The sequence below is a fragment of the Cynocephalus volans genome, chromosome 12 (assembly GCF_027409185.1).
Source record: "Cynocephalus volans isolate mCynVol1 chromosome 12, mCynVol1.pri, whole genome shotgun sequence".
Classification (NCBI taxonomy): domain Eukaryota; kingdom Metazoa; phylum Chordata; class Mammalia; order Dermoptera; family Cynocephalidae; genus Cynocephalus; species Cynocephalus volans.
Window position 1 is genome coordinate 8,135,175 of NC_084471.1, and position 141,420 is coordinate 8,276,594.

General features: G+C 49.5%; 3 protein-coding genes, 1 non-coding gene and 1 pseudogene across 7 annotated transcripts; 4 read left to right on the forward strand and 1 right to left on the reverse strand.

The window, feature by feature from the left end:
• The first annotated feature begins 37,047 nt into the window (after positions 1–37,047).
• LOC134360867 (NADH-cytochrome b5 reductase 3) lies at positions 37,048–59,545 on the forward strand. The gene is made up of 9 exons (XM_063075728.1): positions 37,048–37,159; positions 46,547–46,678; positions 49,384–49,456; positions 49,837–49,943; positions 50,770–50,899; positions 51,372–51,455; positions 51,696–51,781; positions 55,817–55,916; positions 58,460–59,545. The coding sequence occupies exons 1-9, from the start codon at positions 37,139–37,141 to the stop codon at positions 58,630–58,632; spliced, it is 906 nt and encodes a 301-aa protein (XP_062931798.1). The 5' UTR covers positions 37,048–37,138; the 3' UTR covers positions 58,633–59,545.
• Positions 59,546–63,076: 3,531 nt separating this feature from the next.
• LOC134361441 (U12 minor spliceosomal RNA) lies at positions 63,077–63,227 on the reverse strand. Its single transcript, XR_010021447.1, has one exon. It is a non-coding gene; the product is annotated as a U12 minor spliceosomal RNA (small nuclear RNA).
• Positions 63,228–63,523: 296 nt separating this feature from the next.
• On the forward strand, positions 63,524–89,764 carry POLDIP3 (DNA polymerase delta interacting protein 3). Of its 4 annotated transcripts, none has more exons than XM_063076022.1 (9): positions 63,524–63,674; positions 76,176–76,566; positions 77,373–77,459; positions 78,414–78,509; positions 80,395–80,574; positions 81,147–81,224; positions 83,925–84,054; positions 86,349–86,415; positions 87,444–89,764. In XM_063076022.1, exons 1-9 carry the CDS (start codon positions 63,616–63,618, stop codon positions 87,619–87,621), a joined length of 1,266 nt encoding a protein of 421 aa, XP_062932092.1. In that variant the 5' UTR covers positions 63,524–63,615; the 3' UTR covers positions 87,622–89,764. The 4 variants fall into 4 exon arrangements, with proteins under 4 accessions (XP_062932092.1, XP_062932093.1, XP_062932094.1 ...); XM_063076023.1 differs by having other exon boundaries at positions 78,414–78,506; XM_063076024.1 differs by lacking the exon at positions 78,414–78,509.
• An 8,427-nt stretch (positions 89,765–98,191) lies between these two features.
• LOC134361311 (barrier-to-autointegration factor-like) lies at positions 98,192–98,461 on the forward strand (annotated as a pseudogene).
• An 805-nt stretch (positions 98,462–99,266) lies between these two features.
• On the forward strand, positions 99,267–107,429 carry RRP7A (ribosomal RNA processing 7 homolog A). The gene is made up of 7 exons (XM_063075122.1): positions 99,267–99,357; positions 101,143–101,285; positions 102,682–102,807; positions 103,553–103,670; positions 104,049–104,146; positions 104,536–104,734; positions 105,774–107,429. Exons 1-7 carry the CDS (start codon positions 99,285–99,287, stop codon positions 105,857–105,859), a joined length of 843 nt encoding a protein of 280 aa, XP_062931192.1. The 5' UTR covers positions 99,267–99,284; the 3' UTR covers positions 105,860–107,429.
• Positions 107,430–141,420: the final 33,991 nt, after the last annotated feature.

Sequence of the window (141,420 nt, forward strand, 5' to 3'; positions counted from 1 at the left end):
CTCTGCTCAGTTTAGGGCTGTTTTTTGTTATTTTTTTTTTTAAGTTAAATGTCAGATTATGTAGAAATGCTGCACGTATTTCTCTTAACACATTAGAAATAGTGGAAGTTTGAGATTTTTTATTTATTTATTTATTTATTTATTTTTAAAAGATGACCGGTAAGGGGATCTCAACCCTTGACTTGGTGTTGTCAGCACCACGCTCAACCAGTGAGCTAACCGGCCATCCCTATATGGGATCCGAACCCGTGGCCTTGGTGTTATCAGCACCGCACTCTGCCGCGTGAGCCACAGACCAGCCCTGGAAGTTTGAGATTTTTAATTCTTCGTAAGTCCCACCTGGGATATGGTTACTACTGATGGGGTCTATTCAACATACTAACTCCAACTTTGGTGACCATCAGCAAACTGGCACCTGCAATTAAACCTGCAGGCATAAATTTTCCAGAGTGGTAGAATCTCATTCCCATCATGCCAGCCAAAGTTCCACTGTAGCTAGGAAAACCCAGACGTTCCTCAAATCCTGAGACAGCTGGTAGGAACCCAGGCCTGCTAACCCCTCAAAGAGGAGCCCAGCAGCCAGGGACAGCAGGCTGCCTGCTTTTGCACAGACAATGATCCCAGCAGAAGTGACCAGTGCTTCACAGCCAAATCCAAACCACTGTGAAGGCACTAGTGGGCTGGTGTCCTTCTGCGTTGCTCTCTTCTCACTCTGTCCACACAGGAGACTACACGAGGCCTGCGCCTGTGGCCACACCAGTCTCCTGAAGGTCTGTGCTGGTGGACAAGGGTACACAATCTCTGGGGCGAGGATTCAAGGTCTCGCTGGAAACGCCATGACATGCACTCCTAGATAGAATTTTTTAACAAGCTGAAGAAAAGCCATATGACTTTTGATCAAAATAAAGAGATGCATGGCTTCTAAATAAAAGAAAAGAAGACATATATGTACATATATTAGCCGGTCAGTTTTATCTATGTTTAGACAAATTGACAAGCTGATCCCAAAATGCGTATGGAAATGCAACGGACCCAAGATAGGCAAATGTCAGAACTCTTCAAAAAGAAAAATGAGCGGAAAGGTACACGTCCCAATTTCAAAACTGACTAGAAAGGTGCAGTAGTGGATACAGCATGCAACTGGTTTAAGGACAGATACAGAGACCAATGCAGGAGAAGAACAGAGGACCCAGAAATACACCCTTACACTGATGGTCAACTGATTTTTTTACAAGGGTGCCAAGACAATTCAATGGGGAAAATAGTCTTTTCAACAAATGATGCTGGAAAACTGGACATCCACATGCAAAAGAATGAAGTTGGATCCGCTTTTCCCACCGTATACAAAAATTAACTTAAAATTGATCACAGACTAGAAATAAGAGCCAAAACTATGAAACTCTTAGAAGAAAACATAGGAATTAATTTTCCTGATTTTAGATTAGGTGATGGTTTCTTAAATACAACTCCAAAAGCACAAATGACTAAAGAAAAAAATAGTTAAATTGGACTTCATTAAAATGTAAAACTATTGTGCTTCAGAGGACGTGATCAAGAAACCAAAGAGAACCCTCGGAATGGGAGAAAATATTTGCAAATCATGTATCCGATAAGGGACCTGTATCTGGAATATATAAAGAACTCTTAACACCAAGGTCAAGGGGTCAGATCCCTGTACTGGCCAGCTGCCAAAAAATAAATAAATAAATAAGAACTCCAACAATCAGAAATGAAAAGACAGCCCAATTATAAAATGGGAAATGAATTTGAGAGGCATTTCTCCAAGGAAGATATACAAATGGGCAATAAGCACATGAAAAGATGCTTGACATCATTAATCATTAGAGAAATATGAATCAAAACCACACTGAGATGTTGCTTTGCCTCCTACGGATTTGTCACCCCTTTTCCCCTGGGTGATGGAGACGCCAAAGATTACTCAAAGCCCATCTCTTCTGAGCAGTGAGAAGCCCCGAAAAGGGGTTAATCTCCCAGAACCCTTGAGAGAGAGTCATTCCTTCCATTTGGGAAATTAATCCTGAGTTGGGGTTCTCTTCCCACATTTATTCTCCAGACCAGGAAGTTACAGGAAGAGACATAGGTGGGGTTTTTTCCTAAGCACAGTTTAACAAGTTTAACAATAGAAGCTGGTAACATTCAGTAAGAAAAGCCAGTGACATTCCTTAATGCAATTTTTTAAGAAGTTAAGTGGATTCATCAACAAAAGCTTGATCTTAGCAAACATTCTCCTCTTACAGCAATTTCCCAGTATCTTTACATATCAATCAGTAACCTGTCTGTCTTTGAGCCAGCAACCTTGCTGTGTTACAGTTCTTCATCTTACAACAGATACTATAGCCTGGGGAAAGTTTCCTGTCCTTTGCAAGGCCAATATTTGAAACTGCAAGGCTTTGGAAAACCAGGCCCTGTGAAGTACATTTGCTTTATGCATACTACATACTGAGATATCATTTCACACCTACTAGGATGGCTATCATCAAAAATTCAAACAATGACAAATGTCCACAGTGATGTGAAGAAATTGGAACTCTTGGACTTTGCCGAGGGAATGTAAAATGGAGCAACCACTTTGGGAAACAGTTTGGCATTTCCTCTAAAAAGTTAAACATAGGGGCCGGCCCGTGGCTCACTCGGTAGAGTGCGGTGCTGATAACACCAAGGCCCCGGGTTCGGATCCCATATACGGATGGCCGGTTCGCTCACTGGCTGAGTGTGGTGCTGACAACACCAAGTCAAGGGTTAAGATCCCCTTACTGGTCATCTTTTAAAAAAAAAAAAAAAAAGTTAAACATAGAGTTACCATATGACCCAGCAATTCCACTCCTAAGTATATACTCAAGAGAAATGAAAACATGTCCACACAAAAACATGCACATGAATGTTCGTAGCAGTACTGTTCATAATAGCCAAAAGATGGAAACAACCCAAATATCTGTCAATAGATGTATTCATGCAATGGACTATTGTTCAGCAACAAAAAGGAATGAAGTACTGAGACACACTATAACATGGATGAACCTTGGAAACATTATGCTAAATGTAAGAATTCAGACAGAAAAGGCCACATATTATATGATTCCATTTGTATGAAATGTCCACAAGAGGCAAAGCCATGGAGACAGGAATTGGATTAGTGGGCTGGGAGGAGGGGGAAATGGGAGTGTCTGCTAGTAGATTTGGAGTTTCTTTGGGGAGTAATGAAAATATCCTAAAATTAGTGGTGATGATTATACAGCTCATGAGTGTACTAAAAAACCACGGGGCAATTTTATGGTATGTGAATCATATCTCAATAATGTTATTATTTAAAATATGTGTGATATATACTTATACATATGTACATACGAGGGTGCTTCATAAGTTCATGGAAAGGGGGCTGGCCGGTTAACTCAGTTAGTTAGAGTGTGGTGCTGACAACACCAAGGTCAAGGGTTTGGACCTCCATACTGGCTGGGTGGCAAAAAAAGTTCATGGCCAGATTCGTGTTATCTTTCAGTTCTATTTTCCATGAACTTTTTGAAGTGCCCTTGCGTGTGTGTGTGTGTGTGTGTGTGTGTGCGTGCGTGCGTGCGTGTGCGCGTGCGTGCGTGTGTGTGTGTGTGTGTGTGTACATATATTTGTTGTTTAGAGTTTTTTTGTTGTTCTTCTTTCTGGTTCAGTGGATAAGGAGCTCAGCATGACCAGGTAGCAGTTTCAGTTTCCAAATAAGTGGAACCATTGTTCTGTCCACTGGAAACTTTCACCCCTTGGACACTGGGACCCCTAAACCAGGAGAACTCCAAGTTTCAGGAACAGGAAACAAAAATTCGGTGAGTGATGGTTGGGTATAGTCATGATTCCTGGCTGTGTGTTCTGTTACAGAATATGATGGTCTCTGTTCAGAACATACTCCATGTCCTGTAAGACAGAACCCCAACTCTTCAGTGTGTTGCCTCCAAACTGGGGTCATACCTGAGTCCTCAGTTGGTCATGCCTCATCCTACTGGACCTGCTGTTTCTGGGTGGAAGGGTATCTCAGAGACAGTAGCTTAACAAAGGCCCACTCTGCCCTCAGAGACCCCCCACTGTCCTCTCCTGTGCTGCTGAGCAAAGACGGGGGCTGGGGCCAAAGGACAGGAGCAGCATCAGCTTTCACCCCAGCTTGGCCTAAAGCCCCCAGATGTGATCCCCCTTCAGGCTAGAGTATTCAGGGGGAGTTCATTCCACTGGACTCTGGGAGGAAACAGCAGGGATTGATGATAGTGGAGGCTTAGAGAGAAATGGCAGACTTGTGTCCCCAAGATCCTACAAGTTAAAATTCCAAATAAAAATGACGGTGCCCCACAGCAGCGCGTGAATGTACTTGACACTACTGAACCGTATACTTAAAAATGGGCGAAAGGAAGGGCTGGCCCGTGGCTCACTCGGGAGAGTGCGGTGCTGATGACACCAAGGCCATGGGTTCGGATCCCACATAGGGATGGTCAGTTCGCTCACTGGCTGAGCGTGGTGCTGACAACACCAAGTCAAGGGTTAAGATCCCCTTACCAGTCATCTTTTTAAAAAATTTAAATAAATAAATAAATAAATGAGCAGGGTGAACTGATGATGCCAATAACAGGGATGATGTCTTAGTCTATCCAGGCTGCTATGACAAAATATCTCAGGCTGGGTAATTTATAAACAACAGAAATGTGCCGCGCACAGTTCCCGAGGCTGGGATGTGCCAGCAGATGCAGTGTCTGGTGAGAACTTGGCCTCTGCTTCACAGAGGGTGCCTTCTCATTGTGTCCTCATGTGGTGGAAGGGACGAACAAGCTCCCTCAGGTCTCTTTTATCAGGGCCTTAATCCCATTCATGAGGGTGGGGCCCTCAGGACCTCATCACCTCCCCAAAGCCCTGCCTCTTAATACCACCCATTGCAGATTATGTTTCAACATATAAATTTTAGGGGGACACATCCGACCATAGTAGATGACAATGATGGCAGCAGAGACTAACATTTTTCGAGCTTTCTCTCAATCGGGCACTATGGGAAGCATTTTACGTGTTGTAATCACTTAATCCTCACGCTCACCCTTTGAGGAAGGGGCTATTTGACTTCACTTTACAAGATCCTGAAGCACCTTCTAGGTCAGGGTGATTCACTTGTGGTCAACGTCACCTTGATGTTGGCCTTACAATCATTTGGCACTTCTTGCTTATTTGGCCAGTCTGAATCCTCTGGTGAGGCATGCCAGGATCCCCTGGACAGGAACACCCCATCCCAGGGAGGCCCCAGGCTTGGGGGCTGTGCTCCTGGAACCAGCTACCTGGCTTCCCTGTGCTCAAACCTCTGTCCTCAGCCTATGCTGCCCTGACACCCCCTCCTCCACTTCTACCTTTGCCTGACCCTCTCCAGGGCTCTGCTTTTGTATCCCCTAATCTTTGAGCCACCCATCCTGTTCCCTGTCCTGTGCCCAGCGGGCCTCACAGAAGCCAAATAAAGCTAAGTATTTCTTCACCAGGAAACGCTATATCCCAGCCATGCTGGGAAAATAAAGCTTTTTTTTTTTTTAAAAAAAAGAGAGTCAACAAAACCCCCTAAATGACGCTATGATGTTTTGGCAGAGGGGGAAAAAAACAACAGTATTTCAAAGTATTTCATAAACTGGATTTCTGGCCACTGCAAAATGGTCATAAACTTCTCAACTTCCCAGGGAGACTGAAAGGAAAATCCATCCACAAACAGCTTCTTACTTTCCATTTGGGCTTTTAATGCAGTCCAACTCCCAGTTCGATTACAAAAGGTCAGAACAGAGGTTGAGGGAAAACAGTTCACATGAAAAAAGGAAGGAAAGAAAAGATCTACATCCAGTCCAGAGCCTAGAAACTGGTGGAGGCCCTCAGCCCAGCCCAATCCTGTCCCAGCCTATAACCACAGAATTTCACGACCGGAGGGACCGTACATGCAGCAGTCCAACTGCTATTTTCCTGAAGAAGCATGCATGCATCCTCCCATCTTAAGACAGTACATAAGTTTTTTTCCTTTTCTTTTCTTTTTGGCGGGGGCGGGGGGACGAGGGAGCTTGGCTGGTACAGGGATCAAATCCTGGACCTTAGTATTATCAGCACTGCACTCTAACCAACTGAGCTAACTGGCCAGCCCCAGACAGTCCATAAGCTACATTACAGTTTCAGATGTGGAAACAAACACCTGTAATTAACAACGGTTAAAGAAGGTAGAATTTTATTTCTCTCTTAGGTAAGAGGCAGAGGTGGGCAGTCAGGGCTCACAGATTGATCTGCTCCCCAAAGTTGTCCAAACAGCCCAGGCTCCTGAAACCCTGTCCCTTAACAATCAGCTTTCATCCCGTGGTCTAAAGCAGCTGCCCCAGCTCCTGCCACTGCACCCACATTCAGCCAGCAGAACTGACCCAGAGATCACTCCTGCTCCCATCACTTCTGCTTTTCTTACTTCCCTTAGTTGCAAAGGGAGCTGAAAAAAACAGTTGATAGGTGGGAAGCCAGATGCTGAGCTAAAAAGTCTATTGCTGTACAAGGCAAGAGGAATGGTATTGGGGAGAAGCTAGCCATGTCTGCCACAGAGGGCTCCTATGGGAAAAGGCACCATTTCCCAGAATACACAGTGCTGAAACATGGAGAACGTTGCATTTTGTTTTATTTGGAGCTTGCTAGTATCTTGGGCACAATTCCACTTTGTTGTTAATGCCAAAACCACTTCCCAAAACAAAAATGTAACAGTTTTTGGACTTTGCTGCTGGTTCAGAGGATGGGCTCTGGATGGAACCAGACTGCTCAGGTTTGACTCTGGGCCCTCTTCCTACAAGCCATGTGGCTGTGAGCAAGTTATCCACCTGCTTGTGTCTCAGTTTCCTCATCTGTAAAACAGGGATAATAATTGTTCCTACCTTATATGATTGTCCTGAGATTGCATGTGGGGGCACCCAGCACAGTATTGGACACATAGGAAAGGCCCAATGAACACTGTTATTCCTTTGCCCCCTGTTTTAGTTCATTTGTGTTGCTATAACCGAAATACCTGAGACTGGGTAATTTATAAAGAACAGAGGTTTATTAGGCTTACGATTCTGGGACAGCTGCATCTGGCACGGGCCTCAGGCTGCTTCTACTCATGGCGGAAAGTGGCAGGCAGCTGGCGGGTACAAACAGATCACATGGCGACAGGAAGCAACAGAGAGAGAGAGAAGGTGCCAGGGTCTTTTTAAGCAACAAGCTCTCATGGGAACTAATCGAGCGAGAACTCACTCCCTACCCCTCCTCCCACAGGTAGAGCATTAATCCATTCATGAGGGATCCACCCCCATGACTCAATCAGTTTCCAGCACTGCCACATTGGGGATCAAATTTCCACATGAGTTTTGGCGGGGACAACACATCCAAACTCCATCACCCCCTGAGCCGCCAGCCCCATCTGAGTCTCAGTTTCCTCATATGTGTAATAAGGGGTATGGTAGCTAATCTCTGAAGATGGCTCCCCACAATCCATCCCCTCTCTGCACACACATGCCACTCCTCTCAAGATGTGGAGCATACATCTAACCCCCTGCGTCTGCCCTGGGCCTGGGACAGCAATGGTGGGCCACTCTGGGCCTGACGTTTAAGAGAACAGGCCGTTTCCACTTGTTCCCTGTGGGATCTCAGATGCCATGCTGTGAGGAAGCCCAAGCAGCTGCATGGATAGACCCACATGGAGGATAGAAGGGTTCCCAGGCACGTGAATGAGCTATCTCAGAAGTGGATCTTCCAGCCCAGTTGAGTTATCCCAGCTGATGCCACATGTAGCTGAGATGATCCTGCTGAGCTCACAAAACTGCAATATTGGGAGCAAATCAACGATTGTTGTTTTGAGCTACTAAATTCAGGATTGTTTGTCACGCAGCAGTAGATAACTGGAAGATAATCCGGCATGTAGAAGTAGGATGCTGTGAAAACAAAAATCACACATGGCACTGGTTTGGGGATCAGAAGTAGGAAGGGGCTTGAAGAAACTGTTAGTGAAAACTTAAAGAACAATGAGAAAATTGCCATTGGATGCTGAAAAAAATCAGACTCGAGTTACGTAACGCAAGTTAGACAAACCAGAGCACCCTTTTTAAATGCCTCTACTCACCTTGTTGGTGAGGGAGGGACCCTTGTCCTAGGATTATGGTGATGGCTGAACACAGCAGTTTAGGAATCACATCCATTCACAGCTCAGAAGAAGACATTGCACACCACACAGGGCCACACAGGGTTTGTGCCCGGGAACAGAAAGGGCTTTGTAGCATTGGGATGAGCTGGTCCCAGGTTCCCATGGGTGGACATGATTGGCTTCTTTGTATAATTACACGGGTTGGCAGGGAACCGAAACCCGCTGCTCAGGGGCAAGCAAGAATCTTATCTGGCCTACGTGATAAGGAGGGTTGTTTGGCTAGGGGGCCTTATGCTGCGTTGTTGAGAATGCCAGCCATCTTTTAGCTGCCTATAAGGAGCTACAGGAGTAAGATGAGCTTAAAAAGTAACTTCTGGTTTGAGACAGAATTAAGACGACATATGAAGGAACCAGGACATGCTGGCTTCAAACATATAAACTACTACGTATTTTTTTAAAACAATGAGGTTGATTTTTTTCACAATAAAATTAATCTCACAATCAAAGTTTTATTTATTTTGTTGTTGTTGTTTTGTTTTTAAATCTTGGTTGTCTTTTTTTTTTTTTTTTTTTTTTTTTTAAGATGACCAGTTAGGGGATCTTAACCCTTGGGTTGGTGTTGTCAGCACCACGCTCAGCCAGTGAGCGAAACAGCCATCCCTATATGGGATCCGAACCCATGGCCTTAGGTGTTATCAGCACCACACTTTCCCGAGTGAGCCACGAGCCAGCCCCTAAACCTTGGCTGTCTTTGTGCCTAGGACAGAGCCTGGCACGTTGCCTATCTGCACTAATTGTTGAACAAATGTTGTCTGATGCCTATCCTGCCATGGTCCTGTCTCCATTTAGGCAAGTTCCTTAACTTCAAACAGAGTCTGTGTCCACAAGGAGCTTAATTACACAGAGCAGGTGACTCCAGCAACAAGGACAGCACCTGGGGAGCTGAGATGACCAAAAGCTACCAAGAAGGTACCTTCCAGGCAAAGCTAATTTTTGGGGGGGAGGGTAACCTCAACAGCCACAATATTACTACCTAGAGAAAATAGTCTTTGATGTCAAGTAGGGAATGCTGAGAGCTCTGGGATTGGTTGCTGTAATCTTCCTCCAGAGTGACAAGGAGCTTGTGGGAAATGGGCAGGTCAGTTCAGGCTGCCACAGTTCCAATTCACCTTACAGGATTTCTCACCTATGTTTTCTTGTTTAACTCATTTTTTAACTACCTTACTGAGTTGTGATAAGTTTTCTCATTTTAGTTGAGGTGACTGAGGCTCAGAGAAGTAGTCACACAGCCAAGATTTGATCTCTGGCTTCTCTGAGGATAAAGCTCATGCTCTGTCAACCACTCCTGAGGGTCCCAAGCTTTCTCTTAAGTTCCCTGCCCCGTGACTACCCAGGAAATGCATTAAGTCCCAGATCTCAGGTGGGGATGAAAATACATGCTGTCATTTGCATGTTACAATGCAAAAACCTGGAACACATCTGCTTCAGTGAGCAGGGTGGGGTGTGGATGCCCCCAGACCACAGTCTGACCTGGGGACATCAGAGCAGCTGGGCTGGACCCTGTCTCTGCAGGGTTCTTTTGCAGCATCATTTGTTCGACCACTATTTGTTGAGGGTAACCCTGCACCAGTCCCTGGCACAGTGGACTGTGTCCAGAGAGGCAGCCCATGGAGCCAGGCTGCCTGGGTCTCAACCATGTTCAGCTGTGTGATGCTGAGTAAGGGAGTCACTGGTCTGTTTTCTCTTCTGTCGAATGGCAGTAATGCAGATTTCCACCTCCCAGAGTGAGAGGTCAGGAGGAACAGATGAGTTAAGGTGTGTACACAGCACCAGGCATACAGCAAGCACTTTCATTTCTTTAGTACTATTATTTGATGAATGGATGAATGGATTTAATTGCAAAATTGTAAGGTAGAAAGGAAAGGCTATGATTAACCCCATTTTACAGATGAGAAAATTCGGGATTGGAGGCATTAAAAATGTTGCTGGGTGGCTGGCAGGTTAGCTCAGTTGGTTAGAGCACAGCCTTATAACATCAAGGTTATGGGTTCAGATCCTCGTACTGGCCAGCTGCCAAGAAAAAAAAAAAAGATTGATGGAGACAAAAAAATAGGTATAATTCTTCCCATTTTACAGACAAGTAAACTGAGGCTCAGGGAGTTAACCAGCTCAAAGTCAATGTCAGTGTCAAAGCCAGGCCCAGGCTAGGCCTCTTCTCTCAGTAACAGTCTTTTCTTTTAAATTCTGCACTAATGGGGCAGTACTTCACAGAGGGCACAGGTGGCCCCAGTGACAGGAAAGGTCCTGGTCACTGCTGCCCAGCAGGACAAGTGGCCTGAAACAGCACAGACCATGCAGCAGCTTGCATTCCTCCAACTGAGTCTGCTTGGGCCTCACTTGCCCAGGCCTCACCTGCTCTGCTCTGCAGGAAGTCCCCTGAGAAATGTTGACTGAATCCAGAGGCCGTGCTCAGGAACACCCCTCCTCCCACTCCCACTGGACTCAGCACCTATGCCTGGCTGGATGGAAGATGGGGGTTGGACCTGTAGATCCCCAGCACCCCACCATCTATCTGACAGTTTCCAGAGCAGGCTCTGGCTCCCTGGCTGGGCTAGAGGGACCTGGCACTGTGCTTGAAATTCTAGCTTTCTTTGGGTCTAAGGTACTAAATGGCCAGAAATTGCTCATAAAATAGAAATGTCACCCTGAGGGGAAACTACTAACATTTCCTAATAGTCAGGTAGAATACAGTCAGGGAGGAGCTGGCTGTTTTTCTTGGTTTTCAATATAAGGAAGCAGGATCTGTTTTGAAGGGAGGGAGATGGAAAGGAATGAAAGAAAATTCCAGAGAGTGCCACCTTCTTGGTGCCAGGCCCTATCCTCAGCACTGACGGGCATGACCTCATTGAACCCATCTGGTGGGGACGGGCCCTCGCGACCCTCGCATCCCCTTCCCCGAGGTCGCCAGCTCGGCCTCCATTCCAGACATCACACGGCCAGCATCTAGAGCCCGGGGCGCTGCAGAACTTGGGGGACGGGGCTGGGCGAGCTGCGTGCAGCGAGGGAACGAGCAGGTGAAGGTTGGGGAGGGAAGGTAGACGCGGTGCCCTTGCCCGGAGCACTTTCTCCAGCACTGACCCCTCCTCCTCCTCCCAGGCCTCCGGCCGCCGCCCGGACCGTGCAGCCCACCGGGCGGAGCTCCCGTTCTCTCCCCGTTTCCCCGGAGCCGCACAAGCCGAGGGTGCAGCACCCACCACGGGGGCCGCGGCCTCGCTCCCCGCGAACAGACGCTGAATGAAGCAGAGCTTCTCCCGGAGCAGCGGAGATTGGGGGCGTGGGGACAAGCCCCCGCAGACAGACAGACACACACAGACACACACACACCTCCCTAGGAGGGCCTCGGGGGGCACGGGCTGGGCACGGGCCAGGGGTAGAGGAAGCGGGCTCTGGGGGGCTCGGGGCTGCTGCGGAGAAGGGACAGAACCCCCAGCTCAGTGTGGCGCGTCGCGGAGCGTGGCGACGCTGGATGGAGACACAAACAGCGGGACCGTCACCCGGACGCCGGGAGCCTTTTCCTGGCGTGGGGACGCCCCCTGGAGGCCGGAGCCTCCCTTCCGGCGCGAACCCGGGCTCCGCGCGCCCCGCCCCCCCCCGCCCCCCCTTTGAACTCGGGACCCCTAGGCCGGGGCTCCCCGGCCCTGCCCACCCACCACCGCTCCCGCGGTCCGGGAGGACCGACTGGGGGTCTGTGATGACCGTGCACCTCCTTGATGAATACCCGGGGCTCGTCTGTACCCACCCCACTGGGGCGTGTCTCCCCCAGGCCCTTGGCCCTAAGGCCTCTGTCCTTCCCCAGCTTCCCAGAGTCCTCAGGTGGTGCCCACCTTCTAACCAGGCCCCTCAGCTCCTGACTCACACATAACCCACCCATGTGCCAGGCCCTCCAGTGGCAGAAGATGGGACAAGCTAGCACTGCTGAGAGAATGGGGTTGAGAATGAGCTAGGGTGACCTTAACCAGAGTGAAGGGCTCTGAAGGTGGAATTCAGGTCAGGTGACAGGCTGGGGGAGGGCTCTCAGCAGTCTCTCTCTCCCCACCCCCATTAATTGAACGAGTCACCTTCCCTCCTCCCCAGTGTGAGATGCCACCTTTATACTAAGGTCTATTTCTGGACTCTCCAATGTTCCATTGGTGTCTATTGTTTTTTTGTTTTTGTTTTTGTTTTTAAAGATGACTGGTAAGGGGATCTTAACCCTTGACTTGGTGTTGTCAGCACCACGCTCTCCCAAGTGAGCTAACCGGCCATCCCTGTATAGGATCCGAACCTGTGGCCTTGGTTTTATCAGCACCGCACTCTCCCGAGTGAGCCACGGGCCGGCCCTCCGTTGGTGTCTATTCTGCATTGGACAGAACCAGTTTTCTTCATATAGGGGTAACACTAGAACATTCTGTGGGGTTGGGAGCCTCCTCCCCTCCCTCATTCCCCACCTCTGTTTTCCTGGAAGGGATTTTCCTCAGGGGAGGGAGCGAGCCTCACCTAACTGGGGAGATGGGATGAGGAACTGGACATTGGGCTGGTCCCCTACGCCTGCCCCCATTCCTACCTGGGTAGCTGGTGGCATTCACGGCTGCTTGTGGCAGGATGGGGAAAGTTTGTCCACATCTGGGCTTCTTTCATTTTGTTTTGTTTTGTTTTTGATAGACTTTACTTTTTTTTTTTTTTTTTTCTTTTTCTCGATAGACTTTAGTTTTTTAGAGCGGTCTTAGGCTTACAGAAAAATGAGGAGACAGTACACACAGAGATACATGCCTCTCTTCCCCTCTCACAGTTTCCCTCATTATTAACATCTTGCACGAGAGTGGTGCATTTGTTAAAATTGATGAACTGATATTGATAGACTATTATTAACTCGTCCGTAATTCCCATTAGGGCCCGCTCTTGGTGCTGAACTGTTCTGTGGGTTTTGACCAATGCATGATGACTTGTACCTGCCATTACCGTATTATACAGAACAGTTTAGCGGCTCTAAAAATCCACCACGTTCTGCACACTCACCTTTCTCCCAGCTCCCTCGGGACCCCTGGCCACCACTGATCTTTTTCCTGTCACTACAGTTTTTCCTTTTCCAGAAGGTCATGTAGTTGGAATCATACAATATGTAGCCTTTTTCAGACCAGCCTCTTTGACTAAGCAATATACATTTAAAATTCCTGCATGTCTTTGTTGGCTTGATAGATTTCTTTTTTGCACGTAATAATATTCCATCGCATGGACGTACATTTCATTATCTGTTCTACTGAAGGATATCTTTGCTGCTTTTGGTTTGGGGCAATTATGAATGAAATGGCTATAAACATTAATGTGCGGCTTTTTGTGTGGATGTAAGTTTACAAATCAGTTGGGCAAACACCTAGGAGAGTGATCCCTAGATTATACGGTAAGACTATGTTTAGCTCTGTAAGAAACTGCCCAGTTGTTTTCCGAAGCAGCAGCCGTAGTGTTTTTATCCCACCAGCTGTGAATGAGAATTCCTGCTGCTCCACATCCTTATCACCATTTGGTGTTGTCAGTCGTGTGGGTTTTAGCCACTTTAATAGGTGTAGAGTGGTATCTTGTTGTTTTAATTTGCAATTTCCTAATATATACACTGTTGGCCATCTTTTCATATGTTTATTTTCCATCAGTGTATCTCCTTTGGTAAGGTATCTCTTCAGATCCTTTGTCAGTTGTCAAATTAAGTTGTTTGTTTTCTTGTTGAACTTTAAGAGTTCTTTGTATATTTGGGATGCAAGCCCTTTATCAGATATATGTTTCGCAAATGTTTTCCCCCAGTCTGTGGCTTATTTTTTCATTCTCTTTTTTTTTTTCTTTTTCTTTCTTACTTTTTTTTTTATTGGTGGCTGGCCTCTGTGGGGATCACGTGTGTTATCACGCCAAACCCTTGACCTTGGCGTGATAACACTGCTCTCTGACCAACTGCGTAACCAGCCAGCCCCCTCATTTTCTCAATAGAGTTCTGTTTTAAGAAGACCATTGTTACCACCTACCTAAGCCTCAACCCTCTAATTCAGCTTCCATCAGTAATTAAACGGGTATGCTGGGGCTGGCTGGTTAGCTCAGTTGGTTAGAGCGCAGTGTTATCACACCAAGGTTAAAGGTTTCTATTCCTGGGGCCAGCCCTGTGGCTCAATGGGGAGAGTGCCGTGCAGGTAGTGCTGAGGCCACAGGTTCGGATCCTATATAGGGATGGCCAGTATGCTCACTGGCTGAGCGTGGTGCAGACAACACCGTGCCGAAGGTTGCGATCCCCTTACCGGTCAAACAAACAAACAAACAAACAAAAAAAGGTTTCTATTCCTGTACTAGCCAGCTGTCAAAAGATGATAAAATAAATTTTAAAATAAAATAAAAAGTAATATATTTTCAAAACAAACAAACAAACAAACAAAAGGATATGCTGATCTCCACCTCCCTAAATATTCTACCTTCTCAGTGGTTTTGAACTCGGGCGGGGGAAAGAGAACATGTACTGAGCCCCTAAAACCTTAATATCTAGTACCTCAAGTGTTGTTATAAAGATCAAGTAATTTAGGGCCGGCCCGTGGCTCACTCGGGAGAGTGTGGTGCTGATAACACCAAGGCCACAGGTTCGGATCCTATATAGGGATGGCCGGTTGGCTCACTGGGTGAGCGTGGTGCTGACAACACCAAGCCAAGGGTTGAGATCCCCTCACCGGTCATCTTAAAAAAAAAAAAAAAAAAAGATCAAGTAATTTAGTTCTTATAAAGCCCTTGGAACAGGGTCTGGAGCATATTAGATGCTCAACTACCTTGGATGATGATGATAATTCTAGCATCACATCTTTTAATAGCTCATGGAGTCATTCCTTCCTCATTACTCTACCTTTTCAGAATTTTCCTAGCTATTTTCATGCATTGAATACTGTGTTGGTATTTAACTAAATGCATAATTAATTTAGAAAAAAGTTGACATTTTTATAATATTGGGTTTCTCATACAAGAATAAAGTCTTTCTGTTTGTTTGTTTTTTGGTGGTTGGCCGGTATGGGGATCTGAACCCTTGACCTTGTTGTTACCAACACTCAACTAAATTAAACAGCCAGCACCAAGTCTGCTTTTTTAATCCAAGTCTTCCTTTGTGCCCCTTTTCTTCACATAGAATTTACATAATTGTTGTTAAGTTTATTTCCTGTCATTTTACTTTTTTAAAAAAATGCTATTATGAATGAAATCTTATGAATGAAGACATATGCTAATAAGTTACTATATCTATATCTATATAAGGGCAATTAATTTTTATTTTTTTATTTTTATTTTTTTTATTTATTTTTTTAAAGATGACCGGTAAGGGGATCTTAACCCTTGACTTGGTGTTGTCAGCACCACGCTCTCCCAAGTGAGCTAACCAGCCATCCCTATATGGGATCCAAACCCATGGCCTTGGTGTTTTCAGCACTGCACTCTCCCGAGTGAGCCACGGGCAGGTCCCGCAATTAATTTTTAAATTAAATTTTTTAGTCTCCTTAAAGTAAATAATAGTTTTTCTAACTGAGTCTCTTAGCTTTTCCAGATAATAATGTAAAAACGATAGAATGTTGCCTCTCCATTTCCAATACTTATCCCTTGAATTTAGTTGTCTTGTCTAATTGCATGGGCTATCTCTAGGTTGGGATGAAAATTAAATATAAATAAATAAGTAAATAAATAAAAATAACTGCATGGGTTAGTTCTCCCAGAGCAGCATTCAATAGTAGTGGTAAAGAGAAATCTTTGCCTTGTTCCTGGAGTTAATGGGAATGAGTCTAATGTTTTGCCTTTGAGTATAATGCTGGCTTTTGGTGTTAGATATTTATATGTTTTTTATCATTTTGTTACCAGATGGTAGTTCCAGGTTCTTGGTCAAACTGTGAAGAAAAATCTTACACAGGACTGAGAGGAGCCCACATTACAGACAGCACCCATACTACAAAGGAAAGGAAGAGGGTCAGACAGTTGAAACAGACCACAGGGCTTTATTTCAAAGCAAAAGTACGCACAGAAGGGTGCACAGGCATCTCTACAAGTTAGGAGAGACCCTTGATTCTTAGGGGGAGGGTTTATATGCTGTTCTGGGATGGGGGTGTTTGTCTATCCTAAGAGGAGGAATATTTGACCGTGGAGGAAGAACTAGGGTAATTAAAGGCCTACTAATTTGAGGCAAAGTTGCACCAGCTTCCTGTTATGCATCCCTGATTTTCTGAAGTTTTTGGTCATGCGCAGTGGGGTCACTTTTCCCTTAACTTTGTCCTTTCTGGTCTAGTGTCATGGATGGAAGGTCATACAGTGGTTGTCTGCACTTTTGTTCCTCCTGGTGCGCAGGCACTGCAGTTTTTGTAAACTGCAGAGTTCCAGCTGTAGCATGTTGATTGGTAGCATGGTTAAGGTGTCATCAGTCCATTATGGGTTCATTAACTACAAAACAACTGTGAAAGAGATTGCTAGCGCTGATCCAGTCTGAATATTTATGAGCAGCCTCCCTAGCGTGTGTCCCTATTCTGTCCTGCCTCAATTAATTTTTTTATTTTATTTTATTTTTAAAGATGACCGGTAAGGGGATCTTAACCCTTGACTTGGTGTTGTCAGCACCACGCTCACCCAGTGAGCTAACCAGCCATCCCTATATAGGATCCAAACCCGTGGCCTTGGTGTTATCAGCACCGCACTTTCCCGAGTGAGCCACGGGTTGGTCCTCCTGCTTCAATTTAAAGCATAAAATTTATTACTATTTTAATAAAGTCCTTTTTAAAAATTAGGAATAATTGTTGTATTTTATCAAACATTTCCTTAGGTTCTATCAAAATAATCATCTGGTGTTTCTCCTATAATCAACACATTTGGTAAAAGATAGGTTCTCCACAGTTCAGCAAATGAGGCTCAGAGAGGTCAAGTGACTTGCCCAGGGTCACACAGTAAGCAGGTGGCAGAGCTAGGTTACCTTTCTTTGAGTCCATGTTCTTTATCCCTGCCCCCAGTTTGTCCTGTTCTGAATGCTTGTGACCTTGAAGCTTCTGGGATATCCCCACATACCTAGTGGCCCACCAGCCCTTGCTCAGCCCTTGCCCATAGTCCACATGGCCTGAGTGGCCCCCATGCTCCATTCACCTGCAGGAGAAGCCAGCTCAGTGGCCACCCATGTCTCACCCACAAATGAAACAGTAAGGCTAGGCCTGTGAACCATACTGACTCCATTTTACCTCCAGAGGACACTTTGTTACTTTTCCACTCCTCAGTCATGAGAGCCTCCAGGGCAAATGATTACTCCATGGCCAGCCCTGATAAAATAGACTGAGATAGGGCCAGCCCCTGGCTCACTTGGGAGAATGTGGTGCTGATAACACCAAGGCCACGGGTTAGGATCCCTATATAGGGATGGCTAGTTGGCTCACTTGGGAGAGCATGGTGCTGACAACACCAAGTCAAGGGTTAAGATCTTCTTACTGGTCATCTTTAAAAAAAATTTTTTTTGACTGAGATAAGACAGGAAACAGATATTCACTGAGTTGCAAAACCCCTCGCCAAGTCTTGTTTACTGTAATTATAAAAATTAAGTTACAGAATAGGTCTGGCCCATGGCTCACTTGGGAGAGCGTGGTGCTGATAACACCAAGGCCAAGGGTTAAGATCCCCTTACTGTTCATCTTAAAAAAAAAAAAAATTTAAGTCACAGATTAACCTTAAGACCCCTTTAGGGATTCCCATGTGTGCACAAAGCTTCAAGATGACTGCTACAATGACCCTCCTGGGGTGACAATGATGACCACCACTGCCATCTTGGACCTACTGAGCATGCACCCATGACACAATCAGGAAGAACAGAATGGGTCACCTCCAGCGACGCTGGCCTGTACCTCTTAACTCCTATCCCTATAAAAGACCCTGAACAGCTGCCCTCAGGGGGCTAGCTTTACTGTTGCTACCCCCCTTGTGCATAAGTCTATCTCCTCTTTTAATAAAGTGTTTCTTGCTTTACTGCTGGGTACATTGTTCATTTCTATGACTTTGGAATCCAAGAGCCTAATTTAGTCACTAGCAAAAATTGGAAAGCTTTGGGCACCAGAGAAGACTCTAGCTGTGTGAGAAATACAGGTGACAAGATGGAGATGGCCCTCGGGCCACTGGCATGCTTGTACCTGCAGCCTGGATGTAAACGCCCCATCCATGGGGATGGATGTTGCCTTTGGGGGTTTCCCCTCCAAGGCTGCCTGCTGGGCTGGGCCCGAGATGCCTTCACGGTGCTCATTTTTCATCTCACTTTCTTGCCCTCAATCTCAACAGACTCTTCTTCCTCCCCCTTTCCTCATGCACAGTGACCCCTGCTCAAGTCCGGCACTCACTACATGTCAGGCAGCAGATGGCTGCTGGGGACAGAGGGAACAACATGAATGCACCCTTTGCCACCCATAAACTCTTAGCTCTTAGGGACAGTGGGGATTAAAGCAGAGATGACCAGGAAATGGGATGTGCACCATGATGAGGCAGGACCAGAAGCCTGAAAAGGCTTCCTGGAGGAAGAGACAATGTAGAAACAAGACTCAGAGGTGAGGCAGAGGCAGACAGGGCAGGTGATGGGCCTGGAGGGCTGGGGAGAGGACTCCATGTCTCACCTGGAAAGGTGTGTTCAAAGCTACCCATAGAAACTTTGCTTATAGAAGCTGTTGGGCTGGGCCACAGACCCTTCAAACACACCCTGTGCAGGTCGCGAGCTAGGTAATTGGAAAAAGATTCTGGGAGCCATTGGCAAGATTGACATGCTTTATTCAGCTGCGAGCTCAGCCCCCCCAAAGGATCAGAGCCATTGTCTTTTATACTAGAGTCAGACAGCCGAGGAACACAGGCACAGTTTTACCACTCTTGCATAATGTATTTACAACAAACATGCTGAGTCATGCTCAGCTGGATATGAGGTGAGGGAGCCTGAGCAGTTTCCATTTTCCTCACAGAAGCCACACAAGGAATGGCTGACATGTCCACCAAATCTAGTTAAACAGGCAAGGCTCTAACAGCAAAATGGGACCGCAGGTGGTTAAGACAAGGACGGGGCAGCACCACGTGTTGCTGGTCTAGAGAGATGGCCCAGGTGCACTAGGAAGTGAAGAAGCAAGTACCATTCATGGACTAGAATATTCACCCCTGGAGAGGGGAACTGGAGAGACTCACTCTTCTCATAACCTTTTCTGTTTCAAACAATCTCTTGCAGTACAGAGCACAGTTTTCCCCCTGGGAAACCTATGAGCTTAAGTTGCAACCCAATTTTCCATCACCCCCAAACATTTCAGTGAGTATTTCCTATAGATAGGGATGTTCTCTTACAAAAGCACAATCAGGGAGGTAATATTGACTCATCCATGTATAGCCTGTGAATAAAGTTCTTTTTTTTTTCTTAAAAGATGACCAGTAAGGGGATCTTAACCCCTAACTTGGTGTTGTTAGCACCCCGCTCACCCAATGAGCTAACCAGCCACCCCTATATGGGAGTCGAACCCGTGGCCTTGGTGCTATCAGCACCACACTCTCCCGAGTGAGCCACTGGCCGGCCCCTGTGAGTAAACTTCTATTGGCCATTGTTTGGGACGGAGCCCCTGCCCTAGGCTCCAACAGACCAGACCAAACCAGAATGGAGTCACTCGTGCTAACCGCCATGTAATAAAACTGAACTTTGTGCTGGGCCTGTTAAAAAAAAAAAATCAAAAACCAGAAGATTCACAGCAACCAATCGGAAGGGGCCCAGTTTACCTGAGCCATCATTATGAGGAAGTCCCCTCTGTTTTAACCCTATCAGGAAAGTAACTTTGAAATGACCAATCTGCTTTTTGTTCCTTATTTCTCTGCCTGTCAAGCCTACCTCCTCTGCTCAGCTTATGGGAGCACCTATTCTATTTTACAGAGTGAGATGCTACCCTAATTCCTAAATCACTAATAAAAGCCAATTAGATCTTTAAGCTAAATTTGTTGAAATTTTGTCTTTTGACAACATTGCCCCATCTATGGTCTGCACGTAAGTTTCTAATGGAACACAGCCAAGTTCATTTGTTTACATTTGGTCTATGGGGATTTTGTACTGCCATGCTAGAGTTGTGTAGTTTTGACAGAAACCATATGGGTCCCAAAGCCTGAGATATTCGCTATCTGGTCAACCCCCTGTTGCAGAACGTCCCTCAAACTGGGTTTGTCTGTTGTTTCCTGGTGATTAGATTCAGGTCACACAACTTGGCAGGAACACCGCGGAGGGGATGCCGCGTTCTCTCTGCATCGCAGCAGGTTGTGGCATGATTTCAATTTGTCCCCCTGCTTATGTTCACTCAGATCACCCGGTTAAGGTGGCGTCTGCCAGGCTTCTCCACTGTAAGGTTCCTCTCTCCTCGTTTGTAATCAATAGATATTTTGTGACTATCCAAACATCTAATTCCTTGTCAAACTTTCAATGTATTAATTCACTAACATCCATATGGACAAATGGATTCCTCCCCATTTTACTCAATGGGCTATCATGTATTACTATTACTATTTATCCTGATGCTCAGATGCCTCTGATTTGAGCGCATTCAACGTGAATTTGCACTGACACCCAGTTCCAACCCAGCGCCACAGGGTTCGCTCTGGTTTCCTTCCCTCTCTGACAGTGAGAAACCTGAAACCCGTTATCCTTAATATAGTTACTTACTTGATCAATCCCTCTTATGTAACACATCACCTCCTCTGCACAGATGCCCACCTCACCCCACTGCAGCCTACCCTGTTGGACTGCTGGGATTTCTTTACCATGTAAATATATACTCTATGACCTGTTTGAAAGTGTTGCAGGCAGGGGCAACAGAGTGGGGACTATTGCAGCAGCTGAGAAAAGTCTGCCCAGCTACACCGGGTATGGGGTGTGAGGGCATCCTGACCTAGGCTGGAAGGTCAGCAGGGTTTAGCCCTTTGGGGCCTCCTAGGCAGAGCTGAAATTTCACACTATATCCTGAGGGCCATGGGGAGCCATGGAAAGTTCGGAGTGAAGGTGGACACTGTGTGATGTGCATTTTAGGACAATGGTGCCAACTAGGGAGCGGGCAGGGAGACGGGCAGATGTGCGTGGAGGAAGACTGGTGAGGAGGCACTTGCACTGGGCCTTGGCCTGGGCTGAGTGGGGAATCAGAGCCCTGCAGCAGGTAAAAACCTGGCAAGCTCACAGGTCACAGGTCTAGTGGGGTGAGGAGTCAGGACTGAGTCCAGGCCCGTGTGAGGCCCGAGCATGCGGCTTGCTGCTCCATGGGCCCCTGCCACAGTCTCAAGGGGGTGGCTAGGGGAAACCCCAAAAGCAAGCTTGATCAAAGAGAGCTGAGCACATGGGTGCCTCAGCACAGAGGCGTGGCTTCAAAGGGATAGATTTCAAGTGGGCACAAAGAGAGGGCAGGGTCCAGTGGGCATCTGGGCTCAGAGGAAAAGCCAGGTTTTGGTTCAAGTCCACCCTGGCCATCCCAGGTCCCTGCCCCTGCTTTGCTGTGTGATCTGGATGGCCCATGCCTCTGTGTGCTGAGGCACCGAGACCCACGAGAAGTTCCTCAGGGGTCTGGGGTACCACATGAGGGGGCAACAGGGGAGGGGCTGGCCTACTCTCCCTCTGCTTCGGTGCTGCCTCCCCCACCCAGGCTTTTCCAGTCCCAGCCCCCCCCCCCAACAGATGAACCTGGTGACATCTCAGGGCTCCAGCAAGAGCAGCCTTTATTGAGATGCTGCTCCAGGCCACATGTTTTGCATGTACTGGCTCATTTAATTTAAATTAATTCATTGTAATTAAATCCTCAGAGTAACTATCTGGATGAAGACAGGCTCTTCTCAGTGCTGAGTGCTTTGCACACCATCGCATTTACCCCATTGCACAGATGAGGAGATTGAGGCCAGGGAAGGAAATAACTTACCCAGGGCTGTTCAGCAGGTTGGAGGCACAGATGATTGAGCCAGGGTCCCCTGCTTTTGACTATGCTAAAAATGTTAGTATTTTAACTTTCTGTAGACTTTCTGAGACCTTTGAGGTCACCGTTTGGCTTTGTCACTGTAAAGCTACATGACTATGCCAGTTGTCGAGTAAGGCAAATCATAAGTAAAGTCAAAATGTTTCATTATTTTAGTTATACTAAATTTCCATTTGTATTGTCAGGGCTAGGGCTCAGACCTTTCAAACCCATTGTACAGACTGAGTCACCAGACCCCTCACACGCAGGTCCACACTAGGTAATTAGGAAAGATCCAGGGAGCCATTGGCAGACATAAGCTCTGTCCTCAGCAATGGCAGCAGCAGCTTACAGGTCCAGCAGCGGCAGCAGCCTCGTGGAGGGTCCTGGGGCCCTGGCAGCAACAGCCTCCAGCAGCAGTAGCGGCCTACCCATAGCCCCCTCCCCCTGGGGGCATCCCGGGGGTGGGGGGACAGCATGAATCACAGCTGCTCGTCCTTTATACTTAAGTCCAAAACCCAGGACACCTTGGTGCACAAGCACAATTATGTCAATAGCCAAGGAACACCTGGGCGCACATGCATATTTACATCAAATGCTTGGCAAGATTCTGAACATGAGGGACCCTGACCATTTTCCTATATTTTCCCAACAGTCACCAGTTGGCCACACCTTGAAAACAAGACGTGTGGGAGGGTGTGGAGGGCCCTCCAATTGTCTGACAGCCTTCTAGGATTGAATCCCATTTTACATATGACAAAACTGAGAAGTCGAGTGACCTGCCTGAGATCCCAGAGCAGGAGGTGGAGGCCAGATTCAGATGGGGTCTCCCTACACTGCTGCAAGGTGACTTCACCCCATTTGGCAAGCAGAGGCGCTGCGTGTTTCCTTCCTCCTTTCAGTTTTTCGTCATTCTCAGATTATCCACCTGGGGGCATTGGTAGCCTTGGGCTGCTCTTGAAGCAAAGGGATCCAGCTGAGGCTGAATCATGAGGCTGTGACTGGCGCTTTGCAGAGAGATTCTCTGACCCAGCTAGCCTCGATGTCTTCTCTCAGGGCCCCCCATGGTTCCCAGAGCAAAATTCACAGCCATCTCCCCAACTGCAGCCCCTCCACCCCGGAGCCTTGGCACACCTCCAGGTGCCACCCCTGGCTCACTATCCCCTACCCACCCCTGCCCTAGCCCTGAGGATGAAGGAGAGCCCCTGAGAGCAGAAGCGAGGCCAGGCTGGGCCTCACACCTCCACTGGCCTAGAGCAGGGCCTGGCACCCTGACCTTGCTGGCCTCTCACCCGGCCAGCAGGTCCCTCGGCCAAGCCGTCTCTCCTCTTCCATCTGTGGAACTCCTCCTGGTCCTCTTCCTGCAATCTGAACCCTGGGACTCCAACAGGTTAGGGGTGGCGATGACCTCACAGGGCTGCTCACAGGGTCACGGGGTTGCTCAGGCCTTCCCTCCTCCTCGGTGCCCCCACTCTCCCCTTATTTCTTTCTGTAATCACCTGTTTCCGGGCCTGAGTCCCCAGGACTTTCGCTCCCCAAGGAAAAGCCCAAGGAGGCCTCTGTGCAGTGTGTGGAGTGAGTGAACAGAACAAGGCACCCGAGTGGGTGGAGGGGGTGTGCCCAGACAGGACAGGGCCTCTGGGGGACAAGACCTGGGGGGGACTGTGGTTGGGGCATCTGCCTCTGGCATCTCCAGCATGAGTAGACCACGGGACTTAGCTTTCTGCTAACCAGACTCCAAGAAACTGACCAAGAACCCAGCATTGTAAGGTCCTAATTGTAAGATGGACACACCTGTGGGGTGACCTGCGCAGGTGAGCTGCTGAGGGTTGATTGGAGGCCTTAAGCTGCAAACCCAACACTCTGCAAGAGGTACTTCCAGGGGGCGGGGGTTGTCCTTAGGTCATTGAGTGCTATGTGGACATGACATTAACTAATGTGGACTCCCATGGAGAGAAAATTACTGCCTTTCCAAGTCTCTTTCCAGCCTATTCCAAGTCTCTTTCCAGCCTTCCGATTAGGTCAAGGAGAAAGCATCAGTTGGGTGCTCGGACACCAGACTGCTTCTTGAAGCACTGCTGAGCGCTCTTTTCATCCAGGGGAGAGCAGGCCTGCACTCAGGCCTCTGGAAGGCAACTGGTATGGAGGACACGGCAGACACAGTATCTGGCTACAATTTAATTACATTATTTCCATTGTGCTTATCTTTATGGTTACTTTCTATTCCTGGCAAGTGATTCTTGTTTTCTACTTGTGATGATTCCTTAACACAGCAGCCCTCCGTGGAGGAGGGAGCCAAGACCCAGAGACTTGGGTATCGTCATAGCCACACTGCAGATGGGGAAGAGACTCCAGCCACGTGGTCTGCCCAAGGTCACACAGCTGGGGGTGGAGCGGCTGGGATTTGGACCCAGGTGGGTCTGACACCAGAACCTGTGCTCTTACCTTTGCCCCAACTCCCAGCTATATCGAGGATCTGAATCCTGGAAGCTGACTCCCGGGGGCCTACCCCAGGGTTCTCTCTAGACTCATTTCTTTTTGCCATGCTTATTCCCATGATGCTCCTTGTTGAGGCCGCAGCCAGAACCCTGGAGAGAGCCCCGCACCGCAGGTCCATCAGCCAGCCTTAGGGGCCGCTCAGGCCCTTCTCTGAGCTTCAGTTACAGCATCTGGGAAACGGAGCTGTCAACCACCCACATCCCGTACAGGACTGTTGTGTGGGTTCTGCGAGATGCTAGACAAGCCCGTTGGCCAGACTTTGGGCTTGCCGCAGCTTCCCTCCTTTCCCTGACTTTGGGGCTCTCTCATCTCCCTACACAGTACTGGTGCACAGGAGGCTGTCATGTAGCAAAACTCTCTTGTCCTACACAATTGGCACCTGTGGATGTCAGCTATTGAAGAAGTTTGTTGAGTTAGAGAGCCACAGGTAAGGAACAGTATATGCAGGCCTTAAACTGTTTGTTTTAACTTGTGTAAGTGGATATTCCCTCATGGATCTGTTGGTGAGGACCCCAGACCTTTCCTGGGAGGCTGAGGCCACTGACCCTGGGCTGTATTGTGCTTCTTGCCTAACATCCCCATAGAGCAGCTATGACTTCCAGGCTTGCCTCCCTAAATTGAGGGTAGAACCTTCCAAGTCTTGAGAAGATATTGAGCGTGGTGCAGAGCCCTTCTGGATTTTGAATATTCAGCAGTCCTCTCACTCACCTAATTTGCAGACTTTTTTTTTTCGCAGCTGGCCAGCATGGGGATCTGAACCCTTGATCTTGGTATTATCAGCATCATGCTCTACCAAATGAGCTAATCAGCCCGCCCTAATTTGCAGATGTATTTAAAGCAACTTGCCTATATCAAGCTTTTCCATGGGATTCAAATTTATTTTATTTTCACAGAAACCACCATGGTTTTTTTTGTTGTTTACTTTTTTGCTTTTTTGCTTTTCTGTTTCAGCAGCTTACATATCAATTACATTCGGGGTTACAATAGCAAAAACTCAATAGGTACAAACCAGCTTGGGAACAAACACCCTGGACCTGGGGAAGCCTGTAACTCAGGGAGAGCCTTAAGAGGAGCCCAGCAGGTACTCAGGCACTCTGTGGGCATGGAGAGATGGGTGCCAGTGAAGACGGCAGATTCTGCCTCTGTTTTCTGTCAGCTGCAGGAACCCTGGGGGCACACTCATAGCCAGAAATGGGATGGCACCTTCCCTGCATCTCCCAGGGCCAGATGTCCCTGGTGGCCTCCACTCCTAGTGTTCTTGGGTTGACAGTGTGTCCTCTGGCCACCTTCCCTCTTCACTCCAGGGGGTCCACCCACCCAGAATTAGGGACCCTCATTCTTGTTGCCAAATTCTGATCCCATACTTGGTGTAGTGGATTGAATTATGTCCCCCAAAACTCATTGAAACTTGAATTGTTTTCCCCAAGTTTTATGTATTAGACACTTAGCCCCCACTGTGACTGTTAAGAGGGTGGGAAATCCTATTATGGTAATTGAAAGGTGGAGCCCTGAAGAGGTGATTGGATTGTGGGACTGTGCAGTAGTGAATGGATTAAAAATGGTGGCCAAGGGCGTGGTTCTGAGGGCTTTAAAAGAAGAGGAGAGTCTGTCTCTCGCTCTTTCTGCTCCCTCTGCTTCCACCATCTCACAATGTGAGACCCCTGGTTCACTGTTGCCACCACCAGATGGACTATGGACTTCCCAGTCTCAGAAACTGTAAACAGTAAGTTTTATTTTCTTTATAAATCACCCAGTTCTGTGTATTTTGTTATAAGCAATAAAAATGGATTAATACACTTGGTGAACAAAAACCTTTGGGAATTGATGAGGTGCATTGTCACTAAGGCTCGCAGTGCCCTGCTCTTCTTCAGTCAGGGTTAGGACTAGGGTGAAGTGACTAGTGCCTCAGGTGCAAAATCGAAGGGGGCACTGATGATCAGTGGTCAAGGCAAATAACCCAATTAAAAGGCAATTCCAGTCTCTAAGCTCCCACTCTGCCAGGCCGGCAGGAAACATGACTTTAGCTCTAGAGTCTTAGGAGTTTCAAGTTGAGGGACCGGTGGGGCTAGTACTCAAGCACTGGTCTTCACAGATTTCCTCAGGGCCACCCATCTTCACAAATCGGCATGGGGTAGCTGACATTGACCAGCTCCCCGCTGTCTCCCCATCTCCCTGGGTCCTAATAGCCTGTCTTTATCTCAAGGCCCCCAGTTGTCTGGCAGTGTGGCCCACTCAGAAAGCAGGTGCAGTTAAAACCATATTGCCTTGTTGGGCACGAGCCCACAGATTTGGGAAGTGGAGCTTGAAACCCAGCATGACGACTTGTCTGCCCTTCCCCCAGCCCCAATGTGGATGGAGGGAGCATCCCCCCAGAGGGGGCAGGCACCATTCTCTAATTGCACAGATGCATCCTACAGGCTAGTGTCGTAGTGCTGGGGCAGGCCCCTCAGCTCCAGGATCTACAGACCTCCTTCAGCCTTTCCACACTTGCCCCTGTCCTGTGTCTGCCTCTCTGTGTCAGAGCTGGGAGCCTTTCTCCCTCCGCGTGTCCTCAAGGAACTCTGCCCATGCTGGGGAATCCTGTCCCCTCTCACTCCAAGAAGGCCACTCAGTTTTCTGCCCCGCTGCTGTAGACTGGATGCTCCAACCTCACTGAAACTTAAATCCCAACTGTGACTGTTGAGGGTGGGAAATCCTATTATGGTGGTTGAAGGGTAGGGCCTTGGAGAGGTGATTGGATTGTAGGACCACGCCCTAGTGAAAGGATTAATAATGGTGGTCAGGGGTGTGGTTCTGAGGGCTTTAAAGGGAGAGCACAGCTCACTCTCTGCTCCACCATCTCCTGCCATGTGACACCTCGAATTGCTGTAGCGTCACCTCACCAGCTGTGTTCCCTGGATTGTGGACTTCCCAGCCTCTGAAACTGTAAGCAATAAATTTTATTTTCTTACAAATCACCCAGTTCCAGGTATTTTGTTATAAGCAACAGAAACGGACTAACACCCCTCCCCTGGGGCTGCGAACACACGAAAAGGCAAGGGGGAAAACAGAAAAAGCAGAGCCCAGACTAACAGCTGGGATCCTGTCTCCGCTCAGGCAAAGCTGGCACCTGCCAGAGGCGCGATTCAGCTCATCTCAGGGTGTTCCCTTCCGCCCTCGTTTGCATAAAACCACAGTCTCTAGGTCCTCCGAGCACCTGCCCATCCCCTCCATTGCCCAAGGTCACACTGCAAGTCAGGAAGGGAGCCTTTTCCAGCTTTAGGGCCCTGTCGTGACTCCCCGTGGGTCGCGGCCAGCCCACTTCAACTCCCCGGTGCCCCCACCTGCACCAGCTCTGTGGTCTGCACCCCCCACTTGGCTCCGCCTTCCTCACCAGAGTGATTGGCTAAGGGGTGAGCACTCACCCAAACTGGACCAATTAGAGAGCGCCAAACACTTGGCTGCACTGATTGGGCTGAAGATGGGCACGTAACAAAGCAGACCAATCAGGGTCCTCCCCGAGGATTTCGCTCCCTGAGACCTGCTTACCGGGGCCTAAGAGTCGCAGCACGCATGCGTGAAGGTGCCCTGCAGGGCGGGGGAGGGGAAGCTCGCTGGTGCGAAGAGGAGAGGAGGTGGGGAGGGGACCCCTCGCAGCATTGAGGCCCTGACTCTTCTCATCCCCAGCCTTTCCCAAGGACCCGTCTTCAATTTGCTGAGCTACCCGAGAGAACTTCAAGTAAATTCCTTCCTGCTTAGCTAGTTCGTATTAGGTTTCTGCCCCAGGTGGTAGCGCTTCACGTTAAGAACATGAACTCTGGGGTCAGCCAGCCTGGCTTTGAGTCCCCTCCAGCACTCGCTAGCTGTGTGTTCTTGGGCATGTTACTGAACAGCTCACTGCTTCAATTTCCCCAGCCGTAGCCCACGTTGGGTTAGTGTGGGGATAAAATGGATTATAACAGCACCTGGCACACAGTAGACCTTCGATAAACACCAGCTCTTGCACCAGGAGCATCTTCTGGGACCCGTGGCACCACCCAGCATGGTGGAACCTCAAAATGTTTGGAAATAAGATATTTGCAGATATAATTAACGATTTCGAGATGAAATCATCCTGGATTTAAGGTGGGCCCTAAATCCAATGACTGGTGCCATTTGGAGCACCAATGAGGACACAAACACATGAAGAAGGCCATGTGAAAATGGGGGCAGAGTGATGGGCCACATGACAAGAAACGCCGAGGCTTACTGGCAACTACCAGAAGCTTGGAGAGGTGTGGGAAGATTTATCCCTCAGAGCCTCCAGACAGAAGAACCAGCCTTGATTTTGGCTTCAGGCCTCCTGAACTGTGAGTGAATAAAATTCTGCTTATTAAAGCCAGTCAGCACCAGGACACTTATACAGGCTCAAACAGGGTGCCCGTTGGCAGTTTGGCTGTAGTACCAGGAAGCTCAAAGAACTTGCTCTCTCTCTGCCCAAGCAATTCCATGTCTAAGCATTTATTTTTAGGAAATAATTGGGACAATGCAAAGTTGTACATGTAACGGTGTTCCCCACAGTTTTGTTCAGAATGGTGAAAAACTAGGATAGAACTAAATGTCCGTCAATGGAGCTTGGTCAAATACATAATAGTGCCTGCACATGATAAGGCAGCTGTTAAACACCATTATGTGGGCTTCAAAGGAGGTTAGGTAGACATGCAAAAAAAATACATGTTCCAAAATTGGGCTGGCCATGTAGCTCAGTTGGTTTGAGTTCTGCCTTGTAACACGAAGGTTAAGAGTTCAGATCCCCATACTAGCCAGCTGCCAAAAACAAACAAAAAAGTGAAAAACCAGGCTGGCCGGTTAGCTCAGATGGTTAGAGTGCCATGTTATAACATCAGGTTCAAGGGTTCAGATCCCGGTACAAGCCAGCTGCCAAAAGCAAAAAACAGTATGTTTGCACAAAACATACTAATCATAAAAGAATGATAAATTGGACTTCATTAAAAATAAGAACTTGTGTTCATCAAAATGCAATATTAAGAGGCTCGCTGGAAATGCTAGTCGTCCCACTAAGTGGCTGTGAGACCTTGGATGAACTATTTCAATCCTCTGTGTCTCAGTTTCTCAACTGTAAAATGGGGAGACCTTATTCTTCCTGAGGTTATTACAGTGTAACAAACCACTCTAAAACTCAGTAGTATAAAACAACAATCATTTAGTTTATTCATGTATCTGAAATTTGGGCAGGGCTTGGGGTTATGGTGGCTCATCTTTACTCCACCGGTGTCAACTGGAGTGGCTCAGCTTCCAAGATGCATACTCACATGGCTGGCGAGTTGGTGCTGGCTGTGGGCTGGCAGCTCAGCTGTGCTGAGGATTGGAGGTTCAGTTCCACTCTCCACACGGGCCTCTCCACAGGCTGCTTGGGCTTCCTCACAGCATGGCTGCTAGGTTTCAAGAGAAAGCACCCGAAGAGACAAGAAGTAGAAGTCATAAATTTCTTATAGCCTGGGTCCAGAAAATGGCAGAGTGTCACTTCTGCCCTATTCTATTGGTCAAGTAGCCACAGAGCCCAGATTCAGGGAGAAGGGAGACAGACTGGCATCTCAATGTGTGGAATATCAAAGAATTTACAAACATGTTTTAAAACTGCCATAGGGTTCCTGTGAGGATTAAATAAAATCATGTATACAATCTCAAAGGATCATCCCATGGATTACTTATTAAATACAATGAGGGACTTTTATAGGGAGAAGCCTGGAAGACATGGTTTAGCCAAGCCATCAAAGCTAGCATTACAGTGATAGAAGAAACTGCCATTGTTGCTGCCTTTTAAAGAAGACAAGCAGGGCCAGCCTGTGGCTCACTTGGGAGAGTGTGGTGCTGACAACACCAAGTCAAGGGTTAAGATCCTCTTACCAGTCATCTTTTTTAAAAAGAAAGAAAGAAAGAAAGAAGCCAAGCACACTCTGCCTCAGGGCCTTTGCACTGGCCGTTCTCACTGCCTAGAATGCCGTTCCCCCAGCTGTCCACAGGGCTCACTCCCTCACCTCTTTCAGGTTTCTGCCTCAATGTCACCCCCTCAGGAAGCCCTCCCTGGCCCCTACATAAAAGAACTACTCCCACTATCACCTTCATCCCCTGCCCTGCTCTGCCTTTCGTTTTCCACCTAATTTTTAAAAAATTGTTTCTTGTTTATTCTGTTCTTCCCCAACTAGAATGTCAGCATTTCGAAGGCATTTTTGTCTGTCTTACTCACTGCTGTACTTCCAGCACCTAGAATGGTGCTTGGCACATAGTAGGTACTCAGTAAAGCTATGTGGAATGAATGAATAAATCTGGTGGTAGCTGCTCAGATGTCACCTCCTTTGTGAGGTCTCTCTTGATTTCATCCACAAATGAAGGACCTGGATCTGGGGCTCCTCCCCACTGTTTTTAGTTTGGTGTTTGTGTGTGTCTCTGGGAACTGAGCTGTGTTTATCTCTGATTTCCCAATCTAGCCCACAGCTCACTGCGGATCCAAGGTGAGAGTGCTTCTTGGTCTAATTTCTACTTGGCCATAGTCAGCTTTGTACAGCATGTTTGCATCTGGCATCTCAGTTAATCTTCACCACAGCCTTCTGAGATGGGTGTGATCATGCCCAGTTGACACAAGTGGCCCAGAGAGGAGTGGTGGCTGGCCCAAGGTCAGACAGCTGGTTGGAGCAGAGCTGAGCCTAGAATTCCAGTCTCTTGCTTTGGAAGAAGAATGCGCTTGAGAATAACAGATCCTATGGGGGAACCTAGGGAGAATCTTAGAAATCAGCTCCACCAGGGATTGCAAATCCAGTGCTTGCAGAGCCCATAGCTGGAAGCTGGTGCAGCAAGAGTCTTGGTTTGTCACAAGAAGCCAGAAATCCTACCTTGGCAATTGGTTTAATTGAAGCCAGAAGAGCAGCCAGAACAGGGTCGTCCGTAGGCAGAATGCTGTCCTTTGGCGGTTTGCGACCTTTGCTCTACCTAGACTCTATCTAGATTCTAGACCAATCCTCCATTTTATGGCTGAGGGAACTAAATTCTAGAGAGAGGAGTGATTCACCCAAGGACACACAGCAAAAGCTAACATTTGAACATTTCTGGCCTAGGAAAAACAGGATTTGGGAGGAGGTGACACAGAGCCCCCCCTTCCCTGGGCCAATCCCTGCCATCCATTGTGAGGCAGCCCAGGCAAACACTGAAGAGGAAAATCAGGTGCAGACAGCAGTGGGGAGAGCTGAGTTGCAGAGGCAAACAGACCCCAGGTTTGAACTCCAGCTCTTCTTTGAGCCTTGGCCTTGCCTCTGTAAGATGGAGACAGGATGCCCTGGGTAAGGGATGACTTGCCCTCCAGCTCAGCTGGTCCAACGTTTGTTCCCCCACCCCAGGGCTCCAGTCGGATTCTGCTTGCTCCATGGGCTATGGATCCTCCAGGCTGGGACTGTGCTTCAAATACTTCCGATGAGAAGTCCTCATGCAGTTCCCATACAGGATGCATGGGTGCTGATTCCTGTTTCACCAACCTCCCAACTCTCCTCGCAAGGAGATTGCATCAGAATGGACTGTGTGTGGGCCGGCCCGTGGCTCACTCGGGAGAGTGCGGTGCTGATAACACCAAGGCCCCGGGTTCGGATCCCATATACGGATGGCCGGTTCGCTCACTGGCTGAGCGTGGTGCTGCCAACACCAAGTCAAGGGTTAAGATCCCCTTACCGGTCATCTTTTAAAAAAAAAAAAAAAAAAAAAAAAAAAAAGAATGGACTGTGTGGCTTCAAAAGAGGCCTCAGGATAGCCTTGGTGACACCGGAGCCAACCTCACTGTCCTAGCACCTGTTATTGGTGAAATCACAGGCACCTGTTTAATCTGGAAAGCAACTTTTTAGTATAAGTATGTTCTGAGCAATATGTGGGCCATACTTCTACTAAAATACGATTCTTTGTTTATCTGAAATTCAAACTTAATGGTGTGTCCTGTATTTTTACCTGCTAAATCTGGCAACCTAGTTCCTGCACCCCTAACAGGGACCTATGGACTGCCATGGTAGGACAGCTCCAACTGGGCCTGGAACTCTGTGCTTGCAGTTGCCTGAGAGCATCTTCCCCAAACTCCCCTCGAGTCCATGGAAGGACAGGAGTCCGGAGATGCCTGGGGGGAGCTGCTCCACTACTGCTATGGGTCAAAGTGTCCCCCAAAAGTTCATGTATTGGAACTGATCTCCATTGTATCAGTTTTAAGAAGGTGGGGCCTTTTGAGAGGTGATTGGATCATGAGGACTGTTCCATTGTGAATGGATTAGTCCATTCATGAAGTCATGTATTGTCACGGGCATTGTTCTGATGACTTTATAAGAAGAGTGAGTGAGAAGGTTAGCTCTCTTGCTCAGGCTGTTATCTTGCCATGTGACACCCTGCATTGCCATAGGACCTTTTAGAGGGTTCCCACTCAGAAGATGGCCCTCACCAGATGCGCTCCCTGGACCATGGACTTCTCAGGACCCCAAACTGTAAGAAATAAGTTTTATTTCTTTATAAATTACCCAGTTTCAGGTATTCTGTTATAAGCAACAAAAACGGACTAATACAACTACTGACCCGATTCTCTGCTCTCTCTCAGCCTTGGCTTTCTCCTCTAGAAAATGGAATTGATGGTTTCTCTGCCCTGACCACCTTCCAGCCTCTTCCAAAGATCAAAGCCTGAGCCAGGTCAGGGGTTCTCAGCTATCATGCCCTTAAGAAAAGGGGTTTGTAGGGAATTTCTGTTCTTTGGCTCACAGCAGGACCTTGAGGGATTAGGACAAGGGTCTTTTCCCCTCTGAAGCAGCTTGTAAAGAGTTAAACCACTTCAAGGATAATTGATTCAGGCCAGAATCATCATCAACAGATGCTGAAACCATTGGATGAAGGTGTTAGGAATCAGGACATCCAAACAGTATCAAAATAAAAGGTTACCTTACAATGGGGAGACCTGGCAGGTGCCACCAACAGGAGGACAAGCTGACATCACACACCTCCTGATTTGCTCTATCTCCAGACTAAAGGAAACTAAAGAGACCTGCCAAGTAAATGCAATGCTTGACCTGGGATTAGAGCCTGTACCAGAAAAAAAGAACAGCTAGAAAAGACATTATAGGACAATTGGGACAACTGGAATATGGACTGTGGCTTAGATAATAGTATTATATCATGTTAAATTTCCTGAATTTGGTAATTGCACAATGTAGGAGAGCGGCCTTGTTCTTAGGAGATGTGTGGGGAAATGTTTATGGGTAAAAGGTCAGATATCTGCAACTAACTCTCACGTGGTCCAGCAAAAGCACATAGGGAGAAAGGGGGAGAGAGAAAGAGGAATGACATGATGACAATTGGTGAATCCAATTGCCCACTGTACTATTCTTGCATCTTCTCCGTACATTGAATGTTTTTCCAAACAAAAGGTCTGGGGAAGCACATGCTGTAGAACAAAATATCAGAAGTAGAGGGGCCTTAAAGAAGACCTTGCAGCCTGCCTGCCTTTCTCAGACAAGGACCCTGGGAAGGAGAGGCCGTGGCCTGTGGTCACCTTGAGCAGCAGCAGGACTGGCTAGAGTCACCCTCCTAATTGCAAACACAAGGCCTCAGCTGCGAGTTTGAGCCTTGAGAATTGGAGGGGGCGGGGCCTAATAAATGTCATTTCTGTTTCCCCAGGCTGCCCCCGCAGTCAGCTGCTTGCAGGAGGTGAGCAGCCCCCATGGGGCCCAGGGGAGAAATCTACCCCTTCCTCTCCAAGGAAACTGGACCACAACTTCCCTCAGCCTGCTCTGCCCACCACCCTTGGGGAGACATTCCCACCTCCTGAGGTGCAGGCAGGATCAGACAGGAGGGGAGAAGAGGAGGGCTCAGAGAAAAGGGGACAGGAGTTGTAAGTGTCCCCTGGAAAGCGACAAGTACTGGTGTCGCACTCAGCCATTGCAAACAGACCCAAACCCCAGAAAGGAAATCTGTTGGGATTTGAGGCCCAAATCAATAACTGGGTGAAATAAACACTGCTGGGCTGGTCCCTCTCCAGGGCTGGGGGCAGCCAGAGGACAGGATTTCTGGGCCTTGGGACCAAGCCAGCTGGAGGGTGTGGGCGGCAAGGGGTCTCCAGTGACTCTTAGTCTTCATAGTCCAGAGGTCATAGCAACTGTTCTGACCACACGGGCACCCCAAACAGACAAAATTCACCCCCAGTTTTGGCTTTAGCTTCAGCCTTTATCCACTTCTGCATCAGGTCTGTCCCGGAGATCATGTGTGGTCACACAGGTAATCAAGAGCCCATGCCAGTGCGAGGCCAGGCCTGGCATGTTGTCACTTTGTAGCGGAACTTCCAGATGTCACTATGAGTAAAATCTCCCTTTGTGCTTTACACATTGAAATTGTGTCAGTGAGATGAGGTACAAATGCAGACAGGATTTATTACAGCAAGAGCAAAATGCTTCAGTGACGTATGTCGATTGTGAGTGAGGTTATCTTTATGTCCAGAAACATTTATGAAGAGGTTCAAACAGATAAAGAGGCAAAAGGATGGACAATTAACATGACCTTAAGAGAGGAAGCAATAGCATGATAACTTTAGGAGGAAAGCTATTTCCTTCTTGAGTCTACAAATGTATGTATGTACGTATTTACTTATTTTTGTTTTTAGGTGGCTGGCCCATGAGGGAATCTGAACACTTGACCTTGTGTTATCAGCACCACACTCTCACTAAGTGAACTAATGGCCAGCCCTGTGTAAAAATTTGAATGACTGTACAAGGCAGAAAAATAGATAAATGCCATCCCAATTGTGATTTTGTAGGATTGTTTGCTGGCCTGGTATTTATAGCCTTAACCTAAATGGTATTTAAGTTTTGTTTATTTCATGCCATGAGGCAATGAGTCTTCTGAGGGAAAAGTCATGCGTGGGAATTCTTTATAGCTTGCGAGGGCTGATTAAACGGAGAAAGCTAACCTAGCCACCTCCAAATTTCACAAGAAGAAACTCCAACCTCACATGTCACAGCCATGATAATCATCATTAATCTGCGTGTAATAAGAAAAATGAAGAAAATCTGAAGGTACTGGAGGACATAAGGAGGCTCTGGACAGCCTTCTGCTGCCCTGGCCCCCGGGAAGGTGTCTATGTAGACAGGCATGTGTGTGGTGGGGGAGCCTAGGGACCCTAGCCAGGGCCAAGTTACTGCTTCCACATGCTAGAGTCAGGCCTTACGATTTAATTACTTCCTTTGCAATATTAAAACTAATCATTAACATTGAAATAATACATAGCTGATCTGATGTCCGGTATATAGAAGTAGGTCCCGCCCTCCACACTGACCCAGTCCCTTTTTTAAACCAGTAGGTCACTCCCTCACCTGCCTAGATCCTGCAGGGATCCACACCACCCCTGACACCCCAGTTCCTTCTGCCCAGGGCCCCACATCGCCTCTCCTGACTCCACAGGGCAACACTGTGCCCCCAACTCCTACTGTATCAACCTCTCTAGCCCAGCCACCTGCATCTGCCCACCTCCTCTGCACAACTGGGCTCTGTGCCGGCAAGGCATGTCTCCCCTTCTCTGCCTGGCCAGTGCCACATTGCAGGACCACCGAGCCCACTGCTGGCCAACCCTGCAGAGTACTGGGAGCTCACAACTGGGTCCAAGACCCTTCCAGGAGAGTGACCCTGGGGCCCAGCATGGGCCTACACAGAGGGGGTGCCCACAGCCTGTTGAATTCACTCATTCAGCAAGTATTTATTGAGCACCTAATGTGTGGTAGGCTCTGTGCTAGACTCCAAGCATGTAGGGGAGTTCAGAGCAGACTGGGTCCTGCCCCCAGGTAGCCCACAGTCTACTGGGATGGGGTGGGGGTGGGGGCAGATCATCCCCGAGGGAACACACAGGATGACTTAGCTAAATGTTACGAAGATCACTGCACATACGGGGCGATGGAGTGGAGCGAGAGGAGGGTCAGGGCAGGCCTTGGGGTGTGTGCGTGAGAGAGAGGGCCGTTGGCAGGGGCCACGCACATCTCCTGTGTGTCGCTGAGGACGGAACCTCTCGCCCGGGATAGCGACACCGCGAGAGGGAGGGCGTGTCAAAGGCTCGGAGCCGGGCCGAGCTCAGCCGCTGCCGGACCCGGGGGCGGGTTCCAGGCCTGGCCGGGCGGAGCCAGCTCCTGCAGGCCCGGAGGCCCCTGCGGGTTCCGGGTTTTACTGAGGCCCCGTCGAGGGGGCGCCATCTCGCTCCCTTTACGGTGGCCAGCGGGGCCCCGCGAAGGCCAGCGTCCCGCCGCAGGCCGCACAGCGGGCCACGTGCGGCGCCGGGGACCCCGTCCCGGGCCCTGGTCACCGGCGGAAGCGGGCGGGGCGGCCCCGAGCCCGGCCTCCCGCCCGGCGCCGCGACAGGCCGCGGTCGCCCCGCCTCCTCCGAGGACGCGCCCGGGGGCGGGCCTGGGCGGCGGCGCGACTGTCTCGGCGGCGGCGGCGGCGGCGGAGCGAGCGCGGCGCCACCATGGGGGCCCAGCTGAGCACGGTAGGCGGAGGGGGCGCGGGGCCCCACCCAGCACTGCTGCCCGAGGGCCGGGCGACGCGGAGAGGCGGCCACCCGGAGGCAGGCCCGGGCCAGCCCTGTCCCCGGGCCGCCGCCCCCGCGGGCCTGCCCTGTCCCCGCGGGCCTGCCCTGTCCCCGGGCCGCCGCCCCCGCGGGCCTGCCCTGTCCCCGCGGGCCAGCCCTGTCCCCGCGGCTGCCTGGGCTGCCGAGTGGCAGCGTGTGAGTGTGTGCGACTGAGTGCGACAGCGTGCCCTGTGAGTGCCTGTCTGTGTGTGACCGTGGAACTGGCTGAAGAGTTTGTGTGAGTGGGACTGAGCCCTGCGAGTGTGCAGACGTGTGTGAGCACGTGAAGCGTGACTGTGCGAGCATGAGCTGAGTGTGTGTGATGGTGCCAGTGGGCAGGTGTGCGAGCGTGTCAGCGCGTGCAGTGTCGCTGCATCAGAGGGTTTTGCATGAGTCTTAGCAACAACAGAGGGACACAGGACACCCAGGCCCCCTCCTGCTGGGAGCCACCACCCAGGCTCTGCTGTTCCACTCACCTGGGGAGCTGTGCTGGGGACCTAACAGATGCTGGAGGCTGGGCTGGCCGCCCCCTTTGCCCAGCTCACAGATGAAGAAATACCTGCTCAGACCTGGCCACTCACCCACAGCACCACCAGAGCGAGCCAGGACCTGTGGGGCTTCAAAGTCCACCCTCCTGCTGTCATTTCTGGGTCAGCCCAGGGCCTCCCTCCGGTCCCCCCAGGCCACCTATCTCACCTCTCCCCCAGGTTGATGTAGATGCAAAGGATTACTCAAAGCCCATTTCTTCTGAGCAGTGAGAAGCCCCAAAGGGGCTGATTTCCAGGAACCTCAAGAGAGCAGCATTCCTTGGAAAATTAACACCGAACTCTGGTTTTCTCTCAGTATTTATTCTCCAGGTCAGAAAGTTAACAGAAAAGGAACATAGGTGGTTACAAAAAGAACAGTAAGATAATTGTCATGGCAGCAGTCATTAGGTTTAGCTGCACCGACATCTGTCCTTGAGCCAGCAATTTTGCTATGTTACAATTCTTTATCTACAACAGAGACTTTAGCCCGGGGAAAGTTTTTTGTCTTTCACAAGCTTAACATTTCTATGTGTAATTTTTAAAAGTTTGGTTATAGCTGAAACTACAGGGCCTTGGAAGCTAGGCCCTGTGAAATGCATTTGCTTTATTAATGTTAGTACCTCCACACACCTCCACTCCAATTTCTCAAAAGCAACCACCGTGGGGCTGGGGTCTTGTTCCTCACGTGGACATGTGGAGGCTGTAGCTACAGAGGACAGCCACACCCCACACACACACACTCTGGCGCTGCTGTGCCCGGGCTTGCTGGGCATGGGAAGGGCGGGCAGTGGGAGGATTAGGCCCAGCACCTCTCTACCTCCACCTCCATCCCAGTCACCTCCTGCAACTTGGAGAGCGCCTGCCTCCTCCCTCTGGTACTGTGAGGCTTCTCCTTGTGGAACCAGGTAAATGGCCTCTTGGCCTGGACGTTTGCTCATAAAAGCCCAGGACTCTGGGGGACGTTCAGACCAAAGGATAGCCTTGCCCAGGCTATCACCCCAGCCTCAGTGTAACATCCTGACCATTTTCCCCAGAAACCACATTCCTCCTTCATTGTTCAGGCGCCACTTGGCTCTAACCCCCCCAACCCCCGCCCCCTTCCCTGCCCTGGCTTCCAGGGGCGCATCTCACCTTCCCCAGCACCTGGCTGTTCCATTTGTTCATGTCAAACGCACCAGTAGTCCCTTGGGGAGGAGCAGAGCCTTGTCTGGGAATCTGGAGATCTTTACCAAAAACTGCCCGCCTTTGGTATCTGTCCAAGGGGTGGGTGGGAATTGCCCCTTCCTCCTGGGCCCTGCTGGGGTCCGCACTCAGCCTAAAGTGCCCCCAGCACACCATGTACCAGGTCTCCTGGCACAGGGGCTCCACGCGGTCTGCAGGAGGCCGGCTGGGGACCTGGAGCACCAGGCACCTTATCTGTGCTGTGCAGGCCCAGGGAGGTCTCCTCCCACACTTCAGGGGCCAGACCAGGGGTTGGCACTTGAGTCTGCTAGCCACTTGGGGAGAACGTTGGGAGCTTGCATGCCATCCCTGGCTGTGGCTCCCTGCCCCGGGCCCAGCCGTGAGTGCTCACTGGGCCCTGACAGGCCGACGCCACAGGTAGAGTCTGCAAGGCTTTCCCACTGTCTCCCGCAGCTCTGTGCCTAGTTGGTGGCCCCGACCCTCCACCCCAGGGAAACAAGGCTATGTCTCCTAGTGCAGGACAGCTCTACCGTCCACCTGCCCCTTCTCCTGGGCTCCCTTCCCCCACAGTTCCGAGGCTTCTATTGCAGAACTTCCTCCGCTCCCTCCCACTTCCTCCCACTTAGAACAGGACCAGGAGGGAGGTGGTCACTCAGATCCTGGTGGGACAGCTGGCAGGCAGGCAGTGGGCAGGTAAGCAAGTTGGCCAACTGGCTTGTCCAAGGCCAAGGTCAGGGAGCTGGCATGTTGGGAGGACTGGGCCTGTCAGGTTGGGGGTTCTGGTAGGTCTCTTTTGTCCACTCCAGACCTGGCCTGGGCAGAGTGGATGCCAGGATCCCAGTGGGGAATTCCAGGGGTGAGCAGCTGGGCAGGGTGTCCTGTGGGCAGGGATCAGGACTACACAGTCCCTCGGCCATGGTGGGTGAACTAGGGGCTCCCTGGACACATCCTGGGAGTCTTTCTCCCTCTCCGTGTTATCAGAGGCAAGGAGAGGCAGATGATGGGTTCTCTGGTGGGCAGAGAGTGGTCTGCAGGGCGTCAGGTCAGGGCCGGGAAGGCAGCTGTCCCCTATACCCCCCAGGTGGCTGGGGTGAGGTGGGGTGTGTGTGAGTGCATGTCATGTGTGCAGCACAGCTGAGCAGGAGCTGGGGTGGGGCCTTGGCCTCAGCCATCTGCCTCCTGTTTACTTGGCCCTTGCTTGTGGGGGTGGAGGTGGTGCTGTGGACTGGGATGGGGGCACAGAGCCCAATCCACCCACGTTCGTGGGGACAGAGTGCACATTTGCCCCTCCACTGCCCCTAGCATGGTGCACCCCCTCTGCCCATGTCTGTCTGCCTCATTGGCTTGAGCTCTTCAGATGTGGGGTCTCCTGGCCTGTGTCTTCTACTTGGGTTTATGGACTGAATGACTAGTGGGCAGTGGTTATCTGCCCACAGCTGCCTCTCCAGCTATTAATTTTTACATATAAAAAGTCCACTGCTTCTCTTTTAGTGGCCAGAAGGTGTCCCCAGGCACCTGAGCCTCAGTTTCCTCACGTGGAGTTGGAAGGGTGATAGATAGCACCTACCTCCGTCTCAGGTGTGAGGATTTAGTGAAATGTGAGCAAAGTGCCTCTGCTCTGCTCCATGTGGCCCCTGTTGGGCGCAGGCGCTGGGAGGAAGGCCACTGCCTTTTATCAACTGTCACAGTGAGCCTGTTCCTTCCGAGCAGAGCTGGAATCCCACCACGCTTCTGGGAGGTAGGCATGTCCTCCAACGTGCTTAACAGGTGAGGGAATGGCTGGCTGGACCCTAAACCCTGCTCCAAGTCCTGTGCTCCTTAGAAGGCAGGCAGTAGGTTTATAGGACAAACAGGATGGGCTGTACCCCACCCTTTCCTGGGGGAGTCTGTGCTCTTGTCCTGGTCCTGGAAACTTCTAGAAAAAAAAAGAGAGAGACTGGGGTGGGGGCTTGTTGTCCCTTCACTAATTCATTCCACAAGTGTTTGTCGAGTGCTCCTTGCACTGAGTGTGGGGGTGCAGCAGTGGTGGGACACACAGAGGTTGTGGGGTCTCTGCCCCTGGGTTAGCTGGGCATACATGCAGTGAGCAGGCCAAGCATTCCGAGCCCCAGGCTGACATCCAGGGCGCAGGAAACTGGCGCCTGGAGTGGGTGGAAGGTCTGTGTGAGCCTGAGGCCAGTGGTCAGGATCACGCCCTCAGAGTGGCAGACATGTGAACTTCTTTTTCAGCATAGCACCCACCCCAGGCTGGCATCTGTGGGCCTGGGGCAAGTGAGAGGGTGTGGGGTGAGCAACAGAAAATTGGAAACCGGAGCCCAGACACCCCCCAGTGCCTCCTTGAACCTCATTTGTCCCCTCATTTGTCACGTGGGCACCGCAGTTGTCCCCCCCTCAGCTGTGGGAGGTCAGGAGGACATGCAGGGGAAGGGGCTTTGCAGGCTGTGAGGCTGGCTGCAGGCTGAGGGGTCTCATGTTGTTGAACTTGGCTGTGTACTTAGCTGTGCTGGGGGAAAATAAAACTAGCAAACATAGTCCAGTTGGCTCTAATGTCATTTCAGTTCATTTGCAGGACTCCCAACAATGGGGATTTCCTGCCATACTTTCCCTAAACTGTATTCCCCAGGGACGTGATTTCTTTTATCAATGTGAGTGGGGTCTGTAGCAGAGGAATCTTCAGAATAGTCTTCACCCCTAGGGAGTTTACAGAGGGGGCCAAGGGCTGCGAAAAGACCACCAAGGGCCCGGTTAGCTAGGGAGGAGCCCATCAGGGAGGATCTGACATTTGAGCTGGGCTCTGGGGGATGAGCAGGAGTCTGCTGGTTGGGTGAGTGCAGGAGCACTTGGGGCAGAAGGGAGAGCGTATGCAAAGGCCTGAGCAAGATGGGCTGGACGTTGAGGGAGCAGAGAGCTGGGAGGTGAGTTCAGCATTGGGGCCATGAGAAGGTGCCTTGAAGGTAGGCAGCGGGGAGCCAGTGTGGGTGTTTGAGGCGCTGCCTGTTGGCTTGGGCAGCTGGGGCTGGAGGCTGGAGTGCTCAGGCCTCACTGCAGGAGGCAGGCTATAGGGTTTGGGTTGTGGGCTCTGTGACTAGGCCACAGAGAGGGCGCTGGTCCTGGAGGTGGCTCAGGAAGAGCTGGGCTTTGGGCTGCACAGGCATGGAGTCAGATCCTGGTTCCAGCCCTGCTTGGCTGCATGACCTTGGCAAATTGCTTAGTCTCTGAGAGACAGTATGTATCATGTGGTGTCATGAGGGTGGTACTCCAAGGTTGGCTTTGGAGTAACTTGGGGCAAGTTACTTACCCTCTCTGGGCCTCAGTTTCCTTACTCTGACTTGGTGACATTCACCACACCTGGGGCCTGGGGTTGACATGGAGATTACCCAGGGAACTCACGTCCCATACTTGCAGCAGGGCTGGCTCGAGGTTGGCCATTGTTTTGCTCCATGCCTGGCCCTTCACAGCCTCACCTGCTTTCCTCCCCACCCTCCCCAGCCTTAGGTGGGGCCTAGAGAGGTAAAGTAACACTCCTGAGGTCCTGAGCTGGGACTCAGGTCTCTCTGGCCCCAGAGTCCATAGCTGCCAACAAGGACCTTAAGTGGGCCCCAGGATGAGTGAAATCCCTGCACTGTGCCTGGGACATGGTAGGTGCTAGTCAAATGGGTGGTGGCCAGAGACCCCTGCTGTGTGACTCTGGGCATGGGTGGGGGGTGGGCTGGGCACCTGCAGACCTCCCTTTTAGACCTGTCCATCACATACCAGGGGCCCTGTGGGACAAGACCTCAGCTGTACCCAGCAAGGAGGCCCTGCCTGGGAGAGAGGCATCATTCTGAGCTCAACAAAGGGCTTGTAACCATAGCTGGGCAGCTGGAAGCTGCTGGGCCGGTTTGGGAGCAGAGGCCAGGCCTGGTATGGGATCTCAGCACTGCTGCCCTGACTTTACTCCAGTATTCCACCTCTCACTTGGCAGTAGCCCCTTGAGGGTGTCAAAAAAAAAAGTCCTGTGTGTGAGCTGCACTTCCCAGAAGATAGACACTTACGTGTCCTGCATCCTACCTCATCTCATATCATAGCTTCCCTGGGAGGTGGGCTTGTACAGACAAACACACCCAGGATCAGCCAGAGCACCATCCCTGAGTTGTTGGAGAGTAGGGAGTCCTGGTAGGGCTTCCAGGAAGGGAAGGGGCAGTCGGGCTAGGCCTTGAGAAGTGAGGAGCATCTTACCTAGCCCAGAATAGAGCAGGGGTCACTTCCAGGTATGTGTACTGCAGAGTGCACGTGAGAGGCCCACAGCAGATCTCACAAAGGAAGCAGTGAGACCTCCATGTAAGCAAGGAACTTGGTTCTGAGCTTCCTGGCAGCCAAGGTAAAAAGGGGAACTGGTAGGGTTATGATAAGAAGAGAACACATATGGTTATTTGTTGAGAGAACTAAAGTCAGGGAGGTATACTAGGGAGGGTGAGCAAACAAGCTGTGAAACAGCTTTCTTTTTTTTAAAAGATGACCGGTGAGGGGATCTTAACCCTTGACTTGGTGTTGTCAGCACCACGCTCTCCAAAACGAGCTAACCAGCCATCCCTATATAGGGATCCGAACCCGTGGCCTTGGTGTTATCAGCACCACACTCTCCCAAGTGAGCCATAGGCCAGCCCTGAAACAGCTTTCTTTTTTGGAGTTGTTTTTATTTTGGTGAGGGGTGGCTGGCTGGTAAGGGAACCAAACCCTTGACCTTGGTGTTACAAGGCTGCACTCCTGTAACCAAGCTAACTGGCCAGCCCTGAAACAGCTTTCTTGAGAGCCAGTGTTTTATGTGAACTTTGGGTTCAGGTTCTCAGCCTCTCCGAACCATGAGTATGCGCCATCTGCCCATTTATTTTGAAATAATTTCAAAGTTACAGTAAAGATGCAAGAACATATGAAGAGCTCTTACATACTCTTCACCCAAATGTTAATGTTTGCTGTATTTGCTTTATATCTCTTTATATGTATTAGATAATATGTGTATATATGTATGTGTATGTACATATCTGTTTTTTTTTTTAACCATTTGAGAGTTAGTTGCCCCTTTGCCCCTAAATACTTCGGTATATATCTCCTAAGAACAAGGACATTCTTTTGCCCAACTACAGGATAATTATCAAAGCAGGGAAGTAACTTTCTTACAACACTGTTATCTAATCCACTGTCTTTATTCAAACTTCGCCTCAGTCTTGTCCTTCATAACTATTTTTTCCCTCACCCAGGGTCTAATCTAAAAGCACATGTTGCAATCAGTCGTTCTGTCTCTTTGGCCTCTATATTAATTTCCTAAGGCTGCCATAACAAATTACCGTGAACTTGGCATCTTAAAGCAGCAGAAATTTATCATCTCACAGTTCTGGAGGCCAGAAGTCTGAAATCAAGGTGTTGGCCGGGCTGTGCTCCCTCTGGAGGTCTAGGGGAGGGTCCTTCCTGCTCTTGCAGCTCGTGGTGGCTGTCAGCAGTCCTTGACTTCCTCGGTTTGTGGCCGCATCATTCCAGTCTCTGCTTCTGTCTTCACGTGGCCTTCTCTTCTGTGTCTTCTCCTCGCCTCTCTCTTATAAGGACACTTATCACAAGATTTAGGGCCCACCTGGATAATCCAGGACGATCTCATCTCAAGATCCTTAATTACGTCTGCAAAGACCCTTTTCCAAATAAGGTCACATTCACAGGTTCTGGGTGGACATAGTTTGGGGGAGCTGTAATTCAACCCACTGGAGCCTCCTAATCTGGTCCAGTTCTTTGGCCTTTCACAAAGAACTTTTCATGCATTGACATCTTTGAAGAGTTGTGGCCAGTTTTTTTGAGAATGTCCTTCAATGTTTCCTCGTGCTCAGGGTCAGGTTTATGTGTTTTTGAAGGAAGACCACAAGGCAGTGGTGGGTCCTTGGATGGCTTTAGGAGGCTCTCGAGGTTGGCTTGTCTGTTACTGTGATGCTCACTGCTTAGGGTAGTGTCTTGAGGGCAATCCTGTTTTCTTCCTCAGTCTCACCTCTGGTCCAGGTAGGTGCAGCTGCCTAGGACCTGACTTCCAGATGGCCAAGGGGGAGCTGCTGCATTATAGATGCCCCTGCAGGTGGCTGTGGGCCTGCTGGGGCCTGTCCCAGGCTTAGGCTCTTTCATGGCTTATTTCAGTCCTCATGGCCCATGGAATATGGCTTATGATCCTCATTTCACAGGTGAAGAAACTAAGCTCAGAGAGGCTCAGTGATTTGCCCAGGGGCAAAAACAGCTAGAAAGGGTAGGAGACTGGGTTGTCTGTCTTTGCAAGGGTGTCCCTCCAGGTAATCTAAGCAATGAGCTCTCTGGCCACGGGACTTGGGCTTTCTGTTTTTAAAAAATCCTTTACTGGCCAGCCACCAAAAAAAAAAAAAAAAAAAAAAATAATAATAATAATAATAAAAATAATTTAAAAAATAAAAAAATAAACCACCTCTTAGGTTCTTTTAGGTCTTTATGAGGCTGAGATGTGGGGGGCAGGGTGCTGGCAAGGAAAAGCCTCTCACAGCCATGGAGGAGAGAGGCTGGGCCTGATGTTGATGCTGAGAGCATGGATTGGGGTTCAAATCATGGCTCCCTGCCTGCCAGCTGTGTGACTATGGGTGAGTCCCTTCACGTTCTGAGCTGTCTCCTCATCAGTGAAGTGGTGGTGATGACAGCACCTACCTCATAGGGTTGTTGCGAGGTTAGCGTCTGTGTGGCGCTCAGCATGGTGCTGGCAATCAGGAGGCTGTTGGCCTTGGTGATCTGAGCAGAAATCTCAGAGCTTCAGGGAACCTGTGGATCACCTGGTCCCGTGTAGTTCAGAAAAGGACAGGGACTTGCCCAGGGTCACATAGCCAGTGAGGAGCGGAGCTTCCGAATGCCCAGCTCAGTGCTCCAGCTGCCCCTCAGACCTGAAGGCAGAATCCCAGGGCTCAGGGAGACTTGTGGATAACATTTGTGGGAAGTGACTCAGTTTACCCAAACCTCACTGGCTTGTTCCAGTGGGCTGTGTGGGAGAGTGAGGAAGAGAGAGCTTCGACCCCAGTGGTCCCAAGGAACTGGGTTTAAAAATGCGGTAGAGCCATTTGGTCAGTGTAGGCCTCTCAGACAGGTGGATTCTGAGTTTGGGTTATTTGTCTGTTCATCTAAATAGAGCTAGAACTTGACATCACTTAATAGGTCCAGGGAAATTGACTAAAGGAAGGAAGAGAAGGAGGGAACTCAGATACACAGTGCTCAAGGTTAATTTTACTCTGAGCTTCCTGGCAGCCAAAGTGAAAAGGGATACATACTCAGATACGTAGCTTTTTCTGTCCCTTTTCTTCAGGGGAAAGGGAGCTTTTTTGCAGAACTTTTTCTCATGGTACTGAGCATAGAAGACGGAGTGATGCAGTGATAGGTATCGTGAGTCTGGTTCTGGTAACTTCTCCTGGCAGGCACTAAAATGGATGATGAGTTCCCTGGAGGAGGGTGGTGGCGAGGGGCATTCACGGTGCAGGGGACAGCATGAGCAGAGGCCCGGAGGTGCGAAGGAACTGGCGTGTTTGGGGGAGAGGCGTCAGGGGCCCCACCTCATGGGCCCATCCTGTCTTTTCAGTTGGGCCACGCGGTGCTGTCCCCGGTCTGGTTCCTCTACAGCCTGCTCATGAAGCTGTTCCAGCGCTCCTCACCGGCCATCACCCTTGAGAGCCCGGATATCAAGTACCCGCTGCGGCTCATCGACAAGGAGGTGAGTGCTGGGGGCACTGCTGCCGCCGCCTCATCACATCCCAGCATTTTTGGGGCACCTACTGTGTGCTGAGGGCATGGTCCCCCACTGAAGGAGATTGTATTGTCTGCCCATTTTACAGACAGAGAAAGCAAGGTGATATCCCTTGCTAAGACCACCGGGAAGTGGCCGAGAGACTCAAACCCAGGTCTCTCTGACCACAGAACCCATTCTATTCTACGGACCACACCCACTGTCCCACACAAGGTTGTCGTGGGAGGGGGCCCTCAGGCCCTTTGGGTCCACGCCCCCATTGAGCAGATGGGAAAACAGAGGGTGAGAGAGGCTGAGTGGCCAGTTCCTTGGAGACAAGACTCCTCCCTTCCCCCTTCCCTGCCCCTGGGGTCGTTACTCACGGCCCCTGCATGTCTTTTGCCTCCATGCGGATTTGCTGGGTGGTCCAGGCGACGATGCCCCACCTGCCCCAGCCCAGAGGCTCTCACTGGCCACCCCATTTGTCACTTTTCTTTTCCAAACCTCTGATTGTGATTTAAAACAATCCTCTCCCAAGGGGGTAAAGGAAGGAATTGGTAAAGGGCCACAGAAATCAACTATATTATACAATGATAAATTAAAAAAAATATATATATATAAATAAAACCATCCTCTCCTTCCCTCGCCTTGCTGCCCAGTCAGGGCTGCGTCGCGGTTACTGTCTCTTGCCTGCCCTATTTCTGGCCACCCCCAGCTGCCTCAGGAGGGGCGTGGCAGGGAAAACTGAGTCACAGAGCAGAGAAAGTCATCTGCCCAAGGCCCTGGGCTCCAGTCTCCACCCTGGACCTGTGCCTGGCCCGTTTGACCCACGTTCCATCCGTGTGAGTCTGCAGTCTCCATGGTGCGGAGTTGCAGGTTCCTGGACCAACGTGGCATTGTCTGTAATTGTCCCAGGAGTTTATAGAAAAGTTGAAAACCAGAGAGAAGCCAAAAATACAAAGTAATTTCCCACCTCCCAGATGAGACCGCACTTAACCTTTTAATATGTTTTTCTCTTTTAACTCACCATTATGCAAATGAGGGCTCTTGATATGTTTTATACATATGTGGGCACGCACACACTTTTTCGTTTGCCAAAATGAAACTGTAATGTTTGAAACATATTTATTAACTTTTTTTCCTTGGTGTTTTTTTTGCTAGCTGGCTGGTACAAGGATTGAACCCTAGCCCTTGGTGTTGCCTAACCAAGTGAGCTAACCAGCCAGCCCTTCTTTGTTGTTTTTTAATTCCAGAAGTAATGTATAATTTATATACACTCACTATAAAAATTCTGTTTGTGAAATATGAGCATTCCATTCCCTTTGTTCCCCATCCCCACCCCATTACCACTTCCCAGAGTCCTGTGCAGAGGGCCCAGGTCACAGTTGGCATGTACCCACCAGACCTTTTCTGGGTATCACATTTATATGCATGTTATGTGCAGGGGTATAGGTGTATGCACACTTAGTTTCTTTTTTTTTTTTTTTGTCTTTTTTGTGACCGGTAAGGGGATTGCAACCCTTGGCTTGGTGTCGTCCGCACTGCGCTCAGCCAGTGAGCGCACCGGCCATCCCTATATAGGATCTGAACCCGTGGTGGGAGTGCTGCTGCACTCCCAGCGCCGCACTCTCCCGAGTGAGCCACGGGGTCGGCCCTCTTTTGTTGATAACATGATTTTTTTTTACCCAGCCATGCAATGTGGATATCTTTTCATGTTTAACCCAAAGCTGCTTTTTTTTTTTTTGACCGTCTAATATTTCATCATAGGTATGTGACACAAAGGACCCTCCAGTCCCCCTTGATTGAGCATGTGGCAAACATCTTTGAGTTAAATCTTTGTCCCCACTCCTCGCCACCATAGCCTAGTGGTGGCTCTGCGGGGTCAGCAGGTGGACCTGCTTTTTGGTATTTGTTGCTGGGCTCTTCCAAGGCTGCCCTGCTAGAGGTTGCCCAGTGCAATAATTATCAGTGTCTTTCCTTCATTTCTGTTCTTTCTTCAAAAATTGTCTGGCATGTGGGTGTCTGACCTTGACCCTCAGAACCAGTGGGTAATCCTGGAGTCTCCTCCCAGGAGGCAGGCCTTGGGGCTCCTCCTGCCCTAAGTGCAAAGGCTTCTAGAGGAGGCAGCTTTGAGGCCTGGGCTGCTGGGGCAGAGAGGCTGGCTGCCGTCCTTCCTGGGATTGTCTCTACTCATATGCTGCAATGACGGGGCCACTGCTCCAGCAGATGGCAGAGGCGGATTCCCACCCCCTCCTGGATTTTTCTTTCTTTCTATTTTTTTTTTAAAGATGACCGGTAGGGGGATCTTAACCCTTGACTTGGTGTTGTCAGCACCAAGCTCACCCAATGAGCTAACCAGTCATCCCTATATGGGATCCGAACCCGTGGCCTTGGTATTATCAGCACCACACTCTCCCGAGTGAGCCACAGGCCGGTCCCCCCTCCTGGATTTTTCTAGACCACCTGACATCCTCCCCTTGGGACCCTGGGTTCATTCCTCATTCTGACCTCCTTGTTATGTGGCCCTGGGCAGGTCACTGTGTGCAGGTGTGTGTGTCCACGTGTGGCATCAGTGTTGCTTCTTTTAAGGACACTCAGGGGTGCTGGGGAGGAGCAGGGGTGGGGGACTCTGAGGGCCAGTGTCCCCTCTGCCCTGGGTGCCGTCGGTCCAGCAGCTTCGGGCCTCTTTGCAGATCATCAGCCATGACACCCGGCGCTTCCGCTTCGCCCTGCCATCGCCCCAGCACATCCTGGGCCTCCCTATTGGTGAGTCCTGCCCGGACCCAGCCCACACTGAGCCCGGCAGGCAGCTGGGGCACGAGGTCAGGCAGGCGGGAGCTTAGCGTTTCCAATAGGGAGAGCAGGGAAGGCTTCGGGGAGGAGGTGACAGCCGCCCTGGGCCTTCGAGGGTGAGTGTGTCAGAGTGAACGTGGAAGAGCCCTCGGGGTCGCTGGCAGTGGCAGCAGCAGGGGCAAAGGCGTGGAGGTGGGCAAATGGGAATCTCCGGGGGTGGAGGGGGCAGTGGGAGCTGAGGCCAGGCCAGGCTTTGCATGCGGGGGGTGCGTACAGGGCACTGGGCTGACAAGACCCAGTGGTTACCTGCAGGGATAGTCCCTGGCCCAGAGTGACCCCTCCCTGTCTTGCAGGCCAGCACATCTACCTCTCGGCTCGAATCGACGGAAACCTGGTCATCCGGCCCTACACACCCGTCTCCAGCGATGACGACAAGGGCTTCGTGGACCTGGTCATCAAGGTGAGGTGTCTGGACCGTGACTTCTAGGGGGTGGCGGCAGAGGGCAGGGCTGGGGTTCAGGTTGAGGATTCTGAAACAAGGACAGGTCATCTACTGAAGAGGAGCCAGGAAGGCCACCCTGCTGGTGCACATGCTCACACTCCTGAGGAGCAATGGCAGGGCCCCTTCCCTGCTCTCCTTCTGGAAAAGCCCAGGGAACTGGGGGCTGGGTGTGGGGGCCTCTGTGCCCTACACTGAACTCTCTGCACTCCCTTGAGGCCCTGCACACACTGTCCCCACTCTACCCCCACCCCCCACCTTCCCAGCCCTGGGCAGGGTGAGCTGCTCCTCTGCTGTCTCCCTGTCTGTGTGTGCGCGGTCGGATCATAGCACTGCTCTTTCCCAAGGCAGCGATCCCAAAGGGTACAGGGAAGGGAATTGTTCCAAGAGTGATGTTTTTATGAGAGCACAAAATGGAAAGAATGGAATATCCCCCGGGAGGGTGTGGCTGAGCTGACTTCCCGAGCCTTTATTGCGCTGACAAAAAAAGGCAGGGTCCACACAGAGGGCTCTTGCTGGAATGTTCACACATCAAGCCCTCCGGTTGGGTGGCCTTCTATACCAGGCTAATGCTCGGCTTTCCCAGGGCATGTTAGGTGGGGGGCAGACTCCTGGGAGGATGGGACACGGGATAGGTAGTTTTGATGGGTGGATGGGGCACCACAGGGGAAGGCCACACGCTGGCCTCAGAAGAACCCCAGAGGAGGTGCTGGCTTCCCACCGTGGGCAATAGCTTGCCCTGGAGACCCTGGGGCAGGGGACTGAGGGCTGCTAGTGTGTCTTGCAGGTTTACTTCAAGGACACCCATCCCAAGTTTCCCGCTGGAGGAAAGATGTCTCAGTACCTGGAAGGCATGCAGATTGGAGATACCATTGAGTTCCGGGGCCCAAATGGGCTGCTGGTCTACCAGGGCAAAGGTGATTTGGGTTGGAATCTCCTGGTTACTGAACAGGCTTGGAGAATCTAAGAGCCTGGGGGTGCCGGGTACAGGGCCTGACTCTGCCCTGCCTGGGTAGGTGACTCTGGTTGGGCAGCTGTCTCATCGGGATGAGCTGGCCAGCACGTGGGCTGCAGACTGGCTGCTCTTGGGAACCAGCTGCAGCCCACAGACCACCTTTGTCTGGCTTACTCAGCATCTGAAACAAGCACAGAAAAGGACTGAGCTGGAGTCCTCTGGTCTACCCGACTCTGCTCTGCTCCCTGCAGAGAGGACATTTGAGTTGGGTCCTGGATCCCCACCTTCCCGTCCTCTCCCTCACCCTAACAGGCTGGGATTGTGTGGCAGCTGCCCTTATGTCAGACCCTTGAAGTAGGGGCAGGTTCTCCATCCTGTCCGACCCCCTGCACAGCGTGTTTGAGGACCAGGACTCACCTCTTCTTTCTCCCCAGGGAAGTTTGCCATCCGTCCCGACAAGAAATCCAACCCCATCATTAAGACAGTGAAGTCTGTTGGCATGATCGCTGGAGGGACAGGTAGGTGGGGCCCAGAACCCCTCACTGAATCCCTATGCGGCGCATGTTGTGGGTTGAGGTCGGCAGGTCAGGGTCAAGGTGTGGGTTGAGGCATAGGTTCTGAGCGCTCGTGAGCTGCCTGAGGTCAGGGGCCCAGGCCCATTTCCCTAGCACTTCTCCGCCCTCAGACACCTGGTACCATCCTGTGTGTACCCAGCAGGCGCTCACTCAGTGCGTGGGGGGGTCCCGGCTCTTTTGCAGGCATCACCCCAATGTTGCAGGTGATCCGTGCCATCATGAAAGACCCCGATGACCACACTGTGTGCCACCTGCTCTTTGCCAACCAGGTCAGTGGGTGTCCCAAGATATGCAAACTATGCTTCCCCTGAGAGGGGACTCAGGGCCCAGCCAGGCATGTTTAGGGGTCCACATGGCTCTGCTGAGATGCTGCAAACAAGCAGCATGGGAGGGATGCTCTGAGGGTCTATGCACAGGCAGCCTTTGCGGCAGCAGGTGGATCAGGATTTGCAGTCCAGAGCCCAGAGTGGCTGACTAAGTAGGGCTGCTTGGGGGTGGGGTGGCACCTGGAGCACCCCCACCCTGAGATTGCCCACTCTGGCTGCTTCCTCCAAACCTCAGAACACCCCTCACCACGAGCAGGGTTTGGAACCTGGCAGTGGAGTGGGAAGAACGCTGGCCTGGGCTCAGGCCAGCCTGCAGATGGAGGGGCCCACTTTACAAATGAGGTGCTGAGAGCAGACATCTGTACAAGGTCCCTGAGTTAGAGAGTGTCGGGATTGAGCTCAGGTCCCTCTGACTCCTGATTTATATCTTCATCCCCGAGCACACTGCCTGCCTGCCTTGGCCTGCTGTGTGGCCTTGGATGAGTCACTTGCCCTCTCTGGGCTTCCTTCCCTCATGTGCAGAATGAGCTGATGGAGTAAGATTGGGGCAAGGCCTTTCTAGGCTCAGCATGTTATGACTGCATATGTGGGTTTTATAAAGTGACACCCCTTTGCAGGGAGACAAAGGTAAGACCCTCCCCTCCCCCACCCCGACAGTGGGGGGCCCATGCCTAGACCCCCTGTGCCTCCAATGTAGTTCGGGTCAGCTTGTCCCGTGGGGCCATCTGGCCCAATTCCACACTGCCCGCCTGTGAGGAAACCGAGCCCAGAGGAGGAAGGGAGGGCCTTGGCTGAGGACCCTGGACATGGGTCCTTGGACCCCCGCACAGCTGCAGAAAACTGCCCAAGGCAAACCAAGGTGGCCTTGACCAGGCTCAAGGGTAGGGAGAAAGAGCCAGAAAATTCGAGCTGGTCGATTGGAGAATGAGAGGACAACAGTTAGACTTGGCGGTGCTAGGTAAGGGTGTGCTCGGTGCTAGGTGAGGATGTGCCGGGTGCTGGGTTAGGGTGTGCCGGGTGCTGCGTGCTGGGTTAGGGTGTGCTGGGGTAGAGGGTTCTGGGTGCCTGGGTAGAGTTGGAGGCTATGAGACCGTTTCTTAGCTGTATGGGGCATTTTTGTACCTTTTAGCCTTTAGCCAGGGCTTGGGGTCACTTCATCCTTTAGCTCTGGACACAGGATCAGAGAGGGCTTGACTGTATATTTCTCACAGGAATTGTTGAAGCCAGGACTTGAACCAGGGCATATTTTTATGAAAAATAATTATATTCAGAAAACATCATTTTGTGTAACAATTCTGCAAACTTTTGTGATGCTGGCTGAACAGAAGCAGCTGGATTCCCATGTTTCTGTGTGATAGTGCAAGTCCTGGAGCCTCTGGAAAGTTCCACTGCACACTCAGGAGAGAGCAAGAGTAAAAAGTGCAAAGACCGTCGTCATATTATGTGAAAATTGTTTTGACCTCATGGAACCCCTGAAGGGTCCGACTCTGGGGTGCCCCAGGGCACACTCTGAGAACCACTCCAGTTGACTCATTGTCTGTCTCTCCTTTCTTTCTTGGTGACCTCAGTGCCCAGCTTTGAGTTGGGGGGGGCCTGCCCTTGGATAGCAGCCCCCTGAGCTCCCACCCCTGCATTTCCTCATCTGTCAGGACTGGTAACGTTGGCAGCCGCGTCACGGGATGGTTGTGAAGCTTAAAGTGTGAGACACACGTAGGTTTGCACAGGACGACTTACCCTGCAGAGACTTGGGTTCTTCCTGAATGAGCAGCCGCAAGCACGGGGAGGGGAGCGCTGAGGCCGGGTCCTGGAGTGCGGGAAGCCAGGGCTCCGCGGCCCGCGTCAGCCTAGAAGGGCGACAAGGGAGACGTACACGCACAGGGACACGTGTATTGTTCTGGGACAGGGAGGCCTGATAGTCTCAAAGCAAAGCTGAAATTCCCAGGGGGATTTACCCCCGCTTTCATATGACAAAATGATGCCGAACGGTTTGGAAGACAAACTATACTCGCACGACTGAGAGTGCTTAGAAAAAGAGATACAAGGAGGAACTTAACACAGGTCTGTTTTTTATTATGAAAGTTAAAACACGAGATTTACTTTTCTATCCATCTGACTGGCAAAAATTAAACAGATTAAACCAAAAATTAAACCAGTGCAGGCCGAGGTGTGGGAAGAGGGCCACTGTGGGGCCCGCTGCTGGGCTCGGAGTTGGAGTGACCTCTCCGGGAAGCAGATTGGCTGCTAGCGCCGTAATGGTGTGGAGTTTTCCACCCTGAAACCACACTTGGTCAAACTTATCCTAACAAACTGGTAGGGCGGTGAGGATGCTCAGAGATGTTGTTTGTAAAGGAGGATGTTCGAACAATCCAGGGGTCCTTCTGCAGGGAACAGGTGGTCCCTCCACCCGGTGCAAGTTGGGCAGCTGGTCAAAGGGCATTGGTGCACAAGGGCCACTGACACTTGGACAGGCTGTGGTGTGTTCTTACCCAAGAAAAGCAGGTGACAAGGTGGCCTGCATGGTCTGATCCCATTTTTAATTAAAAAAAAAAAAAGAAAATTATATGTAGTTAATAGAAAGAAAGTCTAAGAGGTACAACACTAAAATCCAAACAGTCATTATCTCTGAAGGGTTCAGATTCTTCCATATTTTCTGTATTTTTTACTTTGAGCTTGTCCAGCCCAAGCCCTGTCCTCACCCCATTAGGACAGGAGGGGCCCTAAGCACTGCCCCCCTTAGAAATCAGAAAAGCTGATCCAAATCCTCCTTCCCTGGGACATGCAGAGGGGTGTGCCCCCCACCTGTAGCCCATTTCCCAGAGGAGAACATTGAGGAGCTAGACTTGTGGGGCCCTTGTGAGGACGAATCACAACAGTGTGGGCTGTTTCACTCCCCCCTTATCAGCACAGTGCCCACCATGCAGTGGGTACTCAGGAAATATTGGTCCCCTTCCCGCTCTCCGTCCCTATTGCAGTTAGTCCCATGGTGGTTCGTCTTGCTGAGCGTATTCAGGTGCCTTTGGTCACGTGGTGGGTGGGCGCTGCTCCCAGCCATGGGAGCAGAGAAGTTGCATCTCCTGTGGCCGCCTTGCTGGGGAGGACCCACCCCGCCCTTCACCCTGCCTGAGGGCTCCAGTAGTGGTCTGTTGCCAGGTGACCCTTTCTGGTGGCAGTGATCTTTGGCCCTGGTTTCTGAGTCCCACAAGGTCAGTGACACTGCCCACTGGCTCAAGGAGCCCCCACGTCTCTGAGTGGCCTGCAAACACATGGCCAACAGCCTGAGGTCAGAAATGGGGAGAAGGCCAGGTCAGACGGGGACTCCCAGGGGAGATCCCTGATACCCTCTGGGGTCTGGGAAGGCTTCCTGGAGGGGATGATGCTGGACTGAGTTCCACAGGGCCATGTGGAGCTGGCCAGGCAGGGATGGCAAGGCCAGGCTGGGCAAGGGGCAGGTGCGACGTGGGGTGTGCCTGTGCCTCCTGAGTCATGGAGGTACAGCCTGGGATGCCTTGCCCGAGGCACGAGGGTGGCGAAGCCTCCGCCTTCAAATGGGGAGCACTCATTGTCTGTGTACTAGAACCCCCCCCAGGGGTGAGCTCGGGAACGTGTTAGCACATTTCCTTCCCGTCGTCTTCCTCTGTTTCTGTAGGGAGCTCTGTCTTCTTTAGTCTTCTCTTCCAGTTTTTCCCTCCTCGTTACATTGTGCGCGTTTCCCCACATTACGACTGTGCAGTCCCCGCTGGTAGCACGTGTCTTTGTCAGCAGCTTGGGTCGGCTCTCTAGGCCACATGACCAGAAAGGGGCGAGCATGTTTTCAGGACTCGGGTGCGCTGGGCCTGATGACTTTCCCAGAAACTCGGCCAAGCATGTGGCCCGCGGGTGGGCGCCGTGACCCACGGTGTGGGCACATGTCTGTTGCACGTCTGCAGGGGCAGTCCCTGCGACCCGTCCCTCCTGACCACTTGGCCCTGTCCCCCACAGACTGAGAAGGACATCCTGCTTCGGCCCGAGCTGGAGGAACTGCGCAACGAGCATTCCGCCCGCTTCAAGCTCTGGTTCACAGTGGACAGGGCTCCTGAAGGTGAGAGTGAAGCCCCGGGAGGGGTGGGGGCGCCGCCAGGGGTTCACATGTGCCAGGCCCTTCGCAGTGCTGAGCCTTCTGCTCGCACGATCTCGTCCGGTGTTCACTGTGGCCTGTGAGAGAGGTGGTGTGACCCCCGTCTCACAGATGGGGAACAAGGGCTCAGAGCAAGTGCCCAGAGTCACAAAGCTAAAAAGCACCAGAGCTGGAGCTGGAAGTCGGGTTGTCCACCTCCAGAGCCGGAGACCTTCCCCGCCCACTGCACCACCCCCTGGACAAAGAAGGCCTGGTGTTCTCGCCTTGGGCTGGGGCTCCCTCTGGGCGGGTCTCCAGGGGCAGTGCTGGGGGTGGGGGCAGTTGCTTCTGCTTTGCAGGTTGTACCCCATAAGGATACTTTACAACCATTTTCTCCTCCATCATCAGCCCTGGAGAGCAGACTGGGCCAATGTTATGGTTACTTTCATTGTACCTGTCTGGGTGGTTCAATTGTTTGCTAAGGTCACATGGTGAGCTGTGGAAGAGTCAAGACCACATGGTGGAGGCAGAGGATGAGGACTGCCCCCCAAACCTGAAATGAGCTTGCCCTCTGGGAATTAAACTATCCTTACTTTTCCTATTCTAGATAGAGATGTTGGTAAAAGAAATATCTTAATTTTTTCCCTGCTGTAAGAAAAGCAGCAGCTGGATAATTCCAGTGGTGTTTGGTTTCAGGGTTGGGAGGCTATAGAGCATGGTAGGGACTGTGGTAGGTTGGATGCCTCTGCCCCATCCAGAGGGGGCAGTCCCCCTGTCTAGGAATACAGCCCTCTGTAGCCAGGGCTCTTCCACTTTTCAAGAGAAGGGGGACCTGCATTTTTATGGGAAATTTGTAGATGCTGGAAACTGGACATCTTTGGAGCACCCACATGGGTGCCAGCTCGTGATCCGCATTTGCATCCTGGCATCCTGCCCTCCCGTTGCCTCTGGCTCTTCCCATGGCCCTCCAGTCCCCCCAGGACTCCCGCACAGTGGGAGACACACGCCCTCTGCTGACAGGGAGGCTCTGTCCACACCACCCTGTGCTTCCCCCAGAAATGAGCACATGGGCTCTGGGGGCTTGCACCTGTCTCTTGAGCCGGGCCATCTGGGCAACCCCTGAGGAAGGGGCTACCCTCCTGGCTTGATCAGTTTGGGTTCTGGACCTTCCAGGCTGAGACCCAGGCCTGGGTGGATTCATGGACTTGACTGCTGTGTCCCAAGGCCTCTGGCTGGATTAGCTTTCCTGGGCCAGCCCATCTGAGTGAGGCAGGTCCCCTCCTGGTCAGACCCTCTGCTCTGTGTGTTCATGAAGCCCACCTGGCTCCAGGAGCAGATTTTCTAGTGGGGGCGCAGAGGACAAATGGGGAACAGGCTTATCTGTAAGTTAGAGAGCATGGTGGCAGCTGGTTAGTGTGATAGCGGGAGACCGAGTGGAGCTGGGCTGGGGAGGCAGAAGTGGACCCTGGCTCTAGGAGTCAGAGCTGCTGTTTTTCTTTTAATAAAGAAAGGAACATTTATCTTGTCTAGTCAGAAGTGGGGAAATGAGAGGTGGGTTGGCTCCCTCTGACTGCCGTCTCTGTAGTGTGGTCGGGGAGGCTTGTTGGTGAGGGAGCGTTTAGCCACAATGAGAACTGGAGCCCCTGCCCGGTGGCCAGTGGAAGGCCTTGGCCAGCAGGGGCAGGGGCCAGTGCTGACCCCTGGTGGTGGCATGTGGCACACCGAGACCACCTCCTAGGGGCAGTTTTCTCAACTGTAAGCAGTCAGCGGCCAGTGGGGTCAATGGCTGGGCAATGTCCTAGCGTTTTTCTCTTACGTTGATTACAACCCTGACCCACAATTCAAAACTAGTTGAAGTACTGCTGTAGCATTAGGTATACGCGGAAATTCTAGATGTTGATAGAGAAAGAAAATGGTCACGGGCCAGGATGGCTGTACTGTGGAGCTAGTGAAGGAGCAGGGGACAGCAGCTAGAACGCGTGACAAGCGCAGCTGACTTACATCCCCAGAAAGCCACCTTCAGTACACATGTAAAGAAAAATACGCTAGCCAAAAATAATCCTTATAATATTGAGATGTGTCTTCACATCTCATAAACACATTTTGTAAACTAGCAAATACAGTTTATTCCCAGGCAGGGTTTTTCTTTGGTGGCTGGCCAGTATAGGGATGGAACTCTGGACCTTGGTGTCGTCAGCACCACACTCTAACCCACTGAGCTGATTGGCAGCCCCCATGCAGTGTTTTACAAAGTATTTTCAGATCCATTGCCAGCTATAAAAATGTTATCTATCTATCTATGCCATGCCTTGTTCCAGAAGGAATTTTAGGAGGCTCACAAAGACTCATGGTGAGTCAGAGTGGTACAAATGAGAAGTGGGAGTGAAAGAAAAAAAGGGCAGGGCTGCAAAATGAGTGGAGTCAGGAATGAGGTTTGTACAGAAACATGGACTGTGACGCACACTGGCCATGGACGGGCAGTTGGTCACCGGGCCACACGTTGGCTCACCTGGTGTCTCACCCCACAGCCTGGGACTACAGCCAGGGCTTCGTGAACGAGGAGATGATCCGGGACCATCTCCCACCCCCGGAGGAGGAGCCGCTGGTGCTGATGTGCGGACCCCCGCCCATGATCCAGTACGCCTGCCTGCCCAACCTGGACCGCGTGGGCCACCCCAAGGAGCGCTGCTTCGCCTTCTGATGGCCGGGCCGGCCGCACGCGCACCCACCCGCCCTGCATTCTCACCTCGCCCTGTCCACACTTACCCTGTCATCTCCCCCACATCTGCCCACATCTCACGCTGGAGCCCCGGGTTCAGCCTGGCCTGCCCGTGCCCTGGTGGTCACCCAGCTGAGCTGAGCTGGCCCCTGAGGGTCCATTTTGGGAGCAGGATCTGTTTCAGGTGGGCCACGGCTGGCCGCCTTCAGATAGGTTCCTGTCTGGCACTCACCAGTTCTCACCGAGGTGCCGCTCTACCCGTCCTCATGACCTCCACACACACTACAGGCCCAGGGCTGCCAGCACCGTGTTCCACCAGCCTCTCTGGGCAGTGAACCACAGTTGAGCTACCCCAGCCACCGTCCTGGGACCCTTGCCCGCTGCCCCTGCTGCCTGCCTCAGAGCCGAGGCTGGGCCTTAGCACCTGACGCTACAGGTGACAGGAAATACCAAAAAGTCCTCTTGGAGGGGGGCTGCTCGGGGTGAGAGGCTGCCCCCCAGCCCAGGCCCCAGGCAGGCCCAGTAAGAAGGTGTTGGCCAAGGGCCCCTTGGACTGGCACATGGGCCTTCCTGAAACCCTAACACATCCAGACATACACACAGCCATGGGAGTCTCAAGCTGTCATCCTGGCAGCCCGATGGACCCCCTTGGGGTTCTGGGGCCACCAGCCGTGGGGGCAGAACTACAGCCACCATGTTTATTCCTCTGTCCCAAACTTACCCCTCCTCTTGCCCAGTGTTGGGGGAGATTTCAAGCAGTGCCTCTTGTCTGAGACATATTCGGTGGCTTTGACGTTGCCTTTAGACAACAACTGTGTTAGCCTCTAGCATATTGGCTTTTTCAGAGTCATTTATGAGCAGGAAAAAAATTGAAGTAAAACTTTGCTAATATCAACTCTTCTGCAGCTCCTTGAGGCTCTGCGATGTCACCCCAGGGTGGGGGAGGTGGGAAAGGGCTGCACAAGGCCTGGTGTTCATTTTTTTTTTTTTTAATTGAAAAAATTTAAATTTTTTAAAATTAAAAGATCACCAGTAAGGGGATCTTAACCCTTGACTTTGTGTTGTCAGCACCACGCTCTCCCAAGTGAGCTGACCAGCCATCGTTATATAGGGATCTGAACCCGTGGCCTTGGTGTTATCAGCACCACGCTCTCCCAAGTGAGCCACGGGCTGGCCCATGGCGTTCATTTCTGATGTACGTTTGTGCTGTAGAAAATTTGCAAAGTGCAGAAAAGTATACACAGGAAAAACAATTCCCCACTTTACCTGAGTCCACTCATGTGGATGCCGGCTTCCCTCAATGACATGTGCCTCCCACATGTCCCCTCCCTTCACTGCCCTGTGGGTGGGGGTTCTGGTGGGAAAGATTAGACAAGTGACAGGTGAGGAGACATAGTGGGAGTAAGGGCTGTTCAGCTGGGCAGCACCTCTGAGGAGATGGCATTTGTGTGGGCACATGAAGAGAAGAAGCTGGTGCTGCTGGGGTAGGTGTTCAAGGTGGTGAGAATGGCAGGTGCAAAGGCCCTGTGGTTGGGACAAGCTTATGGAATAAGCTTCCAGGAACAGAACAAAGAAGGCAGGTTGCTGGAAGGGGCAGTGGCAATGAGGCTGGAGAGAGAGGCAGGGCTGGACTAGTGTTCCAGAGGGAGTGCCCAGCAAGTGCAAGTGTCCTGGGGCAGGGATTTGCTGGATGGCCCCAGGAATGTAATGATGGCCAGTGTGGCTGGAGAGGAGCAGGGAAGAAAGAGGGTGTGGGAAGTTCACAGGACAGAAGGCCTAAGGCAGACCTTGGACTAGGGGAGCTCCTCTTTTCTCGCCTCAGACGTTCCATTCTGCTGCTGGCACACAACCTGGCCTCACTGGGGCAGGGCCGGGACTCCTCAGTGGAGGGAAAGGACTGGGCCTGGGAATTCCGGGCCCTACTGGCTCTTTGCACGCTGTGTGCCGGCGACTGTGCCGAGCACTCTGCAGACATTTGGTCTCATCGTCATTCCTGTCTCTGAGGGCAAGAAAACAGGCCAGAGGGTCAGGATTTGAATGTAGACTTGCCTAAGCTCACAAGAGGCTGTCTCCTGGAGCTGGGAAGAACGGAGAGAATTGGACCTGATTCCTACCCTCTCTCCCGGTCGCAGTTTCCCCATCCATAAAATGAGTGTGTGAACTAGGTCATGGTTCCCCACTCTCTCAGACCTGACACCCTAAAAATAATGACTGTAGCAGGTCCTTTACTCTCGTGAATTCACAGGCTACAGTATCACCTATACATACAGAATTTAAAAAATCCACACAAAGCTCTAAATAAATTCTAAAAGAGCAAGAAAGAAAAGAAAACGTATTTCAGCATGTAAAGGCTCAGCCCAAGTTCCCCTGAATACACGGGACAGACTTGGGGACTGTTACAGCCCCAATGCTGCAAGACTCCCAGGCTCCGCCACCAGGGACGCAGTTTTTCCAGGCGGGGCAGAACTCTTGGTGAATTTCCAAACAAAGCGGGACAGAATTCCTTCAGCTATGGCGCAGTTGCATCGCTGGAAATTCCACACTTGTTCACATTGGACAAAAAGTCTTGTGTGTGCATGCCATAAATGCATCTCTGCCTGGGCTCAGAGATATGTAACGGGCTGTCCCCTCTGGGAATGTCCAGGGACTTGGGCTGCCTTGCACCCCAAGATGCACCCCCCCCGCCCCGTTCTCCACCTCCACATGCCCTCGCTTCCTGCTGTAGGGACAGCCAAAGCTCTGAAAGGCCCCTGGCGGGGAGGGGCCATCCCAGAATCAGATCTCAGTTTATGACCCAATTGTGCTGGCTTACAAAATCATTTACGGGCTGGCTGGTTGGCTCAGTTGGTTAGAGCGCAGTATTATAACACCATGGTCAAGGGTTTGGATCCCCAGACTAGTCAGCCGTCAAAAAGAACCCAAAACACTTCAGTGACTACATTAGTCCATTTCCTGTTGCTTATAACAATACCTGGAACTGGGTGATTTATAAAGAAATGGAATTCATCTCTTACAGTTTAAGAGGCTGGGAAGTCCACAGTCCAGGGGGTATATCTGGTGAGGGCCTTCGGGGTGGGAACTCTAAAGGGTCCTGTGGTGACACACGGTATCTATCACATGGGGGAGAATGGGCTGAGCAAGAGAGTTAACGTCACTGCTCTCCATATAAAGCCATCAGAACCACACCCAGGACCCTCGTTAAACCATTAACCCATTACTCCATGAATGCATCAATCCATTCAGGAAGGCACAGTCCCCTTGATCCAATCACCACTTAAAGGCCCCACCTTCCAAGTTCCATAATTGGAGTTCCACCCTCTTAACACTGTTACCATGGGGATCGAGTTTCAGTGAGTTTGGTTTTTTTTTGGGGGGGGGCGCACATTCAACCCACAGTAGTGACATTTTAACATTGAACTTTTTTCATGTTAAGGTGCGACAGGACCTTAACTCTTGTGGTCCTCTAGCCCCTTTCCACTTTCCTCCCCATCTGTCCTACATTGTCCAGCTGGCACCAGAACTGAGGCCGAGTCCCCCGGCCCTCCTTTCCTCCTGCCTGTCGTGTTCCCCTGGGACGAGGAAAGGAGGGGTACATGGTCCAGTCTTACAACGAGGAAGCCGTGCAGGGGGTGGGGGAGGGCTAGGACCCAGTCACCGGAGCGCAGGCGGGACCTGGATTCCCATCTGCGTCTGCTGTGCAACCCCAGACCCTTCTGGCTTTCCTAGCTCTTACCCAGTTTCTCCACGGAGCTCCTGATGCCAGATTTTTTATTGTGGTGTGATGGTGACTCCACCCGTTCTAAGGGCATTGCGTGTATTTTTTAGTGACTGATTCGACAAGTACCTGTATGTGTTGAACACCCCCCCCCCCATATTTGGCTCAGTGCTGAAGGCTGGGGTTACACCACTGAGAAAGCCATTCCACGCATCCAACCCTCCCAATGACCCGTCTGTTATTTGCCCCATTTTACAGATCCGGAAGACAGAGAAGTGAGGCGATTTGCTTGTGAAGCTCCTGCCGCCAGGCGGTCCCCCAGCTCTCACCCCCATGCCACGAGCCAGCACCTACCTTGTGGGGCCGGCGCCGCACACCGCCTCACCCACCAATAAGTGGTTACACAGGGAACTGTTTTAGGGAACTGGCTAAGGTCGCGCAACTTCAGAATGAACCGTGTGAAAACGGCCAGTTTTATGGGCCATAACAATCAGTATCGTCGGGAATTTCCTGTGGCCGAGGCCACAGGGAAAGAAGGGCACGACGAGCAGGACCACAGGTAAAGACAGACCGGGACGACGAAGCCGCCTTAGGTGCAGAACTGGGGACTCGCTTGTCTGGCCCCGTATCGTTTCTACTTCCGAGAACTAACGAAACGCAGACCCGGAAACAGAGGTTCCCAAATAATCTGCTTTTGAAGTCTAAAGGGACCGGGCAAGTCGCAGCTCCTGGGCATCCCGCAAAGTAGGCGGGTCACCTCTGGGGGCAACTTTTACCCGCTCAAAAATTCGTCTCACATTAGCAGTGAGGATTCGGGCGTCACCCCGAATCGTTATTTTCCTTACTCATAAGTTTAAGGCATAAAAACTCTTTCTACTTACTTCCTAGGTAAGGTATCCTATTCTCATTACCCATACGGTGAGTATCACGGTAGACTATTAAATTAACAGACCCGTTCCTCTGAAGTTGTTGTTCTTCAGTAATTAATTTGTTACGTCGCTTTTTATTTTATTTGTTCCCGGAAAATAAAGGATCAGTAGTGCTCCCACTCACCGTATGCAGATAAGCAGCCGGTACCGTGAAGACTCATGGGGAGCGTCCCCGCCCTTTCCGGTCCTTGCGTGGTTTGAGCTGTCGCGAGAGTTGGTCGGCGGAGCGCCGGAAGTTGCTTGTCGCTCCGTCGGGGGTGAAGGGGCGGGCTCGCGGCTAAGGCCAGTCTAAGCGGCTCTCGACTCTTTCGGCTGCGCAAGATGGCGGACATCTCCCTGGACGAGCTCATCCGGAAACGCTGGGCGGCGGCGAAGGGAAGGTGAGCGCCCTTTTCTCCTTTCAGGGTTCAGGGTCCGCGGCCTAGCGGGGCTCGGGGCGGAGGAGGGAGCGGCCGGGGCGTGAGGCGGAGGGCCGTTTGCTCCCGCCCCCTGTCGCAGCCGCGCTCCTCATTGGCCCGGTCGCCGCCACCGTCGCCGCCACCGCGGGCCTGGCCACCCGCCCGCCCACTGGTTGGAAGCGCCGTGGCTCCCGTGGGTCGGGGGAGGCCGGTGGCACTGCGGTGGGGGACGGGGTGCGCAGCTTGTTGGGGGAGGGGAGGGGCTGTCCACTGGGGCCCCGTGTCCCGGGGGGTCTTCGTGGCGCGGTCCCTCCCGCTGAAGACAGGCCTTTGGGCCCCGCTCCCCGGTGGTGTCCGCGCTTCCTCATATCCACCCATCTCAGAGTTAAGACAACTGAAGTTTACGGGGCAAGTGACTTGTTGAGACACTGCCGAAGCTGAGACTCAAACCCGAATCCCGCTCCCGTTCGCCTCTGCAAGCTGCCTCTGTGCACACTCACCTCCCTCTGCGGCGTCTGAAGTTTTAGGAGCGCTTTCTACACACACTGCCTTGTTTACTCTTTTCACGTGTGCTCTGTCTGCCCAGTTCACAAACGGGAAACAGGCTGGGAGAGGTGGAGTGACTTGCCCGAGGCCACGGAGAGCTGAGTTGGCCTCAGGCATGGGCAGAAAAACAGGTGGGACGGGCTGGGGGTTGGCTGGGTCCTGCGGGATGTAGCCCCCGACTCTCCTGGAGGTGCTTTGCAATTATGTGCCCCAAACTTGTACACCCTTAAATGTTATTAGTCATTTCCAGCTTTTGTGAGCTGATTTCTCTGTATGAAGAAATGAGAACTTGACTGATTTCCAACTCACACTAACCCCAGGCAGTAAAGATACTGGATACTGTTTTCTCCGACACCTTCATTCACTCAGCAGATGTTTATTAACACCTTCTGTATGCCTGTGGCTAGAAAATAGATTTTTTTTCTCTTGCTGTCCGAAATGAATCCCCCACCCCCACCGCTACAACTGCCACCACTACCACATAATCCACCAGCCACCACTTCACCTGGTTTCTGGTTCATAGCAGGCAGGCAGTTAGTATTTTTCTCCTCAGCTGTTGTCTGGGAGTAGTTCTCTCCTAGGTCTTCCCTCTTGTGACTGATGCGGAATTGGTGCTAGGTTCTCTGGCCACTTCTAGATCGGTGCAGGTTTCATAGGTTCTTCCGGTAGTCCCTGGTCATGCTCTCTCTGAGATTACTGTCCTCAGGGCCTGACTTCAGGCAGTCTGTCCTGTCTTTTCAGTCTGTACTTTTTTTGGCATTGATGTGTGCAAGGTCTTGTGTTGGGCAGTGGATGGAGCGGGGAGGGGGAGGTGTGGATCCACGGAAGAATGGGGGCTGTGCAGCCACGCAGACCTGGTTCCTGGCAGGTGCTACTGTTGGGTTCTTTGCCTCTCTGGCCAGGAGTCTTCTGAGCTAGGCAGTTTCTTCACTTGTAATTGTGGTGGTTCCTGATAGGTCATTGAGAGAATTAGATGTGAGAACTTCTGTTTTAAAGTTTGTACTTTGTAGTAGATGATGGTAATTATCATGGACCTTTCCTTAAAAGAGTAGAAAGCCAAAAAGCCCTGGGGACATAATTGGTAAGCATTGGGGCTCTAGAATCAGACCGCCAGGCTTAATTTCCCTGCTTCTTCCACTTTTCATGTGATCTTATGCAAGTTATTTAACCATTCTGCGCCTTTCTTTCCTTATTAATGTGGGTAATATCTCCTTCCTTAGGTTATTGTCAGGACTGAGAGAGTCAGTATACCTAAAGTGCTTTGAAAAGTGCCTGATAACTACCAAGTCAATAGATGTTAGCTTTTGTCGTTATCTTTACCAAAGGCTTTTAAAGAAGTAACATGATCCAATTTTCAGTGTGAGAAGATTACTTTGCTCTTATGTGAGGATTGGATGGGGGCAAAGAGTGCAGGCAGAGAGATCAGTGTAGAAGCAACCGGAGTGCAGTTTTGTTGTGTTTGGGTTAAATCTTCTGGAAATTCCATTTTTATTTCACTTGCACAGACAGCAAAGAGAGAAACTAGATCGAGGGTCCTTGTCAAGATATGTGAATGTCTGAATGAATTTCAGTGAACAAATGTCATTTCCTATAATAGATTCTGTTTTACGTGGTTCATAGAAGAAATCTCCATACTGGGAACTTTGGTTTTAATGTTGCATTGATATTCCAGGAAGAACTTTGTGCTTAATGGTTTAGGAAAAACCTTTGACTGTCTCAGAAAGCTTCTTTCCTCATCTTAATGGAAGTAGCAAAAGAGCCTGTGGAAGTGTAAATAACTTCCTTCCCCATTTGTCTGGTCATTTTGTTTCCTGTGATCCTGAGTATCACATTTGTGGAATGTGCTTGTTCTGTAGAGCAGCGATTCTGTTTTGTGTTCTTCACGCCTTGTAACTCAAGACAAAAGGCCATTATTGTTACCTTGGCCCCCATTAATCATCAAAAGATTCCTTGATTAATGGGGAAATTAATGGGGGGGTTAAGTGATACTTTGTCCAGACCATAATAAGATGTCCTTGCCCACACACAGCTCATCTCTAGTGACTTCAGTTGTGAAAGATCCATGGATGAGTCTGCCCAGGACAGCACTGGGCACCAGCTGCAGTGCAGGCCTGCCCCCCTGTATTAGTCCATTTCTGTTGCTTATAACAAAATACACGGAACTGGGTAATTTATAAAGAAAATGAAATTTATTTCTTATAGTTTCTGAGGCTGGGAAGTCCAATTGAATTATGTTCCCGCAAAACTCATTGAAGCTTAAATTGTGCTGGAGACCAGCTCCGCAGGATTTGTTGGACCTCAATAGGTGGTGTGGTCTCGGCGAGGAAAGAAAGAGATGGACCACAGATGTCTAGTGAAAGTGTGGGCAAGGACCACATGATCTTGCTTTTTTATATTTTTTACTTAACCTTTTACATGATGGTTTATCTTTTAATCAAAACATTTATTATTTTATCTCTATAAAAAAAGAAAAATCAGAATGTTCCAAAGCACTCATGCTGTGATAAAAGCACCCTCTCATGCATCAATAGTTCACCCCAAAGCCTGCGGCTTGTGGCCAGGAAACTATACAACAGCAGCATGCTTGGCATTAAAGAGCGCCAGACTTTTAGTTTAAACTATAATTCTTAAACTTCTTAACTTACAATTTAACCCTTTTTTAATCTTACTTATGCGTACTACTCTTAATTTTAATAACATTGATTAGTTAAGTTTAACAATGTAATATTACTTATACCCTATATTGATCATTTTAATTTATAATCAAAATCACAATGTTTATACCTTTTATTTCTCTGCCAGTAGACTCCGGGAACAGCACAGGGGACAAAGTGAAAAGTTAAATGATCCTACTCAAACTAACAAAAATGCACAGTATCATTCTTATTTTTACTAAGGAAAGAACATGTTCTTGGTAAGTCAAGTGAAACTGTGGGAGGGGGGAGAAACAAAGAAATCTGTAACTGATTGATGATCAATTAGTTGTAAGCACCACTGCACTCAGACCCACCATCTCCCTGGGGAATGTGGATAGAAATCCAACATAATAACTTCATTCCACACGTACAAGAGCATGACCACAGCCACAGTGGGTTAATGCACATATCACTAACAAGAAAGATTAATAACAAAATTAAATGGAGCCAACCCATGCTGGGAACATGCATCAAAAACACCTTTAGTACTGACAATGCCTTTTTAAATAAACCAATTAATTTTGATGTATTATTAATATGTCCTTTGAGAAACTCCAGGGAATTTCCTAAAGCCATACTAAGCCAAAAGGTTAGACTATTTAATTCTGGGAAGGCTTGTCAAGCAACCAAAGGTGAACAAACAAGAACTTCCATGGAGCCATGCCACACACATGGGACCCCCTTGTAGCCTGCAGAACAAGGGGTAGCACTCCTCAGCCTCCCATGCCGTTCCCTATAGCAGGACGGCTCATGGCAGAATTGTATTCCCCACGTTTTATGTATTAGAAACTTAGTCCCCACTGTGACTGTTAAGAGGGTGGAGAATCCTATTATGGTAATTGAAAGGTGGAGCCTAGAAAAGGTGATTAGACTGTAGGACCATGAGGTAGTGAATAGATTAAAAATGGTGGTCAGGGGTGTGGTTCTGAGGGTTTTAAAAGAAGAGAGTCTGTCTTCCTCCCTCTGCTCTCTCTGTTTCTACCATCTTGCAATGTGAAATCCCTGGGTCACTGTAGGCACCACCAGATGGACTTTGGACTTCACAGCCTCAGAAACTGTAAGCAATAAATTTCATTTTTATTTATAAATTATCCAGTTGCAAACATTTATTACAAGCAACAAAAACAGACTAATACACGAGGGGACATAATTCAATCCATTACATCACTCATGTTAATTTCTTCCTTTAGATATGAAAGTATCACTGATTAAATTAGTATCCCCTCAGAGGATAGCTGCCTGTCTACTCTCTACAACAAGTTAAAGGTGGCAGCCTTGAGTGTGCTGGAGTTGAGCAGCTCTGGGCCAGATGCCGCATCTGGGGAGTCACTGGAGCCATGGGGGAGTAGGACAGTGAACTTTTCAGTTCAGGCCAGGGCTCTCATCCTGGTACTCACTGCTTGTTTCTTTCTTTCTTTTTTTTTTTTCTTAAAGATGACCGGTAAGGGGATCTTAACCCTTGGCTTGGTGTTGTCAGCACCACACTCAGCCAGTGCAGCTAACCAGCCATCCCTATATAGGATCTGAACCTGTGGCCTTGGTGTTATCAGCACCACACTCTCCCGAGTGAGCCACGGGCCGGCCCCTCATTGCTTGTTTCTGTTGTGAGGCGCTCACACAGAGGAATCCAAGACCAACATTGGTTTTGTAGCTCTTTTAATAGTTGACAGCTCTTTTTGGTGTTACAGCTCTTTTTGATATTACAGCGCTTTATCGCTTGCAAGCAAGGATAACACTGGGGAGTGAAGACTCCTAGATCAGTGTCTCCCCGAAGAAAAGAAATAGGCAGTCTTATATAGCCAAAATTCCCACCCTGACTTTCTGCCCAAGTTTCCATTCAGGTCTTCCTATGTAAATGAGGGATGCAGTCCTGCTAATTTATATTGGCTGATTATGGGACACAATTCATTGGTTAGCTCTGGAGCCTAATTTGTATCCAGACCTTAGGGTGGTGTGAGGCTTATCTCCTATTAGCGCATGGATACAGGTGGGTGCAGGAAACAGGCAAGCCAGAGTTTGCGATTAAGACAGCCGAGCATAAAATTTCTAAAACAGTTTCTCTAGCAGAAGGGGTAGGTCCAATAATCAGAAAATGCTCAGGGTTCCCTACTACAGTTTCCTTGTCAGAGTAAGATAAAGGAAATGCAGACCTAAACACAAAAAGGAGGAAATGAGTTTCTATATAACTTGGAGGGGAAGAATTATGTTTTAAAGCGAAACATCTGCACAAGACTCTTGGGTAAGAGGATGATGTCTTAGTGTCTTATTTTTTTTTTCTTTTTTTTTTTTTTTAAGAAGATGACCGGTAAAGGGATCTTAACACTTGACTTGGTATTGTCAGCAGCATGCTCAGCCAGTGAGCTAACCGGCCATCCTTATATGGGATCCGAACCCGTGGCCTTGGTGTTATCAGCACCACACTCTCCCGAGTGAGCCACGGGCCGGCCCCGTGTCTTATTTCTCTTTGTGTGTCTAAAGCACCTAATTCAGAGTTGATCCTCAGTAATAGTTCGAACTAAACTGTTTTCTCCCTATAAAAATGACCTCAGCACACATACTCTAACCCAGAAACCCCCACAGATTAAAGTCCACTTTATAATCATCCAGGGCCCCCCTTTATGGGCCTGAATCTTTTGGACTGGAAATCGGTCCAGAGCTGGCTACGGCCCTGCCTTCCACAGATGGAGCCAGGATGGTGAGGTATTCCTAGCCCCTACAGACACTCCCTGATCATCACATGTCTGCCAGGTTCCTGTCGGGGTATGAGGAAGAGAGTTGAGGGTCCAGTGAGGCATGCCTTCTTACCTGCCCGCAGCACTTTTCCCAGGACCCTGTGGAATGAACACCTGGTGAAGGCTTGGAAGCAGTTGCAGAGTTGCCGTGTTTTGAGTATAATGGTGGCAGGGCAGCTTAGAGACTTACACGCAAAACTTTCCCCTCCCAAATATTTACTGAGGACGAAAGTGCAGGATGTGTTTTGGCAGCACCACGCTCAGCCAGTGAGCAAACCGGCCATCCCTATATAGGATTCGAACCCATGGCCTTGGTGTTATCAGCACCGCACTCTACCGAAGCAGGATGTGTTTTGGGAACATTAGGAGTCCCTGCAGTAGGGAATGAGGCTGCAGGCAGGAGTGGAAGCCAGGCAGAAGTTGGGGCCAGACCGGAGGCTCCCCTGAGGGGTTAGGCTTTGTTAGGGAGCTCTCAGCAGTTCTTGGAGCAGGAGGGTAGCATAACTGAGTCTGTGTTTTAGAGACCTACCCCTAGCAGGAGTGTTTATTTGAAAAATTCCTGATGACTAATACCTGCCTTATAACTAGTACTGCTGCCTGCTGGGACGAATAGCTGTCTTTTCATGCAGGAAGAGGAGCTGTGATTATAAAAAGCCAGAACACTGAAGCCCCCTAAAGCTGTTCATAAAAGGAGTTGAAAGAACTGGTGTAACTAGGGAACTGAGTGCATCGGATTGAAGGGAAGTAGCTAGCTCCTACACCACAGCTACCTTCACCTCCCTCCCCCAAATGTACCTTTCATGCTCTTTGGATAGATAAAAATGCCAGCGCAAGGCATCTTGGTGATCTTACCTGCCAGACAGGCATTATGGCATATGGGTCCTCGGTGTGTGTGCTCACCCTCTGGTACCTAAAGAGTATGTATGCTCTGTGTCCCTGGGCTTGACTGAAGTTCTAAGATTTTCTTCAACCTGGGGATAGTACTCATGCTTCCTTAACCTTTTTAAAAAATTTTTTTTGAAAGTTTTAATAGTGTATTGGAACTAAAATAACAGACACTAACAATAGGGAAGATTATTTCTTTTATATTTGTTTTCCTTTCTTTATGTCTTAAAGTTCTGGACTTTATTTTTGACTCATGCTTAATTTATTGGTGCTTTAACTAGATATAGTGAAGTTCAAATCCAGCTCTTTTTTCTTAGGATAGTTAATCTCCTTGAATCTCAGTTTCCTCATTTACAAAATGTGGACAATAAACTTTCATTGATCATATTCTTTGTAAAGCTTTTCATAACCCCAGTAGCTAGTTGCCTCTTACATGGCCATGGCAGACATTGCTTATCAACCATAGACTCCTGTGGAGTATGGAAATTTCCTCAGAATTCTCATTATGACACTTCAAATAGCTATTACCTATTATCAGAGAAGAGAAACTGTTAGGAAATAGGAATAAGTTAAAGTTGCACAATCCTACCTCCCCTCCTCCTTATACGAAGATTTTTTTCATGCAGAATTGGAGTGAACTGAAAAACTTTTGAGACTGCCCCTTTTTCCATTCTGTGTTCAGGGATATGAAACTTGTTTTCAAAAATCTCATTGTTTTAGTTATTTGAAATAATTACTTTTGATTGTGTATTAGTCCATTTTGTGTTGCTATAACAGAATACTTGGAACTGGGTAATTTATAAAGAAAAAACGAAATTGTTTACAGTTTCTGAGGCTGAGAAGTCCAAAGTCCATCTGGTGGTGGCGACAGTGACCTAGGGTTCTCACATTGAACGATGGTGGAAGCAGAGAGAGAAAGACAGACTCTCTTCTTCTTTTAAAGCCCTCAGAACCATGTCCCTGACCATTTTTAATCCACTCACTACTGCGTGGTCCTACAATCCAATCACCTCTTCAAGGCTCCACCTTCCAATTACCATAATGATTTCCCACCCTCTTAACAGTCACAGTGGGGACTAAGTTTCTAATACATAAAACTTGAGGGACACAATGCGAGCTTCAATGAATTTTTGGGGGACATAATTCAATCCACTACAGATCGGTTGTCTTTTTTTCCTTTTTTTTTTTTGTTAATATGTTTTATTGCTTGAATGATTAGTGAGATTGGGTAACTTAACTTCTTAAAAGCAAAATTGATGCTGTGGGGTCCTAGATTTGCCCAGTTTTATGGTATTCTAAAATCATGGAGTATCACATGATGAGGTGGTCCCACCTCCTTTAGTTATAAATATCAGGAACCCTTTGGTAATGAGGGGTGCCCTGATGATGGGAGGAGGTGGAATTTGGGAAAGACAGAAGAAGATAGGAAATTTTGGGGAAAGGATCAGGTTTGGATTGGGCTGTGTCTGGTTCCCACTGTGTGGTGGGTGACGTTAATGAAGTCTTTTAATTTTATGGTTGCTTATGCAGCCTGGTTCCATTTGTAATGTTCTCTCTTAGTTGGAGACCAGTTCCTCTCTATTCCAGGAGGCCTTTCCTGAAGCTCCTGCAGGAAAATCAGGATCTGAGCCCTCCTCTGAGCTGCTAAGATCCTTGTGGGTCCCGCTCAAAGGATCTGTGCCAGGGTGGCCCTGTGCCCTAGCTACGTTGCTTCCCTCTTAGCTGGGAAGGGTGTTTGGAAGCCCAGATCCTAGCAGAGCACCAGGCTAGTCTGTGAAGGCTGGTTTCTCCAGGAGAAGCCCTTCAAGGATAGCTATAATTTCTCCTGTCTTATCTCCCCTGGGGCTTGGAGTAGGAAGGAGGGAAGCTTGGACCGCGTTACAGTGGAGAGAGTATGGGCTGTGGAGTGGGTGGACCTGGGAATCCAGTCCCAGCCATGCCACTAGCTCTGTGATTCCTTTCCTCTTCTGTAAAATGGAGGTGATCACAGTTAACCCCAGAGATTGTAAGCCCTTGTCATTGTCCTGATGCAGGATGTGCTGCTAAGCAGTTCTTAGTCCTGTGGGAGACTTAGGCTTGTAAACAAATCATTGTGATGCAGCATGGTAAGTGCCTTAATGGAAGCTTTGTCAGTGCTTGAATGCTCCAAAGTGGAGCCTCCAACTGGGGACCACAGGAAGCAGCTTTGCCAGAAGTGATGTGGGAGCAGAGAAAGAATGCTCTTGAGTGTGGGGAAGTGAGGAAAGCTAGACACCTCCTCAGCTGCCTGCCAGAGCCGCAGCGGGGAGCAAAGAAACTGCAAGCTGTGGGCTGTAGTGGGCTTTTCCACATTCCGTCCATCTAGAACACTCTTAGACTAGTAACTCTTCCCAGACACTCTGGGCCACCTCTAAGCCTTCCAACAGGCCTCTGGTGTCCAGTTGCTTGCAGTGTGCCCATAGACTTTGTACCTTCCTCTTCGAGAGTAGAAGTGTGATTATTTCGGTATCTATAGACAAGCCCTTGGTTTAGAGTACCTGGAGGCCTGTACTTCACTGCATTCCTTTTGGTAACTTGATTGCTTGGCCCAATGCCTGTGGCTTTTGGAGGGGTATGCAGTTAGTGAACAGTTTTGTCTGGCGTGCTTTCTACTAACCCTGGCTTTATCTGGATCTGGGTGGTAAATGTTGATCAAAACCCTTTTACAGGGCCGGCCCATGGCTCACTCGGGAGAGTGCGGTGCTGATAACACCAAGGCCACAGGTTCGGATCCTACATAGGGATGGCCGGTTTGCTCACTGGCTGAGCGTGGTGCTGACAACACCAAGCCAACGGTTAGGATCCCCTCACTGGTCGTCTTTAAAAAACAACAACAACAACAAAAATCCCTTTTCCCAATTTCTTGAGTAGGACTTCAGTAGCAGCTCCTCCTCCGAGCCAGTAGCCTGTTTCTTTTCTTTGATGGACATCATCAGCAGATGTGAGATGTTAAAGCATTTTTTTTTTTTTAAGCCAGTGGGGGCATGCTACCTGCCAACTGCTCCTGGGGGTAGGGCTTTTTTATGGAGGTCGTTTTGTTCCCTCCATTTCTGCCAGGGGCCCCTTAGTGTACCTGTGGGTTTCTGGGGTTACCACAAAGCAGAACCCCACCATTGCCCAGGGCTTTGCAGGCTCTGGACCACGAAGCCTGGGGTAGCCCAGTCCAGGGGAGGACTGCCACACAGCCATTTCCTCTCCCTGGTTGTGAGTGCTGGCTTCCCTGAACCCCATGTTTTCTGCTCTGCTTTCTTTAGTGCCTCCATCTCCCAGAGTCTTCACATGAGAAAGTAGGGCAGGATGGACAAGCAGCCCCCTCCACTTTAAACCTAATCTGATGAGTCTGTAAATGACCCCTCTAGAAACCCTCACTTCCACCCAGTTCTTGTATGAACCTACTGGAAAGTATTTAAATCTTAAAGTAATTTGCCATTTTCCAAAGAGAAAAATGGTACTGTGCATCACTGCCTGTCTTAGTCCGTTTGGGCTGCTGTAACAAAATACTAAAAACTGGGTGCTTATAAACATCAGAAGTTTATTTCTCATGGTTCTGGAGGCTGAGAAGTCCAAGATCAAGGCACTACCAGATTCCATGTCTGGTGAGGGCCTGCATCTGGTGAGGGCCTGCATCTGGTGAGGGCCTGGTTGTAGACTGTCTTTTTGCTGTGCCCTCACATGGTGATGTCAGGGAGCTTTCTGATGCATCTTTTATATGGGCACTAATCCCATGTATGAAGCCTCCACCCTCATGACCTAATTGCCTCCCAAAGGCCCGGGATTAGGTTTCAACCTAAGAATGGGGTGGGGGTGGGGGTGGGGGGATGTCTACAAACAAAAATTCAGTGTATATTACTGTCTTAGGTCTGGCTCTGGCATATTGGAGGCAGTAGGTATTTTTCCATCATTTGAAAGATAATGAGATGAAGGTCCAGGTTTGCCTTTATTGGTACCAGGTAGACTCACCTTTGGGTGTAGTTCTAATATTTATTAGCAGAGAAACTGGTGGCAGTCTCACTTCAGCCACTTGAGGAAGAATGAGGCAGTAAGCAGATCCTGGTGACTTGCCCAGTGAGAAGGTTGCCTCCTAGGAGGCTCAGGCAGTGAGGTGGGAAACATACAGGAACTTGTTTATTTAGCAGTTTCACCTTCTAACTCTAGGTCAGAGATTCTCAACATGGCTCTTCTCCAGAATCACCTATAGAGTTCAAAATGCAGATATCCAGGCCTTCCCCAGATTTCGATTTAGTATCTCTTGAGTGGGATCTGGACAGTTGTATATTTAAGAAGCTCCAGGCCTGGCCAGTTAATTCAGTTGGTTAGAGTGTGGGGTTATAAACACCAGGGTCAAGGGAGAGAGTTTGGATCTCCGTAGTGGCCAGCCAGTAAAAAAAAAAAAGCTCCACAGGAGTTCGGTGGGTTTTTTTGGCAGCTCCCAGTGCGGGGAACCAAACCCTTGACCTTGGTGTTAAAAGGCCACACTCTAACCAGCTGACCCAACCGGCCAGCCCGCCACAGGAGTTTTTGAGGCTCAGCCAGAGCTCAGTGCCACTTCTGAGGTACTAGACCCTGAAAAAAGAATGAGTCCCTTTTCCCCCTCCCATCCCAGCTCAGGATAGAGGGAGGAAACAAGCAGATGTAATAATAGGCACAAAGGAAGGTTGTCCTGGAGGAATCAGGGAGGGTTTCCCAAAGAGGAGACATTGACATAGGAGTCCCCTGGCAGGGTCTCCTGCACAGGAGTGGTTGTTTATGGTGGCTGGAGGAGAGAGGCCTTGTAGGGGGGGTAAGATGATGGGATGAGGCAGGAGAAGCCTGACACCCCAGGAAGGACCTCCAGCATCGTACTTGGAAAGGTCTTCTGTTTTCTTTCAAGCCACTGAAAACCAGAGGAACCCCAGAAAGAGAATGGGGCCTGTTCAATGAAGTTTAATTCATTTCCAATTCTAATAGTCTGAATTTGACATTTTTGTTATTGCAGAGTAATTTTATTTTTCTTTTTTACCAACTCTTGTATTATATCTTCAACCTGGTAGTCCTCAAGCTCTAAGCCAGATCCACATGTTGTCTCTTGGTCCCAGCCCAGTAGGAGGTGTCTGCCTGCAGCAGAGGCCCTCTTTGTTAATCATCTCATCTTTCCAAGCCTGTTTCTCCCACTGTAAAATGGGCATAATAAGTGCCTCTGGACATGCTGACAGGGCTGATTGAGAGTGTGGATGTGGAAGACCTTTGAAAACTAAATTTGCTCTTCAGATGGGCAAGACTATGATATTTGGGGGAATTAGTTTATTTTATTTGACTGGCATTGTCTGGACATTATTGTCCATAATGTTGTCTCAAAACACCTGGTCTAGGTAGCAAAACTGTCTTAACTAGTAATAAAAATTGTCAGGCCCTCCTTCTTAATTTTGTTTATAATGCAAAGTTAAAATCCATGAAACCAGGAAAGAAGTCTATACTTTATGCAGACTTAATGGTTTATGCAGGCACAGGCAGGGAGCAGCTTTCTGTTTTCTCCAGGACCTCCCCTGTCTCCAGTATTACCATGGCTCTACTTCCACGGGATACTGTTGACAACCAGATCCACTTAATATTGCAATTTGTATTTGCAGGCTCAGTGCCAGACCAGGAGTTGGAGGAGTCCGATCTCGAGTTGGGATCCAGCAGAGCCTTCTCAGCCAGCCAACACGCACAGCCACCTTCCAGCAGAGATTTGATGCCCGACAGAAGATTGGCCTCTCAGATGCCCGGCTCAAACTGGGAGTCAAGGATGCCCGGGAGAAGCTTTTGCAGAAAGATGCCCGGTTTCGGATTAAAGGGAAAGTACAGGATGCCAGAGAGATGTTGAACTCCCGCAAGCAGCAGAGCACAGTGCCCCAGAAGCCCCGCCAGGTGGCTGATGCCCGGGAGAAAATCAGCTTGAAGAGGAGTTCCCCTGCTGCGTTCATAAGCTCACCCATTGGGACAGTGACTCCTGCTCTGAAGCTTACCAAAACCATTCAGGTAAGTCTGGCTTTTGTCATAAATTCCCAGAAAGCTAGTAACAAAGGTACATTTGGGCAGGAGGCCAGGAATGTTTCGGCAAAAATACTGTTCTCTCAACTGTTGGTATAGCACTTTGCTGCTTACAAAGGCTTTTTACGTACATTATAGCCAAATAACCATATGAGGGAGGCAAGGTATTATCTGTTTTGTGTAAAAGAAAGGGGAGGTCCACAGAAAAATGGACTTTTCCAAGTGAGATCGTGGTAGAGGGAAGAGAGGAGAAAGGACAAAACATTTATTGAGCTCTTGCTGTGTGGCAGGCACTTAACATAAATGGTCTTACTTATTCCTCACTCCAGCCCTAGGATTATTACACCAGTTTTATAAAAGAAGAATCTGAGTTTCAAAGATATGAAATACTGTGCCCAACACTACACAGCCAGTCAGTGAGAGGACCAAGGTAGGGGCCCAGTCCAATCTGGCTCCCAGTGCAGTGCCCTGGCCACCCTCAAAAGCTGCCACCCCAAAGGGAAAGGAGAAAATATCATATAATCTTGATAGCAGCTTTGGTAATAGGAACAGCAGCAGCAGCAAACGTTCATTGAGCCAGGTTCATTAAGGCCTACACGTGCATTACTGCATAGTCTTCGGGATGACAGTTCTTCTTGTCTCTTTCCTGCTTTGCAGAGGGGGCAAGGCACTCTAGTACCTTTTACCAAAGACCAAAACTGCATGCCCACCATATATCAAGTTCAGTGACCCCCTACTCGTAGACAACACATGTGGACTCTGTAGGATGAATTATGACCACTGAGTGTTTCTAGATTCCACAGCAGAAGGCCATGCTACCACTTCATACACATCCTGCTGGAATGAGGATCAACGTTGTTAATAACCACCAGGCCAAACAGGTAGAGTGTGTGTGTGTATGTGTGTGTATGTACACATATGTGACTGAGTATGCATGCTCGTGTTTTGATGAGTCTTCCTTAGGTGATTTGACTGAAGCCCAGCCTGCGGTTCCCAGTTCAAAGTGTTGGAGGAGAAGTTACATTTGATTTTATGCAATTTATGAATTTTAAGAAGACACTTCTTAATGGGGGAAGGGAGGCTTAAAAAGCACAGAGGAAATTAAATTCTCTCAATTTTTTTATTTTAAAAGTTGTATGTGCTTTATATAGAAAATTTGCAAAAAAGTCCCTCATGCTCCTTTTCTGGAAAGCCAACTGCTGTTGAAATTTTGCCATAATTCCTTCCTGGTTATTTTTTCTTTTTTTTTTTTAAAGTATCATTTTTATTTAATGTGTACCTATATTCTTATCCAATTTTGTGTATTTCTTTTTTCACATTGTAACTCAAGCATTTTCCTGTAATATTTCACATTCACTGTAAACATTTTTAATACCTGCATAATCTATTGAGTTGACATTCCAGTTTATTTAAACCATTTTTCTGTCATTTTCATTGTTAGAAATGCTTCTCCTATGAATGTTTTTATAGATGAAGCTCTTTCTAGGATTTGGATTTATTTCTGTAGGCTAGATTACCTGGGATGGACTTTTCAAGCCAAAAGATATAAACAAACATTTTAGGGATTTTCGACAGGTATTGCCTACTTGTAAAAAGGTCCTTTTCATGTACTTGGAAGTTGCAGTATTCTCACTGGGCCCCTGTGGGCGGGGAGTCAGCCCTTCAGAACTTGAGCCCAGCCTCCCAGGCCAGTCTTCCCAGTCACCTCTACCCCTGTCTGCTCCTCCTTTGTCACTCACTCACCCACTCCATCAATCATCTCCCTATTGTGCTTGTTCCAGATGTCTGTTAAGGGCCTACATGCCACTTTGGCTTTTTTATTTCTTTATTCTCAGAATTTGTATGACCTGGATGAAGACGATGATATTACAGCTCCCATTCCTACGAAACAGATGAAGTGTGCAGCCTCAGGCAGCTTTCTCTACCATGTAGTATGGCATTTTATGTTTTTCTTACACTCACTCTGTGTCTGATCTGGTGGATGGGAGAGGTTATTCAGAATAGGGCCTTTCAGTGCAGAAATATTTTTTTGTTTGGACCATAAGATATTCAGAGTTGGAACTAGTCCAACCCATTGGTTTTATAAATGCTGAGACTGGGGTGTCTGGTGATTTGCTCAAAGTCCCACAACAAGTGAAACGCAGAGCTGTAGCTCCCAGTCGCTGTGTTTGAGACACTTCAGGGAAAATGTCAGTAATCCCACAGGAGGGAATCCCATTTTTCTTTGTGGCAGAACATTTTGCATGCTTCCTAAGCCTCCATGAGCAGCAGCTCTGGACCCACTCTTGGATTCTGGATCCTCTTGGTTGGTATTAACGAGAATAAACCTCACCTGACCTATGGGCTCTACCATGTACAGACTGCATGCAGGGAAATCTTGCGAGGCCAGGGTGCCTAGATGTCGTGTGGAGAAGGAAAGACAGCAGCGTCTGGGAGCATCTGGGAGGTCTGCACTGCTCAGCTTAGTGAATTCAGCCAAGTTACAGACAGGCCAATGGGTTACCTGGCCAGATCCCCATTTGTTTTGCCTTCAGAGGTCCAAAGACTCAATTTTGGTTACCACCCTGAGTGTGTGGACCAGTCTTCTGGTTACTAATTAAGCTCTTAAAGTAGTGTGTGAAGATGAATGGTGCCAGTTTGTTTCTTTACAAAGGGACCTGGCCTTTCTGAGAATTAGACTGCTCAGCTCTGCTGCTGAGGGGACTATCAGCTGGCTCAGTTAGTGGCTAACCCTAATTGATAGCACTAATTGAAAAAATGCTGTATATTGACTGATTTAAGACTCTCCCTCCTTCCCACCTTGTGAAATGGGTGCTATTATTACCCTTGTCTTATGGATGAGGAAGCAGGCACAGAGAAGTTAAATAAACCTGCTCAGCATCACCCTGCCTGTTTTGAGTAGTGGATCTGGGAGTTGAGCCTACACAGTCTGGCTCCCAGGGCCACTTGTGTAACCATAGCTGTCCTGGCTCTTGAGACTCAGAAAGTGGCTTGAGGAATGTGGATCCAGCATGGGGAGCATCCCCTCACTCCCAAGACTTTGAGAGGCCTGGTGACTTGATCCTGACCTGTGCTCTGGTCTGCCTCTGGCTGCTGCATTCCTCCTTTCTCCTTGGGTCAGTGCCTGTAACACTGCCCTAAATCAGCAAGACCCCCTGCCACTTATGCTTCGTGCATCTTTCCTCAGACATATTAGTACAAGGGAGTTTATATATCCAAGGGACTACATCCCCAGTTGGGGGTGGGGTATTGTTTCTGGTGGTTTGCATGTGCCAGATTAGCCAGAATGTCCCTGACAGTCTTGGAGCTGATGAGGCCAGGCTACATGTGATGCCTGTACGTGGCCAGAGCAGGGACCAAAAAGCTGGGAGTTCTGGGTTGTCTTAAGAGTGGGTTCCTATGCCCAGCCAGCCTGGAGCTGATCAGCCCATTTTGCTAGAAGCATATCTAGGAATGAACTTCACCTCAAGCTTTCGGCTTTCAAACCAGCCCCAAATTGTAGGGTTTTTAGAAAGTTTAAATGGGGTGAGTGAGTTTCCAGGTTAGGACTGTGTGGATGCTTTCTGCCAAGAGCTTCCGACACTGTGGAAAGTGACTTCCATGAACACATGTTTGGGTTGTGTGTTTTTCTCCCCTCCCGCCCCTTACCAGTGGGATGTCACTGGCAGCCAGCAGCCTTTTTGGCTCCAGACCGCTTATGGGTTTGCGGAGCTGGGAGACATCGAGGGTTCATATATCCATCTAGTTGTCAGCCACTGTTCTTCAGAAGAGTGCAGGTCTCTGGCTTCTCAGATTCCTTTCTGCCTCTTTGTTTAGGCTGGGCTCAGCAGTTCCAAGCTCTCCATGTCCAAGGCCCTCCCTCTCACCAAAGTGGTTCAGAATGATGTATATACAGCTCCTGCTCTTCCCTCCTCTGTTCGAACAAAAGCCTTGACCAACATGTCCCGGACACTAGTGAACAAGGAGGAACCCCCCAAAGAGCTGCCACCTGCTGAGGTGAGGTGGAGGTGACCACAAGTTGAGTCAGCCTGTGTGGGGTGGGCAGTGTGCTGTATATTCCCCACTGGGCCCTCACAACACCCCCGTACCACCTCCATTCTACATATGAGCAAACCACGACCCAGGGACCTGCCCTCAAAGAGCTTGCAGGCTAGTGGGGACAACAGACCACCAGAGAAATGGCTGTGTCTGGTGATAATGGTAGAGGTTCTCCCAGGAGAGAGCTGCTGGGAGCACTGAGGAAGGAGCATCTCATTCCACTCAGGAAGTCAGGGAGGCTATGAGGAGAAAGTGCCGTTTGAGCTGGGTAGATCTTGAAGCATGAGTAGCATTGCAAGCCAAGGCCCAGGAGCCTGAGGCCTACATATGTGGGGAATGATGAGAGGGTCTGTTCCTTTAGCATAGGGTGATTGGGGTGTGATGGACATTGAGATCCACGGGGCCCAATTGTGACAGGCTACCGTGGGGGTTTCCTCTGGGCCTTCCTGGTGGTGTGCCTGGAGTGATTTCTGCTGTGTGAGTGCGTGACAGCTCTCTGACTTTTGGTAACACTCTTTTCTGTGTGGCAGCCTGTCCTCAGCCCTTTGGAAGGCACCAAGATGACTGTGAATAACCTGCACCCTCGAGTCACTGAGGAAGACATCGTTGTAAGTACTTTAGCCTGCCAGAACTTCAAATCTCAAACCACTTCTGTGGCAGAGGTCCCCAAGACCCCCCCAGGTTTGAAGATTTGCTGGGCCTCAGCATAGAGTTGTACTCAGGGCAAAGATTTTTTTTTTTTTTTTTTTTTTTAACAGCAAAAGGATTCAAAGCAAAATCAGCAAAGGGGAAAGACTCATGGGACAAAGTGGGGGGAACCAGGTACAAGTTTCCAGTGTCCTCTCCCAGTGGATGTGCTTGATTCCCCCAGCAACAAGTGACGACACGTGCAACCAGAGAAGCTCATTAAAGACTCAGTGCCCAGAGATTTTAATAGGGACTAGTCACTTAGGCATTCTCCACGTAGCATGTGCCAAAATTCTAGATTCCCAGAAGGAAAGCAAATGTTCAGCATAAACTGTCAGCATAAGCCATATTGTTTGCATAGGTAGGCACAGTGAGCTGCTCTGTCAGTTAGGGTGGTGGGAATCCTCTTAAAGTAAAAGTTCTTCAGCCAGGAACCAGTGTGGGGAGCAGGTCTTTCAAAGGAGAGTAGTCAGGCTGTCTGTGCTCACTCTCTTCTGCACAACTTGTAAACCAGGGCCTGCTGCGTGGCCTGAGTCTCAGGGTCAGGGGATTTCTGTGCTATAATGGGTCCTACATGGGATCCTTCAGTCCCACTGTGTTGTTACATTCATTGGTTTGTATTTTTCATGAGTCTTTTGAACTTCCTGCCTCTTTGGGAGTTTAGGAGTTCACATAAGGATTCCAAGGTAAAAGGAATGAGATGGAAGGGTGATATCTGGTGGTTGACCACTCTGGATTGCTTTCCTGATCCATCCTTTCCCACCCATGGCAGTCATGGGCAAAACCTGTCAGGTTCCTGGTGAAGCAACTAGGACTTCCTTTTCAGCCTCATTTTCACTCAGGCAAAAATGCCATTAGTTTAGAAATCTAGGCACTCGTTGAACTGTCAGATCACAAAGTTAATACAACTAGAGACTCCAGCCTCTCCCTGCAGTTGAGTCCTGGGTTCTGTAACAGCCCACACTGGCCACCGCATTTGTTACTAGTCTTAATTGTGAAACACACAAGTGCTGTGTGACTGATTTGAGAACTAAGCAGGCTCACCAGCATGTCCCTTCTTCAGTAGGCACAGTGCACTGAATAGTGCACAAGAATGGAAATTGTAGACTACTTTGTGTTATACTTGACAAGTTATAAAGAATTGAAGCATTCTTTTTCTGATTACACAAGTAATAATAGCTATCATTTATTAAGCACTTACTATATGCTTGGCAGTTTGTAATTAATGGTCTTTTTTTTTTGGCAGCTGGCCGTTATGGGGAGCCGAACCCTTGATCTTGATCAGTAACTGAGATTACACCTAGTATTTAGTTCCATATGTTGGGTTTTTTCCCCCTTTATCATTAAAAACAAATTATTTTTAGGACCTTTTCAGAAGACTCTCTTTGCCCTCACAACCTTATGAAAAACCAGTTGCAGGTGAAGAAATGGCTTGAGTGCTAGTCAGCCTCTCTTGTTTGTCTCCACAGTTTGTTCCCTTTCTGGCCTCAGACACCTTGTCTATAAAATGAGGAAGGCATTGGAGCTAATGATGATAACGTGTACAAAGCACTGCATTAAAAAAATTATCTCAGGGCCGACCTCGTGGCGCACTCGGGAGGGTGCGGTGCTGGGAGCGCAGCAGTGCTCCCACCGCGGGTTCGGATCCTATATAAGGATGGCCGGGGCGCTCACTGGCTAAGCCTGGTGCGGCCGGTCACAAAAAGCCAAAACAAACAAACAAACAAACAAAAATCTCAGTTGAGCTTTTTTTTTTTTTAAAAAAGATGACCAGTAAGGGGATCTTAACCCTTGACTTGGTGCTGTCAGCACCATGCTCTCCCAAGTGAGCTAACCAGCTTTTTTTTAAAAGACTGGTAAAGGGATCTGAACCCATGGTCTTGGTGTTATTAGCACCACACTCTCCCAAGTGAGCCAAGGGCTGGCCCTTCTCAGTTGAGCTTTTCAATGACCCTGAGAGGTAGGTAAGACTGGTCCTTATTTTCAGAAGAGGAAACAGCCCCAGGGAAGTTAAGTAACTTGCTGGAGATCACACAGTTGATAGGAAGCAGAGCCCCAGGGATCACACTGGGTCTGTTTGACTTAGAGTGACCAACTCTCCCAATTTTGCCAGGGACTCTTTTGGTTTTAGCACTCAAAGTCATGTCTTGGGAATCCTCTCAATGCAACCAAATCAGGACTGTTGGTCACCCTAGGTAAAACTCCAGAATTTGTATTTCTAACAGATTCCCAGGTGACATATTAGCGACTGTCTTTCTTTGATGAGCCTACACTTTGATCCTCATGACAGAGCTTTCAGAAAACTTTCATAGCTGTTATCTTTGTTGAGGAGGTGGGCATTGAGGTGGGAGGACTTTGGCACTGACTGGCTGGGAGTTCACAGGTGCTCTAAGGCTTGTAAGCCCAGACTCATTTCTCACTGCCAGCATGGGTTGTCCTTTATCTGGTCCTGTGTTGTTGAGGCCTGCGAGTTTCTCAAGAACACCACCCAAAGTGGAGTCTTCCTGAAATCTTGGGCACAGGGCATATTTAGTCACAGTGCAGCCACCAGCTACCCCAGAGCCCTCGGAGTATGTGAATGTCAGGCAGTCAGAAATTCTCCCCTCAACTCTTCTTTGCAGGAGCTTTTTTGTGTGTGTGGAGCCCTCAAGCGGGCCCGGCTGGTCCATCCTGGGGTAGCGGAGGTGGTCTTTGTGAAGAAGGACGATGCCATCACTGCATATAAGAAATATAACAACAGGTGTCTGGATGGTAAGTTAGAAGCAGCCCCCTTACCCTCCTGCTCCTCTCTCAGCTTGCTGTCAGGCAGCAGGTCTTCCAGGGCAAGCCTTCTTCTGAGATGGGTGGAAGGACATCCTGGTACAATCACCTCTCTGGGGCCTACTGTGCACCAGGGACAGGCAGGGATGTTCAGTCTCTGAGTAGTGCTGAGCTGGGGGTTCCATAGGGTCCTGGATTTTCACTCAGCCCTTGAATTTAAGTCCAGCAAGAAGGGAAACATCATTTTTCCATGGATGGTTCTCTCTCAAGAGGTCTTGCCAGGGAAGCCAAGAGCCATAGCCGCCTCCTTCCAAATGTTGGACTTCTTTCTTCTAGGACATAGGTTCCTCAAAGGCCTTGACTAATTGTTGGCACCTGGGTGAGCTTTACTCCTACTGAATAAACTACTGATTTCATTGAATTCAGATTCACATTAATCATCTAAGGGTAGACTGTGGAGAGGAACCCTGTCTGCCATGCTTCTTCTTTTCCACTCGTTTGTTCTTTCAGTGTTTATCGAGTACCTACTATGGACCAAGGCCCTGTGCTAGAAGTGGAGAAGCAGAGACTAATAAAACATAGTCAGTGGGGTTCTGGTTTGCACTTCCCTGATGGGTAATGATGTTGAGCTTCTTTATTTTGTGTATCTTCTTTGGAGAAATGTCTAGTCAGTCTTTGCCTACTTTTTAATTGGGTTATTTTAAATTATTGAGTTGTAAAAGTTATTTATTCTTGATTTAAGTCCCTTATCAGGTAAATTATTTACCAATATTTTCTTATTCTGTAGGCTTTTTTCACTTTTCTTTTTTAATATATGCATTTACAGCTATAAATTTTCTTCTAAGCATTGTTTTAACTGCATTCTATAAGTTTTGGTATATTGTGTCTTCATTTTTATTCATCTTTAAGTAATTTTTCTTGTGATTTCTTCTTTGACTCATTGGTTACTTAAGATGGTTTTGTTTAATTTCCATATATTCATAAATTTCCCAGATTTTCTTCTGTTACATGAATGTTTAAGGAGAATATATATTATTCTGTTGTTGGGTAAAGTGTTTTATAGATGTTGTTATGTCTGGTTGGTTTATAGTGTTGTTCAAGTCTTCTGTTTCATTGTTGATCTTCTGCCTGATTTTTCTATTGACTATTGAAAGTGAAATGTTGAAATCTTCAACTATATTGTTTAATTGTCTACTACTACTATCACTTCTGTTAGTTTTTACTTTGTGTATTTGAGGCACTGTTTTTAGTTGTATATATGTTAGTAATTGTTTTTTTCCTGATGAATTGACCCTTTGATTAATTTTAAATCTCCCACTTTATCTCTAGTAACATTTTTGTTTTGAAGTCTATTTTGTCTCAAATTAGTATAGTTAATTTAGCTTTCTTAGGGTTGCTGTTCAGTAGTATATCTTTTTCCATCCATTTACTTTCAACCTTTTGTATCTTTGAATGTAAAATGTGTCTCTTATAGACAGCATATAGTTGGGTCTTCTTTTTTTTTAATCTAGTCTGACAGTCTCTGCCTTTTGATTGGGTTGTTTAATCCATTCACATTTAATGTTATCATTGATCATTGGGTTTTGTCTGCCATTTTACTTATTGTTCCTCTTTTGTAGTTTTCTTTTGCATTACATTAATATTTTCTAGCATATCATTTTAATTCCTTTAATGAGTTTGAGTCATTTTCTTAGTGGTTGCTCAAGGGTTTACAGTATATGTTGTAATTTATCATATCTGTTTCAGATCAATACTAACAATTCCATTAAGATATAGAAATGTTATTCCTCTATAGCACTTTTCCTTCTTCCCCTTTTTTTGTGCTATTGCTATTATACAGAACACATCTTACAGACAGTGGGAGTGCAGTCCTTATAGCAGTTAATCCTTCATGGACAGAGCGGAAGTCTTGTACTTAAACTTATGAATCCTCTTTTCACTGAATGTCATAGCATAAACATTTTCCCTACTCCTTTCTTCATAAACAAGTGTAGATGGCTTCACACTGGTTTCACCCTCACTTCCACACACATCCTCTCCTGTATGAAGCAAGGTTTGTTGCTACTTTGCTGCTCTGTGCTGTCATTGCTGAGGTTTCCTCACACCCTGGGATTTTCTCAGTGTCTGGGCTTGGCTGAAACCTGGCAGCCCCGTCCCCTTCTGTGGAGCCAGAGCTACCAATGGTGGGGTGTTCTGACCCTCGGTGAAGGAGATAGCAGCCCTTGTCCTTTTGTGTGAGGAGCTGAGGTCTCATGGCAGAGCCTTTTATTTCTTTGGTTTTTCAGGACAGCCAATGAAGTGCAACCTTCACGTGAATGGGAATGTTATCACCTCAGACCAGCCCATCCTGCTGTAAGTTCCAAAGGCAGGGGTGCTGGGGATGGGGCGGAGCTTTTCTTTTTGTTTACTCTGCATGGTCATCTCTTTTTATTCTGAGGTGTAAATTACCTGCATCACAGCTTTCCTCCATACTCCATTCCATTTCATCTGTTCTGATAGCAACTTGTCAATTAGGGTGCTTAAAATTGAACAAAGTGGTTTGTCTGGTCATTTCTCCAGAGGTTGACCCTATAGGGGTTAGCATCATGACCTTGTTCTCAGCCTTATAATTTAGAAACATCTGAGAGGAGAGTGGAGAGCAGGCCGTTCATGTGCCTGTCGGTACAACTGTGTGTGCATCACCCCAGTAAACAAACTCCACTTTCTTGTGATTGACTCCAATGGGTACAGTGCCAGGCACTACCCTCATTTTGTCACACACACCTTGGCATACGTGCCTGGCCCAGGACTGAGGACTTTTTTGGAGCCTGAGGTGCATAAAATCTGGCAGGACATCATTTTCTGTGTAAGAAGGCCAATACCCAGGGAGGAGGTTAGACTTGTGCATGTGGGTGGGATAGTGCAGGACAGGCCTGAAACAGACTGTGAGATTTAGAGAGATTAGGATTTGAACCCTGGGTAATGAATTATGTCATTTGCACAAGTTTCTGAAACTGTCTTCCAGGAATAAATTGTGTTCTAAAAATGTGTCTTAGGGTTTTATGACCTAAGTTTGGGAACCATTGAGCTAAACAGAATTAAATCAATGTTTTTAATTTAGGACTTCTTAGATTGTGTAATACACTTACGTGTGTTACCTACCTTCCAGGAGGGACATGCAGTGTTTCCTAAACTTAAAATGCCAGAACATAGAAGGTTGCCTCTCAGTTTTCTCATCAGTAAATAAGAAAAATGACAGATTTGCTACCAGGTGGAATGAGATAAAGGGGTGTGGAAAGGATTGTGCTCAGTGTGCAGCTCATAGCAGGCACTCAGTGAAGGTGGCCCCTCCTCATGTAGGGAAACTGACGAGGATGTTACCTCTTCTCTGCTGTCCACAGGCGGCTGAGTGACAGCCCCTCAGTGAAAAAGGAGAGTGAGCTGCCTCGCAGGGTAAATTCTGTCTCCTCATCCAACCCTCCTGCTGAAGTGGACCCTGACACCATCCTGAAGGCACTCTTCAAGTCCTCAGGGGCCTCTGTGACCACACAGCCCACAGAATTCAAAATCAAACTTTGAGCAGAGGAGCAAGGCAGCCAGAAGCAGGGGCAGAGGGGGGGCTCTGTTTCCCAAGGCAAAGCTTGTGACCAGTGGGTTCATCGGACTGGAGACCCTGAGCGTGGGAAGGGTCACTGGGGGTGGAGAGCTTCCTCACTGGATGGGACCCGCCTTTCTTTGTTGTGTTCCACCCTGTGCTCTTCTGTATGTTAACATTTCCTGTAGTATGTTTCTTCTCCCCTCTGCCTCCTCACTAAGGTAGGTTTGTGTTTCTCAGAGTGTGCCTCCCCAACCTCAGCCCCAAGCTGATTTCTTATCTGGAAATGGTGCACTAAATTCTCTAGGTGGCTTTCTTGTAGACCCATGGGATGCAGGGCAGGAGCTCTTTGAAGGATACTGCTTTTTCCAGGGGCTTAGAGGTTGCCTTACCTTTCTGTTCTTTAAGCTTTTTCAAACAAAGCAGAGAATGGAAACCCCTGTCATCCTAATGGGAGCCAGGTCAGCTTGAGAGCTGTGCCACTCACCCAGTTGGCCAGTGGATATGGCCTGGGTGGGGAATCAGGTGGCAGGCCTCTAGTCCTCATACCACAGTTGGCTCCAGGCCTGACCAGAGGTCTGGAGTGTGCCTAGCATCAAGGACAGGGTGATGTTGCTTCTCTGCTAGGAAGAGTATACCCCTAGCTCTTGGATTGGAGGGCTCATGCTGTCTCAGGCAACCCAGAGTAAATTCCAAGTCCACATTTCCCTTTTTCCTTGAGATGTGCTGAATGCCCCACCCACTTCTCTTGGTCTTCTGGGTGTCACTGCTGGGAGGGGTTTGCGTTGTTAGCCCTCCCAGTCCTCACCTAGCATGGCACTTATCACACACTAGTTTTGGTGCAAATGCCAGCTCTCTACTAGTTGGGCTTTTCAAAGGCTCTGCCTCCCATTCTGTAACACTGTGGGTTGGGGGGGGGTTATTTGAATGAGCAATGTTGGCTTACGCTTGGCTCTTCCTTTGGCCTCAGTCGTCTACAGTGGACTATAGTCAGGGATGCCAGAAGACATATATTCAGCTGCCACCAAAGGGCACTGTCCCCACTACCATGAATGACCCATTTATGACTAGAGAGATACTTTCCTTCTGTGACAACGGGGGTGATGGAGGGTGGGAGTGAGGAGGCAGGCAAGGGATTGGGGCAGCCCTACTAGGCAAGCTGGTGGGCTATTTCCCCAACATGGTCCAGGAAGTTGGGGTAAAACTATAGAACCCAGGAGCAGTCCCCGAATAACAGGGCAGCATTGCTCCTGGTGTCATTCAGCAGTCCCCAGCTGGTTGTTTGGGACTGTAAAGGGAATCCAGGGTGGCAGAGCTGGAGCAAGTTGGAGAGCAGGATTCTGGGAGGTCTGCAAAATCAGTAGCAAATGCTGTGAAAGGCACAAGCCTAGGGATTAAAAGGAACCTAAGACACTCAAGAGTTGCTTGAGGCTAGCCCAGTGAAGAAAAACCTAGAAGCTCATGTTTCCACAGAGTTAAATCTGTCAAGCAGGAAGGACCCAAAATTAGAACCCAACCTCAGTCCTCTAGCTCTAAGGTTGCCCAAGTTGGTGCTCTGCTCTCCAGTTCTTCAAAGAGTGCTGCTTTTGTTCTCTTACCCCATTTGGATGGGTACATACTGATTTCTCTTTAGCAGCTGGAAGACATTCCTCCTACACTTTATTCTTCCTGGCCCAGGAGAGCACCAGAAGGCAATAGGAACTGATTTCTTGGGTACTGGGAACAATCATCACTGCTTGGTCTCTGCTTAGAGTAGGGATGGTAAATATCCTGCCTGCGTGGCTTTGCCCTCCCCTCCCCCCTTATTTCCAAGCCAGGTGTGTTCTGGTTATCACAAAGGTTTATTGAGTCCAGCTGCAGCCACCTGGCCATCTGGACCTCATCCTCTGGATGTCCATATGGTACATTGAGGTGAGGAGAGGATTTATTTGCCACCCCTGCTCTACACAATGTCATCTTGGGAAACAGGGAAGAGAATGTGGTGGGTCAATCCTTGTGTCCTCCTCTACCTCCCCTCCCCCACATTACTTATCTGTGTCTCTTGTTCAGAAGGAGAGGAAGAGGCATTGAGGGAGGTGACTATGTATTACTTACCATTTCTGAATAAATGTTTGTTATTCCTACTTATGAGCTGTCATTTCTTTTTTTTTTTTTTTTTGAGGTTGGCCAGTATGGGAATCAGAACCTGTGACCTTGGTGTTACAAGGCTGCACTGTAACAAACTGAGCTAACCAACCAGCCTGAGCTATCATTTCTTAAAAGTTTGTGCCAAGTGGCCTTAGTGGGACGTGGTACTAGAAAATGGAAATTTGCTTCTGCTTTACTGCTCACCATCATGATCTTGGGACATTTACTCACAAGACTTGCTCAGTCTCTGCAGCTGAGAGAATGTGAGCATAAATGTCTATGGAAGTATAGGCAGATTGACTCAGTATCTCTTGGGCCTAAAGTGCCTTGCTGGGTATTAAGCACGGTCTGCTTCAGCAAAGAGTTAATGAACTGTTCATAGGGAACAAGGGAGCCAGACGAATGGCATTCACCTTGGTTTAAAGAAGTTACTCTCATGGGTGTAATTCACCTCTTAAGTGAACTATGCATTAGAAAAGGAGAAATTATTGTTACTTATGGTTTTATTGTATTAAAAGTGGATTGGAACTACTTATCCCTATCCCTCCCACTAAGTACACCTAGACTTTTTTCCTGGTGGCTGGCTGGGACAGGATCAAGCCCTGGACTTCATGTTATCAACAGCAAACATAAGACTGAAAGGTGGAGAGAAGGCAGATTGGCTGAGGACCTCAGGACCGAAAGAATGACTAGCATTGAGTTCCCTGGGTTTTCTTTTTGCTTCACATATCTTAAAAGTGGTGCTGGAGAAGCCAGCAACCTGGAAGTGCCAACAGATACAGATGGGGAAAAAAAAAAAAAAAAAAAAAAAAAAACCTAGGAAAAGTATTTTCTCTCTAGTAAAGGACCAGGAAAGAGGTAGCTTAGCAAGACTGAAAAAAGTCCATCCAAACACCATGGAAAAAGTTGCAGCTGCACCTTCACCAGCCACGGCCAAGTCAGAAGCCTAGACTTCCCTCCTCCCTAGGCTGTATTGGTTGCACACTAAAACCATGCTGGTGTGGTGTCAGAGAAAGCTGAGTAGGTGTCAGTGGAGACCACTTGAGAGATGAGGCACACCAGCCCCTCCCAGCCAGGGCATTAGCAGAGACTAGGGATGATGGAACTCACTCCCACTTAGCAGTAATAAGGAGACCCTCCCATGTTAGGTGTAGGTCTCATAATACCCCAAATGTACATGTTTCTATTGGAAATCACTCATACCAAAAACCAGGAAAATTTCTACTTGAGTGAGAAAAGAATGGACATCAATACCAAGATGACAGAGTTGTTAGAATTATCTGACAAAGGTTTTAAAGCAGCCATTATAGAAATGCATCAATAAGCAATTATGAATACACTTTAATCAAGAAATACAGTCTCAGCAAAGAAATATCAAATGTAAAGAACAATTTAGAGTTGAAAAATAACAGGCCAAAAAGACAATGGAGGAGAAAGGAATCAGTGGACTTAAAACAATAGGAACTACCCAATCTGAACAACAGAAAGTAGACTTTAAAAAAATAAGCTAGGGGCTGGCTGGTTAGCTCAGTTGGTTAGAGCACAGCCTTATAACCCCAAGATTACAGGTTCAGTTCCCCTTACTGGCCAGCCACCAAAACAAAACAAAAAATCCAAAATAATAATAAGATAACTCAGGGACCTATGGTACCATAATAAAAAAAATTTTTAATTTGTGTCATTGGAATCTCAGAAGGAGAAAAGAAAGAGGGTGGGGCTGGAAAAGTTGAAGAAATAATGGCTGTAAACTTCCCAGAAATGACAAAATATAAACTTGTAGATATGCTCAATGAAACTCAAACAGGATAAGCCCAAAGAAATTCACACTAAAATGCATCATAGTAAACTTCTGAAAATTAAAGACAAGAAAATATCAAAAGCAACAAAACAAGCGAAGAACAACAAAGATATGGTGTCAAACAATTTGAATGACAACAAATGTCTCAAGTACAGAAGAAAGTGGCACGTTTCAAGGAGTGAAAGAGAACTGTCAATGGAGAATTCTAAATCCATTGAAGATATCCTTCAGGAATTAAGGGGAATTTCGACATTCTCAGAGAGAAAGCAGAATTTGTTGGCAGAACTACCCTAAAAGAGTGGCTAAATAAGTTCTCTAAGCATGACGGGGAAGCTAGAAGGAGGTACTTGGAATGTCAGGAAGGAAGGAAGGAAGAGCAACAGAAAGAATAAAACTGGGTGAATAAAATTCTCTTGAATTTTCTAAATACGGTTGATGGTTGAAGCAAAAATTGTGAAACTAATGTGGTTCTCAATGTATCAGAGACAATGTTTCAAAATTTATAAATGGGGAAAACAAATTATGTAAAGAAAGGGAAGGTGTCTACACTTCATGAGAACTGTGTGTATGAACTATGTATGATTGTAAGATGTTGACAACAGTAGGCTGTGGTAACGTGTATATAATGTAGTTCTTAGAGCAACCACTAAAAAAGATCAGAAGTACACCCCAAACACTGTAAGTCTAAATAGAATTCTAAAAGTTCAAATAACCCACAGAAAGGCAGAAGATAGAAAACAAAACAAAAAGTAAAATGGGAGACTTAAGCTCTAACATTTCACTAAGTACATTAAGTATAAATGGTCTAAATATATCAATTAAAAGACAGACTGCAAAGTGAATAAAAAATCATGACCTAAATATATGCCGTCTACAAGAAGCTCACTTCAAATATAATGATTAGGTAGGTGAAAAGTGAAAGGATGGAAAAATATATATCTTATGAACATTAACCAAAAGAAAGAGGAGTGGCTGTATTAATACCGGGTTTACCAGACTTCAGAGCAAAGTTTTCAGGAGTAGAGAGGGACATTATATAATGAAAAAAGGATAAATACACCAAGAAGACATATAAATCTTATAGCATGTGTGACCACAGTGGAATCAATAATCCCTGGTTTAAAGACTAAAGCTTTCCCTCAAAGATCAGAGACAAGGATGTCTACTTTTACCACTTATATTCAGCACTGTACTAAAGGTTCTAGCCAGGGGAATCAGGCCAAAAAAAAAAAAAAAAAAAAGGCATCCAACCAGGGAAAAAAGTAAAACTCTCATTTGCAGATGACATGGTCTTGTATATAGAAAATTCTAAGGAATTCACTAAAACAAATATAGTCAGCAAGTTTGCAGGATACAAGATCCTTTCAACTTTCAGTGAAAATTTAAAAATCAAATTTAGAAAAACAATTCCACTTAGGATAGCATCAAAAGGATAAAATGAATAAATTTAAAAAATCAAGTGCAAACCCTATATTCTGAAAATTACAGAACATTATTGAAAGAAATTAAAGAGATCCTGAGTAGTCAAAACGGTCTTGAAAGAGAAGAGAGTTGAAATCACATATTTCCTGATTTCAAAATTTACTACAAAGTTACAGTAATCAAGATGGTGTGGCACTGGCATGAGCGTAAACATAGATCAATGGAATGGAATGGAGAGTCTGGAAATACAGCCTCATATCTGGTCAATTAATTTTTGACAAGGGTGCCAAGGCAATTCCATGGGAGAGAGTATAGTTAGATGGTGCAGGAATATCTGGATAGCCACAAAAAAATAAGTAAATGGCACAACCTCGTCAGTATACTAAAAACCATTGAATTATATACTTTAAAAGGGTGAATTTCGTGGTATGTAAATTATATGTCAGTAAAGCTGCTATAGGGCTGACCGGTCAGCTCAGTTGGTTAAAGTGTGGTATTGATAACACCAAGGTCCAGGGTTTGATCCCTGTACTGGCCAGCTGCCCAAAACAAAAGAAAGCTGCTGTAAAATCTTAGGGGCACATCAAGGTCAAGGGTTTGGATCTCCTTACTGGCCAACTGAAAAAAAATTTAATGGCTTAAAACAACAAGAATAATTTATTTTTTCACTATTCTGCACTTTGGGCAGGGCTTGGCAGAGATGGCCCAGCTCTGTAAGATTCCTCCTCCACATGGTGTTGGCCGGAGTCACTGATGCAGCTGCATTTCATTAGTTCAGCTGGAGCTAAAACATAAGATGCAACTTCATGTGACAGCCACCTCAGCTGGCAGCCTCTCTTCCCCCACGGTCTCTCGTCCTTCAGAAGACTAGGTCGTGCTGTTTTCGTGGTGGCTGGATCCCAGGAGAGCAGAAGCCATAACCCTAAGTCCTGGGCTTGAAAACCCCAGTACATCGCCTCCATTACATTCTGTTGGTCAAAGCAAGTCACAAGACGGCCAGATGCAAGAGGAGAAACAAGCTCTACCTCTTGATGGGAGACATGGTAGGCATGTCCAGGGATGAGAAGAATTGTTGGTGGCCATCCTTGGAAAAAACCTACCACAGAGGTCATTTGAAGCTGAAATAATAGAACTTTTGCTTCCTGCAATAAAGAGAACTAAGTAATCTGGAAAACCCTCTCCTTACAAAACACCTAGAGATTGTTCACATAACAGATAACTTTCCTTTCACAGCTGTGCACGTGTGAAAATAAGGATTTTCTCCAGGTACAAAAATGAAACTAGATACTGGAATGTTAAGTTAGCAGTGAAGCTATAGCTACCCTAAAGGTATTTCTTGATCACAAGAACTTAAATACTGGATTTCAAAGGCTGAAGAGGGGACAGGAGACCAGGCTGTGAGCCTACACTAGGTGGAGTGCTGGAACTTAGAGCCATGCACCAGCCTCCCTTAGTGGTGTTTCCTGGGATCACTACCAAATAAACTACTTTCACCGGAGTCCTTGTCCCAAGGTCTGCTCCTGGGAGAACCCACTCTAAAACAGTTGGTACCAGAAGGAGTCCTAAGAAATAATAGATCCTCAGAATTGGATTCTAGAATTGGGAGACCTGCCAGGCAGGTGGCAACAAACACCCAGTTACTGATGGTAACTGGGGTGGGGTGGGGTGGTGGGTTAAAGATGGCTGCAAATTATCTGGCACTCCTCCCTTCAAGAGGCAGGGTCTGTGCCCCTCGTGAATCCAAGTAGGCTCTGTTACTACTTTGGCCAAGTGTGACTTGCCTATTTCTGTGCCCATGCTTTCAAAGATTGCCAGCTTCCCCATGTCCTGCTCCTAGAATACTCTCTGGGAGCTTGAGCCACCATGTTAGAAGTTGGCTGCTGAGACCACATAGTGGGAAAGCCATGGGTAGGCGCTCTAGGTGACAGTCTCACCTGAGCCCAGCCATCCTTGCTAAGATGCCAAATATGTGAGTCAAGCTGACTGGGACCTTTCAGACCAGCCCATATGCCAGCTGAATACCACCGAGTGACCTCAGTCAGTGCCACATGGAGCAATGGAACATTCTAGCTGAGCCTTGCCCAAGTCTTGACCCATGAAATCCTAAGATAAAAAAAATGGTTATTGTTTTATGCAGTTAAGTTTGGATCAATTTGTTACAGAGCAGCAGATAGCTGGGACATGTGGAAATAATACCTGGCTTGCTGAGTCATCACAATTACTAAGACTCATCTCTTCTGCACTGGAATGGGTGCAGTGGAAAAGTGGGTGCACTGGCTCAGGCATCTCTAACATTTGAGATACATGGGGCAATGGTAAGCATAAAGAATGCAGAGTTGGTTGTTAGGTGGCATCAATGTGCTGGAGGAAGAAAATAACAGGTTCGAGACAGCCATTTATCAACTCAGCCCAGGGTGAAATCCAGGAGGGGTTTCCAGAGCAGGGTTAAGACCCTCCTGCAGCCAGAGGGCAGCCTGTGCTGGTGGAGGCCCAGGACCTGACTGAGAATGGTGGAGTTCTAAAGCAGGCCAAATAGACAGCCTGCCAAGTCCTGTGCTCAAGTCAAGGGAACAGAAGGGAAGGAGTGGGACACTACCACCTGGGATGGGGACATCTCAGTAGATGGGCTCAAGGTTCTTGAACCCTAGATTCCTGTGAACCCTGTCAGTCCGCAGAAGTCACCCATTCTCCCTTGCTGGAGGATAGCAGCCTCGTCTTACCTGGAGACCTTGCAAAGACCCTCCAAAGGCAGATGCATTGAACTTTCCGTCCTCAAGATCTGCCCCCAGTTTCCCTCTTTGCTTCTAGACTGGTAAATAGATCAAGTCTCCCAGGCCCAACTGAGGAAGTCATGTCCCTGCTACGGGAGGAAAGAGATTGTACACCAAAATTGCTGCAGAGGCTGGTCAACGTGTACCAGCAGGATCCCCAAGAATGGATCCTGGAGGGTGCTGACATGGAGGTTGTAGAATATTAGGTTAGGTAAGGAGAGTTTATGCACGTGGAGCCGCTCCTGCAATTTGGGAGTGATGTTTTGGCAAGGATGAGTCCTGGTATGCCACTGAGATGGCTCCTTGAAGCAGGAAAGAAATGGTGGCCCCCAGTAAATGAGAGGGAGGTAACAGGATGATCTTGGCAGGGTATTGAGAAGGGGCCAAAAGGCTCAGAGAGGTGGCCGTGCCAACATAGATTATGTAAGACCAGAGAAGCCAGCTGGCTGTGCTCCAGAAGGGCCCACCAGAGGCTGCCTTCACTCAAGCAGTAATGAATGCACAAGTCGGGCACTGGCATCCCTGGGAGCTCAGCGTGGCTGTCCTCTAGGTCAGGGTTGAATGGGGCAGATACTGCCTTAGAGCTGGGTTCCAGGGGTCAGCAGGGATGACAGGTGCAGTAGATTGACTTACGTTCCCCCCCCCCAAACTTACTGAAGCTTGCATTATATCCCCCACACTAGAAACTTGGCCCCCTCTGTGACTGTTAAGAGGGTGGGAAATCCTATTATGGTAATTGAAAGGTGGAGCCTCGAATAGGTGATTGGATTGTAGGACCAGGCAATACTGAGTGGATTAGAAATGGTGGTCAGGGGCATGGTTCTGAGGGCTTTAAAAGAACAGAGAGGAGAGTCTGTCTGGCTTCACATTCCACCATCTTGCAATGTGAGACCCCTGGGTCACTGTCGCCACCACCAGATGGACTTTGGACTTCCCAGCCTTAGAAACTGTAAGCAGTAAATTTTGTTTTCTTATAAATCACCCAGTTCCACGTATTTTGTTATAAGCAACACAAAATGGACTAATACAACAGGATTCCAGAAAGCAGAGGTTCAGTTGATGTATTTGTCAGAACAGGAGCAAGGCCAGAGTGACAGCCAGGAGGCTTGGGCCCTCTGGGTTCTGTGCTGATGTCTAGAAGACCATGGTATTTATTCCCAGAGACCGTGGCTACCATGATATCACCTGACTGCTGTAATCAAAGAAAGATTGAAAGCAAGTGACAGGATGCTGATGCCAGCTGTTAATGGAAGAATCTCAATCCCTCAGCCAGTTTCAAGGCCTAAGCCAGTCCTCAGACCCAGAGGTCACTGACTGAAAGAGGGGCTGAGTTCCCTTGAGAAGAATCCCATAATGCCACAGAAAATATTTGCAGTAGTAATTCCCCAATCCTTCCCCAAAGGGACCAACAGCCATTTCCAATAAGCAACCGTACACTGGGAAACTCTTCCCTAGAGATTTCAAGGGCTTTTGGGTACATGGTCTGAGTGGACCTCTAGAGGCCAGATCAGTGGAGTCTTTGGACTTCCTCTCCTCTCTACACTCACTCTCTCAGTGATCACACTCTCTCTCATAGCTTGCAATAGAATCTATATACATTGCCAGCTCCCAGGTGAATTTCCCCAGGCCAGACGTCTCCTCTGATCTTTAATCTCATCTCTATCTGCCCATCTGACGTCTCTCCTGAGATGTCTAGTAGACATCTCAATGGTGGGTGGCCTACAGTGAACTCCTGATCTCCTGGCTCTTCCCCATCCCAAGATGCTTCTGCAGCCTTCTCATCTCAGCAAATGGTAACACCATCCTTTAGTTGCTCAGACCAAAAACCTAGCAATCATCCTGGATTTCTCTCTTTCTCTCACATTACATATCCAATCTGTCAGCAAAAACCTATTAGAATTCTTCAAAAGAGACCCAGAATCCCACCACCTCTCACCATCACCACCGCCACTTCCTTGGCCACCAAGCTATCATCTTTCCTCTGGATTACTGCAATTGTGTCCGAAACCATCTCCTGGCTGCTGCCCTGCCCTCCCACAGTCTAACTGCAACACAGCAGCCAAATGACCCCGTTGGCACACCACTCCTCTCTACTCAAATTCCCACAGCAGCCTCCTCTACACCCAGAATAAGGTCAGGGTGCTTCCAGGCAGCTGCCGATCTTACAGGATCTGCCACGTCCCTACCCCCTCGCTGGTGCTTCCTCTGGTTCACTGTGGTCCAGCCGCACAGGTTTCCTGGCTGGCAGGCGCCAGCCTTGGGAGCCATTTCCATTCCCTCTTCTCCCCCAAACACCTGAACGTTTTGCTCCCTTGTTTCCTTCAAGTGTTTGTTCAAAATGTCTCTTCAGCAAGGCCTTGACTTTATTTAAAATTGCCATATTGGTGGCAGGAGGAGCCTTACGGGAACTAGAGTTGCTGGTTGAGCTTGATCAAGATGACAACCTCCCCAAAGCACTGAGACTTGTTCGCAGAGCCCATGGGGGGAAAGCCAGTGGGGAGCCTGGCCGGGATTGGTGAAATCCTGGGCAAGAAACTGGAGGAAAGAGGCTTTGACAAGGCCTGTGTGGTCCTTGGCCAGTTTCTGGTGCTAAAGAAAGATGAAGACCTCTTCTGGGAATGGCTGAAGGACAGGTGTGGCCCTCATGCCAGGCAGTCCCGGGACTGCTCTGGGTGCCTCCGAGAGTGGTGCGATGCCTTCTTGTGATGCTGTCTAGGGTGCCGTCAATCCCCAGCCCCAGCACTGAGTTTGCAGTTGAGTGGGGACTCCTCCCCTGTCCTCTACAAAAGAACCGATTGCTGCTGTTGTGCTCACCTCCTACGTACTGCAGGGTCTGTGGGGAGTTCTCTCCCACTGCCATTTCAACTCTTTTTGAATTCTTGCTCTTGCATGTATTTCCCTTCCTTCTCCTTACGCTGCTAGTTCTTGGTGACAATTACCAGCTTTCCTGAGTGGATTCCTGGCCCTTCCTTCACTGCTATCCTCACCTCTGGTCTGTTTGGTGCCATTTGGCTCCCTTTTGGCAGAACAGTCGCTGTCCTTGTAAAGTTTTTTAGATTAATAAAGTCAGTGGCCTTCAAAGAAAAAAAAAAAAGTTGCCATTTCTTCCCTCCCCCCTCCCCAGCCCCCTTCATTTTTCTTCTTAGCAGTTTCCACTAACGCATATACATTATGTTTTCCTTCTTTATGTGTTTATTGTTTCTTTCCCTAGTTAGAATATAGAAGGGAAGGCTGGACATCGCTCCACCTCTGCAGTCCCAGCGCTCAGGACAGCGCCTGCAGCACTCGCTGCTGCTGGAGGGAGGGAGGGAGTGAGGACAAGTGGAGATCGCACCCGTGAGCGGCCGGGTCGACCCCAATCACTCCGCATCCGCGCGCTGACTTTACTCTGAGCAAAGGGCGGCGGGGCTGGCGAGGCGGGCCTGGGACGAGAGGGCGGGGCCCTCGCGCGGCGCCGACGTCATGGAAACGCGCTCGCTCTCGGCGCCGAACTACAACTCCCAGCGGCCCCGCGCTTCCGGTCGGCAAGATGGGGGCTCGCAGGAGGAAGCGTGCGGCGCGGGACCCTAAGGAGGGCATCCCGAGCCCGCCCGGCTACTCAGGTGAGGGGCTTCGGGACGCTGTGTCCGGGGGTGGCCGGGAAGTGGCTCGGAGGTTGGCGGTGCCCGGAGACTCCCAGGAGCAGCCGCGCGGTTGGGGTGAGCCCCGGCGGTCCCTGGCCCTGGCCCAGGCAGGTCGTGAGGCCCTGGGGACCCAAAGCCCCGCTCGGTGTCCTCCTCTCGTCTGTCTGCACTCGGGGCGAGCCCATCCTCTTGTCGTCACTTGTTCGCAGTTCCTAGTTCAGCCCCCGTCAGCTCTCACGGGGGTGTTAGGTCCCCGCTTGTTGGTTCCCCTCCCCCTGCATTCTGTTCTCCACCCGGGCGCCAGAATGTTCTTTGAGATCATGTCTCACGCCCACCGATACCCCCACACACCCACTGAACCCCTCCAGTGGCTTTACAAAGTAGCACTTAAAACAACACCCAGACGGTTGGGAAGAAATGCAGAAGTAACTTTGTCATAAGCCTGTCTGTCCTTGAAGTAATGTTTTGTCTTTGAAACAATGTTTGCTTGTTGCCCTGGTCTGGCCTCTAATCACCGCTGGCATTTTTGGCTTCTGTAGCTTGCTTAGCTGCCTAGACCACTTGAATGCCGAGAGAGCAAAACCTAAAACCTGGAGAAGTTTGCCTAGATAAGCCCTGTGGGACCTGGGCTCGGGGTCCAGACGTTTCGGGCGTTAGTCTGTCTGGACTCGTTAGCGTAATAAACTCCGGCCTCTCCAGCCTCCCGAGTGTTCGACGCCTCCTTGCTCGGTCCGATTCACAGCAAGACTTCTTTCCTGCACGACCCACGTGTTCTGGCCCCTACAGCTCTGTCTTTCTCTTCCCCTGACGCCAACACGTTCTTTCCACCCTCCGGGCTCTTGGGCTTGCTGTGCCCTCTTCCTCAGACAGCTGTGTCCCTGACTTGCACTGTGTCATTCTGGTCTGAGCGTTAATGTTGCTTCTTCAGAGAGGCTGTCCCTGATGGCCAGTTGAAAGAGGCCTCTGCCACCCGGTCACCGTGAACTTCACTCTGTATGTTTCTTTCACGTTTCATACAAGCTTGTTACATGCTTACTTGTTCATCGTCTTCTCCCACTACGTTGTGAGCTTCCTGAGTGTGGGCACTGCAACCATATCCCCACTGTACTCTGAAAAAGGTGGTGAGAAAAACAGAAAACAGTCCCTAGCTTTAGGAAGATTAAAATTTATGGAAATGCCAGTGATTCACAAAGAATCCCACCAAGGTAGACTGACAGACTGTTAGAGAAGCTATGAAGGCACAGAGCCGGTGGGTCTGACCCAGCCTGAGGTGTTGGGGGTGATGATAAGGCGCTCCTAAGGAGGTGAAGTTGGAGCTAAAGCCCGGAGAACGGGTGGAGAGAACAGGGTGTGTGAGGCCCTGGCTTGTTGGAAGAACAGAATCCAGAGCGGTGGGAGGAGGATGGTGTGAGAAGAGGCCGCAGTGGCAGACTGGGTCACGTAGGGATTTGGTGTTTCTCCCACGAGCAGCAGGGTTTGAGCTTCCTTCTCATCATGCTCCCCACCTGTCATAATTGCCCCTTTACACTCTCTCTCCTCCACCAGCTTGGGAGCCCCTTGGTTCACTCTCACAGCCTGCACTGGCTCTGCCTGGGGCAGAGTGCAGAGGGTGAGGGGCCCAGTGTCAGTGAAGGATGGATGGACAGATGGACAGACAGATGGGACTAGAAGGGACATGGAGAAAGGAAATTGTTTGAATGCCTAGTTGGCCTCAGTGCAGGGGAGCCTGAATGTGACTCCAAGGCCGTCCCATTTCCCTTCCAGCCATTCCGATCAAGTTCTCTGAAAAGCAGCAGGCTTCCCATTACCTCTACGTGAGAGAACACAGAGTTCGAGAAGGCACCAAGTCTACCTGGCCTCAGAAGCGTACCCTTTTTGTCCTCAATGTGCCCCCATATTGCACGGAGGTGAGCGTCCAGGAGATGACCTGTGGGCTCAGGGATGGGGGTCCCATGGCCCCACCAAGTCCTTACTGGTGAGAGGGAGAGCTAATGGGAACCCCGGGGGAGGGTGTCAAGAGGACTGCTTTTCTCTCTTGTGACGGGAAATTGGGTTTTTAAAGATGTTTTTAAAAATATAATTTTAAGTATCCTAAAGCTTTTTTATTACCCAGAATTGTTTGAATTACATGTTGTTTTCTTCCTGATTAGAGAAACAATATATGTCCGTAGAAAAAAAATAGCAAAAGTATAAGAAAAATTTAAAAATTATCTCTAATTCTACTGTCCAGACACATCTCTTAACTGTTTTTTCACAGAAACTATTAAATTTAGTATTATGTAAATTTACAGGAGAGACTAAGGGAACTGCCGGATTTTTAGTTGCCTTTTTTTTTTCCCCCAAAGAAATACTAATTTCTAAAAGATTCCTCTAAAGTTAAAAAGAGAGAAAGAAAGATGTGGGGGCTGGCTGTTTAGCTCAGTTATTAGAGTGTGGTGTTACAACACCAAGGTCAAGGGTTCAAATCCCCATACCAGCCAGCTGCAAAAAAAAAAAAAATTTTTTTTTTCTAAACTGTAAATCACTATAGAAATGTGTTGTTGAAACCCTGAAAGGGGGCCGGCCCGTGGCTCACTCGGGAGAGTGTGGTGCTGAGAACACCAAGGCCCCGGGTTCGGATCCCATATACAGATGGCCGGTTCGCTCACTGGCTGAGCGTGGTGCTCACAACACCAAGTCAAGGGTTAAGATCCCCTTACCGGTCATCTTTTAAAAAAAAAAAAAAAAAAAAGAGAAACCCTGAAAGGAATCACATTTCCAAAGGTGGATGTGTAGAACAGGCCGGTTAGCTCACTTGGTTAGATAAATAAATAGAGAAAGAAGACATGTTAAGAAGAGAGGGTGTCCTTTTTAGCCTTTATTGAGGTGCAGCGGGTATAGAGAAGGGCCCAGGTCGTAGGTGCACAGCCAGCTGGATCACAAACTGAACATACTTGTATAATCAGCACGCCGGTGGAGAAACATCACTGCACCCCAGAAACCCCCTCATGCCCCCCATCATCCTGATTCTAACAGGGTAGATTTAATGCTCCATTTCTGATTCAGTTGTTTTATAAAATCAGAATAACACCCCAAAATGTCCCCACCTATCTTGTATTAGGGAGAGTGGGAATGTCAACCTCTGCTGTCCACGGGGAACAGGTCAGAGGACGTGGCGTCCCCAGGTTCTTGGGGTTCGGCAGATGTGGGTTCCAAGTCCTTCAGGGGCTCGGGTCCCCTGGCAGTGCCTCCTGGAGAGGAGGGAGGCTGGCTCCAGGGAATACCGTACAGACGCTCACATCTACTTCCCTTGTGCTGTCGCAGGAGTGCTTGTCGCGCCTCCTGTCCACCTGTGGCCCCATCCAGTCTGTGGAGCTACAGGAGAAGCCAGACCTTGCTGAGAGCCCAAAAGAGCCAAAGTCGAAGTTTTTTCACCCCAAGCCCGTTCCGGTAAGCCTCTCAGTACTGGCTTCTGCTAGAATGGGAGTGGGGCTAGCGCAGTGTCCCCAGTGTTTGGGGGGTGGCAGTGGGACTTTGAGAGCATTCCCTGCAGTCCTGGGCTAGTCCTTGCAGTGTGGGGTCTAGGAGGCTGTCAGGATGACAGAGCTTCCAATTCTTACCTGGATTTGCTACATCCTTTAACTTCCTGCCTGGCTTTTCCCACTGTCCTATGTTAAAGCTCCGGGGCCAACTCTACTTGCTGCTCTGAAGGGCCTCCTCAGGCTCCTCACCTGCTTCCCCTGAGGTAGATCCCTTTTCAGGCTAGGTAACCTCTGCCTCCAGGAGCACAGTGTCCCTGGTCCCTCAAGCCCACCCTCCTGGCACAGTGGAGTCTGACGTAGCATGTGTGCCCTGTCTGTGCATCCACGCCAGGCCTGGCTTCTGTGAACCTGTCCTGGTATAGGGTGAGCCTGCTTTTCACTGAGTCTTTCCCATAACTGGAAGAAAGGGCCCCTGTGTATTCCCTCTCCCTGGGGAAGAGCTGGGGACAGGTGTCACCTCCAGCAGGAGTTGGAAAACTAGGAGTGTGGCTGCCCCTCACCTGGATTATGGGGTGGCCTCTGCTTATCTTGGTTCAGGAACAGTCCAGCGCATCTCCCCTGGTCCAGCAGCAGATTTGAATGAGGGCAGGTATGGAGACCTGTGCCAGGCATGGGAAGGCTCTGCACACTCTCTGACATCTCTCTCTCCCTAGGGGTTCCAAGTAGCCTACGTGGTGTTCCAGAAGCCAGGTGGAATGTTGGCTGCCTTGACCCTGAAGGGCCCTTTGCTGGTCTCGACAGAGAGTCACCCTGTGAAGACTGGCATTCACAGTCAGTACTGCCGGTTGAGGCCAGCGCCTCCTTCCTGGGCTCTGTGTGGGCGGGGGCAGTGTGTGTGAAGGCCGCCAGCCGCATTCACTGTCCCTGAGAGCAGTGTGTGAGAAGCCTGAGAGGACAGGCTGCTGGGCTTTGTCTGGACAGCTCAGGGAAACATTAACCTGAGCCTTTGGCACCAAGTGGCACAGGCACACGGGGTGGGTAGAGCTGCAGGCCCAGCCTGCCACCACTAGAATCTTCCTTGATACCTGGGTGATCCCTGTCACAAGTCTGGTCTGTGAGGCCCTGTGTCAGGTCTGGCTCGCCTGGCAGGTCCTGGGGTGGGGTCAGGTCAGCCTGAGGAGGCTCCGTTCCCTTGCTCCCTTCTCTCAGAGTGGATCAGTGACTACGCAGATTCGCTGCCCGACCCTGAGGCCCTGAGGGTCGAAGTGGACACATTTATGGAGGCGTATGACCAGAAGATAGCTGAGGTAGGGGCTTCCGCGGGGCCTGCAGAGCACTGTCCATGTGGTGTAGGAAGATGGTGCCCAAGGGGAGGAGGTGGCAGCCTGTCTGTCTTTGGTCACCTGCGGAGTCCAGGCTCCCTTTTATCCCTGCTGTATCCTGGGCCACCTGGCTGGGTGACGCTCATCTCTAAATGGTCTGTATGGGGAGGTGGCAGCATTGGCATGTCTGTCCCTCCCATACTTAGCTCCAACACTGTGTCGTAGGGACGCAGGGGAGCAGCAGGCGGGTGCCCAGGTGGTTCTGACTGTGGGGAGAGGATGTGGGCAGGGGGGCTCCCACAGGTTTTGGGGCTGGCCCAGGAGCACCCTGCTGCCAAGGAGCCCGCGCATGCACAGGGCTGTTGTCCTTGCAGGAGGAGGCTAAGGCCAAGGAGGAGGACGGAGTTCCTGACGAGGAGGGCTGGGTGAAGGTGACCCGCCGCGGCCGGCGGCCCGTGCTTCCCCGGACTGAGGCAGCCAGCCTGCGGGTGCTGGAGAGGGAGAAGCGGAAGCGCGCCCGCAAGGAGCTGCTCAACTTCTACGCCTGGCAGCACCGAGAGTCCCAGATGGAGCGTAAGGGAGCGCCCCCGCCCCGCCTCAGGCCCCACTGCCCTTGGTGCCAGCCGTGGGTGAGGCCTTGTGGCCAGAGCTCCAGAGGCCGGGCGCTGGACCTGGGGGTGGCGGGCATACTTAGGCACAGGCCCCCCAGCTGGCTCTGGGGTTGCAGTCCAGCCTGGCAGGATCCCGTGTGGCGGTCCCCAGAGGCAGCTGCATTTGCTCAGTGGGTGGGGCCGTGGCTTGTTAGCGCTGCAGAGGCCCCAGGGATGTGGGACCCGCCTCCAGACCCCTGAGTAGTTAGTGCTGGCACCTGCTGGTCTCCACCAGCAAGGACAGAGAGAGCCTGTGGGAGGTTGGGGATAGCGCGATGGGGGGGGTGCGGTTCCCTGCATGGAGCGCCCCTGTGCTGAGCACCCAGTCCCCTGCGGCCCATGCTTGGCGGTATTACTGCTGAGCTCAGTACCCCACAGCCTGGGTACAGGGACTGCTCTGCCCCTCCCACACCTTCATTCCTGCTCTTGTCCTCTCTGTAGACCCTCACTTCACCCAGCAGCAGGCCTCCATCAATCAGCCTTCCCTGCTCTGGGCTACAGACCTCAATGCCCTCTGACTCATGTCACTTGGTGACCAGATCCACTATCTGAATTCAGTGGTGCTGGGGGTGGAGTCCCTTTACTAATTCCTGGGGCCCTCAGCACAGTCAGGGCTTGCAGAGGGAGATGTGTCCCTGGGGGTCCCCAGAATGCCCAGAGCCTCCTCCCTTCACCTTGGGGTGGGGGTAAGAGAGCCTTCTTGCTTTCTCTGTGCTGCTTCTCTTTCACATTTTCTTTTCACAACTCTCCGGCCTGCTGTCATCTCCAACCCCTGCCTGTTCTCTGACTCTGCAGTTTTGTTCCCATCCCTTGCAGGATCCAGACCATGTCCCCAAAGTTGAGCCTGGGTTGGGGGCTGGGGCCAGCGGTGCTGAGCCAGCACCCTCTAGTGGGGGCCGCAGGCGCAGCTCCCCCGCAGGGCACCCTGTCTGACCCTGCCCTGTGTCCCCTCACGCCCGCAGATCTAGCACAGCTGCGCAAGAAGTTTGAAGAGGACAAGCAGAAGATTGAACTGATGCGAGCCCAGCGCAAATTCCGACCCTACTGAGCCGTGCTGGCCATGGGCTCTCATGGAAAGCAGCGGCAAGTGGGTAGAGGTGTGGGGCCAGCTAGAATTAGGGGCCAGGCAGGGCCTGCAACACATCCAAAGAGGCCATTCTCTGGGGAACTGGCACTAGGCCCAGGGGCCATCATGTCCAGCAGCCCCATCTCTGAGCCCACACAGGCTGGCGTGAGGGAGTGTCACCCTTGATTATTGTGCTTCACCCACCCTGGGCCCAGTGTTGGCGAGGCCTGCCCAGCAGGAAGACGTGGACTCAGGAAGTGGCTCCTTCCCTCTCCTGCCTATAGACTCTCCTCAAGGAAACTAGATCCAAGACCAGCTCTATTCTCCCCTTTTTCTCAATGGAAAAGCCCCTGCTGGCAGTGAAACAGCCTCAAAAGCACTGGGAACACAAGAACATTGTAGTTTGCATGCAGTTGGGCAGCAGGGAAAGGCTGCAGGCCTGGGTGTGCTATCCTGGCCCCTCCTTCCTCCAGCTGCTGCCTGCTCACTGCAGATCATTAAGACAAGATAGATGCCCCCCGAGTCCAGACACTGTCTCCCTCTTGAAGTCACGAGTGGTAAAGTCATGATCTTGCTCCCTTCCCCCTAACTGCCAATTGCGCTGGTCTTCAAGACTACCGGGACCCATGCCCGCCACACCTGGCCTTGCTGGGGGGCATGGGAGCTGGAGTCCAGGTGGGGGCTGGTAAGTCTGGTGAGCACAAGGTTGCTGAAGCCCCAGGCCCAGAGCTACAGCTGGGCTGGGATCCCATGTTTATTTTGTAAAAAGGAGCTGGTGATGGTGGCCACGTTGTGGGGCTCGTTCATGTGGGGTGTAGTGATTGCCTGAGACTGCCACAAACTGGAACCACTGGAGAAGGGTGAGGCGCATGGTGAGGTGTGGCCAGAGGAGGTGGCACTCCCCACCCATGGCCAGGTGAGCCTGGGAAGCTCCGCAGGCCCCTCTGGTGTGTCAGGGTCTCCCATGGCCTGACGCTTCCCATGGGTCAGGAGCACCCCCAAATGCTCAGCTCCTTGGGCGCCAGTCAGTCCACAGCAGCGCAGGGACTCAGAGGCCACACAAGGGGTCTGGCCATCTGAGTGGTAAAGCTGTAGAGTGAGGCGGGGAGGGGCTGTAGTCAGCTAGATCAGGTCTGCCTGAGAGAAGATTCGAGATGGCAGCTCTCAAGCTTGCTCCCCCAGGAGACAGAATAGCAGCACAGGAAAGCCTCATCTGTCTCGGCATTGACTGGTTGCCAGCCAGCCACAGATGGGATTCCCATTTGTGACAAGGCCAAGATGTGTGTAGAAGCCCCAGTGTCAGGGGTCTATAGGTGGATGGTGATCGTAAAATGCGGGTGCCCTGACCCTAAAGACCCCGGCAAGGATTGAAGTCGCAACCCCAGCCTGCAGCCAGCACACCCACTGATGAGACTGCTGGGAAGTGGTAAGAGGCGACAAGTTGATCTGCTCCTCTGGGACCCTGTAAAATGTGGCACTACCTCTGGCAGTTGTGCCTGGCTCAGAGGCATATATGAGGACAATAAAACTGGAAGATTTTGCCAACAAAAGGTCTCCGTTTCCTGAACTCTGATTACATGTGACTGCAGCAGGGATTGAGGCCCGATAGCTCTTGGGGGTCACTAGCTGGACCTGGGGCCAGACCAGAGGTCCCAGTGCAAGAGGAGAGACAGGTGAGGTGGGGCCCAGAGTAGGTGACTGTGGCCTGACTGCACCTGGACACCAGCCACCTGAGCCACGCGCACCTCACCTCTTTTAGGACAGACTTCAGCGTGCCAATCATGGAAAGCATGGGCTCCCTGTCGGCGCCATTCTCTCATATCATAATACCCTTGGACTGCTCTGGAAAACCAGGAGAAATCAAGCTTCCTTTCGGGGTCACCTCAGCAGCACCCTCCATCCTGCTCTGGGTTCAAGGCCTCTAAGGAGAAACCAGGCGTGGGCCCCCCTGATTTTCCGACAGATGGGTCCCTTTGCGCCTAGTCTGAGGTAGATTCAGTCGTTCAACACCAGCGCACACGCAGGGCTGGCCCTGGGCCAGGCACGGGCGAAGTGCTTAAGATGCAGCCTGCTGGGCTCCGGGAGGTGCGGGGCTTGCCCGCGGTCATGGCCACTGAGTGGCGGAGCCAGCATCCATGCTCTGCTTTTCGTCTCTAGGAGCTTTATTGAGATAAAACTTATAAACCATGCAATCCTCCCATTTAAAGTGTGCAGTCCCATGGTTTTCAGTATATTCAGAGTTGTGCACCCATCACCACAGTCAATTACAGTGTATTTTCATCACCCCCAAAAGAAATCCTGGACCTCCGGCTTGCACGCACGCGCACACCCGCGCTGCTCCCAGCCTGGCGCGGCTGCCGCCCGTGTGTCTGTAGGTTGCACTGGGCGGACTTCGCTCCTCTCACGGAGCGGGTTCTCACGGCTCCTGTGTGTCACCGCCTGCTTCAGTACTCCTCTCCTTTTTATGACTTAAGAATTGTCTGCTGGGTGGAGGCACCACAGCCTGCTTATCTTTTTGTCCATTGGGGACATCTGGCTTGTCTCCACCCTTTGGCTATTATATAAACATTCGTGTGCAAGTCATGTGGACACGTTTTCATTTCTGTTGGGTATCTATCTTGGAGTGCAACTGCTGGGTCACATGGTAACTGTGTTTAATAGCTTGAGAAACTGCCAGGATTTTCCAAAGTGGCTGCACCATCTTGTACTCCCACAGCAGTGTACGAAGGTTCTGTTTCCTCCACATCAGTGGAAGTGAGGTGGTCCCTCGCTGTGGTTTGAATTTGTATTTCTTGACAGTAAGGTCTGCCCCTCTCTGCCTCCCGTGGTCCCGTCGTGGAACTTCACCTGGGCGTCCCCCACAGACACCCAGAGAAAGGTGCGGTGTGGTCCCCGCCCCCTCTCCCGCGGCCCAAGCCCTCCCCTCGCGTCACTTTTTTCCTTCCGTAGACTTGCTGCCAGGGGGGCTTCCTGAGAAAGATCACAGGGGGCACAGGGTGGTCTCACACCAGGAGAACCAGGAGCCTCACACCAGGGCTCCCTGTTGGCAATTCCTGGCACCCACGTCTGTCGGGGCGACTGAAGGGTGCTGGGTCCAGACACTTGATGAGCAGGACGCGGGCCTGCAGCTTTCTGATGGGGTGCGTGCACAGCTCCCTGCCAACGAGGTCAAAGCTGTGCTCCGGCTGCAGAGAAAACCGTGGTGGATGCCACTGGCACCACGCGCTCCTGTGGGCACGAGGCCCATCTCTGTTGGGGTGGTTGGTCCTGACGGGCCACCTCAACCATCCACCCTGGGACCAAGCCCAGCTCCCCCCGACCATGTCCCCTCCTCATCAAAGGCCTCTTTAACTTCATCATCTGGAGACTTTTTCCCTGCACCCCAAATCTGTTCTCCCCTCTTCGTGGACTCATGGCTACCCAGCCAGCCTCTATTTCCCAGACTCCTTCACAGCTGAGTGTGGCTGGGACTAAAGGCAGAGAAGTGACTGAGGCCACTTCTGGGCCTGAATTTTAGGATTTGGGCATGGCCCCTCCACACCCCCTCTCCCGGTCCACAGGCTGCCCCACAGCACTGTCCAGCCAGCCCAGGGCCCTGGACTCTGCCAAGCACCTACCTACCTGTGTGGGACAGTTTCCATGAGAAGGAAATTCTCTTGGACCACAGTGCAGAATGAGCACGGCCTGGCGTCCCCCAGCCCTCTGCTGGCCAGCACCACAGCCCTGACCACCCTGCCTGTTGTCATGTCACATGGCTGGGTCTGCATGGTCCCACATGGCAACCATCCAGCCACATGTGGCTACTGAGATGCGCTGTAGGTGTGAAACGCACGCTGGATTTGGAAGACTTAGTACAAAAAATAATATAGTCAAGTTTTATGTTGATTACATCTTCAAATGATAACATCTTGGATACATTGAGTTAAACAAATATCACAATTGACTTCTTTGTATTATTTTTAATATGGCTACTGGAAAATCTAAAACTATACGAGGCTCACATTCTACTTCCATTGGACTGTGCTACTACTGTATGTAGTCTGGGAACTCCCAAAGGGTAGGCGCTCCTAGAATTTTCTCTGGACCTGTAGCTCTCACCACACAAAGTGACAGAGGAAACGCTTGATGAAGGGATGCTGCTAATTCAGGAAAGCTCCCATAAGGATTGACTCTGTTAAGTCACACCCAATCCTGCTACACCATCATGATGAATATAAAATTCATATGAGCGCACACATGCGCACACACGCACACATGCACAAGGCCACCTGTGCACAGCCAGCACAACTACCTACCCTAGTTCTGCTCTGAAGCTCTCCCAGCCACCTCCTGCTCCTCAGAGTGAAATGACCTTGGGGGTCTTCCCAGAAACAGGGGTCCCATATCTTCCCCAAGGCCTTGTGAACTCAGGAAAGAGGAGCCTGAAGATGTGCCACACACTGTCACACAGCATTCCCACATCTCACAGCAGTGGCTGCCACAAGGCACCGAGGGTGCTTGCTCGTGGGAGGGGCTTACTTGGTGCTGTGATTTGAATGTCCCCCAGACTCACGTTGGAACTTAATCCCCAATGTGGCATTTGAAAGATGGGGCCTTTAAGAGGTGATTGGATCGTGAGGACTATGTGCTCGTGAATAGATTAATCCATCCATGGACTATTGGCTTGATGGTTTAATGGGTTATCAGGGATACTGGGCTTTCTAAGGAGAGCAAGTGAGCATGTTCGAGCCCTCTCCCCCTCCTCACCACATGACACCTGGGTCACCATGGCACTCTGTAGAGACTTTCCACCAAGAGGCAGCCCTTAGCAGATGCACCCCTCGACCTTGAACTTCCCAGCCTCCAAAAGTCCAAGAAATAAATTTCATTTCTTTATAAATGACCCAGATTCAGGCATTCTGTTATATGCAACAGAAAAAAGACTAATATACTCCAGTACCCGCATTACTGTGCAGGTTAAAACAGTGCTTTACGGAGGAGGGAGTCAGGATCAAAAAGGCCAAGTGTGTCACAGTCAACAGCCAGCAGGTGGCACCAGGCCTCACACTCGGGCAGGGCCGCTCCGCCGCATGCTGTTCTCCGCCTGGCCTGGGTCTCTCTGGCTGAAGTTGAGGGGCTCAACTTCATTCCAGGCTGGTCCCCAAGGCAAGAGCTGAGGGATAACATCTCCAGTCATGTCTGCAGATGTGAAAGTACAACACAAGTCTGCGTTTTTGCAGCAGTTTCCAAAAGACGACAGCATGAGGGTGTTGGGGCCCATGTGAGCGGCCGGCTGCTGGGTGGGCCCGTCTCTCCCTTTATGTCTTGTCTTTATTCCCTTCTCTTCCTTCACGTCTCTTTTTAGCTTCTTTTACCTTCATTTCATAATCCATTTTTTAAAAAGTAATTAAGGTATGACTTACAGCCGAATCCACAGACTGAAGTGTCTGCTCACATTGGCCTTTTACACAATGACACAGCCGTGTCACCATGACCCAGATCAAGGCACGGAATATGACTATCACCTGGCAGGCGCCCTTGCCTTGAACTTCCTCCCAGGGCCCCTCTCCAAGGAGACCACTATCGTGATTCTGTCCTCACAGATTAATTTTGCCTCTTTGTGAGCTTCATGTATAGAATCTACTTTTGTCTCTGGCTTCTTTCACTGCATAAATGTGCCTGTGAGGCTCCGCCATGTTGGTGCATGTAGAACAATTCATTTCTTCATTACCTTGCTATTCCACTGTGTGACTGTTAAACAATTTATGCATTCTATTGCTGGTGGACACCTGCGTCATTTCCATGGGGGGCTGTTTATGCATAACGCTGCTATGAGCTTTCTCATGTGTCTTTTGGTGGACACAGCACACGTTTCTTCTGGGTGTATATCCAGGAGTGAAACGACTGGGGCACAGGGCTCGCACGTGTTTCGCTAAGCACTTACCCAGAAGGGCTGTGCCCTTTACACCTCCTTCTGCAGCCTGCGGAGGGCCTGGCACTGTGCATCCTCATTAAGACATCCTGCTAATTTTAGCTATTCTGCTGGGGGTGGAGAGGTATCTCACTGGGGTTTTGATGTGCATTTTCCTGGTAACTAATGATGCTGAGAATCTTTCATGTACTTACTGGCCATCTGGATAGACTCTTTCATGAAGTGCCTGTTTTTAAAAATGAGGTTGTTAGTCTTTTTCTTACTAATTTGTTGTTCTCTATATATTCTGGATACGAGCCCTTTGACAGACCTGTGCATTCAAATACCTTCTCTCAGTCTGTGGCTTGCCTTTTCTCTTAATACTGTTTTGCACTGAACAGAAATTCTGAATTTTAATAAAGCCCTATTTATCAATATTTTCATTAATTTATGTGTGTGTGTTCTACATAAAATATATTTGTCTACTCTAAGCTCATGAAGATGTTCTCTGTTTTCTTCTAGAACCTTTACTACTTTACCTTTCATATTTTGATCTACGTTCCGTCTCAAATTAGTTTTTGTGCATAGTGTGAGGCAGGGATCGAGGATCAGATTTTCCATATGGACAATGCATTATTCAGCCCCCATTGAACTGAGGTGGCACCTTTATTACAAATCAGGTGATCCTCATTCATCATTTTTACAGTTGAATTCCCAAAGTATTCCATAGACTCAATGTCACCCCAATATAATTTTTAACAGAAATTGATAGTTCTCAACTTCATTTGAAAGTGAAAATATGCAAGAGTAGTCAAAGAAAATTTGTTAAAAAAAAAAAAAAAAACAAAGAGAGTAGGCCTGTTTTACTAAATGCCAAAACTTATTAGAAAGAAATAGGAATGAAAAAGGGTGGTATGGCTCAGAAGTTGACAAAGAGATCCAAGGAACAGAATAAAGAGAGTGTGGGGACTGACCCATTTTGGAATTTGTATTTTCTTTAGTTTAGTTTATGCCTCAAGGGAAGTCTTCAAATCAGTGGGAAGACTTCTGCTTCTGGCATTATGGTTGACCAGCTCCTGCTGCAGAACACGCTCCCAAGCCCCAAAGGAGAGGCAAGGGGGCATCTCCAAACGCCCTCGGAAACAGACAAACCGAACCTATGCTCTATGGCATGGAGAGTCAGAGCCGGAGCGCCTGGGAGCGGGCAGGGCTGCCCTTGGAGCAGAGAGAGTCCAGTGCTGCTGCCAGGAGACAGTGACCCGGCTGGGGCTCGCAGACCCGGCAGGAGCTAAAGCACTCTCTGGAGGAAAGTTTTCCACCTGGGGCCTCCAGGACCCCGCTGATTAGAATCTGGCACTAAGCTCCCAACCCAAGGATCAACACGCACCGGACACACCACTGATGAGTGAGCCGTGGTGGGGAAGGAGGACCACCCAGCAACTGGAGTTGTGCTGTGGTCTGAATGTTTGTCCCCCTCAAAGCTCATGTGGAAGCTTGATCCCAAAGTGGCAGTGTTGAGAGGTGGGGCCTTTGGGAGGTGATTGGATCATGAGGGCAGATGGATCAATGCACTCATGGATTAACGGGTTGATGGATGAGTGGGTTATCATGGGAGGGGCACTGGTGGCTTTATAAGGAGAGCAAGTGAGCACATTAATGTTCTCTCTGTGCCCCCCTTGCCATGTGATGGCCTGTGCTGCAGAGTCCCCACCAAGATGTACCCCTCAGCCTTGGACTTCCCAGACTCCAAAACTGTAAGAAATAAATTTTGTTTCTTTCAAAATTACCCAATTCCAGGTATTTGGTTGTAAGTGACAGAAAACGAGCTAATATAAGTTGGAAAAAGTAGCTGTTCATCTGAACAAAAAGTGAAAATGGACCCCCACCTCATGCCATGCTTGAGAACAAATCCCAGATGGATCAAAGATAACACTTCAACGTTCCCATCCCTGGTTCAAGCCTCATTTCTAAGCCCTGGCCTGGGAAGCAGCTCTCAGTGGTCTCCCTGAGGCCAGAGATTCCCCACATCTAATGACAGTGTCTCACACGCATACAGCATTTTACTATTTTTGAATGATCGTAGTAATAGCGCCATCTGTGAGCAGCTGAAATGGCAGCACTGTCAGGCTGCTCAACACATGTGACCTCAGCTCGTTGCCACAACACTACAAAGGCAGGCACAGGGTCTGGCTCCTCCTAGCTGCTCACGAACTGAAAAATGAATGCATTTTTCTTTCTGCACATGGGACAGCTAAGGCTCAGAGACAGTAAGCATCTTGCCCAGCGTCACACAGCCATTAGGTGGCAGAGATGGCCGAGTTTCTATAAGTACTCCAGACCTCCAGACAGCTGCTGCTGGTTTTGAAGGCCCTTCATCTTCCAGCCTCTCCCTCCCCTTTTAATCTTCATCCTCTCCAACAGGAACCCCCCTCTCAATAGATGCACTGAGCTAATTCCAAGCCTTTACCAGCGCAGTAGCAAGTACCTGAATGTCTTTCCTCTACCCACCTCCATGGCACCCACCCTGGGGCCAGCATAAGTCCCAGATCCTCTCAGAAACTCCCTCTGATCTCACCCTCCCCTAGCTGCCAGCACAGCCACCCCAGAATTTCTACTGCCTTTTCAGCTAATCCTTTCAAGCATTTGCAACCATTTATGTAAAAACCTAAATAAACACAACAAAAATCCCTAACCCAAGAGTCTGTATCTGTGTACATACATAGCTCACGTATGAAAATGCACAGCGGGACTGTGAGTCCGCTCATGACACGGCTGACCCTGGGCAGAGGATCCTGAAGACAGGCTGTTACTTGAGATAGAAAATTAAGGAGGAGCCCATTGAAGAAAGGATTACATTTCATTATGGACATGTTACACTTCAGGCACCTTCTGAAACCTACAGGAAAAATTATCCAGGAGGCAGTTAGGAAAATGGCCCAGACGGATCAAAGACCTACACTTAAGAGCTAAAACTATAAAACTCTTAGAAGAAAACATTGGAAAAAATCTTCATGACACTGGATTTGGCAACAATTTCATGGACTTGACAACAAAAGCACAGGCAACAAAAGAAAAAATAGGTACCTTAGACTTCATTAGAATTAAGAACTTTTGTGCATGAAAGGACACTGTCAAGAAAGTGATGACAACCTACCAAATGGGAGAAAATATGTGCAAATCATATATGTGATAAGAAATTAATATTCAGAACATATAAAGAACTCCCTAAAACCCAACAACAAAAAAACTAAACAACCCGATTCAAAAATGGGCAAAGGATTTGACATTTCTCCAGAGAAGATAAACAAATGGCTGACAGCACATGAAAAGGTGCTCAACGTCACTAGCCACTTGGGAAACGCAAGTCAAACCACAATGAGATGCTGCGTCACACCTACTAGGAGTACTGTACTAGGAGGGCTAGAATCAAAAATGCACGAAACAGCAAGCATTGCTCGGGATGTGGAGAAACCTGCACCCTTGTGCACTGCTGGTGGGGGTGTAAGATGGTGCAGCCACTGTGGACAACGATTTGGCAGTTTCTCAAAAGGTTAAATATAGAACTACCATATGGCCCAGCAATCCCACTCCTAGGCATACATCCAAAAGAATTGAAAGCAGGGACACAAACAGACACTTGCACACCAACGTTCACATCAGCTTTATTCACAATAGCCAGAAGGTAGAAACAACCTAGTCTTCCATGATGGATGAATAGAGAAACGTGGTACATCCATACTATGGAATATTATTCGGCCTTAAAAAGGAGAGAAATTCTGACACATGCTGCAACATGGATGGACCTTCAAAACATTATGGTAAGTGAAAGAAACCAGACACAGAAGGACAAACATTGTGTGATTCCAGTTACATTAGGTGCTGTAGATTGGACCTCCCTGAGGTTTAATCCCCACTGTAAGTGTTGAAGGTAGGAAGTCCTACTATGGTATTTGAAAGGTGGGGCCTTGAAGAGGTGATTAGATTGTAGGACCAGGCCATAGTGAATGGATTCGTAATGGTGGTCAGGGGCGTGGTTCTGAGGGCTTTAAAAGGAGAGTGAATGAGGAGGTTAGTCTCTCTGCTCCACCATTTTCTGTGATGTGAGATGCATGGGTCACTGTTGTCACCACCAAGGCCTTCACCAGCTGTGTTCCCTGGACTTTGGACTTCCCAGCCTCCAAAACAGCAAGCAATAAATTTTATTTTCTAATAAATTACACAGTTCCAGGTATTTTGTTATAAGCAACAGAAATGGACTCATACATGAGGTATTTAGAATAGGCAAGTTCATGGAGACAGAAAGTAGATTAGAGGTTGCCAGTGGCTGGAGGGAGGAGGGATGGGGAGTTGCTGTTTGACCAGTGCAGAGTTTTCACCAGGGGTGATGCAAGTACAGACAATGGTGCTGGTTACACAACCTTGCGAATGCATTAATGCCATTGAACTGCGCACTCACACATGGTTAAAATGGTAAACATTGTCATGCACGTACGTGCTGTGTCTGTATATATCATGTAATCTATATAATGAAAAAACAACTAAAAAATAAAAAAGAGGCCAACAGGCAAGCCGTGAAGGGCCTGGAAGACAGCAGCACTCATCCAACGATCCCTGGTCTCTGTCAGCACCACACCTGGGGGAATTAGGACAAAGATTGTGGCCTCAGAGCCACCTGTCATGGCGAGGGTCCCCCTGGCCTCCCTGGGGACTCCTGGCCCCTTCCAGCCGGGGCTCGTTTCTCCACCTGGGTGGGTGAGAACCGCCCCTGGCGTCCTCAGCCGGCCTCCACTCCCCATCTTGGGGTTCTGCGGGAACAGGGCGTGACCGCAGCCACCTGGCCACAGGGTGGTCGGGCCACACGGGCGGCGCAGGATGGTGGTGGGAACGATCAGCCTAACTGGCCTTGCAAAGCTCTCATCTCTGAGAAACTTCAAATGTTCATTCAGATGTTTAATCACCAGGAAGTAGCAAGTAACTAAGAATGAGGTCGTCACTTGCTGAAAATAAATTGAGTGAGAAAAGAAACGCTAGAGGAGTGGGGAGGCCAGGGTGTTGCCAGCTTCACACCGTGGCTCGGTTCTCTGCCACGATCCCAAAGGGGGACACCAACTCGGCCTCACCTGGGAAGGAGGGGGACCCCGCAACCCATGCCTGGGCATTCCCTCGGGTCACTGTCCGCAGGGGACGGAGAGGTGAACCGTGGGGACCCTCCCCGGCCGTGACTGGTGCTACAGGCATCGACCCGGGTGGGAAAGTCAGGCTGCCCTCCCTCCTACGGGTCTGCGCCCAGTTAGCACCTTGACAGCGAGGCCTCTGGCCCTCCTGGTGGAAACCGCAGGCGCCTCACCCGCCTCTGCGTCCTCCTTCTGACTTACCGTCCCCACGACACTTCCCAGCGCGCCCCCTGTCATGTGGCTTCTCTCCGCCGCTAGAACGCAGCCTCCACGTGCAAGGAGTTTGGTCTCTCTTGTTCACAGCTGTGTCCCCAGGACCAAGAACGGTGCCTGTCACATAGTAGGTGCTCAAAACGGGCTTGTTGAGTGAATAAGCAGGTGTTTACCTCTGGGTGGGGCCCAGGAGGGGTGGGGAGGGTTTAAGGAACAGGTCCTGATCTATTGGTTTAGCTGCGTGACAGGGCCTTGGGTGTTACTGTTATTATTATTAATATTAAAAAAATTTCAACATAGAAATATGATATACCAACAAGATTTTTTTTGGAACTAAACTACTTGATTCTAAGGTTCACATGGAAAAATAAACAAGCAAGAACAGCAGGAAACTCTGAACAACAGCCAAAAGGGGACTGTCCTTTCGGATATGAAAGCACACTGCAGGGCCTCAGTAATTTAAACCAGGTGGTGCTGGTAAGTGACAGACAGCCAGACCCACAGAAAGACAGAAAGTCCAGAGACAGAACCAATACCAAAGGGCAGTCAGTGTATCTCGTGGGCAGCCCCTCAGTCAGTGGAGTAAAGACAGATTTTCTTTTTCAGCAGCTGGCCGGTACGGGGATTCGAATGCTTGACCCTGCTGTTACAAGGCGGCTTTCTAACCAACTGAGCTAACTGGCCAGCCCAAGACAGACTTTTTAAGAAATGGTGTTAGGCAACTGAGGAGCCTTCTGGAAAAAGATGAAGTCACATCCAAATCTCACCCTGTACACTAGATAAGTAGCCAATGAATGACATATTTAAATGCAAATATAACCCAAAGCAGACTGGAATAAAACATGAGCTTTTAACTATGACTCAAAAGCCATAAAAAAGACATATATGCAATTACATTTTAAAAATTCGGCATTGCTGGCAGTATGGATCTGGCCATCACATCTTAGGCACAAGTGGTGACAATTTGCTCTGTACCCCATGAGTATTCATAACCAATAAAAAAATGGAAAAAAAAAATTTCTGCATTGCAAGGGAAAAACACCATCCTAAGCAAAGTCAACAGATAAATGACAACCTGGAGAACGGTATTTGCGATTCAATCTCCCCAACATACGTAGAGTTCCCCAAAATTGAGAAGAAGCCAATAACCTGATAGAAAGATGGGCGAGAGGACAGGAACATACAGTTCTCAGGAAAACACAGATGCACACGCACACAAACACAAGAGACCGATCCCTATAATAAAAAGAAAACAAGTGAAACCACATCGAGATATAATTTCTCACCTATCAAAGGGGCAAAATTCCAACCACGTGACAGCCAGGGACACAGACCTCTCAGGCAGCACAGAGGGGCTACGAAGGGACAGCCCTGGATGACTCAGGGCAATGCCTTTGAATCCCTGGCACCTTCAGCCTGGCCAGGGGAGAAATGAGGTGGCAGGTGGCTTTAATTTGCGTGAGTGCTCACCATCTGTGGGTCATGCACACTTCTGCAAGACCAGGGGACATGACAGCAAGGACTGGAAACATGTGGTGTCCCTCCACAGGGGACCGGTGACGTTAGCCCCGACATCCAGTGGGAGCACCGTGAAAAAGATGTGGACCAGTGTCCATCGCGTGCTGGGAAGAGCAAAAAGCCAGGGCGCTGCAGAGCAGGCTCTAGGGCAGCGACCACTGTGCAGGGAAATAACGCACAGACTGCACGTGTTTGCATTTGCCTGAGAAAACCCAGCAAGGATGTGAAATAGCTCCAAAGAGAGGTGAACTTGCGGGTGAGGTGAGGAGCAAGATGGACCAGGGAGACATGTACATCTTTTGATATTATTACATTACTGTGATTTTAAAACCTGTGATCTAGCACCTGCTTGCAAAAGTAATATTAAATTAAAAACCAAGACCAAATGACAACTAGGTTGTCACCCTGGCCTGCCCCTCTGGAAACTCCATCAACCCCATAGGGATGTTTGGGGGGGGTGGGGGGGAGGGGAAAGCATTACGCCTCCCTGCTGCAAAACCACTATTTGAATATAGATATGGCTCTCTGAGAAAGAAACAAATTATGGAAGCAGTAAGGAAAGCTATTTTCTGTGATTATTAGGTTCTTCCCTCTAATTAGACTATGGAACTTTTAGATGATAAATGTCATGTTTAATTGTCAATGGAGGGTTGGCTGGTTAGCTCCCTTGGTTAGAGCTTGGTACTGATAACATCAAGGTCAAGGGTTCGGATTCCCATACCAGCCAGCCATCAAAAAAAAAAAAAAAAAGAAAAAAAAATTGTTGATGGAGGTTCTTAGGCAGGCATGTGCAACTCAGAATATTTAGAAGGACCATGTACTTAGATTTTCTGCTTGCTGCATTCTTAGATCATCTCAGCCTAATGAAACCAAGGCAGAGGCCTCCTGGCTGCCCTCGGCCCTCACTGTGGCCTCCCTGCACAGATGACCAGCCCTCGCTGCCTGTGCAGGACCGGGGCCCTCACAGCTCGCTGCCCCCCTCCTTCCTCTAGGTCTGGGCTCCAGCTGCTCAGAAGATGTGAACAGAATTTAATAAGAGGGTTATCTTGGGGATGGGGTGTCCTGCAAGATACCTGGGGACCCCCATCACGCTGTTTTCTCTGCTTCAAGGCCGTGGCTTCTTTTCCCCTTGACCAAGTCCTCCCGCCTTTCCAAGATTCAACTCTACTGGACACCTCCTGGGCAGCACCTGGTGGGACCAGCGCTGGGCTCCCTGGGCCACCTGCGTGTTTGGTCTTTATTTGCCTCTCTGTCTGCTTCCCCTACTAGACAGTGACCTTTTGGGGGGCAGGAACTGCGTCTTCCTCCTCTCTGTAGTTCTCAGACCCAGAGGCTGGTGCAGGGGACTTTTCTCAACTAGATTCAGGGTCATGGACACAAGTGCTGGCAGAGGCTTTGCGCTGACTTACCTTATTTAGTTCCCGCACCAACCACAGGGACCAGTGAGCTCAGCTGGTTAGAGCCTGGAGTTATGACACCAAGGTCAATGGTTTGGATCCCCATGCAGGCCAGCTTCCAAAACCAACCAACCAACCAACCAACAAACAAAAAACCACAGGAAGGCAGATGAGGGGAGGCTGGACTGGGCTGGGGGGTGTGGACTCTGCACCAGCTGGGCTGTGACTTCGCACGCCAGCCTGGCCAGCAAGAGACACCCCCCCCGCCAAGGAATCAACATCCCTGAAAAGTTGCCTAAATTGTACATTTTATAGAAAAATAGTTTTCAGTGAAGGAGAAACTATCAGAGCCCTAAACTCCCACCTCCCCTGCCACAGCCAGTTATTAGAGACCAAGTCACTTTCCATCCCCTGCATGGGTTCAGGCCACCTCCCTTCTCTCCTCCCAACCAAACTCCTGGCTTCAGCCCCACTCGGTCTCCCGCTGCCCTTGCCTACAGCAGCCAGGTGACTGTTCCCGAACTAGACTGTGCCATGTCTCCCTCATGCTCACAAGCCTTCAGCGGCCCCTGCTCCTCCAGCACAGAGTGCACGTTCCTCAGCACAGCCCGCGAGGTCCTCCCCGCTGGCCCCTCAAAGCCCCTGTTTAGGCCGCCGCCTCCTCCCCACCTCCCTGTCACCCCTTCCCTGTCCTCCTCTGTGAGCCCGCACGGCCTGGTGACACCCACTTAGCACCCTGGGAAGCCGCCCTGGCCCTCCTGTGCCCCCCTGGCCCGGGCACAGCGTGCTCGGGGAACAAGAGAAAGTGATTGCAAAGTAGACATTCATCTTCTAAGTTATTTCTTTTCTAGAGACTGTACCTTCCTCCTTTTCCAAAATTGGGATACTTGCCCCCGAGGCTGAGAGCTTCCAGAAGAAAGATGAAGACGCTCCTCGGACTCAAGGGCACAGCCAGCCGGCCACCAGATGGTCCCCTCACTACACCCAGTGGGGAAAAAATCCATCTCAAAATATTCTTGGAGTTTTCCCTAAGGAATGAGCAGTTTCCAGGGGTCCCCAGCAGGAGGACTTTGTCCTCATATGTCCTGGTGACCCCTTAAAAACCTTCAACCAATAGCAACGAGGAAGCCAAAAGCCCGCCGGACAGCACCTGGCTATGCCCTCACCCGTGGCCTCAGTTTCTTTTACGTCAACACGTCCAGCCGAACTAGGAAAACGTTTCAACCTGCTCCGTCCTCTTCCCGCTGCTGGGACTTCCCAGGGTCACAGACTCCAGTGCCAGCAGAGGCCCCACAGAGTGGGCACCATGCCTCGGTGGGCAGTGGACTCTCTGTCCAGCCGATTGCTGCCTCTAGGGAATGCAGAATGTGTTTCCAGATCTTCCAGTTTTTTCAAAAGAAACTGGAAATCTCCATTTTTACATAAAAGCTTTCTGTTTTAAATATGGGTAACCTATCTGAAAGTCTCCCCATGCCAAAAGCTTAAACTGTACAAGTCAAACGAATCACACCTGCAACGTGGATGAGCCGAGCTTGTGACGGGGATTTGAGCACCCCAAGCTCGGGGAAGGGATCAGGGGCCAGATATCGACACGGGAGTGTCCTTTTGCCCTTAGGGAACCCCACGTAGAGCTGGACGACCCCTCCTTCATTCAGAACACCACAGGCTTGTTTCTAGAAAGCCGGTACTGCGACGTGGGCTGGGATGCTTGAACTTCGGTAAGAGCGTGGATGAGAAAAAGACCTGACCTCACCTGCTCTCTCCCCTGCCCTGGCACCCTCACGCTCAGGCCTCAAGGCCTTTCCTGGCAGCTCCCTTCCCTTGATCACCTTCCTCCTTGATGCCATGTGACAGCTCCCTCACCTGCACGACTCTGCTCAAAAGTCACCTCCATGAGGCCAACCCAGACCATTCTGTTTATTTTATTTTATTTATTTATTTATTTATTTTTTAACTTTTATTTTGTTGATATACAATGTGGTTGATTATTGTGGCCCTTTACTGAAACCTCCCTCCCTCCTCCCTCTCCCCCCTCCCACCCAACAATGTCCTTTCTGTTTGCTTGTCATATCAACTTCAAGGAACTGTAGTTGTTATGTCTTCTCCTCACCCACCCGGGTTTTTTTTTTTTTTTTTTTTTTTTTTTTTTTGTGTGTGTGTGTGTGTGTGTGTGAATTTATATATTAATTTTTAGCTCCCACCAATAAGTGAGAACATGTGGTATTTCTCTTTCTGTGCCTGACTCGTTTCACTTAATATAATTCTCTCAAGGTCCATCCATGTTGCTGCAAATGGCAGTATTTCATTCGTTTTTATAGCTGAGTAGTATTCCATTGTGTAGATGTACCACATTTTCCATATCCACTCATCCGATGATGGACATTTGGGCTGGTTCCAACTCTTGGCTATTGTAAAGAGTGCTGTGATGAACATTGGGGAACAGGTATACCTTCGACTTGATGATTTCCATTCCTCTGGGTATATTCCCAGCAGTGGGAGAGCTGGGTCATATGGCGGATCTATCTGCAATTGTTTGAGGAACCTTCATACCATTTTCCATAGAGGCTGCACCATTTTGCAGTCCCACCAACAATGTATGAGAGTTCCTATTTCTCCGCAACCTCACCAGCATTTATCGTTCAGAGTCTTTTGGGTTTTAGCCATCCTAACTGGGGTGAGATGGTATCTCAGTGTAGTTTTGATTTTCATTTCCCGGATGCTGAGTGATGTTGAGCATTTTTTCATATGTCTGTTGGCCATTTGTATATCTTCCTTAGAGAATTGACTACTTAGCTCTTTTGCCCATTTTTTAATTGGGTTGCTTGTTTTTTTCTTGTAAAGTTGTTTTAGTTCCTTGTATATTCTGGATATTAATCCTTTGTCAGATGTATATTTTGCAAATATTTTCTCCCACTCTGTTGGTTGTCTTTTAGCTCTGTTAATTGTTTCTTTTGCTGTGCAGAAGCTCTTTAGTTTGATATAATCCCATTTGTTTATTCTTGCTTTGGTTGCCCATGCTTTTGGGGTCATATTCATGAAGTCTGTGTCCAGTCCTATTTCCTGAAGTGTCTCTCCTACGTTTTCTTTAAGAAGTTTTATTGTTTCAGGGTGTATATTTAATTCTTTAATCCATTTTGAGTTGAGTTTAGTGTATGGTGAAAGGTATGGGTCTAGTTTCATTCTCCTACATATTGATATCCAGTTATCCCAGCACCATTTGCTAAAGAGGCAGTCTCTTCCCCAGTGTATAGGCTTGGAGCATTTGTCAAAGATCAGATGGCTATAGGTGTGTGGGTTGATTTCTGGATTCTCTATTCTATTCCATTGATCAGTGTGTCTGCTTTTATGCCAGTACCATACTGTTTTGGTTATTATAGCTTTGTAGTATAGTTTAAAGTCGGGTAGTGTTATGGCTCCAGCTTTATTTTTTTTGCTCAGCGTTGCTTTGGCTATGCATGGTCTTTTGTTATTCCATATAAATGTCTAGATAGTTCTTTCCATTTCTGAGAAAAATGTCATTGGAATTTTGATGGGGATTGCATTGAATTTGTATATCACTTTGGGTAGTATGGACATTTTCACTATGTTGATTCTTCCAATCCAAGAGCATGGGATATCTTTCCATCTTGTATCCTCTCTAATTTCTCTCAGGAGTGGTTTGTAGTTCTCATTATAGAGATTTTTCACAACCTTGGTTGACTCAATTCCTAAGTCTTTTATTTTTTTCTTGGCTATTGTAAATGGGCAGGCTTTCTTGATTTCTCTTTCTGCATGTTCACTATTGGAGAATAGAAATGCTACTGATTTTTGTGTGTTGATTTTGTATCCTGCTACTGTGCTGAAATCATTTATCACCTCCAAGAGTTTTTTTGTAGGGGCTTTAGGCTGTTCGATATATATGATCATGTCATCTGCATACAGGGACAGTTTGACTTCATCTTTTCCAATCTGGATGCCCTTTATTTCCTTCTCTTCTCTGATTGCTCTGGCTAGTACTTCCAACACTATGTTGAATAGGAGTGATGAGAGTGGGCATCCTTGTCTGGTTCCTGTTCTTAAAGGAAAAGCTTTCAGCTTTTCCCCATTCAGGATGATACTGGCAGTGGGTTTATCATATATGTCTTTAATTATGTTGAGATACTTTCCATCTATACCTAACTTATAGAGGGTCTTTGTCATGAATGAGTGTTGAATTTTATCAAATGCTTTTTCAGCATCTATGGAGATGATCATATGGTCCTTGTGTTTGATTTTATTAATATGGTGTATCACATTTATTGATTTGTGTATGTTGAACCAACCTTGCATCCCTGCGATGAATCCCACTTGATCGTGGTGAATAATTTTACGTATGTGTTGCTGTATTCTGTTTGCTAGTATTTTAGTGAGGATTTTTGCATCTATATTCATCAAGGATATCGGCCTATAGTTTTCTTTTTTGGTTATATCTTTACCTGGTTTTGGTATCAGGATGATGTTTGCTTCATAGAATGAGTTTGGGAGATTTGCGTCCGTTTCAATCTTTTGGAATAGTTTGTAAAGAATCGGTGTCAATTCCTCTTTGAATGTTTGGTAAAATTCTGCTGTGAATCCATCTGGTCCTGGGCTTTTCTTTGTTGGGAGCTTTCTGATAACAGCTTCAATCTCCTTTATTGTTATTAGTCTGTTCAGATTTTCTATGTCTTCATGGCTCAGTTTTGGGAGCTTGTGTGTATCCAGAAATTTATCCATTTCCTCCAGATTTTCAAATTTGTTGGTGTATAGTTGTTTATAGTAGTCTCGAATGATTTCTTGAATTTCAGATGAATCAGTTGTAATATCACCTTTTTCATTTGTAATTTTTCTTGTTTGAATCTTTGCTCTTCTTTTTTTTGTTAGCCATGCTAATGATTTGTCAATTTTATTTATCTTTTCAAAAAACCAACTTTTTGATTCATTGATCTTTTGTATTGTTTTTTGGGTTTCAATTTCATTAAGTTCTGCTCTGATCTTTATGATTTCTTTCCGTCTGCTAACTTTAGGTTTGGATTGTTCTTGTTTTTCTAGTTCTTTAAGGTGAAGTGTTAGGTTGTTCACTTGCCATATTTCCATTCTTCTGAAGTGAGCATTTAACACAATAAATTTCCCCCTTAATACTGCTTTTGCAGTGTCCCATAGGTTTTGGTATGATGTATCATTATTTTCATTAGTTTCAATAAATTTTTTTATTTCCTGCTTGATTTCTTCTTGGACCCATAAGTCATGAAGTAGAATGCTGTTTAATTTCCATGTGTTTGTATAGTTTCCAGAATTTCGTTTGTTATTGATTTCTAGTTTTAATCCATTGTGGTCTGAGAAAATACATGGGATAATTCCAGTTTTTTTGAATTTGTTGAGACTTGATTTGTGACCTAGTATGTGATCTATCCTGGAGAATGATCCTTGTGCTGATGAGAAGAATGAATATTCTGAGGTTGTTGGATGGAATGTTCTGTAGATATCTGCCATGTCCAATTGGTCTAGAGTATTGTTTAGATCTTGTGTTTCTCTGCTGATTATTTGCCTAGATGATCTGTCCAATATTGACAGTGGGGTGTTCAGGTCCCCTGCTATTATGGTATTAGTGTCTATTTCCTTCTTTAGGTCTAATAGAGTTTGTTTTATAAATCTGGCTGCTCCAACATTGGGTGCGTACATATCTATGATTATTATGTCTTCTTGATGGATCAGTCCTTTTATCATTATGTAGTGTCCCTCATTGTCTCTTTTTATGGTTTTTAGTTTAAAGTCTACTTTGTCAGATATAAGAATAGCTACTCCAGCTCGTTTTCCTTTTCTGTTTGCATGGTAAATCTTTTTCCATCCTTTCACTCTTAGTCTATGTGAGTCTTTATGGGTGAGGTGGGTCTCTTGAAGGCAGCATATAGTTGGGTCCTCCCTTTTAATCCAGGCAGCCACTCTGTGTCTCTTGATTGGGGAATTTAAGCCTTTTACATTAAGAGTTGTTATTGAACAGTGCTGATTTATTCCTAGCATTTTATTGATTACTGTTTGGTTGTCTTAGGTGTCTTTTGTTCCTTGCTTTCTGATTTACTGTTTGTTTTCTGTGTTTGTTGGTTCCTTAGGTTGTAGATAGCCTTTTTGTTTGTTTGTTTTCTCTTCATGAATGCCATTTTTATTATACTAGTGGGTTTTGATTTTTCTTGGGTTTTTATGGCAGTGGTAGTTATTTTTCAGGAACCAAACTCAGTACTCCCTTGACAATTTCTTGTAAGGGTGGTCGTGTGGTCGTGAACTCCCGCAGTTTTTGTTTGTCTGAGAAATATACTACTTGCCCTTCATTTTGGAAGGCTAGCCTTGCAGGGTAGAGTATTCTTGGCTGACAATCTCTGCCTTTTAGTATTTTGAATATATCATCCCATTCCTTTCTGGCTATTAGGGTTTGTGATGTTAGCCTGATTGGGGCTCCCTTATAGGTGATTTGACGCTTCTCTCTTGCAGCTCTTAAGATTCTCTCTTTGCCTTTGAGTTTTGCCAATTTGACTATAACCTGTCTTGGAGAAGACCTTTTTTGGTTGAATACGTTTGGAGATCGTTGAGCTTCCTGGATCTGAAGATCTGTGATTTTTCCTATACCCGGGAAGTTTTCCGCCACTATTTTGTTGAATATGTTTTCAATGCAATCTCCTTTTTCCTCCCCTTCTGGAATACCCATGACTAGGATATTTGAGCACTTAAGGTTGTCTCATATCTCTCTCAGATTTTCTTCAATGTCTTTGATTCTTTTTTCTTTTTTTTTTTGTCTGCTTGTGTTATTTCAAGCAGCCCATCTTCAGGTTCAGAGGCTCTCTCTTCAACTTCGGCAAGCCTGCTGGTTAAACTCTCTGTTGTGTTTTTTATTTCACTGAATAACTTCTTCAGTTCAGCAAGTTCTCCTACATTTTTTTTCAGGGCATTGATTTCCTTGTACATTTCCTCTTTCTTGTCCTGTATACTTTTCCTCGTTTCATCATGATGTCTAGCTGAGTTTTCTTGTATCTCATTCAGTTTCCTTAGAATTATCACTCGAAATTCCTTGTCAGTCATTTCAAGGGCTTCTTGTTCTATAGGATCTAGAGCTTGAGATTTATTATCTTTGGGTGGTGTACTTTCTTGATTTTTTGTATTTCTGGTATCCTTTCTTTGATATTTATTCATTGTGGCAGGGGGTTTCACAGTCTACAGGTTTGACACTGTTGACTGACTAAGATGTTGCTGGGGTTACCAATTTGGTATGGCTGCCTCAGTGACTGCTCTGTTGGCCACTAGTGCCTTGCGTGTGTGATTACCTCAGGTCTTAGGCCTCTCCAGGGAGCCACCTCTCTGGTCAGCTTGGACTCTGCCGGGCTGCTGGGTGACGGGGCTGTACTGGGTGTCGCTCCTGCCGCTGCCGCTTCCCCCGCTGCTGCCGCTGCCACCGGCACCACTGCCTCCGGCTCCACTTCCCCCGCTCCCGCTGCTACCGCTGGTGCTGCTTCCCCCGCTGGCGCCGCTGGTGCTGCCGCGGGCTCCTCCGCTTCTGCCACTGCTGCCGGTTCTTCCGCTGCTGCCGCTGCCACCGGCTCCGCTGCCACCGGGTCTTCCGCTGCTGCTGCCGCCACTTCCGTGGGCGGGCGCAGAGTTGCGCGGTCACCGACTGCAAGCGGCGGCGGCTCCAACCTTTCTAGGGGCCCGCTCTGGGGTTGGGCTGGGGCAAGTCGCTACCTTTTCTTCTTTCCACGTAGGCGCTGTGATTTCTTCCAGTCCCTGGGGCCCCCGAGTCTTGAGTTTCCACCGCTGCCTTCAGACCGCCATCTTGCCCGCAGTTGCACTTCTTGTGGTTTCAGTTACCTGTGTGGCCAAAGTTTCTGAGGCTGGGAGGTCCAAAGTCCATCTGGTGGTGGCTACAGCAATCCAGGGTGCTCACATTGCAAGATGGTGGAAGCAGAGAGAGCAAATGACCTAAACTTTTAGAAACCCAGTCTGGAGCTGCACGGGGTCCTGCAGCACCGGCATCCGTAAGGCTCAGGCCCACTCTCCGCAGTGCCTCAGGTCCCCCCGTAGCGGCTCATTTAAACTCACCAGCGACCATTACCGGGGGATGGGGGAGGCTGAGCGATTGCCGAGTACCTCCGAGCGGGACACAGAAATACCCAAAGGAGGCCGAAAACACCCGAGGCGAGTCGGCGGCAGAGGAGGCCGTTGCCGGAAATTGTCGAGGATTACCCAGACCATTCTGTTTAAAAGAGCGAACTGCACCCCCGCGCAGCCCTGGCTGCCTCCCCCAGCTGTTTTCTCCGTGGTCTCTCACCTGCACCCGGAAAGTACGCATTCCTCAGGGAAAACCCCGAGAGTGTTTTGAGATGGATTTTTTCCCCCACTGGGTGTAGTGAGGGGACCATCTGGAGGCCGACAGGCTGTGCGCTTTAGTCTCCATAAAGAGGGAGAACAGTAAAAGCGAGCCAAGGGCGCCTGATGCCACCAGCCACTAGGAGAGAGGCAGGGACAGATCCTCCCTCGCAGCCCTCAGGAGGAAACGGCCCTGCCACCACCTTGGACCTCTGGCCTCCAGAACTCTGAGGGAACACATTTCTGCTGTTTAGCCACCCAGCTGGGGTACTTTGTTAGGGCAGCGCCAGGAGATGCACACGGATTTTGGATGGATCAGGTTGGATGATGGAAGCGGGGGGGGGAGGCTGTCCCTGTCCCCTGTCCTGCTCCAGAATGGACTGTGGGCTCTCAGGTGCTCTGGGGCCCGAGGTAAAGGTTTGGGGAGGAGCTTCCCCCAAGTTGCCCACATCGGGGAGGCGCAGGTGGGTTCTGGCCTTGGTCTTCTTTTAGGTTAACTCTGGGCTCCAAAGGGTCACAGCTGCCATGGAGGTGCAGTCCCGACACGGTGCTCCAGCTACCTGACCACTCCCCCAGCATTGGGGGCCTCACCTGTTCTCAGCCCCCAGTAACTGATCAGTGTCTGTGCTCACCATTTCATGTGACCCTGGGCCTAATTGGATTCCCCAGTGTCCCATGCTGGATGAGCCCACTTCTGCGCCTGAGGCCTCTCTGGCCCGGCCATGTGTGTGGGGCCCATATGGGAAGCCTGGAACCATGGCCTTCCACCTCCTGTCTCCATGACAGGTTTGCAGGAAGGGGAGACAAAGTCAGAGATGATAAGGAAGACAGCAGGTCACAAACTGGCAGTTCCCACAGGCATAATTCCTTTGACCCTCACAGCGTGTTGTCAATTTCTGGATTAGTCACTGACACCTAAAAATACACAGCTCAGCAGATCAATGGCTTCCCTTGAGCAATGGGAAATTCTGGGCACACTAGACCGAATTCCCACATGATAGGCATTGGCAGGCTGCCCTGCCAGGGCGTGCTGGCTCTGAAGTCCCCACCCCTCCCCATTGCCTCACCCCCAGCCAGCAGGAGGAACCCCACAGCCTGTCTAGGCCTCATGGGCACTTGGGTTTTTGACATTTGCCTCATTTGGCACTTTATAAACCGGAAGTCACATTCACCACCTCACTTGATCCTATCAGCCGATGGGGGCAAAAATCCCAAGACATTGTTTGTCACCTGAGAAAACAGGTGGAATCTAAAAGGGGAGGGACTTCCCCAAGACTGCTCAGCTCAGTCTGGGAGGTGCCAGGTCTCTGTGCCCCACTTAGTTCCCTTTCTGTGTCCCCACCCCTCCCCTCCAGCTTTCGCCTCACCTCCTGGGGACTGCTTCCTGGACCACCCTCTCCGGAGCAGGCCCCCCTCCCCCTCCCTGTGAGTTTCTTCCAGAAGACTCTGTATACTTCTTTTATTTATAAAGTGTCTAGCTATTGGTTTGTCTGTTTACCTGTTTATCATCTGTTTCTCTTTCTAGAATCTACATTCCTCACCCGGCCTCCTCCCTGCTCAACTCCAGGGGGCGTCATTTCCACTTGTGAACAGCACCCCTTGCAGTTGTGCCACCAAAGGTACTGGCCCCACTGAGAGAGGGACGGAGTTGGCTCTGGCTCAGTGTAGCCACCACAGCCTTCCTTGGTGCAGGGCACGGGGCTCACCCCTAGTAAAGATTTCCTGAATGAACATGTGGGAAAACAGTGTAGAAACGCCTGTGCTTGTGCCTGAAGCCGCCCGAAACCGAGGTACCACCAACTCCACTTCTCCACTTTGAAAACCTCTTCAAAGTCACTCGGCCCCCTAGGACGTCCTCATAGCCTCTCCTGGGCACCCACCCCGCAGGTCCAGCACAGCATGGCCGTGACATTCCCCAACATTTAGTCCCAAGACACCTGAACAAGATCCCCACAGAGCGTGGCTTTCTGAGCTGTGCAATAGCTGTGTGACCTTGCACAAGTCACTTGGCAATTCTGAGCCTCAGTTTCTCCTGCTCTAAATGGGAGGAGTACAAGGCATAGGAGGATGAGATGGGATACTGTTTGCAAAGTATTCAGTGTTATGCTTGGTCCAGAGCAAGTCCTTCATATCACTACTCAAAAAGAGTAGTGACAATATGCAGTGGCCTTGGACAGTGAGTCCCTCACCTGTGGCCTCCTTCGTGGTTCCTCTGTGTAGAAGGAGATCCCTACACTCCGCACCCACGTGACTGTTCTTCAGGAACCTGGGGCAGACAGAGGGACGCTGAATGCCTGGGGGCCAGGAGGTCAGATGAAAAGGAGGAGAGGACAGGGGAAGGGAGGCCACCACAAAGGACACATGTGTGTGTCCCATGTGACGATGGCATGTTTAAAGCAGCGGTATATGTGCGTGTCTGGGCTTCCACTCCTTTAGACAACAAAGATTTATAGAGCTATGACTTACCAGGCACACTGCCAGATGCGGGAGATACAAATGTGACCAAGACAGCCACGGTCCTGTCCACCTTTGTGGGGCTCCCAGGCCATCAGGATCAGCAGGCTGTTGTTGGACAGTGTGGTTCCCTGCAGAGCAGGGTGGGGCGGCTGGCCTGGGGGAGGCGGGACAGGCTCCCAGAGGAAGTGGCCCCCGGCTGAGGCCCCGAGGAGGCGGCGTGGGAAGCTAGCAAGGTGCGGGCAGAACTCCAGGTAGAAGGAGCTGCGGGTCGGAGTCCCGGAGGGAAGAGAAGGTGGTAAGGAGAGGCTGGGGTAAGTGAGCCCGGGGAGAGGTGGGCATAAGTGAAGGGCATGACATGTGTGTGTGAGGGGCAGCAGGTGGGCAGGTGAAGCCCCCTCTGGGGCATTTCAGGACTGCCCAGGAAGTCTGGTGCTCAGGGTGCCCACAGGGAGAAACGGGCATGGCCTGCGTTTGTGAGGAGGAGGAGGAGGAAGGACCTTCTCTGAGCCTCAGGGGGTTCCCTCCCTCCCCCGGCCTGCTCAGGCGGGCAGCCACCCTGCAGCCTCTGCTCTGGGCCGACCGCATGCGGGGGCTTCTGGGGGGCCTCCACCTCAGCATGGTCTCCATTTCCTGATGATTCGTGTGGGCTGGCTGGGCAGGGCCCCAGTCTGGCCCGGGGCAGGGTGGCACAGGATGCGCTCCTGCAGGGAGCCCCAGGCTTTGGCAGCAATATAGCCTCAGGGCACGGCCAGCCTCAAGCCTGAGAGCAGACCTGCCAGACACAGCCAGGCCATCATTCCTTCCTGCGTTCACTCATGAACCCGCAGCTGCGGAGCCCCATCTGTGCCCCGATGCGCACCAGTGCTACCCGGGGATCAGACCCCTGAGCTGCCCCCCAAGGGACCCCTGGAGAGAGAGCCAGACATAGGTGTGGAGACACCCAGAGGAAGGAAAGATAAACTGAGTCCTCTGGGTGAGGAAAACCTGGGGCAAGCTTCACAGGATGTATCCTGCTTGAGTTAGGGCAGGACTTTCTAGAACGGGCTGGGGAGTGGGCCAGGCCTGGACTCTGCCACTTGCTGGCTGTGTGAGCTAGTGCAAGTTGCTAAAACCTCTCCGGCCTCAGTTTCCTTTCTGTAAAACCGGAGTAGACAGCAATAACAATAGCCGACGTTTCCTGAGCCTTCACTAAGGGCCAGGTGTGGGAGCACTTCGCACACGCTAGCTCCCACACGTCAGTGCGCCGGCCCGCTGTCACCCTCACTTCACAGAGCAGGACACCGAGGCACCGGCAGGTGCAGTACACGCCCAAGCTCGCAGAGGGGAGGTGGCCGAGGATCCAGGGCAGGCAGCGCGCTCCGGGACCCCCACCTACCCCGATCACCACGGCCCGCGCTGACCTTCTCACCCTGCCGCCCTCCCCGGACCCCCGCGCGCTCGCTCCTCTAACTCGGGGGCTACGGGAACCTTGAGGGGCCACGTGCGGCCATGTCCCGGGTCCCCACCCTCCGGGCCTCTCGAGCTCGGCCCGCTCCCGCTCCCCGGCTGCAGGTGAAGGAGCTGCCACACCCAGGAAGGCGGCGGGATCGGCGAACCCGCCCCTGCACCAGCCCCCTCCACGTCCCAAACAGGTGGGTGGGTGCTCGCGCGTGGCCTCCCCGTCCCGCTCCGGTCCTCACCCATCGCTCTGGTCCCGCGGATGCGCGGCTGGCACTGTATGGAAGCCAGGTGGCGGGAGGGGAGGGATGGCCGCAGGGCCGGGTCCCGCCCCCCGGAGACCACGCCCCGCCAGGAGGCCCCGCCCCATCAGAAGACCACGCCCCGCCAGGAGACCACGCCCGTACAAGAGGCCCCGCCCCGCCCGGAGGCCACGCCCTCCTTCCTGCCGCCCTCCCCACCTAGGGGCTTACAAAGGAAACCACAAGCAATGGTGGAGTTGAGGGGTGCGGGGTGGGGAAGGGCGGATTCTTTCTTCAGTTTTGGGGGGATTTGGGGTATTTTTTTGGCAGCTGCTGGTACAGGGATTGAAACCCAGACTTTGATGTTATCAGCACCACGCTCTAACCCACTGAGCTAACCAGCCAGCGCTTGGAGGGGACTTCTTAGGGTCTTACGTTCTCACTACCTTGTTTATGTTCCTCCGTAACCATATCCAGAGATGGGAGGGTATTAGGAAGTGCTCACATAACCAGCTGCCAGAGACCGAAATGTTCCCCAGAAGCTCCTTCATCAGCAGGAGAAAGCCCGCAGCTCAACCTGCGACGTAAAAACAATCCCTGACACTAAGTGCAGCCTGGTATCCTGGGCTGCATCCTGGAACAGAAAAAAAGGGCATTTATCGAAAATCTGGGCGAATCTAAATGAAGTGTGGAGACTAACAGTAACGTACCGATGTTCATTTCTGGCTTTGTACCATGGTATGTAAGATGTCGTTACGGGAAAGTGGATGAAGGGCATAAAGGAAATTCTGGACTGTCATTGTAACTTTTCTGTAAATCTAAAATTATACAAAAATTTAAGAGCTTAGTTTTGTAAAAAGTGCAGACGAAAGCATTCGATTCATAATTTAGATTCAATTACATGCATGAGGGACTAGCATGTATGTTGTATGGTGAGATGTTGTATAGTCATTAACAAGCCTGTTTTGCTGTGTTCCAAATTGCTTTAACTTAAAAAAATTTTTTTCATGTAACACCAAGGTCTAGGGTTTGATTTCCCCAAAGCTTCAAATTTCTAAAAAAAAAATTTAGCTGTGTTTCATATAATTTGACGTGATGTATTTTCATTCTCATTGAGTTATACATATTCAGTTCTTTTAAAGAGCTAATGTAGTCACATGGTTTACAGATGAAACAGGTGTAAGAAGGTGTACATTGGGGTATCTTGTTTTTACCCCATCCCTGTCCACCCCATCAGCTATGGGCACAGACAGGGTTTGCTTCATTGGGATTGTTTTATCTAATGGTGATCAGCCACTATCAACTCTTCCTTGAAGAAACATTGAGACCTTCAAACAGTTGGTCCTCATGCTTTGCTAGCCTGGGACCAAGCACCTTGCCACTTAAAGTGTTTGCATAATCTCTGCTTGAATGCACTGTACATGATGTTTACTGTACAGTTCAGCTTTAGGAGGAAATTTATTCCACAGTTGTAGTCACACATGTCTACACAAAAATATTAACTTGCTTCTACTGACTCCTTCTAACATTCCTACAAGTGTGAGGTTTCTAATGTTATCTGTTGAGCAAGGCTATTACTTGACTCTCGTCGTCGGCTACCTTTGCTGATCCCCAGGGGCCGGTTCAATTTTTTTTTTTTTTTTGGGGCAGCTGGCTGGTATGGGGATCTGAACCCTTGACCTTGGCGTTCAATTCTTTACCCCTCTCTTCAAACCCTATTTTATTACACATGCATACACATGCACACACACAAACAGACACACACACCCCACTCTGCAGGTGACCTTGTCTACACTAGCCAAGCTACCAGTGTCTTCAGTCCTCCAAAGTCTGGCTCCCACCCCCCACCAATCTATTAACATACCCTCATTAATATGACCTGTGTCCTGAAACTCTATCTCCAAATTTATAACTACAGTGATCACAGGGGCCACGTTTTTCCTACACCGTCTCTCAGTTTTTAATATTCTACAGCAGCACTGTCCAATAGAAATATAATGTGAGCCACATATGTAATTAAAATTTTTCTAAGAATCTCATTTGAAAAAGTAAAAAGAAACAGGTGAAAGTAATTTTAATAATATATTTTATTTAATCCAATCTACCTAAACCATCTTTTCAACATGCAATCAATATAAGAAGCATTAAGATGCATTAGATTCTTTCTTCATATCAAGTCTTGGCTATCTGGTGACTATTTTACACTTACAGAGCATCTCCATCCAGGCATGCTGGTCTCCCTGCTCTTCCTCGGGTACACTGAGCATGCTTCCCAGATGACAGTCACGTCCTTCAGGTCCCTGCTCAAGTGTTACCATCTCAGACCAGCTTCCCTGACCGTTTATGAGTAGCAGGCCCCAAACTCACTGTCCACAACCAATCCTCCCCTCCTGGCTTCATGTGGAATATTCTATAAAGCAAATGTACTTCACAGGGCCTGCTTTTCCAAAGCCTTGCAGTTTCAAATATTGACCTTGTGGAGGACTGGAAATTTCCCTCAGCATATAAGTCTCTGTTGTAAGGTAAGGATTGTGGCACAGCAGGTTGCTGGCTCAAAGACAGACTAGTTACTGATTGTTGTGTAAAAATACTGAGAAAGGGCTGTTAAGAAGGAATGTTTGCTAAGATCAAACTGTGGCTGATAGGACCACTTAATAATTGTCTACTGGAATGTCATCTGGCTTGTTTCACTGAAAGATACCAGCCTATACTGTTAAACTATAACCCCACCTATGTTCTCTTCCTGTAACTTCCTGGTCTGGAAAATAAATGTAGGAAGAGAACCCCGATTCAGTGTTAATTTCCCAAGGAAGGAATGCCTCTCTCTTGAGGGTTCCAGCAGAAGATTAACCACTTCAGGGCCTCTCACTGCTCAGTAGAGATGGGCATGAGTAATCCTTTCATCTTCGTCACCCAGGGGAAGTGAGGTGACAAATCCGTGGGGGGCGAAGCAACGCAAAGCAACAGGTTCACGTGTCTCTATGGGACCTATCGCCACCTGAGATACTGCAAGTTTGTTAATTGTCTGTTTCATGAGAATGTCAGCTCCACCAGGACAGGGGCCGTGTTTTCTTCACAGTTGTATCTCCAGTGCGAGACAGCGTCTGGTATATAGCAGGTGCTCAGTAAATATTTGTTGAATGAATAAATGTATGAATTTACTGAGCATGTCATAGCTTTTCAGACTCCTATGCCTTGACATATGTAATTTCTTCAGCCTGGAAGCTGAAGTTACCTTTAGAGGTGGTTACCTTTGGATGACAGTAATTACTTCGGGTGTGTGAGCCTAATTCCCACATCCTTATAGTCAGGCTTTGGGACTTTTCCTGTTCACACCCCGTTAATTAAAGTGTTGCTGGCTCCTGAACTACCCTCGTCTCTGTCTGTTGTTCATGGCGACGACCCTCGCCCTGTGGGTGTAATTCCATGCCGCGGACCGTGGGCCACACTTTAGATCCTGTTTCCGAACACCTTTGCTGTGCCCTTGAATTGGATCGCAAGCGCTTTTACCACGTGGAGAAATATATTTTTAATTGGTGATGCTTTTTCTACAAGGTCCACAATTTCTGAGTTTAATGTGTTTCCGACGCTTAAGGAGGCTTTAATGAAAGCCAATGAATTTTCTTTTCTGTCCAAACGAGTAAAATAAAAATAAAAGTCTATTTAGATGTTGATTCTTTGTTCTGATGTGAATTTGTTTAAAAGGTCAGGAACAAAAATAGGGGCCACGCTTTCAAGACTCAGTGTCCTGTTCTGTAGCCTGGTGTGTGAGATCTGAACTCTTCCCGGATCGTGAACCACTGAGCAGTTTATAAGAGAATTCAGTTGTGTTTTGACGAACAGGAACGTATGTTGTTGCTGTGGGCCTGTGAGTGAGTACAGACGTCGTGTAGATGCCAGCCCTGCAACCTGAGACTCTTCCTCTTTTCTCTGGCTGTGTTGTGTGTCATTCCACGTTAGCAGGAAGAAACTCTGTTCCGATGTAATCGGGCGATTTTAGTGCCATTTCTAAATGGTAGCCACCTGTTTTCTGACAAGTGATGGAAAGGACAGCAGCTCACCACGTGTCTGGGGGCCACTGTGACCCCACCAGCCTCCCAAGGTCTGTTGTCCACGGAAGAGGACGATAGGCATGTAGTGCTGATTGGGAAAACCTGTGGGGACCTGGGCCTTGCCCTGCAGATGGGATCTGGAGTGGCTTTAAGACCCACTGAGCTGAAATGCGTCTGGCTCAGTCTCTCCCTGGGTTCGGTGGTCCTCTGCTTGGCACTTGACTGGCCTTTTCAGCAGCTGGTCATCCCTGGTGACCAAGAGAGGGCCCGGGAGGGATGGCCAGTAGGGCCTTGGCAGAGGATAGCCTCAGGTCCTGCCATTGTGACAAACAAATCCCCTTTGGGATGTCTTTGCTGTAGGGTCTAGAAAAGAAAGACAGAACGGTGGGCTTCCCAGCCCTTGTGCAAAACAAAACACCAACAAAGACTTCTAAGCTTCTGCAAAGAAAATCCTCATGAGATTACACCACATGGGAGCTGAGCCTGCCCTGAGCAGCCCACAGTGTGCAGACGGTCCCATGGCTGCAGCTGCGTTTAGAAGCAGGTGCTTCTCGGGCAAGTCTGACGTAAGCAGGTGACTTTGTGTTTGCTGCCATCCTTATTAGGGTCTACGTGTGACATGACGGTCTTTTTTTCCCCACACTGTGCTCCCCCAAAGCCTCACTGTGAGCATCATCCTGCCGTGCTCAATGGAGCATTACACCAGGGTCATCTTGCAAAACAGGCGAGTCACATGGGAAAGCCTTGGTATCCGGATCATTCTGGGCAAAGATGTCCAGTGTCCTGACACTGGACACCTACATCAGACAAGGCCCACCACCAAAACCAAGTGAACTCTGCAGGGTTCAGGAGGCAGGAGGAGAGCAGACCCCCAGGACAGGGCCTGGGAGGTTCTGAGTCCCCCATGTGTGTCCCTGGGGACAGGGTGGGGGGGGCCTGAGCACCACATTGGGAGGAAGGTACAGATCCTGTTACAGCGAGTGACAGACAAGGACCTGCAGCCCCTCCACCTCCTTCCTTCCCCTCCCTTCAGTCTGCGTACCCGCAGGCCCTGGAGACTGGGCTGGGAAGAAATCAGCAATACCCTGGGGGGGCTGGAGGGTCTGGGCCGTGCGCTCACCTGCTGACCATCGCCTCCGCCAGGCAGCCTGCTGCACTGTAATGGGCCGAGCTTAGAAGGGTGGCAACGGTGGCCCTCAGGCCAGACTCTGCACAGGGACCTGGGAGGTGGGTGTGGGTCGCCAGCGCCCCAGGTCACAGGTGCAGGAGCAGCCTCAGGGGGATGCCCCATGGCCTGCCTGGGTAAGCAGGCTGCGGGGGAAAGGGTGTCATGCTCAGGTCCACCTGACACAGGCCATCATGTCCTCCTGCTGCAGGAATTGGCTCTCTCTCCAGGCCCATTTGGGGGAAGGGGTGGGTTGTCCGTGACTTGTCAAGTGCCTCTCTTCTGACCCGGATACTGCAGACGACCACTGCCAGCTCTGCACGTCACTCTTCACGGTGCTCTTTTCTTGTCCTGGCCCACGGTGGGTGTTTTTCTGGTATAACAACTGATGGAGCCGAAGTTTACCTCGTGGTGAGCCATGGTCTCAGAGGGCGTCTAGATGGGCTGGTCCCAGGCCCTGAGTCCAGCAGCCTGGCTCTGGGGAGGGGCTGGGGGGACCTGCTGTGCCATCTCATTGCAGAGCACTCTGGGACCTGAGCCACGGTCACCGTTCTCCAAGATGTCCCTGTTGGCTTCCTCCAGTCTTCGCCCACCTGCCAGCCACTGCGTCAGGTGGTCTCCCTGCCTAAGGCTCGGGCTCCCCAGTCTCAGGTAGGCCGCTGTCACCCCGGATGTCAGTACCAAAGGGAAGAACTCCCAGAGGATCCCCAGTCGTTCCCGGGCCGCACCCCAGTCCCCCGCCCTGGGGCCTCTGCTGCCTGCTTTGGAAGAGTCCTGTCTGGAAGTCATCAGGGCCCGTGTCCGTCTGCGGGGCCTCGGCCATTTCCCCTGATTCCCTGTGGCTGGGATGTCTCACTGTTGACCCATCACTTAATCCTTTTCTCTGCGTCCCATCTTTGAAAGTGTTTCTGAACCCGCTCTCTAAGTGTGTGTCTCTCTCCCAATAAGAAATAAAAGAGTATCAGGTACCGAAGTGGCTCGTGGAGCTCTCACCGCAAGGTGTCAGCAGGAGGGGAGACACTGTGGTGGCCTCTGCCCTGCAGCCACCTGTGTATGTGTCCCCGCCCTACTTCCCCATGGCCCAGGCACACACTCCTGGCGCCGGCCTCTATCGTGGTGGCCTGACCGGCTCGATGGGCACACGCTGCATGGATGCACCCCCTTCATGAAGAAGAGACGCCCGTGGGACATTTGCTGGCACATTCCTGTCCTCACCAGTGGCTCCCCCACACACAGAACCCTTCGGGTGTTTTTTCCTAGCTGCTCGGAAGTGTGACATTTTGTGTATTTATTTGGAGTGGGATCTGGGAAAGGAGGACCTCCAGGATAGTGGCACACGAGGGGTGTGTGGCATCTGCTCAGGCCCCTTGGTGAGAAGGGGTGAGGGCGTCCTGTGGCTGGGGAGTCAGTGTTCTCTCTTCCCGTCCCCCAAGGCACTGTGGCAGGCCACCTCCTGTTGTGGTGTCTCTTTAGGCTTTCGTGCCTCCTCCTGTTCATTCTTTTGACAAGTCTTCGTCAGCCCTGACTATAACACAGTAGTAGTTCATGTGTGTGGAGCAGTCGTGCTCCAGGCTTGGTTCTCTCTCCACATGGTCAGTTCACTGAGCCCTCAGGGAGCTGAGGACACTTGGTCCCCCTTTTGCAAAGGGGGAGGCGATGCTTTGAGAGCCGCCGGAGGCTCCATAGGGCCTCACCCTCCTGTCCAGGGCCTGCTCGCTCAGGCACTGTGCTAAGAGCCTGGCACATGTTCACAAGCAAACCATGACCCATGCCCTTCAGGGTGACAGGATTTAAGGATGGGGAGGGCACCAAGCAGGACTGATCATCCACCTGAGGTTGATGCTGAAGGTTTCTAAGAGGCATTGCCACTGGATGCCCCAGCACCTGTGCCCTCCAACACGAGAGCGCCTCACCTCCCAGGTGCCAGGTGCCCCGGCTCAGCTTAGCCCTGAGGAGACAGAGTCTCAGCCTCCCCAGGAGGCTGCAGCCGGACCGCATGTGAGCAGAATGTTCCCTGGACCGCTCGCCCTGACAGCCAGGTGCACACGTGTGCACTTGAGAATCACGTGATCGACATGAGCAAGAAAAAATGGTCCCAACTAGCCAAGGGCATCCCGAGCTACATGCAAGTCTCTTATCTCGTGAATTCCCGTATGCAGCTGCCAGGCTTTTATGTCTTTCACTTCCCCAGTGGCTTCTGCTTGGTTGTGTTTTCTCCAAGAAAATGTGGTGCCCACCTCTCTGCCAGCCTGGCAGTCGATGTGAGGGTTTCCTTGTCCCCAGGTAACTCCTAGTGTCCCACCCTCCCCCATGCAGAGGAAGCCCCGGCTTTGGCAAAAATAGTGGTAGAAAAAGATCAACTGGACACGTGAGATTTTAGCTTTTTAATTGGTTCTTTTCCTAGATCTTGCAGTTTTGTAAAATCCACCTAGCGTGACCCTTGACAGCTTCCCCCACCCGAGTGGAAGCCAGAGGGGTGGGGGAGGGGAGGCGGGTGGGGCTGTCACTTCAGTTGTTAGACAGGTGCGCCGGGACAGCTGTAGGCGTTTGTAGGTGCAGATTGAAGACCTGGAGTTGCGGGATTGCTGTGCGATTTTTGATCGAGGCATTTTTCGGTCATTCTGATGCATCTGAACATAATGCCGTAGCATAATGGGACTTTTTAAGCCCGTCCCCTTACCTGCACCAATACAAGCACAGTGTCCACTTAATAAACCACGTGTCTGTATCTGTATCTACTTACATATAGAGTGCAGAGTGTAAGCATGACAGTCCTCCGCTAGGTCTGTCTGGCCCCAGTCCCACCGTGTAACGGGGACGTTGGCCAGTCGGGCTCCGGGGGGCCGAGGACGGTGGGTCCCCGTGGGAGCCGATGAGGGGCTGCAGTTGAGGACGGGCTGATTGGCTTGCTGAGGCGCTGGCCAGGAGGGGCCTGCCACTGCCTCTGGTTCCCTGGTCCCTTCTGGATGTCCTCGGACTCCATCTGAGTGGCTCCTGGGGCACGTGGGGAGGGACGGGCGTGTGTCGCTGGGAGGTGGCCTCCAGCTCCGGGGCAGCGGTTCCAGTGTTGAGAGGTGCCGAGCCTGGGAGCGGGCACTCAGAAAGCACGGTGGCCTTTACGCGACGTCTCCAGCAGAGGCGGCCGCCCAGAGGGCCCTCTCGGAGCGGCAGGGTGGCCGGGCTGCCGCCTGTGGCCTGGGCAGGACACCCTCAGGAAGAGCGGAGCAGAGCCAGCACGCCCAGCCCCAGCTCCGGGCCGCCGGGCAGACCCTGATGGGGTGAAGAAGGGACCAGAATGGTGAGCACAGGTGACTGTCTCTGGGGCCTCCTCTTCCTCATTAAGGCTCCACCGACCCCCAGCTTGAGGGAGCAGCTGGCAGCCACCAGCACGTCTGAGAAAGAAGCAGGGGTGACCGCGGCTCCCCGGGACTCACCTGCACCGTGCGCTGCACGCCTGTCCTGCTGTCTGTCCGGTTTTCAGTGGAGGCTCTTTTGGAGGAAACGTTTAATGGTGTCAGGAACCGCATGCGTGCAGCCCTCGGGGGACGTCCCCCTGCTGCGTCCCCATCCGGGGACACAAGGCACACCCTTTGTGAAGATTTTGGTTTTGCACTAAGGCACGCTTGCGATAAGTTTTTACAAATTTCGTATA

Bases quoted from the DNA above. Each gene is read 5' to 3' on its own strand.
- LOC134360867 (XM_063075728.1), top strand. From the start codon at position 37,139: ATGGGGGCCCAGCTGAGCACG. The intron at 49,457-49,836 runs GTGAGTCCTGCC...CCTGTCTTGCAG, and splicing joins CATCCTGGGCCTCCCTATTG to GCCAGCACATCTACCTCTCG. The intron at 51,782-55,816 runs GTCAGTGGGTGT...TGTCCCCCACAG, and splicing joins ACCTGCTCTTTGCCAACCAG to ACTGAGAAGGACATCCTGCT.
- POLDIP3 (XM_063076022.1), top strand. From the start codon at position 63,616: ATGGCGGACATCTCCCTGGACGAGCTCATCCGGAAACGCTGGGCGGCG. The intron at 77,460-78,413 runs GTAGAGTGTGTG...CTTTATTCTCAG, and splicing joins ATAACCACCAGGCCAAACAG to AATTTGTATGACCTGGATGA. The intron at 84,055-86,348 runs GTAAGTTAGAAG...TTGGTTTTTCAG, and splicing joins TAACAACAGGTGTCTGGATG to GACAGCCAATGAAGTGCAAC.
- RRP7A (XM_063075122.1), top strand. From the start codon at position 99,285: ATGGGGGCTCGCAGGAGGAAGCGTGCGGCGCGGGACCCTAAGGAGGGC. The intron at 102,808-103,552 runs GTAAGCCTCTCA...CTCTCTCCCTAG, and splicing joins TTCACCCCAAGCCCGTTCCG to GGGTTCCAAGTAGCCTACGT. The intron at 104,735-105,773 runs GTAAGGGAGCGC...TCACGCCCGCAG, and splicing joins CCGAGAGTCCCAGATGGAGC to ATCTAGCACAGCTGCGCAAG.